Source organism: Taudactylus pleione, unplaced genomic scaffold (genome assembly GCF_031769625.1).
Source record: "Taudactylus pleione unplaced genomic scaffold, aTauple2 ptg000538l, whole genome shotgun sequence".
Taxonomy (NCBI): domain Eukaryota; kingdom Metazoa; phylum Chordata; class Amphibia; order Anura; family Myobatrachidae; genus Taudactylus; species Taudactylus pleione.
This window is the reverse complement of record NW_028284940.1, coordinates 625,594-769,772: the sequence shown is the minus strand read 5'-3', so window position 1 is coordinate 769,772 and position 144,179 is coordinate 625,594. Positions and strand designations below refer to the sequence as shown.

The 144,179-nt window shown below is 45.1% G+C and overlaps 2 protein-coding genes across 2 annotated transcripts; both read left to right on the top strand.

The window, feature by feature from the left end:
* The first annotated feature begins 10,614 nt into the window (after positions 1–10,614).
* DYNLL2 (dynein light chain LC8-type 2) lies at positions 10,615–14,308 on the top strand. Its single transcript, XM_088451150.1, has 3 exons — positions 10,615–10,729; positions 13,231–13,369; positions 13,906–14,308. The coding sequence occupies exons 2-3, from the start codon at positions 13,238–13,240 to the stop codon at positions 14,041–14,043; spliced, it is 270 nt and encodes an 89-aa protein (XP_088307276.1). The 5' UTR covers positions 10,615–10,729; positions 13,231–13,237; the 3' UTR covers positions 14,044–14,308.
* Positions 14,309–31,568: 17,260 nt separating this feature from the next.
* Positions 31,569–131,266, top strand: HEATR6 (HEAT repeat containing 6). Its single transcript, XM_088451149.1, has 20 exons — positions 31,569–31,918; positions 37,744–37,851; positions 43,160–43,300; positions 44,023–44,138; positions 60,274–60,388; positions 63,260–63,361; positions 69,519–69,656; positions 78,983–79,266; positions 86,513–86,690; positions 86,841–87,047; positions 99,410–99,509; positions 102,346–102,707; positions 103,367–103,489; positions 105,262–105,348; positions 107,340–107,474; positions 111,431–111,553; positions 120,840–120,964; positions 121,049–121,145; positions 121,393–121,597; positions 127,814–131,266. Exons 1-20 carry the CDS (start codon positions 31,664–31,666, stop codon positions 128,347–128,349), a joined length of 3,537 nt encoding a protein of 1,178 aa, XP_088307275.1. The 5' UTR covers positions 31,569–31,663; the 3' UTR covers positions 128,350–131,266.
* Positions 131,267–144,179: the final 12,913 nt, after the last annotated feature.

Genomic DNA, 144,179 nt, shown 5'->3' with positions numbered 1-144,179 from the left:
TTCATTTCTCTTTGGCTGAGAGCCGATAGGCACCCAACTGCATAGGCTCTCCAGGATCCGGCTGAGTTACCCAAACTGGAGACCGAGGAGCAGGTGTAGGAAACTCCTTCTCCTTTCTACGTTCTCGGTTGTGGCGGTTAATACGAATGACTAGATGCATAAAGTCATCCAATGTCTCCGGAACGTTATGCTGGACAAGGATATCTTTAATCTGGTCTGAGAGACCAAGGCGGAATTGACTTCGTAGCGCAGGGTCATTCCAACCGGAGTCATTCATCCACTTACGAAACTCTGTGCAATAATCCTCTGCAGCTCTTTGATTTTGTGACAGGGACCGGAGTTTCAACTCCGCTAAAGCCGCCTTGTCTGGGTCATCATAGAGGAGGCCTAGAGCAGCAAAGAAAGCATCCACCGTCTGCAGAGCACTAAGAGAAGGAGGCAGACCAAAGGCCCAGGTCTGAGGGTCACCTTGGAGCAAGGAAATAATAATTCCGACCTGTTGAGTCTCTGATCCAGAAGAAGTGGACCGAAGCCTGAAGTATAGTTTGCAGCTTTCTCGGAAGTTAAGAAAGTCCTTACAGTTGCCCGAAAAATGATCCGGCAGATTGAGTTTAGGTTCGAGAGGCCGAGCTGAGGCAAAAACAGAAACTGAGGGGGGGAGCTGCCCGTGTCTCTTCTACCTGGAGAGAAAGTTCCTGGACCTTTTGTGTTAGGCCCTGTATTTGGGCAGCCAGAATTTGAGCTAGGTTCTGACCTGGCTCCATGATCACAATCCGAGGCTCTACGTTTTAGGTCTGGTCATTTTAAAACACAGGATCCCATTTTTTTTTTTTCCCCCTGGAAACATGTCATCTTTACCCTTGCACAGAATATCCACTTCAAAATGAGCCTTACACTGGGATTTTCACACCTATACAATAGGAATGGCTTCTAACACCTTTCCACAAGCCTGCTTTGCCCTGGAATAATTTGTGTGACTCTAAATCATTAACTGAAAAGACAAGATAGTTTATTTAGGTACTCCTTATTCAAAATATACCTTTTGTACACGAGAAAAGCAACTGGACATAGCAATAGCCAAATAAAATTAGACTGTTCATGAATTCCATTATAACTTCTGGTTCACTCACAGAGTTGAGAAAACAGAAAAAAAAAACTGCTTGATCTTCTCTCATCATCAATTGCAATTCATGCTCTCTCATCCATGACCTAATGTATTTTTACACCTCCAGCTTTATGTTTTCACTCCGCCCACCACGAGCAGCAGTTCCCATTGATCCAGCACAGGCTTCCATTCTTAAATCCCTTGGCATTTTCAAAAAAACTCAACAGGGCAGTCGTGGGAAGCGAGGATGAAAATCTCCTATCCGCTGTAACCACCTAAGTTCCTTGCCTTCAGGTTCACCAGTTTCATATAGGAGGCAATAAGAAGTGGTACCTATCAAACCGCCCTGTGCTTGGAAGAATAGATTATTAAACTCTCGCTCTGTGACTGACATCCCCAGGGCCCCTACACTCAATATAAAGAAAACTACAGGCCCTCTGGTATGCCCAATCAGATCTGTCCTTTGTAATGCCAGATCTATAAGAAACAAGACTGCTACAATTGCTGACTTTACTGAATCTGAAGATCTTGCCTGTATTACAGAGACTTGGCTAGATGAAAATGCAGCACCTATCTTGGAAGATGCAGTCCCAACAAATTATTCAGTCATTCACAACCCAAGACTTAAACGCAGGGGAGGGGGAGTGGCCATCTGCTTTAAAAAAGCACGTAAACTTAGGGTCCACCCAATGGAAATTACTCACTCATTTGAGTGCATTGCTGCTCAGAGTTGTACAGAATTAGGATTCAGAGTACTTCTCATTTACCGCCCACCTGGCGATGGAAAGATATTTCTCCAAGAATTTGCAGATATTGTTGCTGGACTAGTTCTGGAGCATCAAAGATGGCTGATCCTTGGGTATTTCAATGCATGGGTTGATGATGAGCTCTCACACCTTGGCCAGGATCTCCTGTGCACAATGAATGCTCTGGGCCTCACACAAGTCATTCCTTCGGCTACTCATATAAGTGGTCACAATCTTGATCTTGTCTTCCAGATTGGATTAGATGTCTCTGACCTAAATATAAACCCAGTCACATGGTCAGACCACCACTCAATTCACTTCTCAGTCGCAACCCCTCAAAATAGAACTTTACCCATGGAGTTGACAAGGTATCGTTCAAGGAGGGGCATGACTCCCCAGGCTCTTGCAGCAAACTTGGATCTTTCTGCGGTAATGGGGGCCTGTGAAGATCCTAGTTCCCTTGTCCATTACTATAACAGGGATGTGACAGCTGCAATGGATATTATTTCCCCTGTGCATATACGACCCCTCATACCACACTGTAAAGCCCCTTGGTTTGACAATAGTGTTAGTAAACTCAAGAAAAGGGGCATAGACTTGAAAGACAATGGAGGAAGACGAACCTGGTAGAGGATATGTTAGCACTAATCAAACATATTAGAGAATATCAATCAACAATCACCCGTAAGAAAACAGAGTTTCTTTCAAATAAGATCAAGGCAGCAAACAATAGGCCAGCTCAGCTTTTCCGTACAGTGGAGATGCTTTGCAAACCAGCATGCCTGCAGCATGATGAATCCTTCTCCCAGTCAAGATGCAATGAGTTTGCAAAATTTTTTACAGATAAAGTATCCTCCATCCGGGCTGGAATCCCCACAGTGCCATCAAAGGAGTGCCAAACTACCAAACCTGCCAAGGTAAGCCACCTGTCTCCCTGGAACAGCTTTGACATAATGGATGTAAAAGACATTGCTAAAATTATCAGAATGTTGCGACCCACCACTTGTGATCTGGACCCTACCTCAACCAAGCTTCTCATAGGGTGTATAGACATTATTGGCCCTGTAATTGCAAAAATAGTTCAATGCTCTTTGCAAACAGCCATTTTTCTAGAACCACTAAAGGAAGCAATTGTTAGACCACTTCTTAAATTAATTTAGACCCCGACTGCATGACCAACTATAGACCAGTATCAAACCTTCAATCTTCTAGGAAAGGTCATTGAGAAAGTGGTGGCAATACAACTGGAAACCCACCTGTCTACCCATGATATTTATGATCCATTCCAGTCAGGATTCAGGAGAAGACATAGCACTGAAACAGCCCTGGTATGTGTGCTTAATAATCTTCTGATGGCAAGAGACAGAGGTGATTGTTCAATCTTAATCCTTCTGGATCTGTCAGCAGCATTTGATACAGTGGACCACAGGATTCTAATTGAGTGCCTGAAAAATTTCTGTGGACCTGATGGCACAGTCCTTAGCTGGTTCAAATCATTTCTCACTGGCAGGTCACAGAGGGTTTCTTCTGGAGTAAACTCTTCATCACCAATGCCACTTCCATGCGGTGTCCCACAGGGTTCTATACTATCTCCCATGATTTTTGCAGTATACATGCTACCATTGGGTGAAATAATCAGACGTCATGGCCTGGTATACCACTGCTATGCAGATGATACACAACTGTACATGTCCTTTGCTCCAGGTACAAAGGACCCAATAACAACCCTAAATGGCTGCCTAGCTGAGCTTCAGGATTGGATGAGTGCCAGTTGGCTGCGACTGAACCCTGAGAAAACAGAGGTCCTTATGAAAGGTCACAGGACAGGGCTACAGCATAGCCAACCAACAGGACTTATGCTTGGGGGTTCAGAATTACAAAACACTAAACATGTGCGGAATCTTGGTATTGTTCTGGATAGTGGCTTGACACTTAAACATCAGTTATCTGCCACAATCAAATCCTCATTCTTTCATCTGAGGAACATAGCCAGAATCAAGCACTTAATACTCTCAGAAGATCTGCCTAAAGTCATACATGCATTTATATCATCACGCCTAGAATACTGCAACGCCCTCTACCTCGGTCTCCCAGCAAAAGAATTTCACCGCTTGCAGATGGTACAAAATGCAGCTGCCAGGCTATTAACCACCCAGCCACGTTCCAGCCACATAACACCCATTCTCTACTCCCTTCACTGGCTGCCTGTCAGATGGCGAATTGTCTTCAAGATTGGCTTACTAACTTACAAAGCCCTACATGACAATGGCCCAGGGTACCTGAAGCAGCTTCTGATTCCTTACCGTCCCTCTCGATTACTGCGATCCGTTGACAAAGGACTATTAACAGTACCTAGACTATCACGGAATTCGTCTGGGGGTCGAGCTTTCAGTTTTGTGGCTCCAATCTTTTGGAACTCACTTCCCCGCACAGTTCGAGAGGCCTCCACTCTAGAATCGTTCAAAAATAGACTCAAGACTTACCTCTTCACCAAGCATTTCACTAATGTCCCTTGTTTAAGCTTATTTTGTATTTTGTACTGTAAAGCACTTTGAGTCCTATAGGAGAAAAGAGCTATATAAATAAAATTATTATTAATTATTATTATTATAATGTTATGATTCCTGGAGGGAATCAATGGTATTAATGTAGAGTCAACTGATGACAGCCTTGAGGGCTGGAATGTATTGTGCTAGTCGTCGCCAAGGGTTAAGAATTTGGTTGCAGCCGTTGGGATGTCCGAGCAACCTTGGGGGCTGATGGTGGCCTTTATGGTCGTGGCCAAGGGACTGATGGTGTGAAGCAGCCTTTGGGCTGTTGGAGCAGCCTTGGGGGCTGATTGTGGCCTTTATACTCGTGGCCAAGGGACTAATGGCATGAAGCAGCCTTTGGGCTGATGACACTCAAGTGAGGTATGCAGCAAGAATGTGGGGCTGCTACCAGTGTCGCTGAGATGACACTGGCGACGGTGTGCTTAACAGCGCACCTGGAACGCAGAGTTGCTACCACTGCCGCCGGGTTGACACTGGCGACAGTGTGCTAAGTTGCGCACCTGGAACGCAGAGCTGCTACCAGTGCCGCCGGGATGACACTGGCGACGGTGTGCGAGGTTGCACACCTGGAACGCAGAGTTGCTACCAGTGCCGCCGGGATGACACTGGTGACGGTGTGCTAAGTTGAGCACCTGGATTGCAGAGCTGCTACCAGTGCAGCCGGGATGACACTGGCGACGGTGTGCGAGGTTGCACACCTGGAACGCAGAGCTGCTACCAGTGCCGCCGGGATGACACTGGCGACGGTGTGCGAGGTTGCCATCTGGAACGCAGAGCTGCTACCAGTGCCGCCAGGATGGCACTGGCCACCAGATGGTGACAGACGCTTCTGGGATAGGAAGCGCTCCATGCTGCCCCGATGGTACAAGCAGCACATGTAGATGGGATGCAGGTGGAGCCGCCTAGTTGGAGTAAATGGCACACATGAAACACAGCTAGACTGACTCAGGAACTTGACTGACATGCAGGAGACAGGAACTGGAAGTACAAAAAAACTATCACCGGCATGGAGTGATGGACTGGCTGGAATTTAACAGGAACAAGGCCCAAACAGAGCAAGTCTCCCTTAATGATAGACCAATGTGCAGCTGTGCACAGACAGGAGAATTAATTAGCATGCACCTGACACTGCACACAGACAGGCAGTAATTATGCAGTGCTTTAGGCTGGAAGCTGCAGATCCTGACAGGAAGTATAGCCAGAAAAAGCATTGCCCCCCCCCATTAGGACAGTGGGCCCAATTCAGACCCGCTCGCTAGATGCGTACACTCGCTCCCAGCGTATGCAATTTGGCAAAGTGACGGCACAGCAGGCTATCATACGGAAAGGCATATGCATGCCCACTATGTCTTGGCATGTGATTGCTTTGTGTATGCCGAAACCCACCAGCCTGCGAGCACTTCAGTGTAAAATTCAACCATGTGATGTGTACTATGACGCTGCCTGTTAATTATGCATGCCCCTGAAACAGCTTTGAGACGCTCAGGCACCCCTGCATTTGCACCTCCACTCCTCCGTTTCGAGTGGCCTGCCCATTACCATCCACAAACATCTTGTCCTGTCGCTCATTCAGCTGGGCTGACTATGCTCAGTGAGCGTATGCTTCCCGATCGCTCGGACTAGTTCACGCACACGCATTGTGGTGCATGCGCACTATGCAAACCATTGGCAGCTACGAGCGAAAGCTTCATAATGAGCGAGTCTGAATTGAGCCCAGTGCACGCCAAAAAAAGTGTGGCATAATGTGAACTTGGGACACTGTGTGGTATAATGTAAACCTGGGTCATTGTGTGGCATTAAGTCAACTAGGGCCAGTGGCATCACTTACCTTTATTGCACCCGGTGTGGTGCTCAGTCATGGGGCATATTCTCACACGCCGGCAAAAGGGGGCATAGCTTCTCCTGTGAAGCCACGCCCACTAATGCGTCACACCCCCGTCCTCTGCAGTCATTGAGCAGGGGAGCGGCTAGGGGTTGCTGCGCTGCTCCACTGAGCAAGCCCGGCTCAGCGCAACTACAGCTGCTGGACAGTAAACAGCCTCTCCCCCTCCTCACGAGTGTGGCTGCTCGGTGACACATCCGAGGGGGTGACACCAAAATAGCAGAGCAGCTCTGCTATTTTGGTGTCACCCCCTCGGATGGTGTCACCCAGTGCGGCCCACACCCCCCGCACCCTCCTTATGACGCGAGTGACTAGGGCCTTTCGTAATGGTTTAAGATCAACTAGGGCACAACTATGGGGCATAGAATTAAATAGGGCACTACTATGGGGCATAACATTAACTAGGGCACCACTGTGGTTCATAAAATGAATAACTGCTGCAGAGAGAAGTATCTCTCTAAAAGCATTGAGGCCGTGCCCCTTCAAAATGTTGCTATGGGGCCCACAAAGTTATGGCTATGCCCCTGGGGAGATGCATCCAGTCTTGGAGAGAGATAAAGTAGAAAAGTTGCCCAAAGCAACTAATCAGCTTCTGTAATTTATCTAGCACAGTCTTTGAAATGAGGCCCTGATTCAGAGCCGGACGCTCTGACAGAGCGCTCGCTCTGAATCAGGGCCGGCCTTCTTGTTTTTTAGAGCGGCCTCCTGGCTGCTCGCATAGCTGTGGGTGACCACCCACAGCTATAGCAAGCAGCCAGGAAGATGGTCGCAATGGTCAAGACCATCGCGATCATCGGGCTTGTGACGAGACCTTTATGGTAGGGTCTCGTTGCCACAAGCCCCAGAGAGATTTCGGCTCTCACATGAGAACGCCTCCGTTTGGGCAGCCACTCCCCCGGCCCACCCACCAAAGGGGCCGTGCTTTCACTCAACATCAACAGCACGCCCCCTTTGGTACGAGACTCTGAGCAACGGTTTGCCCGTCGCTATCCGGGTCTCGCACATGCGCACGACGGAGCCAGCTCCGTCGTGCGCATGCACACTGGGCCACCATCGACCTGCTTGCAAGCGCATAGCGCTCGCGAGCGGGCTGAATCAGGCCCTGAGTTAGAAGCTGGTTGCTTTGGGCAACTGCTCTACTCTATCTCTCTCCAAGGCTTGATATATCTCCCCACTAGACTTGCATCTGACTCAGGGCCTGTATCACTATGGATCGCAATTCTGCTTATACGCACGCAATGCAGTTGCTAATATCAGAGGGTATATGCAAATGTTTGCATTCGCAATGTGATCACAGCCTAACATAAGGACGCCCACTTCCCCTTACTCACATCCATATACTTTATCAAAATAGCAAAACAATCAATAACATCAGACCCAGATGCACACTTGCACAAGCCCTGACCATACTCAGGAATTGCTAACAGCCATGCACGCTATGAAAGCTCAGACTGCATACGGTATCGCAGTGGATAATTTATGCACTCCCCTGCAACACTGTTGAAACGCACTAGCGCGCCTGCGTTCACCCGACCAGCCCCATCACCATCCACAAACGGCACTTCCTGTCAATCACTCTGCCATGGGTTTGTAAACACACTGCGATCTCATTCACGAATCGTAATCGTTCAATCGCTCATTAATCGTGCATAAATCGGGCAATCTAATGTCGAAAACGACCAGCGATGAGCGCTCCCGCTGGTCGTTTCCAACATCAATCATCGCTTGAACATGCCGGTCAATCTGCCGATAACGACAGATTGGCCATGTTCAGGGATGAGGGAAGGTGCCTGCACTGAATGACATATCGTTCATTGTGGGCACCTACAGATGAGCAGAACACACAGGTGGCGCTGCTAGATGTCAATAAAGAACATGTATAAACAATAAATAGATGAATTTATTTATAAGAAAATGAACAGAGTAAATATTCCCGAGAGTGTAATATATAACATGTGTTAAATAAAAAATATATATAAAAATATATTTATATACACACCAGATATAGAGGTAGCATAAATAAGGTATTGCACCAAACAAAATAATGAAAAAATATTTAGAAGTAAATGATAGTACTGTTAGTACTGTTGCAATCTCTGGAAAGAAATAAGTGTAGCCAAATAGTATCATCTGATGAACTGATACAAGTAGCAGCTTCTGAATAAGTGTCCAAATAATATCATCTGATACACCAATAGTTGCAGCTTACAAATAAGAGTCACTACTGAGTCTTTATAGACCGTGGATGCTCTAAAGGTGCCCATCGACTAGACGAATAAAATGAGCGATTGAACGATAACGATATCGTTTCATTGTTCGATAATCGTTCGAAAATTTGGTCTTTTGGACATCTATCATTGTGCAAACATGCTGGTCAACCTGACGATAACGTCAGGTTGAGCATGTTAGCAGATGATTGATGTTCCTACACTGAACGACTGCTCGTTCAGTGCAGGCTCATCACAGATTGACAAACGACTGCACGATTACAATGTCGTAATTGTGCAGTCATTTTCATGTCTGCTAGTGGATGGGCACCTTAAGTGTTCCTCATCAGCCTCTGAACACTGTATATCAATAGTTGAAATAAATTGTATGTAGAGCGTGGAGACTCTCAATAGCGTACTTGTCAGTCTCTACACGATGATAAATGTTCCAGGTAATAATTAGCTGTATGCTAGCATGGATATGTATAGTTACCGTCAGGGAACTTTGTGATGTAACTGGAGAGGACGGTGTCCTGCAGCCAGAGCCGTAACTAGACTTTTTGGTGCCCTGTGCCAGAAAGAGCATTGACTCCCCCCTCATTTTTCAAAGGGACATACGGCCTGATTCAGAGCCGCTCGTAAGCGGCCGCTCGTTCGCTATGAGCGATGTTCGCACATCTGCGCATGCGTATGGGTCATAATGCGCATGCGCCAACCAGTCAGTGCGGTCGGAATTCATGTGCTCGCAAAATAGCGAATGCCTGCTGATTTGAGTGACAGAATGAGGCATTTGTGGGTGGTAACAGGGGAAGGTGCTTGAAAACGGGGAGTGGTGATCCGAACGCAGGCGCGCCAAACGGTCAAAACGGGCGTTTTAAGGGTGTGCTAATTAACAAAGCAGTGTCATCGACCACGTCACTTGGTTGTCTTTTAGCTTGAACTGTTCGCATGATTGCGGTAGGAAAATCCTACCCCATCACTGCGAGCAAGTTCAGATGCCTTTCGATGTACTCGATTAATCAAATAAATAGCAGAGATGACGTAGGATGCGAGCGGCCAGGGGGCATCTTTACAAAATAGCGAGCGCATGTTTCGTTCGCTCGCTCAGACATAGAGGCGCCAACAGACCGCAAAGAGCGAGCGCTCAATTTAAATAGCCGGCCCCTTTTTCTGAACGAGCGAGCGCAAATAGCGTCCGGCTCTGAATCAGGCCCATAATGCACCCAAAAAGGGGAGTGGCCTCATGGGGAAGGGCCAGGGAAGAGATAGGGGAGGCCAGGAGATGCTGGGGATGAAATATGAGGAAGCTACAAGTGAGATTGATAATAAACAGAAATTTGACAGGCCCAAACAGCGCCCCCAGACCTGTGATGCCCTGTGCCATGGCACCGGCCGCACTACCCTAGTTACGTCCCTGCCTGCAGCGTATAGCTCACCGGGACCAATGATGCAGACGTCTTTCAACCCCGTCGGAGTTCCTGTGCGGCGTTAGCACCTCCAGGTGACTCTGTTATTGCTTGCTATACATGCTTGTTTAATACCACTAACCTAGCGCCAGGACTATACCTACAGGATGAGGAATGACTAAACTATTACGATGTCATAATCGTTCAGACGTTCCTCGGTCGGCAAGTGGATACGCGGCATTAGCACTTGCGTTCCGTAATGAAACAGGCCCTCAGACAGTTTTAATTATTTCAACTAGTTTAAAATGTTTCAGTGCAAACATCTATCCATGGAAATATATTTATGTTGTTAACCAAAAAATAATGTAACACACTAAGCACAAAATGCAATTTTATTTGGTGCATCATATTAGAAGCAAAAAAGAAATTCTTGTCACAAATGGATGCAATAAAAATAATGCGTCAGTAGCTATTGCAGACAAGACCCCATGTGCACAGGGCCTAGTGATCAGGTGAGAAAGTGATAGCTGGTGATTATACTGGTACTGGGGGGGGGATGTTGTATATCCCACTCGTTGTAAATCGGGAGTCGGAAGCTCTGCAATTCTCTCACAGCATTGTGGGATGAAATAAGATGTGAGCAGAGGAGAGCGAGGGGAAAGTGCCCGCAGAGCTGGGGGCGGCCTCCACCAATAGCGGGAGCGGTTGGCTGAGCTACTGCAGGGGGAGGCGCCGCTATTTCAGACGGGCAGAAGGAGTCAGAGGATAGCTACTGATCGGGTCTGGAGAGATAGAGCTTGCAGCAGAGTGGCCTGACTAACACTGTGACAGGTGAGTGAGCGCTCGGACTTAGCGTACCTATTATCACCCTGGTAACTGATACGCCGTGTGCGGGTATATGTAGAAAGCCCATGGTAAGGGCAGGGCGGTAACTTGCATGGCGTGGGTGGAGGTGGTGCTATACGCAGGGAGGTAGTGGGTGTTTTCTCCGTGGGATGCAGGTCCGAGCTGCTACATTGCAGTGATGATACTGCTGCTGGGGGGGTAGCATCAGGTGAAGTAAGGGCCACTTTGTCAGCTCAGCAGGTCCCAGTGACCGGTGACAGCGTCAGACGTGTTACACACCTGCATTGTCGTAGTGCCATGGTGACTGACCATTATAGATCGCAGCCTCAGCATTGCATGGCTAGTAGTCCTTGTGACTGGTGACTGCTGCTACAACTTCTGTGTCCTCTTACATAAGATAAAAAAAAACTATTAGTCCGCATTAATCACAGCCCTGTCATTAATAATATAACGAGTATGTGTGCTCTTGTAGGGATGAAATATCTTGCTGTGTGTGACAGTACCTTTTTGTGTTGTAATTTCTGTTGGCAGCTGGTCTGGAAAGATAACACTGATATATAATTTGTATATATTATAGTGCTCCTTGCATACATAACCTGTTGTATGTGTTAGGGAGGGTCCAATGTATATCCTATCAAATCCCTGTATCCTCTACATTTTAGAAGCAGAATATTTGATGCCACAATTGCTGAGGGAAACCTGTTCTGTCAATTATTTCACATCCATTCTCCTCTTATCCTTGTGAGATAGGACTTGTCTTAAAGGTCAATAAAGAGCTGCTGAGTATGGTGTTTCTGTCTGTCAGAGTGACTATTGTCACGGTTAGTTATCTAACCTCTGTAGTAATCACAGACCTTTAAATCCTACTGTGCATATGCCCTGGTCACCAAAGACAAGCTGGTAACGAAGAATTGCAGTCAAACTATATATTTTTTTTAAATGCATATATTTATATATTGTAATAGTTTATTGAAACACTACTCATTGATAATTTGTAAAACACTTTTGCAGTCTCTGTAAGCTTACAGGCTGAACATGCCAAGTGTTTATCTGACATAAGGCAACACTTTAATCCACTGCTTCTAAACCACAGGTTTTCTGAGCGCTGTGTAGCTCAGGGGTGTGCAGCTGGTGGAACTACATGTCCCAGCATGCACTGTCAGTTTTGCTGTTCGGGCATGCTGGAATGTATAGTGCCACAGGTTGCATACACCTGGTATAACAAAGTACTGTTGAAGCATTTTTAGCTTGAACCCTGATCTTGTGTATCTGACCTATTTATCTATTAGACTACGTATAGGGAACTAAAATGACATTTCTGTATGGTGGTTTAGTGCTGTTCTCAAAACTTCTCCACACCCACAATATGGTTTCCAGATAAATTTTCTTTAATGTCTCGAACAATAGATTTAACATTGCAGTTAAGGCCACTGTGTGAGAACAAATCTGTAATACTCCTAATGTAGTCTCTCATTAACCTGTTTGATAAATGAGTATATTAGGTTTTTTTTTTTTTAAGGATCATTACTCCCTAAGTGGAGTTCTCCAATTTAGAGCCTGGTCCAAAATATTGTGTAAATGGAGGTTCTTTGGTAAGTAATCCGGCAGGTCTCATGGCATACACTAGTGCTGTTCCGCTTGCTCAATCGTTGCTGCTAGAGAACATGTTTGTTTGGAAAGTCTGGGTCAGCAAGAGCATAAAGATGCAATGACTGGCACACTTACTCCTACTGACCCTGTTTTTTCCTTCAGGCAGCATGTAGCACACAGACATGTACAATGCATACAGGGACTGTCAGGATTGCATAAACTGCTAAAAATAAGGAACATTTTCAGCTTTGGCTCGAACGATCTGTGGTAATTTAGGGAGAGGTTAATCCTTAAACACTAGCAAATATGTTTCTCAAATATTTATTTGTGTGGGGGCTTGTACAGACTGGGAAAGGCATGCTGTGCTATTTAATTCATACAACAAGAAGAACCGAGTCCTACATCCAAAGTCCAGATCTGTATTTCAATTCCGTACCTATCTGATGATCTCATAATGACCTATATCACGGGTATTCAACAAGCAGCCCTCCAGCCGCTGTGGAACTACACATCCCAGCATGCCCTGCCGCAGTTTTGCTATTGGGGCATGCTAAAACTGACGGGACATGCTGGCATATGTAGTTCTACAGAAGCTGGAAGGCCACATGTTGAATACCCTTGACCTATATAAACTACTACTTTGCAGTCACCTAACACTATACATGTGCTAAACGCATGCTGAAGATTTTCTAACTACGTCTGAGCAAATTCGTGTATGGACTGCTCTGCTGGCTAGAATGAAAAAAGTAGTATTCCCTCTTGTAAGTAACTTTAGTTCAATTCTGAGCACGGACTACTTATTTTTGGGGTGACTAATAGTCAAACTGTTAAGCTCCTGTGGTCCTTCATATTTATATAATATTGGTTTGTGTAACCTGAAGTTTGTTCTGTTCCAGGTGCATCATGTCTGACAGAAAGGCTGTGATCAAGAATGCAGATATGTCCGAGGATATGCAGCAGGATGCTGTGGACTGTGCTACACAGGCTATGGAGAAATATAATATTGAGAAAGACATTGCAGCCTATATAAAGAAGGTACATTGCATGAGCATCTCTGTAGTTGTTGGTTAGATGTCTAAAGCTGCGTATACACTAGACTATATGCTCCATGAGCGATATAGTGCAGTGTTTCCCCTGCAGTTCCGGGCTCAATGTCGTTAACATTATTGGCACCCTCGCTCATCCCTGGCATACACAACCTGCATAACTATGTCATGTTGGCCTGCGTGTTCAGGTGATGAACGACCTCTTCAATGACCGCCAGGAGCGAGCATTGTTGGTCAATCCGTGTACACACTAGAAGATATTGGACGCGATTAACGATAGTCATCGTCCAACTTATCGTCTAGTGTGTACACCTCTTTACTCTTCCAATTATAGTAGAGCTCAGAGGATTCTAAAAATATTTACAAAAGAGCATCCCAAAACTGTTGGTGGTAATAGCTGGTATGCAGCTATTGGTCATCTCTGTACCCATGCTGAAGATTGTCATGGGATCAGGCAAATGATAAAAAGTAAACTTCCTCCATTATTAAAGTACAACATTAATTTTATATTTTTTTTTATTGCAGGAATTTGACAAGAAGTACAACCCAACTTGGCACTGCATTGTTGGCAGAAACTTTGGCAGCTATGTAACGCATGAGACAAAGCACTTCATCTACTTTTATTTGGGCCAGGTTGCAATTCTCCTCTTCAAGTCTGGCTAGAAACAAGGAATGAAAATCATGAACTGTAATGCACTGATGGCTGGAGCCAGGATCCCCTGTAACATGGCTGTGCAGCTGCATGGACTGTATACTATATTTAATGTGTATATGTTGCAGTAAAATGACTTTTGTTTAGTTGCCTGGAGAGAAGGTGGCTTTATTTTGTTTTTCCCCTTTTTTTGTTGTATTGCACTTGGGGAAACTGTAAATGCTTTTCAATGGCCTTTAAACGGGTAGAAAATAAACTATTCTACATGAAACACCATACCAGTGATGCATAGATTTTTCTTTTTTACTCTATGAAAAATAAAACCTAATTGCATTATGCTGGTATGATGTACATATATATGTATATATATATATTAAACATGCATGGATGGTATACATTGACTTTCAGCACAAAGGCTAAAATTCAGGTTTAAGTGTGCAACACTGCAAATTATAAGAGGGAGCGTTAAATTGTGAAGGTTGGGTATATTGAGGGTGTAATGTTTACAAGTCTGTATCAGTTTTGATAGTACATTTGTTTTTGCCTTCAAACAAATACACCTCCAAATAGAGTTGCCGATCAGAAAGTCTTTCTAATTGATGCATAGGCTCTTGAAATTAATTTATTTTGCTTATGGTATAATCAAAATCTTAACTCTTCTCGCTGAGTTACCATTAAATATTTGTTCTATTGCAGGCTCTAAAATCTCTTGCTCAAAGCCCTGCAATGTTTTGTAATCAATGTGAGCTGTCACTTCAGTGTAGGTGCATCTATCTCTACACAAACCAATGGTTATTGGTGTGTTTTCCAACCTCTTAGCTGCTCTGAAGACCAAGATCTTAATCTGAGAAAACCTTCCTCTAGCTTGTCAGGCATACTTGTTTCTATCCTAACAAGCATCTTAAAAGAAAACTACAAATTTCAAGAAAGGGGAGGGGGGGGTTATACATATAGCCTGCAGTGGTTGTACAGGACTGCACCTCCTAGTTAATTTTTATGTAGGTATTCTATACTATGAAATCGGTTTTTTTTCACCTATTATGCCTCACAAGGAGTATGTACAGAATGACAAATAGCTTACAAAGATAACCAAAACTGTGACCTATGCCTAATCGGCACATTTGCTCCAGAAAACCTGGGGAAAGAATTAGGGCTAACAAACTGATGCAGACTTGGCCCATTTTCAGCGTGGGGCATGGGGGTACAAGCAATCTACTTTTTAAACTTGCTTCAGAAGTGCAAGTTTGAGCTCGAAGTCTTATGGATGCTCAAGAAGGATTGACCATGGCAATTAGCTGATAAGTTGCTTGTGGTGAGTGAATGGTAAAGGCAGTGTTCAAAAGAATGCTGCTAATAGAATGTGTTTCATTTCCACAAGCAGTGTGTGTGCTTTTACTAGAAATAAAATGAAGTATGTTTTGATTGTGGGTAAGCTGGCTTTTAGGATGACATAGGTGGAGTCCTGAACTTGGAACAAGTATACATATTTTTGCAGCAGTGGTACTTGCAAAATGGCCACAATTTATGTGGTAAATGGTGAAGATATGACTAATTGCTATATATCATAAGGGGGAGATTCAATTAGTGGTGAGGACCGAATGTAGCATTGGTTATCCAGCAGGAAAACATTGCTAGGTTTTGTTTTGCTTGCACCCTATAGAGGCATGAGCAAGGTTCTCATCTATAGTAACCTCTCTCCTATACGTGTAGCTGCACTGCATGCACTTCATTGATTCTCCCCTCCCCAAGAGTTTATTTAATTTTGCCATAAAGGGGTGTGATTTCATGTGTCAATGCAGTCATTCTACACCTAGCAAGCAATTCAATTCTCCCACCTACCTCCATGTGCAACATATCTAGACTGCGAGTGCTAGTCATTTCTTTCCTCAATCATAGCTTAAACTCCATACTACATCAGGATTCTGGTTCTTTAACGGATCATGGTAAAATAGCTGCTAATTATGCCTTTTGGTAGTGTAATTATACATAAATATTGTGGTGACCAATGCTATTGGTGGAGGAGTAATGTGTGGTTCTGTTATGTCAGTGGGTATAGAGACTCTCCAACATCTGGAACAAAGCATATTTGTGGGGTGGGGAATAGTAACATATACTTTTATGACCATGCCCACAAACAATGATGAATCTGTTTATACATATTTGTGTGCAATTAACTGCCTAGAAGCAGTTTTTTATTTTGTGTATATCTAAAAACACTTTGAGCTACTGTATGCAAAGCTGTGGGAGTCCTTGCTGCTTTTTATGAACTGTAAGGTGCATGCTTCCGACTTTTTTCTTTCTGCTTCTTTGTTGCATTTTGTAACAAAACCACATTTAGTTCAACTTTGCTAAAGGCTTGAAATGTGCACCTTACATATTAATGGTACCTGCAGTGTATGTTAACTCACAGGATGTTTGTATACCGTATGTATTTTGTTTGCAAACTGTTCCCAGTCCTGATTTGATACAGTTGTACTTTACATCTTGAGAATAACTTGTATCTCACTGTAAAAAGTCTTTCACTGTTGTGTTTTTTTGTTTTTTTTCATTTCTTTTTTTTTTTTTTTTTCTTTTTTCTTTCTGTGAATAGGTTAAATAAAGTGTCCATTCTGAGCTAAAGCTCATGCTAAATGGTTTGATATTTCTTGTGTACTGTATTAGCTGTATTCTAATATTGTTCAGGTAGGAACATAGAACAATGAATGCATGTGGGCTGCAGTCCCCTTGTTCACTCTTGTGTCTACAGAACAGGGTAGTCTGCAGCAGAAGGGCTGCACTGTGCCGTTCCCTGGGTCTTGCTAGTACGTTCCATGCAAATTCTTTCATAAGGCTTTTGCCTATATTGCAGTCCTTGCACTAATTATACTGGACTTTCACAAGCCTCTAGCCCATAGATGTGGGTTTATTTTGTCAGTAAACCTATGTAGGATAACTTTTTTTTTTTTTTTTTCCCTCTCCTATCATGCATTTTAATATAAGTAAAGACACTGCTACAATTGCATAGCAATATGTGGTGAAATTCTAAAATGTAAATTCTGTATTTAAAATCCATTTAATTAAATTATAATCATACCAATAACCATAATAAAATGTATATACACTTGTTAACTTCTGTTGTATAATCTGTTGACAGAGCTGTTTCTCATTCCATCTAGTTTTCTCAATTGCGTCTTTTCATTTTAGCATTACTAGTGCTACACTAATTGGAAATGGTTATTACAGGTGGCTACAAAAAGTGTGTTTTGCAGGAAGTTTGAGAAGAAATGAGTGGAATCTGCATTCATTATAGTGGATGTGAAAGGCTGAAATGAAAAATTTTCCACAGTTCTAAAATGCTAGAATTTTGTGACCCGTGGTGACTATATACAACACCCTCTTTTTTTTTTTAATCATAAATGTGAACCCTAAATATAAACTAGTAAATCCAGAAGAACAAATTTCATAGCGTGTTCTGCTATTTTTATTCCATATGTTATAGGAAAAGTAATATAGCTCCTAATTGAAGCACAAAGAGAATCAAAGAGCGGGTTTGTTGGCATTTAGCAATATAAACTACAATGCCCAATCAGCCAGCTATGTGTGTTTTCTTTTTGGTGAAATTTACAGTACATTGTGTGGTGTGTGTGTGTGTGTGTGTATATGTATGTATATATATATATATATATATATATATATATATATATATAGTAATCCTTTCTATTTAACCTTTTATCTGTAGTTTTTATTTTAGTTTTTAGGGGTCAATCCTATTCAATGCGAAGGATGCGCCTTGAGGCCCATTACTAGCCCAAATTCACTTAATTTTGCTTTGAGCCCTATAGGGCTCGAGCACTGTTAAGCTTGACGGCAGCCCAGATTCACCTAACAAAAGTGTTGAAGTGTATAAAAGAGGCATTGAGAGCATCAAACCAAAAAACTTATGGAAACAATGTAATTGGATCTTTAGTGCATATAATAGAATGAGCCCACATGCAGTGGATGGTCAAAATGAAACAGTAGATATAAAAGGTATGAGGTACAAGTAGAAATCAACCTACCAGGTCAGTTATTCAATCTATACAGGCATAAGATTTCTTTAAAAAGATCTACAATGTCATCATTCATCAACACCATTCGAAAAAAAGTAATAACAAAATATTTTTCAGGTGACGCAAAATCTGCATTGCAATTATTTTTTTTAAAAAGTGTCATTTTATCACGTCATGAAGTCCCTTGTGGTAAGGTATAGTCAAATATACAAATATGTGGTAATTATTCAATAACAGTCATGAAATAATGAGCAATTGAGGAATATTCATACAGTCACACAGGAAACCATATAGAGAACAAATACATAATTAGAGGTTAATAGCGAGCATAGCAAATAGTGTATCTTCAGTGCTCATTAATACCCCTTTTACACCAGAGCAAAAACCTGGGTTTTTTGCTGGGTCTACCCTGGTTGCAGCTCAGTGTAAAAGGGTCCCTGAAAAATAACCCAGGTCAAGTGACCCAGCAATCCAACCCAGGTAGCTACCAGGGTCGGACCCAGGATGGACCCGGGTAATGGTGCAGTGTAAACGGTGCAACCAGGGTTATCTGACCTGGGTCATGTCTAAAATGAGCTGATTGGTGGTTGTGGAGCATTCACCTCCCACTTTTTATGACCTCACAGGTTTAGCAGGGCAGACCTGAGTTCAGTGTGAACAGGGCTGACCTGGGAGTAACCCAGATCGAAGGTGCAGTGTAAATGGGTTTGACCTGGGTCTGACCAGGGTTGGAACCATGTCCAAAAACCCAGGTCGGACCTGGGTTTTTGGTGGAAAAGAGGTATAAGTCTTTTTGGAGCTGTTTTACCCTTCAATACTTCATGACAACCATTACAATGGAATATACCAAATCAATATAATAGGCAGGGCTTCAAAAAAAAAACCTTAAGCCACATGAGTGGAGAACATGTCTCCCAAACTGAGAGTCAACAGAGGATAATATATCCAAATGATAATGACTAGAGACGGTATGGATACTGGGATGGGGGTTGCTGGGAGACCAATACGCCAGGCAGCTGTGGTACTGCCGGTTAGACGTGCAGCGTCCCAGCTGCTGGCCATCAATCTTAGTACCTGCACTTATTGGTGGAGGATCTTTTATTGGCTTCCAGTAACACTATTGGGAGGGGAGACCTTTTAGGTAAATTCCCCTCTCCCATTTGAACCCATACAGTGCTGAGGACGAGTTCTACCTGCACTGAAGGGGTAAATAATAAATCTCACAAATTCACTGAAACTTGATAGGGGAAGGAGGGACTAGGTGTTACAGAGGCAAGTTGTTACCGGCTCGTGCGACTGGGAACAAGTTTGAAAATGTTACCATCAGTGCTCAGCGAAACGACGAAAACGCCAACATGTTTATATAACAGATACCTAAACAAACTTGTTATTTTGTTCCAAAGTAATATTTTTCACCTAGATTTAAAGTCATATCTTGGCTGGACTATTAAAGGTAAGGGTTTTTCATTCATTTTGTTAGAATCTCAAACTATTAGTGTATTTATTATCATTGTTATAATTGTGAATTGGTTATCTGATGTCACTTGGAGCAAGTTATTACTTGTAACAACGTGCTCCACAGTTATTGGCGGATTTTCCTCTAGGCACGTGCCGCATTTGAACAGCGGGCCTTTTCTCTTTTTACCCGGTGAGGGAAAGTGACTTCCTTGTGATATGGGGGGCGGAGCTACACAGACAGAGCAGGGCTGCTATCGAAACCTGGCCAAGAGGTCTGGTGCAGTGGCAGCTCCAGAGGTGGGGCTGTCCAAAATTCAAATAGAGAAGCCACACCAACTGCTCTTCCAAACGCTGCCAAACATTGCCAGCTAGGACCCACTGGCAGTTTGTGTGGCTCCCCTATTTGAATCTTGGACTGCGCTGCTGAGCCGCCACTGGTCCAGTGTATTGCATGTAAAGGGTGGGATCATATTGCTTGCATAAGAGGTGATGCAGTAGCATTTACCGGCACTAATTGTGAATTAGAAATCGTCAGTGTAGACAATGAGTGATGGCTATCATTGTCATCAAACTCTATGCCAAATGTGATTTTGAGATAAACGTACAAAGTTTCTAATAAACACTTATTATATTAAAATTTGTATAGATTATCTGTAACAATTTGTCCCAACCCTGTAACAACTTACACCCCTCGGGGACAGGTTGTTACGATTATTTTGGTTCCGAAAAACATGTTTTCCATTGTTAATAATAATTATTGGATGCAACTTACACCCAATATAAACAGAAGAATACTGTTTTGTTGGTAAAGTTTTCTGCTTGGTTGTGATAAAAGATTTTTGAGATATTTGAATTTCTGTATTTTTGTAACAACTAGCCCCACCTTTCCCTATTTATACCAGAGGCCACAACTTCATATTGCAAAAGTTCCACTGATTCATCTCATTCACTCATTCTCTTCTACCACAACGCCCCAATGATATTTACTTTGCAAGATACAGTTGCAGGAAAAAGTATGTGAACCCTTTGGAATTACCAGGATTTCTGCCTAAATTGGTCATAAACTGATTTGATTTTCAACTAAGTCACTAATAACACACAATTACACAGTACTCTTTGATGTCTTTGTTGAATGCAATGTGTGAACATTCGCAGAAAAATGTATGCGAAACATTTTTGTAATAATTGGTTGACCTATCTTTAGCAGCAATAACCCCAGCCAAACATTTCCTGTAGCTGTGGAACAGACCTGCATTACGGCCATAAGGAATTTTGGACCAATCCTCTTTACAAAATTGTTTCAGTTCAGCAATATTCTTGGGATCTTATGAGAACCACATTCTACAGGTCATGTCACATTATCTATTTTTGATTGAGGTCAGGATTCTGACAGGGCCACTCCAGAGGGTGAATTTTCTTCTCTTGAAATCATTCAGTTGTTAATTTACTTGTCTGTTTTGGGTCATTGTCCTGTTGCTTCACAGAAATTCTATGGAGCTTCAATTGGCAGACAGCTAGTCTTATATTCTCCTGCAAAATGTCTTGATAAACTTTAAAATTAAAATTTCCATCAAGCGGTCCAAGCCCTGTGGCCAGGGACTTGCAGTCAGGGTAGGCAGAGCTTTCCCTGTCATACCCCTTAGATAGTTAACACTCACCAGCTTTGTGGAGCTCCCTGGTACTGCAGGGAGATGAGAGATGAGGCAGCCACAGCTCAGCCTCGCTTCTGTATAGTCAGACACTGCTTGCAGAGCTGGGGCCACACCATGGACAGTAAGCTGCACAGAAAGAGAGCTAATAGAAGCATGCCTCTGAGTATGGGGGCGTGCCTTGAGCACTGATGGACACCTTGGATGTGTAATGTGACCAGGAAGTGCACTGCATTGTTTAGAGATCAGAGCTCAGTCATAAGCAAGAGAAGACACAGTGAGGCAGGTAGGAGAAGCAATGGATGCTTAGTGTAGTGAGGGGAGAATTACAATGAGTAGGGGTGAGACAGGCTTCCAGCACTGACCCATCTCCATGTGTGCTCCCCAGCCATTGACGTCACCACACGTCATTGCCTGAGGCAACATAGTAGCCCCGACCATGATGCTTCCTCCACCATACTTTACAGTTGTGATGACCTATTAATGCTGGTGTGCTGTTATTTTTTCTCCACGCAAAGGGGCATATTTATATATTTGTTTGCTATGCCCCGAAAATACCCATTTTCAGGGAGTACCTACAAATAAAGTATTGAGAATCCTTGAGATGTATTTAGGGAGGACCGCAGCAGATACAGAAGACAATTGCTGCGGCTCTCCATTTTCAACCACAAAAATAACCTTTAGTACAGATTCTAAAATATAGAATTTAGTAGCTAATGCTAATGCTATCTTTATCCTATGTACTACTTTCCGCACAATTTACAGGAAGAGGTCTAATGACAGCGCATGCGCAGATAACCCCCGGAACCAGGAAGTAAAGTTATCACATTAGGGATGACTTTACTTTTACACATCAGTCCCTGTATGTGTTTAAAAAAAAATTCAGGCAATACATTTCTTATTGCTATGATAAGTGGCGATAAGAAATTATAATTATCGGGTCACTCTATACAGTGGCGTAAATTCATCCCAGAGGCCCGGAGGCAAGTTATAATTTGGTGCCCCCCGTCACAGCCGCTGACACTGTAATGTAGCAATTCTCATGCCAACAGACTATAGATAGACGAAGGCAGCAGCTGATGGACTGACACGGAGCTCTCCACTAGTGTATGGTGGCTTCTCAGGTGCCGGGAAGGGGTACCATGTATTTGGCGGCTGTGACGGTACACTCCGGGTACACAGTTACAGCCCTAAGTGGGGTGAATATGTTGTGGACAGTGGAGGAGGTGCCCCCTTCATAGCTGGAGCCCCGCGGCTGTCTCTCATAGTTCTGCCCCTGGGTCTATAACCCGATAGTTAATAATTATGCCCTATAATTGTGTGTGTTCCTTCCAAATAACTCAACTGTTGTTTCATCTGTCCTCAGGCCATTTTGCCAGTAACGCTGTGGAACATCCTCATGCTCTTTAGTGAATGTAATGGTGGGTACACCAAGGGCGATATTACTGAGCGACTGCACGATTACGACAGCGTAATCGTGCAATCGCTCAGTAATCGTGCACAAATCGTGCACTTTTATGTCGGAAACGACCAGCGATGCGCACTCCCGCTGGTCGTTTCCGACATTGTCCATCGCCTGAACATGCAGCACAATCTGATGATAATGACAGATTGGCATGTTCAGGAATGATGGACAGTGCCTGCACTGAACGACTGATCGTTCAGTGCAGACACTACAGGGGATCAGGAACGACGGTACGATTACGATGTCATAATCGTACTGTCTTTCCTGATCGCCTAGTGTGTACGCACCTTAAGACATGCAGGGCCTGATTTAGAGTTGCGTCCTTTGCCGCAGCCATGCTTTATGCTAATGCAGTGACCAATGAGCTTCTTACTGAGACGCCCACTGGCAGCAGTGCTAATGTCTTACAGGGGCAGAACTATGGGAGACAATGAAGGCACCGGGCACCAGCACTAAAGGGGCACCTCCTCCATCGCCCACAGTATATTCACCCCACTTAGAGCTGTAAATATGTACCCAGAGTGTATTGTCACAGCCACCCAATACATGGCACCCTTTCCCAGCACCTGAGAAGCTACCATAACCTTATACTAGTGGAGGTTCTGTGTCAGACCATCAGCTGCCGCTTCCATCTACAGTATCTATATAGCCTGTCCCTGCTCTTGGTGTAGCTGCTCCTCATCAGCTTCTTATGCGAGTGAGACACGTCCAGCGCTCCCCCTCAGCCACACTTTCCCGTCCCACTCCTTCCTAGCCTCAGACGCGTGCAGCAGTCCCGGTGCCCCCCCTCACCCACAACTCCCTGTCCCACTCCTCCTTGGTGGAATCTTTAGCCACAGACCTGTGCTGTGTGCCCGAGCATAAGCGTGGCTGCAGATCTTCCAGGAGCTGCACCAGTCTGAGCTGCGGGTAAGAGTCCATGGGAGGCGGGGGCCTGGGGCACCAGCTACTGAGTCTGGGGGCAGATCTTTAGTGGAGCAACTTTCTGGCATGTGAAGCAATTGGTAGTAGACTTGGCATTTTGTGATTTGTAGTCCCACCACAGTGGCAGCCTTACAGTATCTTAATTCAAACTCAGTCCTCAAAAACCCCACATCAGGTGGTTTTACCCTCCACCAGAGCAACTCAGCCTCATGCTAACTGCACTATACAGGTCACTATCTTATCTGTGACTAATGCATAGCTGTATATACTCCTAATTAACCCCAGGGCTGTAGCTGAGGTCAGTCTTCATATAAACATACATATACATTTCTCAGTGCAGTCCCCATCTTTATAATATACAATGTTGCCATGTTATCCCTTATCTTGTGTCTCTGGTATATGATGGGAGAGCTGTATACCTTTGCAAGGGGATACGTTCGGCATCCCGGCAGTTGTGATGCAGATGCTAGGGGGAGGGTTAGGCACTAAGTGGAGAGGGTTAGGTTTAGGGTGCGGGGAGGGGGAGGTTAGGTTCAGGCACTAGAGGGGGAGGTAAGGGTTAGGCACCAAAGAGGGAGGGTTAGGGTAGGGAGAGGCAGAGAGTTAGGGGGAGGGTTAGCATACCAAGCAACAAGTGTCGGGATGCTGGAGACAGAATTCTGAACACTGGGATCCCGACTGCCGACATCCCGTACCCAAACCCTTTGCATGTGTTCCAGGCACATTAACCGAAGGGGATCTATACACAACCTTAATGCAAACCCTTCACTTCTCCTTCAGCTCCACTGTGCAATGCATGAGTGGTCTGAGTGGAGAGTGCCAGGGATGGATGCTAGGGATCCCTCTAATGGTACTTTTTGCGATTTGTAGACCATAGGCGACAGCAGCTAATGCCACCTTGATATAGTATTAGCTACCGGGGCCAGTCTCCGGCATGCAGATACATTCAGGGGATTCTATAAATCTGCAGATATCTCCTGAAAAAGGGTATTTTTGGGGAAGATCTTGCAAATTTACTTTTTTAATAGGCTTACTAGAAACATAGTCACATATTCAGGGTACTGGGGCACCAAATGATAACTTGTCTCTGGGCGTCTGGGATGAACTTACGCCACTGATGTCTCAGTGTGTCTTTAGACGCACAATTGGTGCATCATTGGTCACAACATTGAAACGTCACTCTAGGATTATTCTGAACCTCTTTGAGCATTCTGCACTGTGCTCTTGTGGTCACCTTTGATGGACGGCTACTCCTAGTCATAGTGACAATAGTGCTGAATTTCTCCATTTATAGACAACTTGTCTTACTGTCTGACTGATGTACAGCAATACTTTTTTGACCCTTTCCAGTTTTTTGCAAGTCAACAATTCTTAATTTTAACTCACCTGAGATGTAATTTGTTTGAGGTGTTTGCATAACTTAACACTTGTAGTGTTTCAACCAGATGCATATATGTCTGAGAAATCCTTGTATTATTGCGGGATTACAGGGCAAGTGTAATTACAGTAAAGTGGCTGACTGCGAATGACACGGACAGGTGCTTTTTTCATTGCTTGGGATATACTATGCTTTTTGTGCATGTTTTAGCAAATATTTTTTCCCTTCATGAGATGGAGGGGTATATTTACTAAGCGTCGGTTTGGGTTCTTTGGCGGTTTTCCATCAGCTTTGCAATCCGCTGATTTATTATAGCCCAAACCAACAGGAAACCACTGAAAAACACATCAGAATACAATAGAACATCAGCTATACATCAACAATTTTAACAATACAAGTATAGAAACCTCATATTTACTAATCATCGACTGAAGTGGTTGTGACAGGTGAAATAGCTTCAAAGTATGTTGTTTGAGCTTTCTGGTCAGAAGGAGAGGAATAATTATACACTTATAATGAAGGCAAGTATTATATATTTAAAAAAGTCAGAAACTGTTACATTGATAATTATTTTATAAGGTAAATACTATTTTATTAATATGTTAGTGGCAACATTTTGTTTCTTTTTATTAATAGAGCAATATTATTTCTTAATTACATTAAAGGGGCAATATTAAGTAATAATTAATTGGTGTTAAAAATATATTTTAATAATGGGGGAAGCATTCATTATTTTAATGCTTTGGCCGGGGTGATCCCATCAAGTGTGTCCCCTGAATGTGGCATTACCCCCCTGCTAGTTGAGTGGTGCTGGTTCTTAAAATACGAGGGACCATACGCAATTTTTTCCCCATTTTCTAGGACCGGGGCCCCATGTAATTTTTATTTTAACTAATTAATGCCTGTTTTACACTCAGAAGCACACACACTGCCTCATAGGGGTCTATTTTTAATTTCTATTTCGTCCCATTGTGTTAGCAGATACGATTTTTAGAATGTAAGCTCTCATGAGCAGGGCCCTCGTCCCTCACGTGCTTCTCCTATCCCTACTTATAGTATCATTTACTCCTAACTTCCCTATTGGCACCCAGCATTTGGTTGCTGAGGCCATGCTGCTTGTGCTATGCAGCTAAGCTATGTGTATAAACCATGTCCTTGTCCTGCATTGTTTTGTATTACTATTAACTCTTTTCTTGTGTGCTCATCTATGTACTGTGTAAAGCGCTGCGGAACCTTTTGTAGCGCCATATAAATAAAGGATAATAATAATAATTAATAATAATAGTAATAATAATAAATGCCCGTGTTGTATTCCTATCTATGGAAAGTACTTGTGAGTTTGGCCGATGGTATATTTACTTCAATTTTTGTTTTCACTCATGTTTTTCAGAAGATTTGTGTTTTAGTAAATTTGCCCTTTAGTGTCTAAAGAAAATATAGTTTGAGTTTTTTGTAATCCTCTTATCACTATGGTGCTCAATCACACTGTAGAGCAAACAATAATCCACTGTGCAATAGCAATATGTGCAACATAATCCAAGATGACTTCACCAACCCACCATAAAGTAATCTAAAAAAAAGGGTACATTAATTCCAGCGCATCTTTATAGAGATAAAACACATTAACCAAAATACAAGGTCCACAATAAAAAAATAGTGTTGGATGCCTTCCTATAAAAGAGGAGGTAGATGGAAGAAGTAGAGGTAGAACGTCAGAGATGAACTGCATACCCTTTTTACTCAGATCTATTCACTTTGATTTATTGTTTGTATGCACATCAATAAAAGCATGAATTCCAGTCACAGGGCCTAATTCAGAGTTATACCCTAACCCGATGGTTTGCATACAGCTCTGATACAGGGGCGTTTCTAGAGAGGAGGGGGCCTGTGTGCAGTCTCTGACACGGGCCCCCTCCTCTCCACCTGGCGGCCGGCAGCGCACTGAGCTGTGCGCGGCCAGTGCCGGAGTTATAGACTGTGGGCCTGATTCAGAGCCGGACGCTATGACCAGAGCGCTCGCTCTGAATCAGGGCCCTCCTACCTAAAAATGGAGTGGCCTCCTGGCCGCTCGCATAGCAGTGGGTGACCACCCACAGCTTATGCGAGCGGCCAAAATGATGGTCGCGGCCAAAATGATGGTCGCAAGCCCAGGAGTGCTTTTGGCTCTATCAGAGCCAAAAGCACTCCCACTGACATCACTTGTGATGTCAGTGGGGCCGGCTCCAGACGGAAGGCGTTCCCATGGGAACGCCTCCGTCTGGGCTGCAACGCCCCCGGCACGCCCACCAAAGGGGGCGTGCTGTCAGTCACCATCGACAGCACACCATCGACAGTCACCATCGACAGCACGCCCCCTTTGGTGCGAGACCGATAGCGACAGCTTGGCTGTACCCAAATATATTTTAATGATGGGGGAAGCATTCATTATTTTAATGCTTTGGCCGGGGTGACCCCATTAAGTGTCCAATGAATGTGGCATTACCCCCCTGCTAGTTGAGTGGTGCTGGTTCTTAAAATACGAGGGACCATATGCAGCTATGCGAGCGGCCAGGAGGCCACTCCATTTTTAGGTAGGAGGGCCCTGATTCAGAGCGAGTGCTCTGGTCATAGCAGGGCCCTCCTACCTATGATAGGTGTAGTGCACATGCGGCGGCGCCACAGTGTGCATGGACTGGAATGTACCTGTGCCTCTGTTTGCAGTGTTTGGGAAGCGGCAGCCTGATTGACAGACTGCGGTCGTTTGGGGATGTGGAGGGTAACAGAATAGCAGATGGGACGATGTGATGAACAACCGACATTAACAACAGATACTATACGATACACTATAAGATATGTACAATATATCGTTCCAATCTGCATTGGAACGATATATCGTATAGTGTGTACCCAGCTTTAGGATTAGGCCCATAGGCTTCACCTCAGGAGGAAAATTCCACAGAGTATCAAAATATCCGCATAGCAGGACAAAAAGTGCTCCGTTCCTCATTATGCAGTATTATTTTTAAAGATTAATTTAACATGACACAGTAACCATAAAACTTTAAAATCCACCAAAAGCAGGAGTATTGTGCATCACCTCTAACTTGCAGATTTCTGTTGAAACGACCACAATTGAAACGGGATGTGGGAAAAGGACATTAGGAACGGGACCAGATGAGATAGGAGAAAAAAGGTGCCCACTAATTTAATGTTCAGTAGAAATAAAATATCCCATAAAAGTGCAAGCATACAAAATCTAAATCAAAATGTATCTTATCTGTAAAACTCCTCAGACTTCAGGAATAAAAAATCAACATTGCATAAAGGCCCCCATACATCTGCAATTGATTGCAGCAATCGTGCAATTTGCAATCGATTATGTATAAAAATCTTTCCCTTTTTCAATCGATTGAAGATTGCAGAATTGCCACAATCGATTGAAAAAGGGAAAGATTTTTATACACAATCGATTGCAAATTCCGTGATTGCTGCAATCAATTGCTGATGTATGGGGGCCTTTAGTTTGATAAAACATATTTAAAGTGACCTCCATGATACAAAGTACCTTCATACTGTGGGAGAGATTCAATTTGCTAATTACCTGTGCCGGCCAATTCAATTAGCAGGGTTTACCCCACGTGTTAAGACCCAGAGGTGAAGTTTTCCTGGCAAGTTTGGGAGCTGTGAGAAAAAGTCCGCAATAAAAGGCGCCCTGGCGGGTTTTAACATCCGGAAAACCCCATTGATTCCGCGTTTTACGTGGAATCAATAGGTTAGTGCACATTAACACATGGTTTACCGCAAGGGGAAAAGGCAGGTTTATTGTATAGCTCCGGGCGTGAAACCCAGAACTTTTCCCCATTTGAGTATACACTTAGATAACTCCACTTTAACACTGTCCAGATCAGAGAAGAGAACCAAACTTTATAAATAAACTGTAAGGATATAATAACAAGAAGAAGGTGGGAATTATGTGACTTGTACTTCATATCGCTTGTAAGAAGGAGATATGTCCAGAAGCCTGGCGCCGGCATCCCGAAGGTAAGTAGTGGAGTTAGGGAGAGGGTTAGGCAATGGGAGGAGGATTAGGGTTAGGCACTAAGGGGGGGGGGGATTAGGCACTAAGGGGTGTGGGGGGGTTAGGTTTAGGATGCGGGGAGCGACAGGTTAGGATTAGGCACTATGGGGGGAGGTTAGGTACAGGCACCGGGGAAGGAGGGTTAGGATAGGGAGAAGGATAAGATACCGACTGACAGGTGTCAGTATCCTAAACATGTCCGGATGCCAGCATCGGGATTTTGACTACTGGGATCCCGAGTGCCGGCATCCCCTAAGAAGATAGAAATTCAAATTTTCTTTCAAAGTTACTGGTTCTCAAATCTGGCAACCTGGAACCCTCATCAACAGGGGATATTTTCTAAAGTAGCACAGTTTAAATACTAATGCTCTCCTCTGAAGTAATTGACCAGACATGCATAGATTAGTTGTCTGGTGTTAGATGAAGTATTATCTCAAATCCGATTGTTTTTTTTTTGGGGGGGGGGTCCCTTGCTCGTACTACCACCAGATGTGACACGGTACCTTCCTATTTTCGTCAGATGAGATTTCTGGAGAGGAAAAAATTTACCAACTTTGCCCCTGATCTGTGGTGACACGGATGGCACTGAGCTGAAACTATGGATACCACATGCTGGATGGAGTGGAAGGTCATGACTGGCACTTTTGGCCTCAGACCACCATTTTCACTTAAAAGTGTTTGCAGACCAGGTGTAAAGCGTAACCTTATACAGGAGTACAAGGTCCACTTACGTCCATAAAATAAGGGGAAAAGAAGGCACAACACAGTCACAGAGCATCACTCACAGCGAATACTCTTGCCATTTTGACACAAAGTCTGCCATGAGGTATTCCCTGTACACATATGACAATGTCCGCACAACTTCGAAAAAGGAATGTCCCATCGTCGGGCACCCACTTTCATGCCGTTTGAACTCCAATGATTCACGTCGCCTTCCCATAAGCAGCCTAGCTGGGGTTTAAATTGACTCACGAGATGTCAAAGTATAACTGATGCAGGTCTGGGCATTTCCAAGATGTCACAGTACCATGACATGGAGTTGTCCCAGTCACAAATGACTCTGGGGACGGCACCTTTGCTGCCCCATGTTCCCTGCATCTGGTAGCAGGGTGCCTGGAACACTCCAGTAACACATGCTGCAACCAGTACAGCAGCCTGAAGCCGTACTTTCAAGAGCTGGGGGTCCCCATCTCCTTGATGCAACATTCTGATGTCATTATCTCAAGGGACGGGGCCGGCTCAGGGCGCCGTGCCGACCTGTTACGGTTGTGTACAGAACCCCTTCAGTAGATGTACCGGACATGACATAGAGTGAGGGCGGAATGCGGTTTCGTGCCCTGACAGCGCCATTATTTGTCTCAACTTTAGTATCTGGCTAACAAAAGTAGAAAATTTGTAGAAATTTGTCTGCTCGCCACAGGTTATTATCCCCACTATGGCCCGTATTCAATTTGAAGCGAAAAGCCGCTTTTGCGTGTTTTTGGCGAAAACTTTTCACCGATGATATCATTTTTGCCTGTTTTGATTTCACTCTGTATTCAATTTGGAAGACTTTCCGCCTTGGCGGAAAGTCAATGCAATGTAATAGGCGAAAAAGTTTCGCCTATGAATGGGAGGCGGAAAAAAGTGCAGAATTGGGGTTTTGGGGTGCAACGTTGCGGGAACCTTCGAGCAGCCTTCAAACAGTCCCCCAAAGGTAAACTGTGTCAAAACATTTTGAAAAAACACTTATGAACACCCCAAAAAATTACTTTGAATTTGAGGGCATAAAAAAAAATGTTGGGGGACAAAGTTAAAAGTAGCAAACGTGACTCTGGGGGGGGGGTCCCCAAGTATGCCCCAAGTATTTTTTTGATTGCAGGTGCTTGCGGAAGGTGGATTTTTCACGATTTTTTCAACTTAACTTTAGAAACTTTTAAATATGCTGGCACCCATTTTCAAGTACCCCAAATTTGCTGGAATAAAATACTCCTGAATACTATGCTGCATCACGTATAGAAAAACGCTATTTAACATCTATTGAGCCCATTTAAAAACACCAAATACCTACAGCAAGCCAAATCGGGGGTAACCATGCTAACCCCCGTGTCAGGGCATTTTTGGGGGGAGTCAGGCTGATTTCCCCAAATCTGACAGTTCTTTCCGCCTGTTCAAGTTTCGCCGGGTCTCGTTTTTCGCGTACTTCTTTATTGAATATGGGGTAAAGCGGGCACGGTCGCGATACTTTTCCGCCTACAAAAGACGCGATGTAGGCAAAAAAGTATTGCGGATCCGCTCTAATTGAATACGGCTCTAAATGTCCATTTGGAAAGTGACTGATGATGTCAGGGTACAACTACTAAAGGGGAGCTAGATCCCCTTCAATTTCTGTACCCTGACGTCATCAGCCAGTGTCCAACGTCATTCTCCACCATACAGGTGGGCATAGAGGGGGAATATATTCTTCTGGCGAGCGCGCAAGGGACAACTTTATTCTTTTGCTGGAAAGTGTGGGCAAAAACTTGCACTTCCGCCCTCACACACGTCACTTCCAGGTACAGCTTGAAGGGGAATTATACCTTTCGATGCACCCTGAATACGTAGAACGATGACGCAATGAACGTTGACCTCAACGAGCTCGGAAGTTACTGTCGGTTACCATAACAACGGGACGTGGTCAGAGTGAGAGGAATATGGCGTCTGAGGAAGGTGTTGGGGATTTGGGAGAAATGCCGCATGGCAGAAGGGTCCCGCCGGCCGCTGCTCCCCATGTATTACCGGACTCTTACAACCTGCCCGATCCTGTGCGGGACTTCCGCCGGCACCTGAGCAAGCTGCACAGTCTGCAGCCCTCCGACTCTGAGGCTTTCCGCACGGAGATCAACCTGCTGCTTGATCAGCTTATTTCCCAGGACTACGCGCAGGGATCCCCGGGGATCGGAGAGGAGGTGCGGGCCGCTCACACTGCGCTGTACAGTACTTGTACTGTATGCTTATTCTACCCGCCGGTGTACCAGTGCTGCCGCTCCTATGTTTAGTACAGTAGGCATGGTTTCTTGCTCATAATATCAATTAAAGTAATATTTTAAACAAACTTCTTATGATCAGGGTGTCAGGTATTGTTTAAAAGAGTGTCTAACCATAACAATTCATAGGGGCATATTTATTATTTGCGGTCTGTCCCCGGAAAAGAAAGCTACAGTTCCGCCACCTGAAGATGGGGTTAGATGCCAGGGCCAAGCATTCTGTAGCCTGGTAAATCTGGCAGCACAGCAGCCCCCACGGAAGATATTGGAAGTATCTGCTGCGGTCTTTCCTTGTTACATCTTGGAGATACTTAATATTTGCTGGTACCCGCCTGAAACGGGTGTTTTCGGAGGCAATATGCCGTTCAGGGGCGAGCTGGTACTAAATGCTCAGGATTCTTGGAGGGGCCCAGTGGGAGCCTGGATCTGACACCGCCGCCCACCCTCTTCTTAGCTGTGAGTAGCCCTGCGCATGCTGCAGTGGGACCAGGGAGACTGCTGCCGCTGAGCAGCAGCATTAGTCTCCTCTGCCTGTGGGGGGGGGGGGGGAGCGATCACACGCAACTAGACGTGGCTGCAACTAGGCCATGCCCTGATAGTAATGGAGCCTTGGCTGGCTCTCTACGACCTTGGTGCCGTTATGTGGTGTTTGAATACTGACAGCGGCACCGATCATTGTCCCCACATCTTGTGTTTTACCCTAGGGGTGCACGTAAAAAATGTATTATGTTGGGCTATTTTATATGCGGGTGATGTGCACACCTTAAGTTGGGTACACACTATGTGACAGCCCATGACCAATATATCGCTAAGTGCATTAGCTTATCTGTACAGCCGATATGTCTGTGAACTACGTCGTTCACAAACATATCGTGTCAGCTGTGCAAACCGCTGACCCACCCATATGCTGCAACAGGGACATGCCGACAATAAAGTCACTACCAGTTTCTGTGGCCAGGTATGTCGGGAGGCGAATTGGTAAGTGTGTATGCACATTAGTTTGTGCTGAACACTTACCAAATCGTTTGGACCATTCGGCCTGTCGGGCAGCTGGCCGATCTATTGTTCAGGTTTGTACCCAGCTTAATACCGCAATGTTACTTCGCATTTAATTTAATTGATCCCCAAATCTGCACTAAAATCCAAAAACCTGATAACTGAAATTATGATTAGTAAAATTAAAACAACTAGTTGTCTTCCTATCAAACATTTAGGGCTTCATTTAGCTTCAATACTAAATAATGACAGCATATTTTGTTTAGTATCACAGTGATGCTAACAAATATGCTGCCAGTATCTAACATTACTTACCTGTCCAGTGAGAGCCCATGGTGTTCACCTCCTCTGCTGTGATGCCGACAGCCTACCACTGCCAGTTGCATGGGAAAGTGTAATGTGTATGCGCAATGTCCATCAGCACATGCACATTGCACTAAAACCCAGCTGGGAGTCTGCAAAGCCTATAAGGCTTCACTGAAGTTGGAAAAGCTTTTGCTGGGTGCCCATTGCCATAAGCAGTACAGTAATAAACAGAAAGCTAAGCTTATCGCTGTTTGGTAAATATTGAACAGAGCTCATAACCTCTTTAGCAAGTGCTAAATTGGTTATGGCTTGTTTAAATAGAGCCATTAGGGGTTTATGTATGAAGCAGTGAAAAGCGTGGAGAAGTTGCCCATAGCAACCAATCAGCTTTGAAGTAGCATTTATCAAGTACAGTCTATAAAATAATAGGTAGGAGTTGATTGGTTGCTATGGGCAACTTCTCCACTGGTCCACTTCTCCACATTTTTTAACTACTTAGAGGGGTATTCAATATGAAATGTTAACTTCACTCTCGAAGTTAACGTTTCATGTCAGAGTTTTTACCTGCGTTAAAGTATCGGGCGCGCTCCCGCTTATACTCGTATTCAATATAAAATTAACGAAAACGGGAAACTCCGAAGTTGGATTTGCGTAAAGTTACGAATTTTTCCTTAAAAAAATTGTAGGACCCCCCCTAAAGCTGTAAAAACATGGGGGATCACTATGGGTACCCCCGTTTTAGCCTTTAATTGAAAGTCGGGGATTTAAATAGCCGCAGCAGGTGTTTTTTCCCCGACATTGAAGAAGTGATGCAGAAGAGCACTTAGGTTATTTTTTTCGTTTTTTTAAGTGGTCCCATCAAATTTGGGGTACATGAAAATGGGTACTAGTTTATATTTATGTCCCTAAAGTAAGTTTTTAAAAATTCTGCATTTGTGCACCTGCCGCTATAATTCTATTCTAGAAAACACCTGCCGCATACTTGCAGAATAGCCCTGAACCTATTTCCCTATTGTTAAACAACTTTTTCCCATTTTTTTTTTAACCCCAATTTTTAAATTCATTTTTTGGAGTGTCCCTATTTTTTTTTTTTTTTTGACACAGTTCATTTTTAAATGTCAGTCCCAGGGGTGCAGGCTATTTTTTTTTAAGCCTGCACCCCAAACCCCAATTCTGCACTTTTTTTTGACACCTATTCAATGGTGAAAAGTTATCCCCGTTTTTTATCAAAGACGCAGTGTTCCGCGGGTGGAGAAATGTGCGGTGACCCGGTCACCGCTGGAGAATAGACGGCGGGCGCATGTGCCCGGCATCTATTCTCCCTTTCTGCAGCGCTTGGGGGCTGCCCCCAAGTATGACGAAAAGGGGACGCGCCTTATGGGCACGCCCCCTTTTCATGCCAACGCACCCTTTTCGGGTTGCCCTCTCTAGCTCCGGCGCCCTGCCTGCCGCCGGAGCTAGAGTGAACACTATATCAGATGGACATCTTAAACACTAGGGGGTAAATGTAATAGGCTGCAGCTTTCAGAATCAGGGAGTCCTTATGCTTTCCCTTTCACATGCTAGAGATTAAGCTCTGTAGATACTTCATGTAAGGTTTTCTCTGCATTATTCCTCCTGTGTTACATGGTTTGGAGTGTTCCACATTCTCTTCTGCGTGTTAGTATATAGCTATTTGACATTATGAGCAGTGGTGCCCCCCTGACACAAACGTCATACAGGTGGTTGTAATGTAGTATTACAAGAAAAAATTTCCTTTCCTGAAAATCCTGAATTAAGTAATAAATAATGTTAAACAATGTTAATGTAACTTTCAATTTTCTATTTAAGCCTGCAGAACTACCTTTATATAAATGCAATTGGAAAATATAATGGATAGGCATAAAGGTATGCAGATGTTAAACATATTTTGATATCCATTGTTGGCATGAGGATATGGAAAAACTTCCCGAAGACCAAGTGTGTGAAACTGCGCTAGAGTAACTAGGATTTGCGGTTTTATTTTTCCTTTTCCTGAGACAATAGCCTGTATGAGATTAAAGGGGGCACATTCATCGGCAATCAGAAAAAAACATTCACAGTGGGTGTTTCAATTGTTTTGGGTGCCCAACGGAGCAAATCAATTGTTACTCCGTTGCAAATATGCTGCCAGTATCTAACATTACTTACCTGTCCAGTGAGAGCCCGTGGTGTTCACCTCCTCTGCTGTGATGCCGACAGCCTACCACTGCCAGTTGCATGAGAAAGTGTAATGTGTATGCGCAATGTCCATCAGCACATTGCACTTAAACCCAGCTGGGAGTCTGCAAAGCCTATAAGGCTTCGCTAAAGTTGGAAAAGCTTTTGCTGGGTGCCCATTGCCATAAGCAGTAGAGTAATAAACAGAAAGTTACAAGGCAAAGCCAGTTCGGCTTTGCCTTGTAAATGACGGCAACTTTAAAAAAACGATCAAGATCAGTCTGCATCCCGCACCTCCGGCAGACTCGATCTCTATTACATCCTGCCCCATTTGTCTGTTCTCCATCCTGTGATGTTACCATAGAAACTTGCACAAACTCAATTCTTCAAAGTATCATAACTTTATCAAAACAATCAATTTTCTGTTTGAAAATATAACATGACTAATAATATTAACATTACATTTCGTACATCAAAATCCATTCATTTGTAACTTCTAATCATGTTTTCCTTTTAATATCCTGTTACATAGCAACTAGGGCAGTGGTACCCAAACTGTGTGCCGTGGCACCCTAGGGTGCCTCCGGTTGGTGGTCCAGCACCAAAACAAATTTTTTTTAAAGTCAGTGTTATGTAAATATGTGGACAAACATAGACGCAAGCCTGTCCACCACCACATAACTGAACCTAAGGATGACATATAAGCACAATTTACTATACTTTACTTACTTTACTACATTTTTTTCAGAATATCTCAATAACAAACTTAAACTTGGGTGCCATGAAAATAATGCTGTTACTCTAGGGTGCCGTGATTCTAAAAAGTTTGGGAACTACTGAACTAGGGATTAGATAGCTCTAGATATATCCTATTTGTAGGTCATTACAGATACAGCTATGTCAAGAGGACAGGTCAATGGCCTCACATATTTTAGTGATACATATTACTGTGACATACTTTTTATAATCGCAGCATAGAGAAAAACTATCTAATTCCACTGTAAGTAGTCTATAGTGCAGATCACTGGATACATACACATAAAAAGAATTATTGGAATGGTGGTAGAAATATGAGATTTTCTATCACTAATTTTATGCAATGTGGATGTCAAGTACATTTGTATTTTGGAGTTGTATTTGTTAATTTACTCCCTTTCCTTGATACCTTTGCAACCATTACTAAACCTCGTCATTAACAGCTGTAGTAACGTTTCGTGCCATTTGGAGTAATTGAAAATGTTCAATCATATTTTAATGTACTCTGCGCAAGAAATTATATTGGTTGCTCTGAAAGGGGTCAATTCAATGAGCTGCATGCCGGCTTGCTCTGCAAGTAAGTGCGCGAATAGGTTTACGGAATCTCTGAGAGTGCCCAATAGGGCCGTGTATACAAATGCAATAATTCGGGACGTAATGATTTGCTGTTGCTGGCATTTCCATGGTGCTGCAATAGCACATTGCTGGGCTCGCGGCTAGTTGAGTTGACCCAAAAGTGTTTTTTTTCTGATTAGATCTTATGAAGTTAAATAATTTTGTATAAAATCAAGATAAAACTACATAGTCCATGTAGGGGGGTATCCAATTAGCTCCGAACATTGTTTGGGCGCTAATGGATCCCCCGGGACTATCCAATTAGCCACAAAGTCCGCCCGATACCGGCATTTATCTGGCTTTTTTTTCGGGACCTGATGTGTCCCGAAAAATATTCCAAAAGTGCTGTTTTTTCACCCCTGAAATAGTGAAAACACATAGGTCCGCAAGCTTATCGCGGATCCTATGTGTTTTCAGGAGAAATATGCTATTATTTTGGATGAAATAATAGGATAGGGCGAAATAAAAACATTGGCGATACAGATAGACCATACACCAAAATATGTGATATGTGTACATATTTTCTGTGTATGATATGGGATCACTGACTTATAGTGTATGCTGTTATACTTATAGGCACCTCTGTTCATTAACCATATTACATGTTTTCACTGTATGGCCACCTCGCGTACAGAATTGACTGGATTGGTAAAGCAAGAGAGTATATTGTATAGTATCTTTTATATGACTTGAGAATATTCTTGTAGAATAAGGTCTAGTGGGTTGCAGGGAGCAAGAAAGCAAAGGTATATTTATCAAATGTACATACAAATGCTTTCACCCACATCCTCAGGAGTTCACTGTTTGATTATTATTTTTCTTTACATATACTACAGTATAGGTCCTTAACTAATTTGTGTCTGTCACCCATTTTTCCTTTTTTATTTTAACCCCAGGAGGTTTGTGCCTTACTCGTTCAAGCTTGTCGCCTCGTTCAACTCAGCCAAGAACATCTTGTCAGTAAAGTTTGTCAACTTATACACTTTTTGCTGAACAGACTTCAGGTAGGAAACTGTATTTGTAACCAACATTAAAAAAACTAAAAATGAATAGTTAATTAAAAATCAGAAATAAATGTGCTTTATAAGCTGTATTATTTTATTTATTTGTCCCATGTTCTATTTATGACCGGTAAATTGCATGAAAAGTATACTGACACAGAAATCATTGATCACCACTCTGACATTGGTGCATTGAACACAATCAATGATGGAAAGGTTCAGTTGTCGCACATCTCTATTCCATAGTGCGCTTTGGTAAAGCTCTTGTGTTTATCCATGATGGCCTATGTCAAGTTCCATCTCTTCTCCATTTCCCTGCTAAACAGGTTTGCTGTACAGTTCATTTTACATTGAGATGCAGGAGTATATTTACTAAAATTTCTAAAAATGAAAAGTGTCGGTGTTGACCATAGCAACCAATCACTAGCTAGAGGCTTCTTATATCAATTAGTATTTAATAATCATACATATAAGCAACCTACTAGTTGTCTGACTCAAAGCTGATTATATTTATAGTTCTTACTATTTGTACTTGGTATCAGCATATTGGAAACGTTTTTTTTTTTTCTTGTTTCTTTTTGTATCTTTGGACTCCTGACACAAGTCTTTCTACTTGAAGCAGATAGTAAAGGCACAATAGTTGATTTAACTCTTGCAGTGCTGGAGCATAGTGCGGAGTGATTCACACAAACCTAATAGGTCACTGTCTCTCACAAGACCAGGATACACAATTCCTGAAATATCTGTGCTTCTGTGAACATTCCAAAGCTATCATTGACTTTAAACAGTATACATAATGGGACAATGGGAGACAAACAATGAATATAATAAGGCGATCAGACCCTAGACTAGTGATAGGACTCAGACGGCGCTTGGGTCACATGCAGCTCTCTGAGCCTTCACTTGCAGTCCCAATTCCTATCTTTATTTCAAATTTGTTTCTTCAAAGCTTGTATGTTATTTACAGAAAGGTGTCTTTCATTGGTTAAATGTATTGATGTAGTTTGTTATTGAGATTAAGAGTAATGTGTAACCCTTTTGACAGCTAGAGGGTTGCCCAATGCAGCCCGTGAGGTTTATCAGGTTTCCTAACACTGCCCTTGTCGGGCACACCTTCAAAATGAAAAGAACTTATCTGTTTTATTTTTCATTTTGTGTTTATTAGAGGTGTAATCAGAAATACCGTGACTCTTCGCAAAATATGGTTTTAATCCCATGTAATGTGAGGGCACTTACGTTAGTGCCATATATCACTAGATTCACTGTGCACCTCTATAATGTGCGAGGGAAATCTTTCATTGCGGGTGGACACGATGTGCCATTCTGGAATGGCACATCTCGTCAATGCCAATGACTCGAATTCCCCTGAAAACATTCTTTCATCTTCTGTATCTTTCAGCATAACTATGTATTAAGTCAGGGCTTGACAAATTTTTAATAAATCTAGGAGCCAGGATGAAAGTGTAGGAGCCAGACCACCGTCTCCCCCAAAAGAAGTACAGGAGTGAGGAGCACAGCTCTGTGTGTTATGTAACTGTTATACACACTATACTAGTCCACAAAATGGTCACAGTTGAATAGATACAGTAAAATGGAGGCCCCCTCACTTCGCTGCACAGCTCCCCTGCTCCAACCCCCACCCTGCAGTAATATCGGACCACATTTCACATAAAATAATGGTGCCAGAAAGTACAACAAAACCCCCCTCCTCTCGTGTTCACACCGCTATCTCTCTGAAGCCGCTCTGCAATCCCAGGCCACTCATAGACCCTATTATCGGAGAGCTTATGCAGCCTGGAGATAGGAGACAGTAGACAGCCGGGACGTACAGGAGTATCAGCATAGACTGGGACAGGCAGCAGGGATCAGAGCAGGCCAGGATGGAGAGGAGTCATCAGTGCAGGCCAGGATGGAGATGGACAGTAGCACAGCAGCCACCGCAGGCGATACTCAGCACATGCACTCCTGTGTGTGATATGAACACCGCAATACTATAGGCACGAATCTCCGCCAGATCTGATGAGGATCTGCTTCCTCCCTTACTGCAAAATCTAGTAGCCAGGCAGAAAAATCTGGTAGCCATGGTGACCTGGACCCCGGGATTTGTCGAGCCCTGTATTAAGTAACACTATTGCTGCTACCTCCATTTATATTTTGAGTGGTACAGTCTTGACAAACATTGCCTTAGAAGTAGACTTTGAAGTTGGGGAATTCCCAATTTCTTTTTCAGGGTCCATAGGAGGATCCACAGGGATACCATGGGGTGTGTGGTTGGAGTGATCAAGGCACCAAACAGTTGAGCTTTAGCTCCAAGATGCATCGGTCCTCCTCCACATATACCCCAGCCACAGGCTGACAACTTTTTCGTTTGGTGCTGGACAGGATCAGTCGCACCTTGGATAATGGCACTGCTTTAACAGTTCCAAGCTTTTAATTGTATGAGTTATTTTTACTACAGAGCAAGCAGCGCTTATGCTGCTGCTCCATCTACTTCCGCCGGCACCGCAACACTGGTAACTGGTCCATTGATTTCGGTGGGCGCTAGCGGGGCTTAGCTAGCCTCTCCACTGGGGACCCGGGACTGCAGTCGGGCTGCGGAAACACAGTTAAGGCGTCTTTGCAGTCCTTACCTCCAGCGGTGAAGACCTGCCGGAAGGTGCTGCAGTGGGACGACTGGTTCGTCCGCTCCCCCAATGGACCACCGGGGCAAGGTAGATCTGGCGCCAGGGACTGTGGCAGCAGCCATTTTTCACAAAGCCAGCGCACCCGGGGGTTAATGCAGCACAGGGGAGGTAGGCTCTCCCCCGGCACCCCCTCCCCAGCCCAGACGGCAATCCCTCACTAAGATTTCTTGCTTCTGAGCTGCTCCTCCTCCTAACCTCCCCCCTATATGAGATGCTCAGTAACCATTATTCAGTGCTCTGCTGAAGTTGCTGGTCTCAGGAGGTTTGGGTCGAATCTCCCTGTATGCTTCTTCCCAAGGGCCAGGTTATACAGCGCTCAAATCCTACCAACCTATTTGCTTGTGTAGTTGAACTAGAACCCATTGTAATTATATTTATATGCATTGTATGTGACTTGTGTTGCTCTACTGTGGTGTACACTTTAACTTTCTGACTGTCAGTTATTCCTATCACTGCTATTTCTCCTTCACCCTCAACTACCAGGTGTGCAGGGGTTCAATAGTACTTCACATTTACCTGTACTTGTGAAGACTGTCACATTGCATTGTTAGCTTTACACTTATTGTCCGCTATTTACTGCCTATGTCTTCTAGAGATCAGGATAAACAGGAGGCTGATGCCCCTGTGCTGGTTACATGCAAATTCTGTCTTGCGGGCTTGTCCTTTCAGGATTCCATACAGAATGGTTTGTGTATGAATTGTTATAAATTGCCTCACCAGTCCACGTTACCAGCCTCTGTCCAGGAGCCTCCTTGGGTGTCCTCCTTATCCCAGGTTATGACGCAGCTAGTGGATCTTTTATCTACTTCCATGCTGCCTCCCACCATGGGAATGGGTATGAAGCAGCCCGAAGGGAGAAGATCCAGATAGGGCAGGTAAGTACCCTATCCCTCTTCTCACCCCCCCCCCCCCCAGATCTAACCTTCCCTTAGTGGTGCCTGACCCTAACCTCCCCCGGGGATGCCTAACCCCTCATCACACTCACCCCCCCCCCCCCCCCCCCCTTGCGGCTAACGCTAAAGGCGCCCTGGACTTACCTTGTTCGGTATTTCAACGCCTATCTTTATTCTGACGTCAGTATTGGCGGCCACCGGTCTCTATTACAGCCTACTATGTTGGTACCCCCTATGCACCCCCAGGATGGATGTTTATGCCCACTCAGCTCAGAATATGGCTCAAACGTCTGCCCCCTCTCAGCAAAAGTTACAGGCGGACAGACCATTAGCCACCAAAGCACATAGGTGGACTGTATCATCTTCTCAGCCCACCCAGTTTTCGGATTCTGACTCCTCATCCGAAGAGGCAGATGACGCACAAGGTTCTCTCTCCGAGTCGCACTCTGGTGAGGAGCACCGTCAATCAACAGTGGATGTTCCTGCTTCAATCCTGAATATTGAGGATGATGAACCGGCCCCTAAACCTAAAACTCAGATGTTTAAACGTCAGAAGGTGGTTAAGATGGAATTCCTTCAATCAGAACAGCTCCCTGAGCTCATGGGAGAAGCTTAGGGTACTCTTAGCAAGCGGTTCCAGGTCCCAAGAAGACTAGCGTCTATTTACTCTCTCCCTACCAAGGAGTTTACTAAATGGGAAGTCCCTCCCACTGTGAATTCGCATGTGGTACGCTTAGTCAGAAACTCTACGCTGCCTTTACAGTCTACATCCTCCCTTAAAGAGGCCACGGATAGAAAGTTAGAAACTTGTCTCAAGTCAGTCTACTTGCTTTCTGGCGCTATTACTAGGCCAGCTATGGCTGTGGCCTGGGTGGCTAAGGCTATCGAAGGATGGGTAGGGGCACTGGAAGAGAGCCTGCCATCAAACGCTACCAGGGAACAACTGGTCTATATCTCCCATGTTCGGATTCGTCCTCTTATTTGGGAGAAGCTGCTTTGGATACTGGACTCCTGGAGAGAGGCTGTTTGGTGCAGAATTGGACAAGATTGTGGCTAATGTGGCAGTCTCAAAGTCTGCCTTTCTGCCATCAGCAACTGCCCTTAAGCCTAGGCTGTCCTCTTATCAGTCCTTTCGCCCCCAGGGTAAGGCAAAAGGACAGTCTTTTTCCAGGCAGTCTGGTTCGCTCAAGACCACCAAGCCGACAGTCAAGCAGACTTGGTCAGCCAGACATCCAGCTTCCAAGCCTGACGACAAACCTTCCACCTGATGAGGCGGGTCTCCTCCTGGGGGTTCCCAGGGTGGGAGGCAGATTTCTTCAATATGCCAACTTTTGGCATCAAACAACAAACAATTGTTTATTTATTTATTTTTTAAATACACTTTGTGAGGGTCGTTATGTGAAGACATCCCAGAAACCAATATAAAGACGTCGTGGACTCTTGCTTTTGAACACTTTGTTGAACATTGTCTGAATTGGTACATTTATCTGATGATTTACTGCATAGATCATCCCTGGGAAGAATTAGCTGCCACCTTTTAATAGGGAGTGTTCACCTTTATTATTATTATCACTTCACTTGTGTTTTATATTAATGTTTGTATGAGCCTTGTGCGCCACTTATATATATGATGTATCTGTGTGTGTATATATATATATATATATATATATATATCAGTGACTGTTTGCTGTTTGATCTTATAATGCCTTTGATGATTTTTGCCTTTGGTGACAGGTTATTGTTGATGAGAAGAATTTGGATTTTCTCCTTGGATTTTCTATTTCTGCCTTGAAACAATGTAGCTCCTGGGCCCATGTTGAAATTCTGCATGCAGTAGCAGCACTAGTTTACAGCAATGGGTCTCATTGCCAGAAGGTAACCAATTTGATGAATTCATATTGTTTATTATGATATTTTCCTCTGTCACTAATAACACCAATTTAAAAGGCAATATGTAATTTCTAAATGGTAAGTTGGTTAGTTTTTCTAGTATGTTTTTTGTAATGTCAAATTACACTCCTATGTCCTTAATCATTATTACCGCTCCTCCTAAGTCTGCACTTTCTGAGCTCTTCCATTGTGTCCACCAATATCTCCTATAGAGGGTTAGCATGTGAGGGTCCTTTCCCCTTTAGCTTCTTTACATACTTATGCTAACTGGTAACTGTATTTCTGTATCTATGAATTTAAATAAAAGAATAATACTGTTTTTCTGTTGATTCTTTGAATGTTACTCTTAGCAGAACATATTTGGAAGATATTGTTTGTATGTATGCAGTAACTCATAAGTGATGTGAATAAGTAAGCTAGTCCTTAGCTCTGTCACTCCTAACTTTAGTAGTTAGCAAATCAAATTTATCTCAGCCAGACAATAAATTGGTCACAATAGACACCGCACAACCCCTATATCTGGCTGTCCCAGACAGATCATGCACTGAGCAGCATATCCACATAAAATAAATTTGTGTTGTAGGATTTCCCTCATTTAAAAAGAAAAAAATTGGTCTGTTTTTCTGTAGAAAAAAATGTTTTAAGAAGCATAATGTTATCATTGTGTTCAGCTTTCGGTAAAACATTTTTTCTAATTCTACTATCAGTATCTTCCAGATTTGCTAGGTCCGACTGGGATCCTTGTACGGTTATGTGATCCCAGCAAGTCAGATTCTGAGATGTTGAGAGCTGCAGTTCACAGCATGGCCAATCTATGCCTTTGGTAAGCAATATTTCTTATATTTAATTTGTTTGTAATATCATCATCATCATCTTCATACATCAATGTATAATGTGTCCATGTTTTATAAATAAAAGATAAGAACATTGATTTGTTTCAAGAAGTGATTTTGTAAAGGTCAGTGTATTACTGTTACTGTGTCTGTAAATACTGTAGGTGTGCGGTACAGATGCCCTAATCTACACTAAGAGCCATCTCATGGGGTTCAGTAATTACTACAGTAGCATTTGCTGATGTGTTTGGGATTGTACAATAATAGGACGCTTATTATAACCTAAAACCCAGTTCAGCTTCTGTACATGGGGAACAAATTTCAAATTTACTTAGGTACACAAATAGTAATTAACGATATATTTATAGTCAATAAAGAGGTTTAAAATTATTCAAATAGTAATTAAGGATATATTTATAGTCAATAAAGAGGTTTAAAATTATTCAAAGAGTAATTAAGGATATGTTTATAGTCATTAAAGAGGTTTAAAATTATTCCTAAGTTAACAAAGTATTGGGTATAATAGAAATTATTTTATTTTACAGGTTGCTACCTTTCGGTATGTTTTTTCTGGGATGCAGTGAGGAAGCCGATGGTCGAAATGCCGACCGCTGGCTTCTCAACTGTGTAATCCCGAGAGGGGACTAATGATAGGTGTCGAAATCCCAACGCCTATTATTATCCCTACGCCGGGAACCGACGCCCGGCATACCGAACGATGGTAAGGCGGGCGCGGACAGCCGTGGGGGAGTAGGGTTAGCTTAGGTGCTCCCGGGGGGGACTTGGGGTTAGGCACCCCCTGGGAGGCTTAGGGCTAGGCTAGAGGAAGGGGGAGTTAGGGTTAGGCACCCTTGGGGGGAGGTTAGGGTAAGGCACCACCCTCCCGGGGATGGTTAGGTTTAGGCTGTGAAGAAGGGGGTTAGGTTTAGACACTTACAGGGGGGGTTAGGCACTCCTAAGGGGGAGGGTTAGGGGGGGTGAGGGTTAGTAATAGTGAAGAAACTTACCTGTCAGGATCTTCTGTTGCCAGTCTTCCAGCGTCTGGATTTGAACCGCCGGACATGCGTGTTTCATACCGATCCCATTTTCCTATGTCTTGATTTGTATTGAAATAGTTTTGTTTAATTGCTTTCTGGACAACATACCATAGTGGCCAGCAGTCCCTAATATCTAGGGACAGACCAGAGTTTTACAAGTCTGTCCCTTGAAATTACACTTATTTTTGGTTTTGACCAATTACACAATAACCTTCTCATTTTCTGCGTTCTTAGCGTCCCTTATTCTTTTGTGCTCAAAAGTAAATATGGAAGAGAAATAACTAAAACTTGTAAACTCATGTTCTCCGATTCAGTAAATATGTCGTGATTGGGTTTGTAGTATTCCAGTGGCACGCAGGATATTCTAAAAGTGATGTACTCAGCAGCAGTATCTCCATAGAAACTCATTTAAAATGTTTACAACTATAACATGCTATTGGAAATTCTTCAAACTCATGTGTCTAACTTAGCATATAAATATACTTCATACTGTGCATGCTGTAAATTGACTTTTAAATAGCTAGCCCATCTCTGGGTTGTTTCTTTGCTCTCAATATAACCTACTACTTTAACGGTTAAAAGTTTGCTTTCATTCATTAGAAACTCCTGCTTTTAAAAAATAATGGAATGTTCTATCATGGTTCTCAATAAAGTTTCTGGGTGTAAGTAATTCATTACCGGATATGTAAACTGTCCCCCATTTTTTTACAGCATTAAATTTGACATTCTAAATATAAGTTGTCTTTCCATTTTCGTTTGGGGAAAATGAAGCCAGCCACTTTAAGCATTATAAGATTCAATGTAAAAGAAAATGACCATCCAGGTTTGGTAGTGATACTGTGTTGTGAGTTTATACATGTCAACTTTTTAACATTCCTTAAGTTTCACATGCCTAAGGAGTAATCAGATCCGTAAGGGTACGGGGTATGGCAGTGTAAGGCTGGGCACACATTACAATGTCCGCCAATCGTGCAGGTGGTCGAGGCGTTTTCCCTTCACCCCGGACCATCACAGATTGCCGGTACATACTACATGATGTAATGAACTGCCACATACACGATATCATTTGATTGAGCGTGCAATACGGTCAATCAAACAATCTTGTATGTCATCCGGGGGAGCGCACAATTGAGGGTACACACTAGACGATGTAGACAATTTGTTGTTCCAATATGACAAATTGTCCTGATATTGTCCAAGTGTATGCACACCCTTACTTTAATCACTCTGAAATTGTTTTTTTTTTTTATTATTGTTTAATAAGGTTTAAAAAGATTTTTAATAATATTTAAATATTTTGTTTAAAAAAAATAAAATAAATAATAATAAAAGAAAATATATAAATATAAATAATAGGGTGTATTACAACCCTCCTATACCCCATGTCCATAGGCCTCCATTATAAAATATCTTTTCACCCCTTATAGTCAATAGACCCCCCAGAAGTCATAAATTCTAAAAAAAAATACCGTCCCCACACCCCATTAGTAGTAAAAAAAAATCCCTATTGTCTAAACCAACCCTCCCCCCTGTAAAAAGACCATTTTTCTTAGTGCCCCCCCCCCCCCCCACCCTGTGTCCAGTATGTTTTTTTTTTTTTTTTATCATTTACCCCCCTCCAGAATCATGTGTCTCTATTGCACCCCCAACCCCCACGGTTACCCCCAACCCCCATGGGCATACACACACCCTCCCCCATATGCAGAGTGCAGCGGAGCATGTGTCAGGGGGGACTGATCATCCGTGCTGAAGCTGATCTCTGCACTTAATCCTGCTGCTGGCTCCAGGCTGCACACGAGATCTCGCGATGCTTGCAAGATCACACGCATGCCAAGTGGAGCCAACCTGAAGGTGAGACACCGTGCATCAGCACTAGGCTTATTCTCTGTGTACTTAGGATCGCCGGAGGGAGGAGTTTTCGCTTCCCCACACCTGCAGATAAGATGTTCATACATCTAATCGGCAGTGTTTCCTGCTTCACCTCGGTACAGCTAAGTGTGCTACAATATATACATTTAATTCACTGACAGTTATATGAATCACAGATAGAATTAGAACCAACAAGGTATAATTTTAAATATAAAATAAACAAAGAACAAAAAAGTATATAAACTGAGATATGCAATAGGGATACTGTAAAAATAAATAAAACTAGATAATCTCCTCAATCAAGATAGAACTCCAAGACTATAATATGATCTAAAAGATAATAATCTGTACAATTTTTCTACTTCAGGGTCCATAGGGTATCCACAGGATACCTTGGGGTATAGGCGATGGCGGCAGACATCCAGGCACCAGAGAGTTAAATTCTCAGCCTCCCAGGATGCACTGGGGTCCCTCTCCTATACCCCGCCCCCGAGCCTCAGGCCACTCAGTTTTCGTTGGTGCCTGGCCGGACCAGTCGCACCGTACAGAGGGGGATCTTTTCAAGGCCCCTGAAGATTTCTTCACACCTGTGGCTGCACAACTAGAGTGCTCCAGCATAGGACAGTCAGTATTGACGTCCATGCTGTCACTCCTACACCCCGCCGGTACCAGAACGCCGGTACCGATCCGGGGATGCTGGTTGGTAGCTGGGGTCACAGCTAGCGGTGACCCTGGCTACCTGGACTGTGGCCGGATGCACGGGGGACAAGGTAAGCGGCGGGGTCCCCCGGTGGGCACCCGCCGGTAACACAGTCCTTTTTGGTCCCCAGGCAGGGGGCTCCCTGGGGACCGGCTGCGCGTGGGGCCAGGTACTGATCCTGCGCCTTCCACTAGACCACCAGGGACAGCGGACCGCAGCATGTGCGGTACAGCGCGGCGTCCCAGGGGTTAATAGCAGGCCAGGGGAGAACGCCTTCCCTGTCTCACAGCCGGCGTCTCCCCCGCTGCACAGTGCCTTTCCACAGCGGTCTGAGCGGGCTGTGTCAGCGTTCCTCCCCCGGGCCCGCCTCCTCTCTGCTCCTCGGTGGCCATTTTATCACTACATGTGCTGGGAATGACAAACTCTGCTGGAAGCTGTTACAGGTGCCATTGCGGTCCGGGTCCCCCGCATACCTCTCCTTCAATTAAGGTCAGTGTATGCAACACTGTTTCCTACCAGGCTCTGGTCTGTGTAGTTGATCGCAGTGCTTGTAATGCAGGATGTTATCTGTGCATTGTATGTGACTTAAATGCTAGCGCTGTTTGCCTGTACTTTCATTTCTGACTGTCAGCCTTTTTCCTATCCCTGTTCTTCTGCTACAGCCCTTGCGGTGCGGTGTTGCAGGGTGTTTATTACCTCACAGTAAACGTGGTTTTTCTGTGTGGGAGGTCACATACGCTCCGTTCACAATCCTCATGTCTGAAAGTGAACGAGGATATCCTCTTCCAGCTATAATGTACTGATATCATGTGCAGTTAGCGGAAGGATATGTAGACGCTGAGGGTTTATGGAGGGCATGTTGTATTATATATCACGCCCCATTTCTGTCACTGTGCCTGCACAAAAAGGGACCGCCCTCGGCTGGCTAAGATGCTTACAGCCCTTGTGGGCAACGCTCCCTGCGTTTCCCCATAGGGGTTATCGCAGTGAGTGGTGGTCTCATCACATGCAGGGGTCCCTGGGCAGTTGATGGTACCCCAGTGTATCATGTTTTTCGCCCCCCCAGGTCTCGCAGGAGCCTGTGTGGGTGAATTTATTGTCCAAATAGATAGGTATAGCACCTGATGGACGTTTTACAGGGGGAGTCACCATTCTCAGACGGGTAAGGACATGACGTCTGATGACGGTGACATTATTGACTTTTTCAGACACAAGCCCCTTAGTACAAAGGAGGCGTAGTCTGGGTCTAAAGTCTATATACCTGGCCTTATACGGGCAGTCCGTGCGGCTTTGGTTATTACATATCCCCCGTGGCTAAATCCAACTATGCCTTCTTAAAGGATAAGGGTGTTGCCACTGTAATTCCTCTATCTGGTCAGGTGGATCATTTAGAGGAGGCGTGGAAAATCTGGGTAAGCGGTTCCAGCCTCAAAAACGGTTGACCTTTTGTATACCCATTTGCGGATAATTATTTTTCCGAATGGGAGTTACCGTTACGGGTAGATTCTCATGTTACGCGCCTAGTGAGGAGTGTTACGTGGCCCATGCCCTCCAGGTCCTCCTTGAAGAAGGTTACACATTGCAAGGTGCAAATATATCTAAAATCCAATTATTCCCTTGCTGGAGGGGCTTCCAGGCTGGCTATGGCCGTGTGCTGGGGGGCCAGAGCCATGGAGCGCTGGGTAGGTAACTGGATCTCTGCACACTGACGCTCCAGCAGAGCAGGTGGATAGTGGCAAATTCTCAGAGACTTAGCCACGTTCATAATGAGACAGTCTTACATATAGCCTACTCCTTTCCAGAATCTCCTCGGCAGCAGTAGCGGCTCGGCAGCAGTAGCGGCTCGCCGCTCCCTTTGCTTGCGCTCTTGGAAAGCGGACGCAGATTCCATTTGGAATGCTTTGCCTTTTACAGGACGGGTCCTGTTTGGCCCTCATCTGGACACAATTGTGGCCCCGCAGGCAGCAGCTACGTCTGCCTGTCTGCCATCGGCTACAGTCCCATCGGGGTCTGGGGTTTTGTCTTTTCGGCCCTGTGAGGCCAGGGTAAGTCTAAAATATAGCTTTCCAAGACAGTCAGTAGCCAGGAAATCTGCTCAGCCATAAGAACAGGCTTGGATTACAAGACGTCCTACTCCCAAATTGGACTATAAGCCTTCAGCCTCATGGGACGGGCCTCCTCTCGGGGGACCCCAGAGTTGGAGGCCGGCTTCTCCAGTTCGACCAGTGCTGGTGTCTGACCTCCACGGACACTGGGGTAAGAGAAGTATTTTCTTGAATGTATGTCCTCTCCTCCCGGTAAAAGCCTCCCAGACGGTTTTTCATTACAGGTCTTCTGTCAATTCAAGACAAGGCCCTGTAATTTTTGAGGGTGTTACACTCTATGCTCCAGGCAGGAGTTATAGTACCTATTCCGTTGCCCCAAAGGGGAACGAGGTATTACTCCATCCTCTTTCTGGTACGGAAACCCAATGGGTCTTACCTGGACATCCCCAACCTGGAATCCTTCAACAAATTCTTAAGGGTTCCTTGGTTCAGGAGGGGGGACACTGCATTCCATCACTCAATGGAGACTGGGAATTTTGTGGTGTCGTTGGATATATTCAGGGTGACTACCTGAATGTCCCTATTTTCTTCGAACACCAGTGTTTTTCCTCAGGTTTGCAGTGGTCGATAAGCATTTCCAGTTTTACCAGGGTCATGGCAGTTATTGCAGATGCAGGGGGTCCGCTTGTTACCCAATCCGGACGACCTCCTGGTGTTACCAGAGTCTCCAGAGATACTTCAGTGCCATCTGCAACGGACAATATCTGTGTTGCTATGTTAGGGCTGACTGATACACTGGAAATGGTCCTCTCTGATTCTTCACAGAGGATGCTCCATATCCCAACATCTGAGGATCTTTGTGATTAAGGAAAAGATCTCTGCATTACAGGCAAAGGTATGCAGTTGCCTGCAGAGTCGCCGAGTGTCTATCACTCGGCAATGTGGTTCCTGGGTTCCAGGGTGTCGCTGTTCGACATGGTGGAGAGTACCCAGTGTCACTCTAGAAAAATTGATCCTCTCCGGATGGGATGGGTTGCCCCATAGGATAAAGTCAATAGTGCTTTCCCCGAAGGTTTGTCTTTCTCTGGCCTGGTGGCTGCGGAAAGCTTACCTAAACAAGGGGTACCCCCTTTGGGATTGCGCACTGGGTCCTTCTGACAACGGACGCCAGTATCCGTGGCTGGGAAGCAGTGACGGGTTCACACTTGTTCCAGGGCAGGTGGACACCAGTAGTTTTTGCGCTTCCCATAAACATCTGAGAACTCTGAGCAGTATTCACGGTTCTCCAGCATGCAGGACAGGTCCTCCACGGAAATACCGTGCAGGTACGGTCTGACAACGCCATCATGATGGCTTATGTAAACCACCTAGGTGGTTCCCGAAGTCGGGCGACACTAACAGTGGTGTCCCGAATTCTGGCTTGGGTGGAAGGCTATATCCCTGCCGTCATCGGCAGTGTTCATTCAGAAATCCTCAGATAGAAAGCAGGCTTTCCCAGCCGTCAGGACGTGCATTCAGGGAAATGTCCTCTTCATCAGGAGGTGTTCAATCTTCTGGTGAACAAGTGGAGCCTTTAGAGATGAGACTCTTATGGTAGACGTATGTTAGTCCAGTGGACCTTCTAAGTTGGGTACCTCGTCCCTCCGTTATCCCTTCTTCCAGTAATAGCAAGAAGGAGGCGCGCTCCTGCTGATAGCTCGTGCGTGGGCCAGACGGCACTATTACTCAGATCTTTGGAGTGTTTCAGTTAACACTCCGAAGCTGTTACCTCTACGACCAGACCTGTTGTCTCAGGATCCTGGCTGATACCCAGACCTGGGTTGTCTGTCCTTGCCGGTGTGGCGGTGGAGACTGCCCTCTTAAGGTCTAGGAGTTTTTCCAGCTCTATAGTTAACAGGGCCTATGTCCATGCTAAGAGCTCGGAAGATTTTATCTGCAAGAATTTACCATCAGGTATGGCATACTTTCTTTCAGTTGTGTCGCCCTACAGGCTCTGCTCCTCGGGTATTCCGGATATCCAGAGTGTTGGCTTTCCTACAGGTGGGCTTAGATAACGGTCTTCGCCTTGCTTACCTGACGGTGCAGGTTTCTGCCCTGTTGGTTTCATCGTAGGATTGCTACTCTGATGTCCCCACCTTTGTGCAGGGTATACATTATATTCAGCATCCCTTTGTTGCTCCTGTGGCTCCTTGGGATTTGGCTGTGGTCTTTATGGCTCTCTGAGGACCACCATTTGATCCACTGGGCTCAGTGGACTTCAAATGGCTTATGGCTAGGAATGTATTCCTTCTGGCCATTGATTTGGCCGGTAGGATCTCAGAATGGGGGGCTCTGTCATGTAGACCTCCCTCTTTCTTATCTTTCCTAGGAACAGGGCAGTGATTCGCACTTGCCCTGGTTTTGTACCTACGGTGGTGTCTAGTTTCCACATCAATGAGGAAATTATAGTACCTGCCTTTACTTCCCCAGTCTTTTCTGCTGGTGAGGCCTCTTTGGATGTGGTACGGGCTCTAAGAATTTAAGTTGACCGTACCAGTCCATTTAAGAAATCAGACTCTCGGTTTTGTCCTTTCTGGTTTCCATAAAATGGGTTGGCCTGCCACTGCGCTAGCTTTGGCAGGATGGATTCACAGGTCTTCCTGTTCCATCCTCTTTTAAAGCTCTTCCACTAGGTCTCTGGTTCCTTCGTGGGCAGCTCGACGTGGCGCTTCAGCGGTTCAGCGATGATTGGCAGCCACGTGGTCATCTGTCCATATTTTTGTAAGGTATTATGTTTTTGATACCTTCGCCTCTCAGGATGCTTCCTTCGGGTGGCGGATTCTCCTTACAGCACAGGAGCGTCCCCACCCTTAAAGGATACTGCTTTGGGACATCCCCAAGGTATCCTGTGGATACCCTATGGACCCTGAAATAGAAAATATGAGATATGGTAAGAACTTACCCTTGTTATCTCTATTTCTACGAAGTCCATAGGGTTCCACAGGACTCCCGCCCTGTCGCACCTGTACTGCAGATGGGCTTTGATCTGGTCACCGGTTTCTCCGTCTCCTTCTGGTGAGAATGTGATTCTTGTGTGTTCCAGACTTTCTTCTCTCTCTTTTTTGCTCCTGCTCCGGCCTATGGCTTGTTACGAAGCTGAGTGGCCTGAGGCTCGGGGGCGGGGTATAGGAGAGGGATCCCAGTGCATCCTGGGAGGCTGAGAATTTAACTCTGTGGTGCCTGGATGTCTGCCGCCATCGCCTATACCCCAAGGTATCCTGTGGAACCCTATGGACTTCGTAGAAATAGAGATAACAAAGGTAAGTTCTTACCATATCTCATATTTTTTCATCTTAAAATCCATTGAACGAACTAGGAATATTTGAGAATACAGGCATATAAAATGGGAACAATTAATAATTTATACCCCAAGTGCTGAATATTCATTATTTTCATGTAACAGATATCAATCACAACTTATGATAACATGAACAAATATATAAAATAAATGTACTATTTTGTAAAAATGTTAATCCAGGTACCCTGTTTTCAGTTTTAATTTTTAAATAAGGAGTATCTTAAGAAATTTGTAACCATAAATGTGGAGTAAAATCATCTAGTCACCCTGTAACAATTAAATCTCCCTATAATATATTAAACTGATACTTAATTACTACGGTAGGAGATAAAGATTATTGGTTAATAGAGAACCATTAGAAAATTATAAATCAGGTATGATTATCCTAATAAATAATGTAAGAATCCTATTCAATGAAGTTGTTGAATATCCACAAATTAATCATTCAAAAATAAATAAAAGTTGAGTCTCCCATATCCAAATATTCCGAAATACGGAATATTTTTAGCATGACTAAGGTAGTGAAACCTTTGCTTTTTGATCGTTCAATGTACACAAACTTTGTTAAAGGCACAAAATTATTAAAAATATGGTATAAAATTACCTTCAGGCTTTGTGTACAAGGTGTATAAGAAAAAGAAATGAATTAATGAATGTAAACAAACTTTGTTTGAGCCACAAAAATATTGAAAATATGATAGAAAATGACCTGCAGGCTGTGTGTATAAGCTGTATATAAAACATAAATGAATTCTGTGTGTATATTTGGGTCCTATTCCCAAGATATTTCATTATGGTATGCAATTATTCCAAAATACAGAATATTCCGTTATCCAAAATACCCCTCCCTGGTCCCAAGCATTTTGGATATGGGAGACTCAACCTGTAATTGTTATTTAACTTAAGAACCGTGCTCCTTGTTCAATATCTCCATACACCAGCGGTATCTATTGAATGGCTGTTAAAATAGCTGTACAAACTAACCCCTACCTAGCAAAGAGCAAAATACCAGCGGCGTCTATGTGAGATGCTGTCTGTGAATGGCCATGGAAATACAGTAGTTGTATAAGCTAACCGCTATCTAGCAAAAAACTGTATACCAGCGGCGTCTATCTAATGCACTGTTTGTGAAACCTGTAGTGCATATGGATAGCTGAATTATTATTTTACTGATTGTTATAGTCTGATTAATACTTGGAGCTTATAGTATATGTGCATCATAAAATACTGACTTCCAAATTATTACTTGTACTGACTGCTAGATTACAGTAAGCAGCAAAGGAAATATCCAGCTAACTATACACACCCTGACTATACGGCCATGCATGTTCTGACCGAAAAATGATCATGGTTAAAGAATAAAATATGAATACAGAACATGGACTACCGTAAGGGGAAATGAGATGGACAGATTGCTAATATAAGCATATAAATATAATGGTCACATTCATATAATAAACTATCACGTTTGTAGGTCTATGATACTGTAATTATGTACCGATGGTCAAACTATAATACACACTGATCACAATGCTGTAATTACTAGTCAGCAGACAAACCTAATTTACTAGCAGTTATAAATATTCTGACAGCATAATTATATATAAACAGAACGCTGCATGATGCCTGTATAAATACTAACTAGCTGGTAAATAAAATGTAAAAAGCAGCCATAAATATTCGGCAGCGCAACCATATATACTAAGATAGTTTAATCTAATATAAAGAGAGCGCTGCACAATATTAGTGTGAGAAGTGTGACAATATACTAGTAGCTCAGGGAGAGATCGTAGCTGCGTCAGGGAGTAAATAATCACTTGACTGAATATTTATAATCCGAACTATGGATATTACAAAGGAAGGTTAAGAGACTGACACACGATGCCTGACAGATCGGATACATAGTATCAAATAGAAAAAGCACACAGTGTCAGATAAAAGAGATATACAGTATAGTACCTATTTAGAACACTGAATACAGTGTATAAACATAATAAGGACAACAGTCTTTCTGAATGAAACATACAGATAGTGATGAGTGATCTAATGTAGAGCTCGTAGCAAGGATATATTGACAAGTAATTATACATAAGGAGCAATAACAGACTCCTTATCTACAAGGTGAAGGAAACTGAGAATATACCTCACATGATAACTATCTCTTATAGGAGTTAGAGAGAATCACAGGATACGTGAGGGTACCTCTTCCAAGAGGAAGATTTTAAACACCTTTTCTATCTTTCTACACTACTATTGATTTTAATATAAATACTTTGATGCTATATAACAATATATTTTAAAAGACTAAATATATTCTAATATTGTATGTTGACATGGGGTATGTGCACTGGAGATGATAACCCATTTCTCTTTCTTTCTATTGAGATCCCACGCATGCCAAGTGGAGCCGGTCTGGAGGTGAGACACAGCACATCAGCACTTGCTGATTCTCTGTGTACTCGGGCAGGGATCGCCGGAGGGAGGAGTTTTCACTTCCCCACTTCTGTAGATGAGATGTTCATACATCTCATCGGTAGTGCTTCCTGCTTCGCCTCAGTAAAGCAGGAAAGGTTTAGCGGCACGATCCATGCCGCTATAATACATTTACCCCACTGTCTCTCCAGAAGGAAAGGGGAATGTGTGAAGGCTACGGAACAGCATAGACCAGGGGAATTCAACTTGCAGCCCTCCAGCTGCTTTAAGCTACGCATTACAGCATGCCATGCCACAGTTTTGTTATTAGGACATGCCAAAGCTAGGGAAGCCATGCTGGGATGTGTAGTAAGTTAAATACCCCTGGTATAGACTAAGATGATGTGAGTTCATTTTGTAAGGAGGCAAAAAGTTCTTCATGCCACTGTATCAGAATCGCCCCAGATAAAGAAACAATTTTAACTAATTTAATGTATCTCCATAAGTCTCAGGGAAAAATCAAACATGCCCAAATATTATCAAACTTACTGGATGTATTTCTGAGTAACCCTTTGTCTAGTGGGGCAGTTGTTGATTACCAGTGCTTAGGAGTGAATGCTTTTGCTGTGTTGAGCATATGAGTACTGTACCAACATTTTTGTTTTTGTGATTGGAAATGGTTCTATTTTAGGTGAGTACTATTGAATTCCAGGATGCAGTACCAAAGCAATGTAATCAAAGGACTTCACACATGGACTGTGTTGTCCAGATTTGCTGTGTATCAGCAGCATCTTTTGTCCCTCTGTGGTTACATCCTCCCTATTTTGGGGCAGCTCTAAAATTGATAAATTGGAAAGTGATAAACTGCCAGCCACTCGCTCCTCAAGCAGTTAACGATGTGCACCCAGACGACCTGTTGTGCGACGGGGCCCTGCATCTGCAAGTGCATACACACTTGCCGATGTCGGGAGCCATTGTTGCATTCGTCTGCATGGCCCTCGCTAACAATGTCGCTGACGATGCGCGTGAGCGTGTGTCGTCAGCGGCATTGAGTGTACACACTTGACTATGTTGCCAACATGTCGTCCGATCTGGCCGGATCGGACGACATATCGTCTAGTGCAGTGGTCGCCAATCTTAATTGAGGTGTGAGCTACTTGAGAAAAATGGAACCTGCTGAAGAGCTACTAAAATTTGAAGAAAAAAAAATCTGGCTGATAACCGAACAATTGAATTGTCATTTAAGGAAAAAATATTTTTCATAGAAAACAACAATGCATTTAATTATTTCAGTGATATTGTTGTAATTTGTAAATAAAATGTAAGAACAGGCACATTTCACTGTTAATAACTGGCTCCTAGGAGGTACGTGCAGTAGAGCAAAAGATATAGGCAGGGCTGCTGTGTGATTTTCCGGCAGGGCTGCTCGGGATTCACTTGCTGTGCCGTGGCATAGACGCCGTGGGCGGAAACACGGGGAAGCACATCAGGTGATTGCTGTAGAGGCTATGGCAATCACCTGACGTGCTTCCCTGTGGCTCCACCCATGGCATCGATGCCATTGGGGAGCGTGCATCAGAGGTCACTTAATGGTTAACTCGGCAACCAGGAAGCAAGGCGAGCTACCAAAATTAAGGCCGTGAGCTGCCAGTAGCTCGTGCGCTACGAGTTGGAGACCACCGGTCTAGTGTGTACCAGTTATAATTGTCATGTTACAGGCTGTGTTGGTGGTTGGTCGTTTGTCACTCTCCAATTTATCACTTTCTAGAGCAGTGATTTTTCAACTCGAGGCTCACTACGCAAGATTTTAAAATTACCAAGGCACGCTATCCGGCGATACGGCGTATGCGACTTATGAAAAAACATACCCATTGGCCCCCACAAGAATGAAACCCACTACAGTGGCCTCCACAGAATAAACAAAAATCATCACATTGCTCCCCACAGAAAAAAAGAAACTATACCACCTTGGCTGACCCCCACAGAGAAATATCATGCACATTGATTAAAAAAAAAACACTTGTCCCTCACACTGCAGAGCTGACAGCAGCAGGCGGGCGTCCAGGCAGGCAGGTGGGCAGTAGAGAGAGGGCTGGCTGGCAGAGTGGGCGGCCAACACGACGTACGTGATCTGTGATGTCACGCCGCCCCAACCCAGAGGAGCTCAAAAGCAGACCGGGCTGCAGTACTGTATAATGTGCCCGGCAGTTCTGAACCCCGCGGCGGCACACTTCACAACCGCCTGCAGCACAGTGGTTGAAAACCGCTGTTCTAGAGCTTAATACATCTGCCCCTTTAAGTGAAATTCCACCAAGAATGAATCTTGGAATTACTTTCTTGGGCCTGACTGACTATCTCGAAGACCATTTTTTTTCTTCAAATATCATAAGCCAATATACAAGAATTACAGTTCTTTACCCTATTCTCTCTTTTATTCATAATGAGGTATCATCCTCTGGAAGGTGGTTATGAATTCTAGCACTGGTGCCTCTGCTGAGCATAAAGTTTCATGTATTGCTGACAGGGCACTCCCTCCTCCTGTTTTTCTAAATAAATACTAATCTAATTCTCATGTAGTCATACAGAAATTCTTCCTGCGTCCACTTGAGGTACTCCCAGTGGGAGGATTATCGTGGGTGATAAGGCAGTGTCTTTCTTTACCCAATCTTGCAACATTTCTGCTGCTTGTGCTAGAGGGAAATCAGCATTGCACAGAAGTGGTGTGAGAGAAGGACAGTTATAAGATACTTTGTTGCTTTTACCTATGTCAGTCCACATTTTAAGGCAGTGGTCCCAAACTTTTTCAGTTCCAGGCACCCTTAGGGTCTCCTTCATTTTTTCAAGGCGCCCCTAAGCCATTTTAATTACCTGTAGTACTGCCCTTTATGTAGTGCCCCCTGTAGTACTGTCCATTTTGCAGTGTCCCCTGCAGTAGTGCCCATTATGCAGTGTCCCATGTAGTAGTGCCCCTTATTCAATGCCCCCAGTAGTAGTGCCCCTTATTCAGTGCCCCCAGTAGTAGTGCCCCTTATTCAGTGCCCCCAGTAGTAGTGCCCTTTATGTAGTGCCCCTGTAGTAGTGCCCATTATGCAATGCCCCCAGTAGTAGTGCCCTTTATGTAGTGCCCCCTGTAGTAGTGCCCATTATGCAATTCCCCCTGTAGTAGTGCCCCTTATTTAATGCCCCCTGTAGTACTGCCCCTTATGTAAAGTCCCCTTGTAGTAGTGCCTCTTAGGCAGTGCCCCCACACCCCTGTGCAGAACTTACCTGACTGATGTTCACGCTGGGGACCGATCCTCCTGCTGTCACTCCCGCTGCACTGTCTGGATCAAGCTGGATCCAGAAGGTGTGCAGGATCCTTACAAGTTCCCAGTTATGCATTGCGCGGGGCCACGGGTGACATTGTGACATCACCCGTGCACTGCATCACTGGGAACGCTGAAGCGATCAGAGGCTTCTTTAGCCTCTGATAGCTTCAGAGGCCAGCGTCCAGTTTCTGTAGGAAAGTTGTGGTCCACTTGTAGGAAAGTTGACCGCGATCTACTGGCGGGAGCTCCGTGAGCTACCAGTAAATCGCGATCGACGTTTTGGCCAAGCCTGCATTAGATTAGAAAAAAAACTGACAGCAGCTTCCCTCTGGCCACGGCAGCCTGGTGACAGCGCAGGGGTGCCGCCGGTGCACAGTTTGGGAACCACTGCTTTAAGGGCTTGTTCAGTTGACTAATTTTATAGAAGCTCCTCAGACTGTGTTCCAAATGAAATACGTTGGGAACAGACCACACTGAAAATTGTGTGGTGGCAATAATCTAGATGCCTATTTTCAGAGTGGTTTGCTGTGTCCTGCTTTGTGTGCAACATGGCATGATCAGCTGCAAGTATTTTGATAAGCCCTAAGTGTCTCCAGCCGTATAAACCTTGGCTTATTGGGGTTTATGGCATGAGGTTTTAGATATTTGTTTATATTAAGCGGCTTCTATTCATATCACAAATCTGTCACTTCCCCTACCTAGTGCCTAAACCTAACCTTCCCCTCCCTGCACCCTAAACCTAACTTCCCTGCCCTAGTGCCTAAAACTAACCCTCCCCCTAGTGCCTAACCCTCCCCCTAATACCTAACCCCGCACCCTAACCCTCCCCCTTACGCCCGATACTTGCCTTCAGGATGCTGGCGATCGGGATTCTGGTGCCAAAATCCCAACACTGTCGGGATTTCGTTGCCGGGATTTCGCCAGTCGGCATACTGCACGGTGGGATGCTGACTACATCCCGTCGCCATGACCTCTCTTTCAGTCTGTATATTATGATTTGTTAGGATTTAGGGTAACCAGCCACCCTAAGGTTGATTACTCTCTGGCATTAGTAAAGCTCTGCATTCCACATGACATCACTTTCCACTTGCTGTATTAACCAGCGCTTGCACTTGTAGTGAAGGTGGGGGGGTCGCTCTTGGACACTCCATTAAGCCCAAAGAGTTCACTTGAAGTGAACGGAAGTAAATAGAACATTTTTCAAAAAATTACCTCACTACTCTGCAAACATTCCCAATCTTTAGCAGGTATGGGATCATTGGAACCATTGTGTTCCATACATACATGCTTTACTAGCATTAGGAAAAAGTGAAAGCAATGGATAAGGGAACTTAACTTGCTTAATGCTTTCTCAAGATGTCAATGTCTGAGACCAGAAATCTGTTTGTTCTAAGTCCTGGTTTTCTTTTCCATCCAGTGTGCCCGGAAAACCTTACTTGGATGAACCATACCGGGTGACCTGTTTTAAAATATTTCTTACAGTCCTTCAGGCACCAAGAATTAATACAACGGATGAAATAGCAATTTGCAATGTAAGTAAGAGAATGTATTTCTATTAGGAATATACACCAAAATGAAAATAACCTCTCCAAAAAAATAAATAAAAGGAAACCATACGGAGTGGAGCTTGGCTAGGCCTCCAAATCTTCCCTTACACTCGGTAAAGGTGCACATGGAGCACACCTAGCAGCATCAAGACAGTGATCCGAATGACCAGATCCTATTTTATTACATTTCAATATATCAACAGATGGGAAAAGTAAAATTAGCAAAATAACTTTTTTGTACCAATTTAATTTTCTTTTAAACATCTGAATTTTTTAAACATTTATCTGCCACCACCATGGGCTCTTCATTAGTGCCTTTCCCATGCTTAGGATGCCACCAATATACAGTCTGTGACCTTACCATAGACCTGGCCATAGCCAAAATTTCAGTGAGCCAGGGACACTCCTATCTTGTATGGATTATTTATTGGATATGTGTCCCTCTGTGACAGATAGGAATTGCTCTTTGAAAAAGATGATCTCAGTCTAGTAAGTGCCCCAGTGTCAAAGACTTCTTTACATGCTCTTTTATATACCCTGGATATCTGGTATCCAAACCTATAGTATTGCATGTTGAGTCATTATTTATACTTTTTAAAGTTGAAATTTGAAAATTAAAAACAGACACATGAAAACTTAGTTCACTTCGCTTAAAATTCAGTTTGGACGAGTAAAAAAAAAAAAAATAGTCTGAGAAAGTGACGTGCAAAATATGAGGATTACTGGTGTGTTAATTTGGCACTTATTCCTGGTATTAATGGGGCAAAATACACATTAAAGTAATTTCACATTAGCTGCTAGTTGATACAAACAATTATACGAGTCAGGAGCAGGGGGACACCTTCAGTGGAGCCCTTAATCAAATACAAGGGTGGTTCAATAAATAAGGTAACAAGACCTTTTCATTACGTAAGTGTATTCAACATGTACATATACGTATAATCAATAGTATGGCCTTGGTACAGATTATTTTTCCACATGGTCTCCGTACTTGTCTAAGATTTTATTCCAGTTGTACACCAAGGCATCTATCCTAGTTGAAATCAGTGTAAAGTGCCTGAAGCCCAGGACATAACGGCCTGCTTAACGTCACTGTTGGTTGCGAATCACCTCCCACCCAGGTGCTTCTTCAATATTCCAAAGAGAAGGAAATCACTTATTGCCAGGTCAGGGCGGTAGGGTAGTGTTCCAGTACCTCCCAATGGTAGTGCTGTAGCAACTCACGTGTGTGGCCTGGCATTATTGGGCAGCAATACAACCCCTGTTCACAGCAAGTTTTCAACTAATTGTCCTCCACGGGTTGGGTACGGGATGCCGGCTGTCAGAATCCCGACGCCAGCATCCCAAACTGGTTAGGATACTGACACCTGTTGGTAAGTATCCTAACCCTACCCCTAACCCTCCCTCCCCACAGCCTAACCCTAATCTCCCCCTAGTACCTAAGCCCACTACTTACCTTCAAGAAGCCAGCGCTAGGATTCTGACAGGTGTCAGATTCTGACGCTGGCATCCACCCTGTCGGTATTATAACTACATCCCGTCCTCCATAACTGGCTCAATGTGTCACAATAGCGGACTACATTCACAGTATCTCCCTTGTGGTCCCAAAACAGTCGCCATGACAGTCTTTGCTGATGGAGTTGTTCTGACTTTCTTTGAAGGTGGGAACGATGCGCGTTTCCATGTCATGGATGCTTGCTTCATCTCTGGTGTCACATGATACATCCACTTTACTTCGCCTGTAACAATACACTACAGGGACTGCACTCCCCCCACATGGTACTGCGTCAAGTGCACAAGAGACAAATCCCATTTGTGAGCTCCTGTGCGTTGCTTCAGTACCCAATGTGAACACTTTTCCCTGTACACCAGTTTCTCAATAACAATGTTGTACACAGTACCCACTGAGATACTCAGTTTGTCAGCAATATCATAAACTTGAATGGGTCTGTCCTCCCGAATCAGACCTTAAATGAGGCACATATCGTCATCTGTGGTGGATGTCCTTGGCTGGCCGGATCGCTGCTTATCTTAACTGTCTGTCCTGCCGTACACCAAATCCAAACTTGTTTCCATGACATGAAGTTGTCACTGTACACCTCCACAAGTTGGCGATGAATTTCAGCTACTGATGTGCCATTTAGACGCAGAATGGTAGTGGGGGAATCAGTGGACTACTTGCTCTGGCCTGGAGGGAAATTAGAATGAAATAGAGAACATTAGAAACGTGAGAGGTCTTGTTACCTGAATTATTGAACCACCCTCTTATATCTCTTACCCCTGTAAAGCAAATAGTGGTTCCAACTCCATTGCCTAACCTTTGAGGTGTCTCCTGCTGAATCTCTAATAGTATATTGCAAAACCATTCACTAGAACTCCCATGGAACTCAGCTGAAAGGCTATGAAGACTTCCCATTTCCAAGAGCTACTCTGAGCCAGTTCCTAATGGATATAAGTCTGGCAGTGTCTCAGTGATGTCACTAGTTCCAGGCCAATTGAGCTGCTACATACTTGCTTAGCCCGCAATATGGATGCCTTCATTGTGTGTATGTTACAGGTCTACTTAAAATTAAACTGAATGATCATATTTCATTGAACTTGTTACAGTGTTTTTTAACCTTCTTATGTGAGGATAATGGTTTGAGGACCTACTGCAACTCCTGAGTTCTTTTTGACAAGTTTTTGGAGCAATACAGTTGTCCAGTAGGCTCAAAATAGCTTTATAAAATGTGCATAGCTGAAGTCAGTAATTTTTCAATTAAGTAACAAACACTTTCAATTGTAAAATAAAAAAAATGTAGGTTAATGCTGGTTATAAGTTTTGTTATTTGAAGCCTGTGTTGGTCTCTTTTTCAGTTGCTGCAGAATGCTTTAAAAGGTATACAGTCTATTTTAAATGGTAGCAAAATGTCATTAGTGGAAACTGATCAACTTGGATCTCTGCTCGCTGTTCTCAAGGTAATGTTGTTGGTTGTTTTTTTTTATTTCTTTTTATTGGTTTTCAACACAAAGAAAACAGACCACAAGAAACAAATATGAAGTGTATATATAACAAGAATGAGGATATAGACATATCCATAAATAGTTCTTGCATAATACAGAAGAATAACTGTGATCACAGCCGAGAGAAACAAACCTTTACTCAACCAGAAAAAAGGCCTAATGTGCTGGTAACCAACTGTCAGGGCCGTAACTAGGGTAGTGCGACCAGTGCCATCGCACAGGGTACCGCAGGGCAGGGGGCACTGTTTGGGCCTGTCCATTTTCCTGTTTATTATCATTCTCACTTGCAGCTTCCTCTTTTATCCCCAGCATCTCCTGGCCTCACCTATCTCTTCCCTGGCCCTTCCCCATGAGGCATTGGCCCTTTTTCAGGTGTACTATCTTATGTCCCTATTTAAAAAATGAGGCGGGGGGGGGGCGCGCCAATGTTCTCTCTGGCACAAGGCACCAAAAAGTCTAGTTACGGTTCTGCCAACTGTAGATCTGTACTTAGGGCTGGATTCAATTAGGTTTGATTCTTATCGCGCAAGGAAACAGTAACATCGAGCGGCCATCTTGCCTTTGCAGCAGGTCTGACCTTCCACAGCCTTGGAGGCTCGCCAGACACGCAGAGCTGCGTAGAAGATCACATGGGCTAATTTATTCCTGCCAATGAAACTGCTTTCAAACGCGTTTTTCAGATCTGGTCATACAAGGAATGTGAGGCATGAAGGAGTCAGTCATGCTAAATAATCAGCAGGCAATTTACTAACAATGGGCTCAATTCAATTCAGTGTGATGCTGAATAGCCCCGGGAGGGAGCTCCGGGAGCTACTCAATCCACCGCGCTGTTTGGTCCGACAATTGTCAGTTAAGTCTGAGAATGTCGGTTCTCGCAACTTAACGTGTGTTTAGTCGCAAGAACCGGCATTCTCCGACTAAAGTGCCAGCTGTGCAGCTGTTAGCTCTGCGCTAAGCAGGAAAACAGCCGTGCGGCGGTGCGAGAAGAAATCCTTTTATAGGACCAAACAGTGCAATGAATTGAATAACTCTTGAGCGTATTACACCTTTCAGAACCAGCACAAGATAGAGCAAGATCAATCCTGGAGAAGGAACAGTGAGAGGAGGAAAAACAAGAGTATTGTCAGACGCTAGGATTCTCTAAGCTTCTAGGCATACACAAGATTCATCTCCCATAAAAAAGTGACAAAATTAGACATACCTGGAATAACACTGGCCCCACTCTCCAGCCACCTATTCAAACTATTCAAAATGTTACTAAAGTCCCCAAGGCAGAGCACAGGGACATCAGGAAAAATCACAACATTTCTTAGGCATGTCAATAAAAGGCATAGACCACTAAGAGAAGGACTGGGGAGGAGTTGACTGATGCAGAGATAATAACCTAGTGACCCAGTGGATCGGCCTTGGCTGTATGCACATATGTAAATATTTATGTATGATAGCAGAAACTCCCCTAGAATTATGATAATGGGAGTAATAAAACCACCCCACCCAAGGTATTTTCAAGGCCAATATCCGATTTCCCACAATGTCTGGCTCAAAGGACCAGAGATGCCTCAAGAGGAGTAATCTTCTTAAGACCTGTAACATTCCACAAAAGAACCTTCAGTCCATTAGGACACAATTAATCAATATACATGATAGATTATAGTAGAGAAGGCACAAAAAGGAAATATTGCTTGTGAGCACCCAGCGAGTCACAAAACCAAGATCCTTCAAATTGCACCGTAAACTCTCTTCCAGTGTACAAATTTGCTTCTTCATAGATGCAGAAATACCCTCCAACATGGATATTCAACTTCCATCCTCCTCCACTCTCTCACGCATCTTTTGTATATCTTGACGGATCAAGGATGCATCAGTTTGGAACTAGGCAATATTTGACCCTTTTCTCAGTCATAATGGCCTGTAATAAATGTTATAAAGTAATCTCCTACCTCCCAATCAACTCTAGAACTGCAGGTGGCGTCCCAGACTGCATAGGAAGAGATGTAACAGAGGAGCCTGAAGCAGAGCTTTGTGCGAGATTATTATTAGAATGGGCAGGGAGAATGGAGGGCTCCCAGCAGCAATAGGAGTGTCACAACTGAGAGGTGATGCAAACAGCTAGAAGGTAACAGGGGGATATATAGCAGGTAAAACTCCACAGAGGCACTGCAAGGTCAGACAGGAGGAAAGGCACTAGAACAGCTTGCCACAGTTTCAGCAAGGTTAGTCAGGCCAGAGTACTTTGAAATAACTGCAGTGAGGAGTTAAAATGGCTGCCACACATGTAATGAGAACGGCTGCAGCAAGTAGAGGCACTCTCAACGGGACACTATTCTAAGAGGGCTGCAAAGCCATCCATCACCAGATCCAGGGGCCGCAGCCCAGTGACTCTGACAAGCTCTTCCAGGAACACAGCGCCCCCTCAATTACCCACCACACACCTTCAGTTGACAGGGACACTTATTCAGCCCCCAGGACTGAGCAGACAGACAGATCCCGTTTGGCTCCACTGCAGCTTGTTAGTGTGGTCTGAAATTGACTACACACATAACCACTGATGGCTCAATGTGGCCTATCTTCTGTCTGCATTTCTGGCCATGGCCGATAATGATCCTCTCCTATTCATTATCAGATATTTATATATTTTCTACCAATTGCCTGATATTACAGCTTGAATGTGCACCTTTATAAGGGGCCCTTTATTTATTAACAATTGCAATCTTCGCGTCGGCATGTATCAAATAGCCCCCACATGGACAGGGGCTCTGTAAGGGGACACGTCCCTGCGAGGTGCTCCGAGTGAAGACCGTTGTAATACATAAGCTTAGTAGGAGAGGAATAGGATTCCTTTGTGGGGCTCTCTTTATAATATGATGAAAGTTTTTTTTGTTATTAAAACTTTCACTTTTAATAGTATATTAATAAAATATTATGTTGTTTTAACATTTCCCAGAATTAGCAATGGAATACTGGAAAGGTTATTAAAGTGCATAAGTAGGCTAATTTCTCAAAATTAGTTTAGAAAAAAAATGTGTATTTCTTTAACAAATTAGATTATATATAATAAGGTGAAAATATGTAAAATATTTACAGTACTATATTGTTTATAATGAATTCCTAGTACTTTATAGGTAATAGGCACATGATGGCAGTGCTTAAATGTAATCTACCGAAGATAAAACAGAGCAGAGAATTACTGTTTGTTGATGCACCCCAAAATATTGTGTACCCAACAGATAACTACCATTAGTTTCTTTAATGGGGCACAATCAGATAATGATCACATACAAAATTATAAAAGCAAACCTCTTTACAAATGTAGAGCTTAAAGCATGTACTATATGCTGGTTAGTGTACATCAGGTGTCATGTATCCAACACCTGTATGCAATTTGTCTCTAAAAGGGCGCAGTCCCAGTTAAATGTCCTAGATATAGCATCACTGTTATATATTTAAAAATATTTGACAGAATACACAAATAATGGCATAATGTATTCAGCAATTAAGTATAGGTAATGTTGGTACACTCTTAGGTAAATATTTCAGGTAAAATTAATTCCTCCTTATAAAGTGTTACCATATATAAACTATTGGTCTCCTAGTTGCCAAAATGTAACAGGTTAGTGTCAGCATTAAATATATCAAATAAATATAATGAATTTCTTTCAGTGCTCCTAAATGGTTAGAAATGTAAGGTGGGACATCCTATATGTAAAACAAAGTGAGACCAAATCTATATTCCCCTACAATTCTGTCTGTGTATCTACAGCGGATGAGAGAACACTGGGGTAACCAGGTGTGAGAAGAAAGGGAAGGGGTGCTTCTGCTGTCCTCACAGCTAGCATGGGAACCTGTTGTCAGAAGACATTGCAGGAAACTCCTAGCTGTGAGTGGTGATAAGGAGCTCTGGAGGAGAACTGTACCTGAGTGCAGAGAAATCTCTCATCCTGTGCCTGGAGGTTGAAGCCATTAGTGCTAGCGCCTTTCTTGAAAGATTGACATGCGTTCCTCCCTGGGCAAGGGAAGTGTCTTGATCACAATCGAAATCAGGCTGTTTTTGTGATCAAGCCCTCCCTGAGTGTCAATCTTCCCAGTTTTTAACTTTTGTAGCTGTGTGTGCTTGCTACAACTACAGATGTGTCCTCATACATGCTGCGTGACTTGCCTGGCGTGAGTGAGCCGTCGGGCCCCATGCAACCCTTCTAGTGTTGGGTGTCTTTCTTTGCAGAAAGTGCGTGTAAATCGCATTGCGATGCGACTAGGAAGCAAGAACAGACTGATTACTTTGATATGCAACACTTAAAACAGCATTCTCTTATGCGCAAAATACAAGAGCCACAGTTATCCTGACAGTATCCCTAATACTTAATATAGAACATAAATGAAACACAAAGGACACGCCCTCCTTATTGTAATACAGTAAAAAAGGTTGAAAGTCTTATTGATGAGAAAGTACCCCACAGGAGTATTATATCTCCTGAAGTTCCAGCGTCATAAACGTATAATCCAATAACGATGCAGCCTCCGTCACCCAAAATCTTTTTTAACCAGTGTGTACATGTGGGACCTCAAACAAAACAAAAATGTGCTTCTCATGGCATAAAATCATTTAATACCCATACACATTTAAATATAAAAGGGGGATACGTTCGGCATCAATCCTGGCGCCGACATCCCGACCGCTGTAATACCGAAGGCAAATAGTGGGGTTGGGGGGAGGGTTAGGTTTTAGGGGTTAGGCACTAGGGAAAGGCTAGGGTTAGTCACTAAAGGGGGAGTTTTAGGTTTAGTGTGTGGGGTTTAGGCACTGGGGGGTTACTGTCAGGCATCGGAGAGGAAGAGTTAGGGTAGGGAGAGGGTGAGTGTTGGTATTCTAATCCTGTCAGCATTCTGACCACCGGCATCCCGAGCAGCGGCATCCTGTACCCAACCCATAAAAGGACAATGGTGAGCCAATCTGCATACCAGAACAGAGTAATCAATAAGCGCATCACAAGTAAAAAGTATTCCAAGATGTTCTGCCCCTATATTTGAGTGCACCTAGTCTCTAAATAAAGCACGACGGAACTTGACCTGAAAAAGCTGCAGCCTTTGCATTGTAGCACTTCGTATACAAATTCAGAGGCTCAGTCACATATCAAATTAATTGGCACAGTCTGCTTTTGCATCCTAGTGGCATTGCAATGTAATTGAGACGCATTCTCTGCAAAAAAAAGCCGCTGGCCAGTTGCAGACTCTCTCGGGATCTGGTACGCCAAAAGGGGCTTTTTGCCACGACTAGAGCAAAGATGTGTAAGGACACATCTGTAACTGCAATTTCCAACCCTCCAACATGACCCCTTCCATCCGGTACACAATGCGCTGCTCCTGGAATTCCTTCTTACTTGATGATTGCATCCACCTGTGGTGAAACACCTTTCTCATCTATTAATGGAGCGTACACACGGTCAGATTTGTCAGACTTGTCAGATTTGTCAGATGAACGATTGAACGATTAAACGATCTGAACGATTTGAACGATTTGTCCAAAGTTTTGAACGATTTGAACGATTGAACGATTTTTGACTGCATTAAAATGAATGGAATCGTCCAAGTCTGACTGCAAACCCATCAGATGTCAGATATCGTTATCTGACAAACGGGAACGCGCATCGTTGATCGTCCATCGTTCAGGCATGTCAGATATGAACGATTTTCCTTCAGATATGAACGACTGAACGATTTTTAAATCGTTATCGTCCATATCTGAAGAAAAAATCTGATCGTGTGTATGCACCATAACTTGCTCAACACAGGTGGCTGCAATCATTAATTAGGTGGGAAGTCCAGGAGCAGAGCATTCTGTACCGGCTGGAAGGGGTCATGTTGGAGGGTAGGCAATTTATACAACATTAAAACATTAGCAGACGGCACTGCATTGTATTATTTTTAATAATGCTTTCTGAGGTAAAAATATTCTCTTGGTTGTTCATTTCTGTAAATAATGCTGTAAGTATGCTAAGTATTAAGCAATTTGATTTTGTAGTATACTGTGTTTCTTACCTCCACTTTGCCTCAGTAACTTATTAATAACTAAAGTATCAATCTGTTTATAGTAATTGTGAATATTATTGAATTCTAGAAATATATGTTTCATGGACTTCCGGGACTCAATATTGAAATGCCTTCAGTTCTGTATCCAGCTCCTCTACCTCAGTATGATGGAAGATCACTTACAAAACCAGAGCAAAGTGATGCAACCACCGTTCGACAAACTTGGGTAAATACCACTGTTTGGGGGAACCTTGTGTGACATAACACTAACTACAATACAGCTTTATACCGCAGGCTTTGTGAAATAGTAAATAAGATGTAAAAGGGGAACAGATGTTCGGTCTATTCCATAGAACTTCCAACTAAGATATATGTACCCTCTCTTTTTTCTCTCATTGCCTGCACTCTACAGAAGATTAAGAGCGAAGCAGTAGAGGTCACAGCGGAGCTTCTGTTTTGGCATCGCCATCTGTGGTTTGCAGTGGCTTAGTGCGATGCTTCTAGAAAAGTCTTGGATGCATACACACGGTCAGATATGTCAGATGAATGATTTGCAAACGATTGAACGATTTCTTACTGTATTAAAATGAATGGAAATCGTCCAAAACTGACTGCAAACACATCAGATATCGTTATCTGACAAACTGGAACGCTCATCGTTCATTGTTGCCCACATGTCAGATTTTTCTTTCAGATATGAACGATTGAACGATTTTTAAAATAGTTACGTTCTGATCTGAAGAAAAATCTGACCGTGTGTATGCACCATTACTCCTCTGTCAGATCTTCTGCATTAGAGACTGATTCTGCATCCCAATTCAAACACTGCCTTTGACTGTGTTAGAAATTGAACAGTCATTCATAGCCAAAACTCAAATGAGTCTATTACAATGTAATTGTGTCACTTCTTAAAGTTAGAAACTAAAATTCACCCTACTATTATTATTATTATTATTATTATTGGGATTTGGAAGACATTATTCTATTGTACAAACCTAAGCTGTTTGATCCTGATTATGCTACTGTTATGCAGATTGTCTATTTCCTGTAGGGCGAATTCGACAAGTTTCTTGCTCTAATTACCCTGATAGTTTCAGTGTCTGCATTAATTATTTTTCTGTACACTAGCTTGGCATCTGCTGAATATATTTATCACTGGGAGAGCTACATGTTTTATAGTGTAAATAGCAGAAGGATCTATGATTAGACACTAGATGCTTAATTTTATGTATGTTAACTAACATTTAGGCAATATTGGACCACTACCTTAGTTGTGCTCCCAAGAATAAAGTAACCAATACGTGGGTACAGAGGGCCTGATTCAGAGCCGGACGCTATTTGTGCTCGCTCGTTCAGAAAAAGGGGCCGGCTATTTAAATTGAGCGCTCGCTCTTTGCGGTCTGTTGACGCCTCTATGTCTGAGCGAGCGAACGAAACATGCGCTTGCTATTTTGTAAAGACGCCCCCTGGCCGCTCGCATCCTACGTCATCTCCGCTATTTATTAGATTAATCGAGTACATCGAAAGGCATCTGAACTGCTCGCAGTGCTTGCGGTAGGATTTTCCTACCGCAATCATGCGAACAGTTCAGGCTAAGAAACAACCAAGTGACGTGGTCGATGACGCTGCTTAGTTAATTATGCACACCCTTAAAACACCCGTTTTGACCGTTTGGCACGCCTGCGTTCGGATCTCCACTCCCCGTTTTCAAGCACCTTCCCCTGTTACCACCCACAAACGCCTCATCCTGTCACTCAAATTAGCAGGCACTCGCTATTTTGCGAGCACTCGATTTCCGACCGCAATGACTGGTTGGAGCATGCGCATTACGACCCATACGCATGCGCAGATGTGCGAACATCGCTCGGAGCGAACGAGCGGCCGCTTACGAGCGGCTCTGAATCAGGCCCAGAGTGCAAAGGGCAAAACTAGTTTTGGAGCACGCTTTAGTTTAGTACTGTATATATGTATATAGTAATAGACTGAAAATTAACGTAAGTTTTAATCTATATACCCAAAAAATCTCTCCCTCATTCAAATATGCACATGCTCACATTATTATTGCTCCACTACGAGAAGATCATAGTTTTTGTCTATACAGTGTTTATGCAATATACATGTTTATGCTGTGAAGATACAAGATCGTTATCATCTGCAACAACAAATTGTTGACGGTTGTGCTCATATTCAGCCAGACATGTTGGTCAAGGTTCATCAGGAATGGGAAAAGATAATAGCCTTAACACTGCAACATGGTGGACAGCACTACGAACATATCCTCTAAACTTTGTTAAATCCTCGAGAATGAATAAAGATATGTAAAAACGGTAAAAACGAAGAACACCATTGCTTTTCTTATGAAATTCTGCATCTGTTTGATGTCACATGACTACCTTACCAATTAAAAATGTTATAAAATCAAGATGGCTGATTTCAAGACATACCCAAAAAAGTTTTCCCACACTTCAATATCATGTGTAGACATTTAGATTTATATTTTCTTGCTCATTTCCTTTTTATAAGGGTGTTGCCACACTTATGAATCACCCTGTATAAATTGTTGCCAGAGACTAACATATTTTTACCATAAACAAACCTGTCTATCTTTAATATTACCTTATTCCAGATTACTTCCTAGTATCCTGCCATGTTGTAGTTCTACGCATAGTATTTGTTACCATACTTTTTTGTACTGCAGACTTTAAGCAAATGCTAATTTGCCTGGTCTAACCACAAGCCCATTGCTTCACAAATTCCTATTACAAAGTAGTCTTCCTGGCTGTTTTTTCTTTTTATTTCTGCTGGGCTTTTTTCCTTCAGTTAACCAATTTGGATGCATGATCTTTGTTTTATATAGACAATGTTTGATACCATAGTGTCATACGAATTTAGCTTTTCCACTCTGTTTGATAGTGGAAGGAGCAGGGTCCTCCAACAGCACAATCTTACATTCTAATGCTAATCTTGTCATATATAGCCCAGTCCAGACTAATATAATTGAGTGTTACTGTCTCCCATAAGAACAGCACTCTTATGTCCTGATATACTATGCACAGAATGTAACAGGTTTTGGTTGGGGTAAATTTTAGCTGTGATTTTGTTGTGCTTCTTAAAACTGTTTTTCTACATTAGGGTCCATAGGGTATCCACAGGATACCTTGGGGTATAGGCGATGGCGGCAGACATCCAGGCACCACAGAGTTAAAAACTTCTCCATCCTCCCAGGATGCACTGGGGTCCCTCTCTTATACCCCGCCCCCGAGCCTCAGGCACTCAGGTTTCGTCGGTGCCTGGCCGAAGTCGGATGCACCGTACAGAGTGGGGGTCTGCAGGCCCCTGAAGTTCTTCAATGCAGCTGTGGCTGCACATCTAACGAGCAGACAACATGGACAGTCTGTACTGACGTCCATGTCGTCGCTCCTACACCCCGCTGGTACCAGAACGCCGGTACTGATCCGGGGATGCTGGTGGGTGACTGGGGTCACAGCTAGCGGTGGCCCCGGTTGCCCGGACTGTGGCCGGATTTACGGGGGTTCAGGTAAGCGGCAAGGTCCCGCGGTGGGTCCCAGCCGAATAGCACAGTCCTTAGTCCCCAGGCAGGGGGCTCCCTGGGGACTGGCTGCAGTGTGGAACCAGGCTACTAATCCCTGCGCTTTCCGCTACCCCCTGGGACTGAGGACTGGACAGAAACAGTAAATGTCCAGCGTCCCAGGGGTTAAATGCATGCCAGGGGAGCGCGCTTTCCCTGCTAAGCAGCCTGCGCCTCCCCCGCTGCACACGGCCTCTCCAGAAGGTGGTTAGGCATCTGCATGCGCGCCGCCCCCGGACCAGCCCTCCCTCTGCTCCTCGGTGGCCATTTTAATACATGTGGCAAACACTGCTGGAAGCTGTTAACGCGGTCTGGGTCCCCCTGCATACCTCTCCTCCGGTGCAAGGTCAGTGTATGCAGCACTATTTCCTACCAGGCTGAGGTCTGGTTAGGTGATGAAGCCCAGAAACTGCAGGGTTTTCAAAATTCTGCATTGTATGTGACTTTGGGCTAGCCCTGCTGTCTGTTACTTTCACTTTCACATACTGTTAGCTATTTTCCCTATCCCTGTTTTTCTTCTCTGCTAACCAGCCCTTGCGGTGCGGTGTTGCAAGGGGGATTTATACCTCACTATACAACTTGTTGTGAAGTGCGGTGGTCACATACAGCTCTGGGTCACACACTCAGTATGTCTGACAGTGAGCATGATTTCCCCATTCCACCTCAGTGTACTGTATGCAAGGTACCATTGGCAGAGGGTGATGGTAACTCTGATGGATTATGTAAGGCGTGCCTGCGGTGGCACGGCCGATTCCTGTCACTATACCTGTGCAGGAGCTACCATGGGCTTGTTTTGCTGCGGCACTTACTATCTTAGTGGCCAGTTAATGACAACCCCTGCGTGTCCCCAGATGGGGGTCTCACAGCAGTCTATGGTGTCCTCCCCTATGCAGGGGTTTCCTAAACAGTTAATCGTACCTCAGAGTTTCCCGTTGTCGCCCCCTCAGGTCATCCATGAACCTGCGTGGGCTAATTCACTGTCTACCTCAGTACAACAGCTGTCAGAGGTGTTACAGGGCTAGTCGTCTGTGCGGGCGCAGAAGCGTCTGCTGCAACCTCATCAAGATCAGGATGCTGTGACGACAGATGATGGCTCATACGTGCGGTGCGCACGGCCTTGGTTATTGAGCATAGCGCTCCTCCTATAGCTAAATCAAAATATGCCTTTTTCAAGGATATTAAAAGTGATACTACAGTGTTTCCCCTATCTGATCAGCTAGTGGATCATTTAGAGGAGGCGTGGAAAACGCCGGGTAAGCGTTACCAGCCCCCTAGACGGTTTGCGGTGGCATACCCTTTTGCAGATAATTATTTAGCAAAATGTAATAACCCGCCACAAGTGGATTTACATGTCTAGTAAAGAGTGCTACATTGCCTATGCCCTCTATGTCCTCCTTAAAGGATCCAACGGATCGCAGGGTAGAAATATTCCCTTGCAGGAGGCGTGTCCAGGCCGGCTTTGGCCGTGTGCTGGGTGGCAAGAGCTATGGAGTACTGGGCTGATACCTTGGAGGCATCCCTGGACCCAGACTCGTCACCTGATCAGGTGGAGTTGGTGGGTAATTTAAGGGACTCAGCTGCCTACATTTATGAGGCAGCTTTAGATATGGGCCTCATGGCGTCCAAGATCTCCTCGGCAGCAGTGGCGGCTCGTCGTATCCTGTGGCTGCGTTCTTGGAAGGCGGATGCTGATTCCAAAAAGGGCCTATAGAACGCAGAACAGACCCAGGGTACAGTCCTTTCCTAGGAGGACTGCCGCCAAGAAACCTGCAAAGCCCAGGACGCAGGCCTGGAGTACCAGACGTCCCACTCCCAAGTCCGATGACAAACCTTCGGCCTGACGGGACGGGCCTCTCTTTGGGGGACCTCAAAGTGGGAGGCAGACTTCTGAAATTCGCCCAAAAAGCTGGTGTCTGACCACTTCAAACACATGGGTTGGAGAAGTGGTCTCTCAGGGGTACGCCCTCTCCTTCCGCAGGAGGCCTCCCCGCCGGTTTTTCACCACGGGCCTTCCGTCCAATCAGGACAAGGCCCAGGAACTCAAGAAGGTAATGCACTCGATGTTCCAGAATGGAGTTATAGTGCCAGTTCCTTTGTCTCAGAAGGGATTGAGGTATTACTCCAATCTTTTTCTGATGAAGAAACCCAGTGGGTCCTACCGGCCAATACTCAACCTCAAATCCCTCAACAAATTTCTGAGGGTTCCTCGGTTCATGATGGAGACCCTGCGTTCCATTATTTTAGCAGTGGAACCTGGGGATTTCATGGTGTCGCTGGATATTCAGGATGCTTACCTGCATTTCCCTATTGTCCCAGCACACCAGTGCTTCCTCAGATTTGCAGTGGTCAAGGACCACTTCCAGTTTCAGGCTCTGCCCTTCGGTTTGGCTACAGCACCTCGGGTGTTCATCAAAGTTATGGCCATTATGGCAGCTCCTGCGGTTGCAGCGAGTCCGCCTGTTACCTTATCTGGACGATCTCCTGTTACTGGCGGAGTCCTCAGAGAAACTTCAGCTCTATCTGCAACTAGCAGTCTCTGTATTGCAGTCTCGCGGCTGGCTGATAAATTGGAAGAAGTCCTCCCTGGTACCATCTCAGAGGATGCTCCATCTAGGAGCTCTGTTGGATTCCCAACATCAGAGGATCTTGGTGACGGGAGAAAAGATCTCTGCGTTACAGGCAAAGGTCCGTCTTTGCCTGCAGAGTCGCCGGCTGTCTATTCACTCAGCAATGAGGTTACTGGGACCCATGGTATCCATGTTCGACATGGTGGAGGTTGCCCAGTTTTACTCGAGACCTCTGCAGAAGCTGATCCTCTCCAGATGGAATGGGTCGCCCCAAAGGATAAAGACACAGACTATGGTGTTTTCCCCGGAGGTGCGATTATCTCTGGCCTGGTGGCTACAGACGGTTCACCTGAACAAGGGGCGCCCCTTTTGGATCGCAAACTGGGCCCTTCTGACGACGAATGCCAGTCTCCAGGGCTGGGGAGCGGTGATGGGTCCACACTTCTTTCAGGGAAGGTGGACATCGGTAGAAGCTGCTCTTCCAATAAAAATATTGGAACTGCGGGTAGTATTCAAGGCTCTCCAGCAAGCAAGACAGGTCTTGCAGGGAAAACCTTTGCAGGTACAGTCGGACAACGGCACCACGGTGGCATACATAAACCGCCAAGGAGGGACTCGCAGTCAGGCGGCTCTGACAGAGGTGTCCCGCATTCTAGTATGGGCGGAAAAGCATCTCACCGCAATATCAGCAGTGTTCATACCAGGAGTTCTCCACTGGGAAGCAGACTTTCTCAGCAGTCAAGACGTGCATCCAGGAGATTGGTCTCTTCACCAGGAAGTGTGTCAGCTACTGGTGAACAAGTGAGGCCTTCCAGAGATAGATCTCCATGGCCTCATGACACGACAACAAACTGCCAATGTTCGGGTCAAGAACAAGAGACGCAAAGGCTTGTCTAGTGGCTGCTCTGGTGGTCAAGTGGACCTTCCAGTATGCGTACCTCTTCCCTCCGTTCTCCCTTCTTCCTCGACTGATACGCAAATTCATGCAAGAAGGCGGCATGCTACTGCTGATTGATACAGCGTGGCCCAGGCGGCACTGGTACACGGATCTTCAGGGTCTCTCAGTGAACACTCCGCTGTTGTTGCCTCAACGTCAGGACCTGCTGTCTCAGGGTCCTTGCCTTCATCCGGACCTGAGTCGGCTGTCTTTGACGGCGGGGCTATTGAGACTGCCCTCTTGAGGTCCAGAAGTTCTCCAGCTCTGTGGTCAACACCATGCTGAGAGCTTGGAAGCCTTCATCTGCCAACATCTACCATAGAGTGTGGCGGGCTTTCTTCCAGTGGTGTCGCACTAGAGGTTATGCTCCTCAGGTGTTCAGATTGTCCAGGGTTCTGGCCTTCCTACAGGCGGGTTTAGACCAGAGTCTTCGCCTAGCTTCCCTGAAGGTACAGGTGTCTGCACTTTCAGTGTGGTTTCATCGTATGATTGTTATGCTTCCTGATGTCCTCACCTTAATGCAAGGGGTGCTTCTTATTCAGCCTCCCTTTGTTCCACCTGTGGCACCATGGGATCTGGCTGTGGTCTTGAAGACTCTTCAAGGACAGCCGTTTGAACCACTGGGCTCAGTGGATTTGAAATGGTTACCCATTCAGACTGTATTCCTTCTGCCTATTGCTTTGGCCAGAAGGGTTTCAGAATTGGGAGCTCTCTCATGCAGACCTCAATTTCTAATTTTTCATAGACACAGGGCTGTGCTGCGCACTCATCCTGGGTTTCTTCCAAAGGGGGTATCTAGTTTGCATATCAACGAGGAAATTATTGTACCATAGTTTACTTCACTGGACCTTTCGGTTGGTGAGGCCACCTTGGCTGTGGTGCGGGCTTTGAAAATCCATGTGGACCGCACTTCTGTCTATAGGAAGTCAGACTCTTTGTTTGTCCTTTTATGGCTTCCATAAAAGAGATTGGCCTGCCACTAAACAAACATTGGCAGGATGGATTCGACTGGCTATCTCTGAAGCTTTTGCTCAGGAGGGCCTTCCTGTTCCATCTTCTGTTAAGGTTCATTCCACTAGGTCTGTGGGTCCTTCGTGAGCATCTCGATGTGGCGCCTCAGCTGTTCAGCTTTGCAAGGCGGCCACGTGGTCATCTGTCCATACTTTCGTACGGTATTATGCTTTTGATACCTACGCCTCACAGGATGCTTCCTTCGGGCGACGGATTCTCCTCTCAGCACAGGAGCATCCCCACCCTTGAAGGATACTGCTTTGGGACATCCCCAAGGTATCCTGTGGATACCCTATGGACCCTGATGTAGAAAATATGAGATATGGTAAGAACTTACCTTTGTTATCTCTATTTCTACGAAGTCCATAGGGTTCCACAGGACTCCCGCCCTGTCGCACCTGTACTGCAGATGGGCTGTGGTTCTGGTCACCGGTTTTTCTGTCTCCCTCTGGTGAGAATGTGATTCTTGTGTGTTCCAGACTTTCTTCTCTCTCTCTTTATCCTCCTCCGGCCTATGGCTTGTGACGAAACTGAGTGCCTGAGGCTCGGGGGCGGGGTATAGGAGAGGGACCCCAGTGCATCCTGGGAGGATGGAGAAGTTTTTAACTCTGTGGTGCCTGGATGTCTGCCGCCATCACCTATACCCCAAGGTATCCTGTGGAACCCTATGGACTTCGTAGAAATAGAGATAACAAAGGTAAGTTCTTACCATATATCATATTATTTGAAACCACTCCTTTTGAAATCCCATGGCAAAATAGTTGAAAATTTTGCACTTTTTGCAAATCGAACTGTTTTACATTTCCAGCCTTATGTTTTGTTTATCTGATCATTATCTGGCATGTCTGTAAATGATGTCAGGGGGTCCGCTGAACGCAGGCATGCCAATGCGTTTGAATGCCGTTGCATGGGTGTGCATAAATGATCCACTGCGATGCCCTACGCAGCCTCAGGCCTGATAGCGTGCTTGGAAGTTTAGCAATTTCTGAGTAACTGCTTGTGCAAGTGTGCGTGAGGCTGTGATGGTACTCTAGTGCACCAATGATTTTGCAGTGTGTAAGGTAAAGTGGGCGTCCTTATGTAGTGCAGCGGCGGCATTGTGATCACAATGGATTAGCATACTATTGCAGTTGAACTGTGTGCGTAATCGATATTGCATTCACAGTTGCGTTCCTTGCAGAATCAGGTCCCATATTTGAAAATAAAAGTATATATTTCTTTACTACAGAGGTAATTACACCTGTGGTTGATGTTAAAAGCCAAGCACACATTATTTAACTGTACTATACTGTGATTTATGAGAGTTGCAGAAGGCATATTGCATTAATATATGAAACCAACGGTAAAACTTGCTATTCTGTCGGCTTTGGAAAGGAAAGCACTTTTCTTCCAGTCACTGTTAACATTGCTAATAATGGTATGCTTTGACATCTTTGTATTTCATACAGAATAAAAAGAAGAAATTCAGGGGTAAACAAAAGAGAGGCCAGCAGGAAGAAGAGAAGAAGGATGAAAAGGAGAGTGACTTGGCAGATGGACTGACACCTGCACTAGAAAAACTGAAGCTGGGTGCAGCAGATACCAACTACACTCCCTATTTAGGGCCACAAAAAGCAATAGGAAAAGCTATTGGGAAGGATCTAACAGCTTCACCTTCTGCAAGGTTCAAGAAACTGAACAGCAGTGACTCTGAGTATTCCGATGCAGAAGGCGGTTTGCAAAGTAAAATAAGGTCAGGAGTTTTTTTTGTGTTTTTTTATTTTTTTTTACTTAAACTTTCCATTGAGTGCCGCACCTCTGCATGTATACGAGTCGTTATGGGAGTGCTGGACTCCAATCCATCCATCCATCCATCCACCCACCCACCCATCCATCCATCTTTGTACTAATTAGATTACAGATTCAAGAATTTGTTCTCAGACACAAAATTACAGACAACTAATAAGTCCTTATTTCAGAAAAACTCCATTCATAGACCTGTAAATTAGATTTGTAAAACCCAATCAAAAAATCGATGCTCTGCTTCTCTTCACTGCATCTGACAGTGTAGTAAGTGTGCACAGTACACATATGGCGCTATTGTTTCTGTTCCTTCATCTTTACCATGTGTGTGCCAAGTTAATGATCAGAAATAATGTATATTAAATACCTATTAGAATGAAGATAATTTTCTTTGTACCTGCTTAAGGGCCCCATACATCTGCGACGGATTGCCGCGATCCGGCAACCCGGCATCGCAGAAATGCATCATGTTGGATTTCACCGATATGACAATCGCGATCAAAAAATGATCGTGATTGTCAAATCGGTGAACATCGGATCACTGAACATCGATGATCCACGGTCGGCAGTTCCGACCGGCGGATCGGCGTTTCCCATCTGATCGCAGGATCGTGACAATCGTCGCAGATGTATGGGTACCTTTTAGTTGTGCTATGAATAATAGCAGTGATGAGCGCATTATTCCTGCATGTGCAGGACTGAAGCCCAGAATATTTGAATAATCACTCTGCTCTAATGAATGGTGAGTGATTAGATTACTGTTTAGCAAAAATCAGAAACAATCCATTAGTGCTTCTAATCCTTTTTTTTGTTTGTATCTTTTAATTGTGAAACATTCTCTAATGTTATTGATCTCAATCTCAGAATAGCTTCAGCTCTGCTGAACATTGGAATATGGTGTGCTGATAACTATTTGACAGTGTTTCCCAAACTCATTCCTCAGGGAGCACTAATAGTGCATGCTTTCCATTTTTCCTAGCAGGTGCGCAGGTGTATTCATTAGTGGCTGACACATTTTAAAAGATCCACAGGTAGAGCTAATTATTTCCCTTGCGAGAAAGGCCTGGTGGGATCTTGCAATCGGGACATGTAGATATGAATCCTGTATGTCCAGTGAAACCATGAAGTATCCTGGCTCCATCACCAGCATAATTGACCGTAGAGTTTCCATACGGAATTTTGGCACCCTGACAAATCTGTTGAAAGATTTTAGATTCAGGATAGGTCAGTGCGACCAATTGGGCTTTAGAATCAAAAATAAATTTGAGTAATACCCCTTTCCCTGTTGTGTCACAGGAACAGGCACTATGACTCCTGAGTCCTGGAGGGCCCTAACAACCTCCTAGTAGGCCGAAACCCGGCCGGGTCTGCAGGAAGGTTTGTAGGAACAAACCTCTGAGGGGGATGCCTTAGGAATGTAATGGTATAACCCTGAGAGACCAGCTCTCGTACCCAGGCGTCCGTGGATATCTGCTGCCAGGCCTGGGAAAACTGTTGGCCTCCAACCCTGACATCCTTCAGGGGGAGGCCCGTCCCCTCAGACAGTAGGTTTACCGGCTGGCTTGGAAGCCGGCCGCTTGGTTGACCAAGATTTCTTGGGCTGCAGTTTTCTATGAGACTGACCCTGTCTGGCCGAGGACTGTTTCTTCGTCCTACTCTGTGGATGAAAGGACTGAGATGACGACTGCCTTCTAGAAGTAGACGTAGATGGCAATTCAGCAGACTTTGGTGTTGCCAACGAGTTCATTATATCATCTAATCCTGGTCCACACACAGTACCTTGCCTGTAAAAGGCAAAGACTCCAGAGTCTTTTTAGACCCAGGATCTGTCTTCCAGTTTTTTAGCCAAAGGGTTCTTCAGGCTGCCGCTGAGTTAGCCGAAACCCTAGAAGCCAAGATGCCTGCTTCCCCCAAATACATAGCTGCTTTCTGCATCTGGCCGAGAAGAGACCTGGTCCAATCCTCCATAGCCTTGGCCACCCAGGCTATAGCCGTAGCTGGTCTGTTAATGGCCCCTGAAAAATTGATTTCAAGTGATTATCAAACTTTCTATCCGTAACCTCTTTTAATGAGGATGCTGCAGGAATAGGCAACGTAGTTCTCCTGATTAACCTGGTCACATGAGCATCTACCGTTGGGGGAACCTCCCACTTACTACACGCCCCCTGGTGCAAATGGGTACCGAGAGGTTACATTACTAGTGGCATGAAAATGTTTACTAGGGGTACCCCATGCTTCAGACATGAGATTTGTCAACTGCCCTGACTGAGGGAAATAATCCTTCGCCACTGCTTGATGTCTAAAGATTACCTCCTTAGATGTCAGCACAACCTCCTCTTCCTCCATATTGAGGACAGATCTCACCGCTCTTACTAGAGAGGGGACATACACAAGGGATTGATTGTGTCTCTTCTTTTTTTGAGACTCATTGTCAGATGAGGAGGACGAGTCAGAGTCTTGAGGCAAGACATGACGAGAACCTCTTGTGCCCCTGCTTCTTTATTACCACTGGTCTGTCTACCTGCAAAGAGGCTGATGATGGTAATATACTCTGGCTAGAGTGAACAGCCGCATTAACCCAACAGGGATTCATGGGGGGCAAACACATGGGATGATGTACATGCTGTGAGTACTCCATAGCATGAGGCACTACAGCAGCTGGAGCCTGTACCTCCGTGGCTTTACCTATCAGATAGGACAAAACCTCAGGTGTGATCGCCATCTAGGATGACTCTGTTGCTGGTGCAGGTGTAAAAGAAATATTCGATAACTGTTTACAACAGTTATTACAGAACCCATTCAAGTTAACATCCTGGTCAGACATGCCTGCAGAACAGGACTTACAGGATATAAGCACTGGAGGGATCCCATCCTCACTTTTACCTTCAGACGTGTCAAAAAATATATGAATGGTATACAGTGTTAATGCAATGTGACTTATCAATGAAACACCCCACACACCTGCAGAGGGATGAGGAGAAACACAGTGATAGTTGCACCCGACAGTTTAGAAAACTTAGGCCCTCATTCAGAGCCGTACGCTCTGAGCAGAGCGCACGCTGTGAATGAGGGCCGTCCTCCATAACTATGGAGCGTCCTCCTGGACGCTCGTATAGCTGTGGGTCACCACCCACAGCCTATACGAGCGTGCAGTTTGATGGCCGCGATGGTCGTGACCATCGCGATCATCGAAACTGCGTACAAAAGCCTGTGGTTGAGTTTTTCAACCACAAGGCTCGGAGTGATTTTGGCTCTATCAGAGCCAAAATCACTCCCACTGACATCACTAGTGATGTCAGTGGGCCAGCTTCTGACGGGAGGCGTTCCCGTGGGAACGCCCCCGTCAGGGAGGCACGCCCACCAAAGGGAGCGTGCTGTCAGTCAACATCGACAGCACGTCCCCTTTGAAGAGACACTACGAGCGAAGGAAAATCCTTCGCTCGCCGCGTCTGGCGCATGCGCACGACGGAGCTCCCTCCGTCGTGCGCATGCTCAGTGCAGAACATCGACCCACTTGCGAGCGGACAGCCGCTCGCGAGTGGGTCTGAATCAGGCCCTTAGGCAGTGTACACACAGCAGCTAGCATACAGTCACACACAATGCATAAATATGCACAATTGCTACAGCAATATGGACTCTGGATCAACTGACCAGCCCTCTGAGGGGTGATGGTAGGATATAGAGTGCGCTGTATGCCAAACCCAAGGGAGAGGTATATAGGGAGACAGACCAAACCACTGAGACCAACCGTCAGCAGTGCATGTACAAACGCTAAACTGCGCACGTCTCATACACGAGGTGGTCAATTATGGCAAGCCAGACGTGGGAATCCGTAACCGGAAGTTCGCGTCTGGCGGGGACGATCGGCCAGGGGAGCTCCTTATCTCCCCTAGGCTGCGATTTTGATGGCCGGGTACGCTGAACTACAAGGTAGCAAGACGTTGACTAGTGTGCTCTAGTGCGTCTTACCACCCGTCCCCGGCAACAGACGATATGGCCCCGGCCGCCTTAGTGAGGACTCAGATGAGGTTTTCACTCGCAGCCGTCTCAACATCGGAGGCGTGGGATTGCTTTGCGCATGATTCCCCAAGAGGAATCCTTACCTGACATCTCCGTGACCCCACTGCAGTCCCGGACCTCAGCGTTAAGCCGCTAGCTAAGCCACTCTGAGGCCTGCTGATAACCTCAGGGCATATAGCGGTGCTGGTGTTCGGCGTTGGCGGAGGTAGACGGAGTCGCAGTACAGCGTCATTACCGGCAGCTGGTACCGCTAAACTCTAAAGTTTTGAAAACTAAGGTAAATCATAAACAAAAAAGCTTAGGACTGCTTAGGCAGTCCTGCTGCATAGCAGGTGCAACTGGCTTGCCGTGCACCAAACAATAAAACTGAATGCCTGTGGCTGGGGGCGGGGTATATAGGAAGGAGGACCAGTGCATGCTGGGTGCTCCAAAGCTTTGCTGTTCGGTACATTGGATGTGATCCAACTACATACCCCAAGGTAGATCATGTGGACCCTATGGAACCCGAAGAAGAAATAATTATAGTGTGTTTCTGTGTCCATGTCATAGGGAATAGAGGCCCTGATTCAGAGCCGGACGCTCTGACAGAGCGCTCGCACTGAATCATGGCCGTCCTTCTTCATTTTTAGAGCGGCCTCCTGGCTGCTCGTATAGCTGTGGGTGACCACCCACAGCTATAGCGAGCGGCCAGGAAGATGGTCGCGATGGTCAAGACCATCGCGACCATCGGGCTTGCGACGAGACCCTTGTGGTAGGGTCTCGTGTCCGCAAGCCCTGGAGTGCTTTCGGCTCTATCATAGCCGAGAGCACTTCCCACTGACATCACTTGTGATGTCAGTGGGGCCGGCCCCAGATGGTAGGCGTTCACATTGGAACGTCTCCGTCCAGGCAGCCACGCCACCGGCACACCCACCAAAGGGGGCATGCTGTCACTCACCATCGACAGCACGCTCCCTTTGTAGCGAGACCCGGAGTGACTACTTGCCCGTCGCTATCCGGGTCTCGCGCATGAGCACTGGGCACTGTCTTGCACATGCGCACTGGGCCAACATCGACCCGCTTGCGAGCGCTCAGCGCTCGCGAGCGGGTCTGAATTAGGCCCAGAGATTGTAATCCCCACTTGGGCAGGGACTGATGTGAATTATTCGTTAGATCTAAATAATGGTTTATATATAAATTCAGGTGATCCTAGTAAATTCCAGTTTAGGGGGAAAGTTGTTGCTCTCACATAGACTCATACATTCTCTTTTATTAGCCACACTGTTCTAAAACACACTCTACTACACCAAAAACACTGTTATAAATACACATTGCTACAAGACAAATATACATACATTGCACTAAAATGCACTGTACAAACTTTTTGTCTTTATGGAATACTACAACATAATCAATCATCTGCAGCTACACATTTACAAGTTATAGAACAGTGATTTAAAATTGTGATATATTTCCCACTAGCAGCTAATCAATTTCATAGCAGGAGATGAGAAGCTCCTAACTCAGATTAGTAGATGCTTCAGGACCCAAGATAGGAAGTGAGATAGCAAGTGTGGGATCAGATGTATACTAGGCTCTAACATTTAGGTCTCCACCAGAGAATAGGGTTTGTATTGGTTATTAGTCACCAGTGCATAGGGCCTAAATTATGAGGATCGCCAAAATAGGCTTTGCATTTACTAGGATCCTAAACTAAACAAAACCAAAAGGTGATTGCGCTTATTAAACCTTATAATGTCAGGAATTGACTCAAAACACCATAGGTATAATGAAAATATTTTATATAGTCTATTCCTGACATTATAAGGTTCGATAAGCGCAATCACCTTTTGGTTTTGTTTAGTGGCCTTTCGTAGATGGTTTTTAGTAAGTTTGCATAACTCACCTGGTGGCTGCTGCTATTAGTAATATATCTTTTTGCACATTTCTCGACTAGCGCCTAAATACAAGTTCTAAATATTCATTAGGATCCACCTAGTGGGGCTTACAATCTATATTCCTTATGACATGGACACAGATACACACTATGGTTAATTTTTTGGTGTAAGCCAGTTTACCAAACTTTTCTGGCTATCCAATTAGCCGCGATTACCCATTTTTCTCCGAAAGGTTTTCACCGGGTAAAACTTTTCTCCAAAAATGGTTATTGTGCTATCCAATTAGCCGCGGTTTTCACATACGTGAAAAGTGGTATAGGAATTATCGCAAATATCTTTTCACCACCTCTGAGCAGGTGATAAGTTGTACAAAACCCCTATTTTTTGTCTAAAAATTTCGGGACTTGGTGCAGAACCACTGGTACACCCTCCTTAATGATTAATTAGGTAAAAGTATTTTTGTATTGGTTTAATTTGGCCAATAATGCATGTCATTTTTTGGCTGAAAAATTAAAAAGTGTTGGAAAATGGAAGTAGTGGGACAGGATTATGGGAGGCTGTATGGGATGGAACAGGTGTTTTAAACACTACAGGTACAAGTGAAAGGTGTATTTTTTTTTATTTTTTTTTCAATTCCCTGAATGACACAAGGAAATACTTACACCCATTTATTTTGGCCAAAAAATATTGCTTTCTTTCCTTTTTTTTCAGTGTTAGAGAAAATGCACATACCAGCCTTTGGACACAATTTAATAACCCCAAACCCTTGGATTATGGCCACTAACACACTTCTATACTATTACCCTACCTTAGTTTACCTTATTTTGGGGTACAGGCTAATGTCCTCATTTTCATTTGTACTTATCGCCTGTTATCCATGCAAGAATTATTGTGCAAATTGGTTATCTCCGGTTTTGCAATAAGGATAGCACGATAAACGGGAGCGCACAAACATGCGTTAAGCGGCAAATTCGGGCAATAGAAGCGAAAAGTTTTCTTCGGAGAAAACCTTTCATTACTGCGTCAACTTGGATAAAGCCTTAACGAATGGCTTATTTATAAACTATAAACTATATATTGCAGAAAATATAACAAAGATCATTTAAAATATTTTCTGTATGCAATCAACACACTACAACAGTGTTCTAAAACAAAGACACCCATAATGCACTAATAAACTTACATAGTGCACTAAACCATAAAAACGTATAACTTATGGACACGCAAAGCTACATTAAACACATGAATGTGAATCACTATGCTCGTTTCACTTACCATACCTTTTATGTTTCATTTAAGGTTTTTCCAAGCCAAAGTTCGGCAAGGGGCCTTATGCTGCTTTCTGTCCGCGATAAAGTCAATTGAAAAGAAAGTTCTATATGGTTACTGGTCAGCCTTCATTTCAGATATGCCTGGAATAGGGAGTCCACAGTCTGTGTCTCTGATGACTGTAGTACTTAAGGACTATTCTCCAAAGGTATGAGTTGTCTTCAGGAATAGGAACTTGTATGTAAATAATAAACTAAAAGTATACAGGACTATTTTCATCATAACATTTAAACGCAATATCTCTCCTTATTTTTTAGCTGTTATCTGTGTAATCATACATTGTTGTTTTTTCTTTTAGACTCGTGCATGTGCACTACAAGTTTTGTCTGCCATATTGGATGGATCAAAACAATTTCTTTACGTTGCTGATGATGTGAGTGATCATAAAAGAGCCTTCACTCCCTTTTCTGTCACCCTTGCTTCAAGTATACGGGAGCTGCACAGATGTCTGCTGCTAGCAGTGGTTGCTGAGTCTTCAGCACAAACGCTAACACAAATAATTAAGGTATGTATATCTGAAAGCAGCACTCTGACACTGAGCGACAATTCATATGTGAAATTTATGTCAATTGAAAAGGACTTGAACTCCAGGGAAGTGAATATATACTAGACAGAGTATTATAGTCTACATCTGGGCAGGTGTGTAGATCAAACTCAATGGGTTGTCCATGCTACCTATTTTGACCTAAGCCTGTGTCACGGTACTGGGGGTTTGTTGATTCTGGTCTGGGTCCCCTGGGCTAGCTGTATGACCTGGAGTGTGGATGAAGCTTGGGTGGTTTAATAATGCTGTTCTTCATACAGCTATACTAGCAATAGAAGAATGATGCAGGAGAATGGTATTGAGAACAGATGCAGTCTAGCACAGAGGTTCCCATAGTCCGCCATTACAGTCCATGTTTTAGGGATATCCATGCTTGAGCACAGGTGACTTAATTAGTACCTCAATCCATTTGATTTAACCATCTGGACTCAAGCTTGGATAACCCTAAAACGTGGACTGTAATGGCGGACTTTGGGAACCTCTGGTCTAGCAGAATTACCTGCAGCAAAATATAAATTGTTCAAATGCAGACTGCAATAAGCCAGAACTGGTTCCCAGAAGAACAATTGAGGCAGGCTTTAAAGAAATATACAGTTGAGCAATGTTGGAGCAGGTTTTCTAGATATCAGTGGAGCAGAATCCTGTGAAGCAAAACTAGAGCAGGTTTTCTGGATAGCACTGGAGCAGAATGCTGTGAAGCAATACTGGAGCACCAAGGGATTCCGGAGGGAGGTATGATAGGAATTGGGAATCCGGAGACAGGAAAGCAACTGGACCTTGTATGAGACCAGAGATATACCGAATAACCCGATTTACTGAGGTGTAAATTTCATTGTTGGTACGCGAAGACGAAGATTACATGTGGACAGCCAGACAATGTTGTAGACTTAGCTCTTCGCTTGTTGTCTGCGTGGATTTTATATCATTGAGATGTTTTAATGAGAGGTTTTACCTGTTGCCAGTTCTTGGCAAGGTTTCGGAGAAAAGACTCAGAGGCTGGAAAAGAGGCTGAAAGCATGGGAATGAATAATGGTAATTGCAGATGTAGTCCCTATACTGCATGAAACAGATGTGCACAGAGCCCCGTGTTTTGGCAAAATCACCCTCAAGTGTTTTTGTTTTAGATCTGGATTTTAAAAAAAATTTGATTAAAAACAGCTAAAATCATATAACTTAGACCTGTTTGTGTTCCTATACTGTTAGCAACATCAATAATAATAATTTCCATTCAATTTTGACCACCTCACCGCTCACAATATTGTTTTCACCAATATTGGCCAAAGGTTGCTGTGAGCTGGCTGGCTACTAAGCGACAGAGCAGTGGTAGTACAAACACATGGCAGTTAAAAAGAATATAGCACATCTATGAAAAACAATTGTAAGTAAGTGCAGCTCACTTCTAGTTCACTTTTATCGAACATACACAAGAGCCTGTGTGCACTGGAATGCAGGTGATAGCTAGTGTCTGACAAATAAACATACAGAGTGACAAAGATGTCTGCAGTCTTTACACACTTACACCAGCCACTCCATCCTACCTACATCTCTTTCTATTGGTGACTAGTACAGTATTGCAGCAAGACCTACAGCCCACACCCTCATCATACACTCACCTGTGTGAAATGGCACCTGAAATCACGTTGGAGGGACTTGCATGCAATCCAAAACACACCATATCCGTTTTCGAGATCCAAGTTCCAAACTTGGTGAGAAGATCCGAGCCGGTACTCTGTTCTACTCGGAACCCCATAGTTTGGGTGTGTTCGGTTTTCAGTAAAACTGAACAGCTCATCTCTAGTATGAAATGGAGTGGATGCAGAGGACCCATGATAGTGGTTATTGTAGATAAATTCTGCCAATGGATGCAGGTCAGACCAATCATCCTGTGAAGATGATCTGTACAGACCAGAGGATAGTCTCCAGGTCTTGATTGACCCGCTCAGTCTGGCCATTTGATTTCTTTGCCATTGACCTACAATGCTTTACTCACATCCAGCCTTGACCTTTGACTTCATCATATCCTCCTCTCAAGTTGTCCTGTCTCTTGGCACCATGCCAACAAAAAAAAAAAAAAAATCGCTAAATTTGCAAACCCACCCCTCCCCGTTCCGGTTTCTCCAATCCAAGACTATCTTCTGAAGTGGAATGGTTTAAAGCCATATTAACTGTTTTGTTTTAATAGTTTTAAGGTGACTCTTCTTAACTTATGTATTGGTTAGTACCTTGGCTGTGTTTGTTCTGGATGACTGCCCAACCCCTTTTTGTTTTGGAGGGTAATGATTTAACTGCATGGTAACACTGTCCTCTTTGATAGTCCTGCTAGACTTCTTAGTTCGAAGTATAAAAGTTGAGGTGTGATCTGCGCTCCCTACATGTATACCATAGTGTTTGTGTTGAAAGAAACTCTCTGATTTCGGCAAATTAAATTTGTGACTCTTTTCAGTGTATCACATGTAGCTTGCAAAAAAGGGGGAGGGGTTTGCGGGTGCATAAAAAGAGGTTATGTATATCTAAAAATTTATTTGTTAGTAAAGAAATCAGTGATTGTAAAATTGTCTGGCAAAACAGGTCACATATGTCACAAGCAATTATTAAATTGCAAATAAAAGTTATTGCTAGATCAAAACATATATAAGGTAAGAAAAGTTATATTAAAACAATAGCTTATAAACGTATAAATAGAGTGCAGTATGTCCAAGCTAGCTTAATTAGCATATAGATAAGTCCAATTTTTAACTGAGTGTCTTTTTGTTTGAAAAATATGTTGAGTTACCGTTGTTTGTTCGATGAGGAGTTCCGGGAGTGTGGGTCTCTTGAAGCCCTGGTACATACGGCGCCGGCTTGGAGTGTAATAAGCCGGCGTCACGATCTCCTTCCCACATGCTGGCTGAGCTCCCGGCCAGAGGACAAAACCTTTCCGGGGAGGTTTGCAGGGGCTTGTTTTAACGCGTTTCGTTTGGCCAATCTGTCAGACTTCATCAGGGACGTGTGTTGAGCGAACGACGGTAGCTCAACATTTTTTTTCAAACATCGCAGGACCCCACAAGCGTACTTAGGAAACCCCCGGGAAACCTCAGAGAATAAGGAGGCCTCCAGAAGATGAGGTAAGGAGCAATAGACATTGATTATTGCCCCTTGCATATAGGGGATTAACAGTTTCTGTGCAACGGCAAAAGTGAGAGGAAAAAAAAGACATTCCGTTTAAAATTTGGACTTATGAAATCTGCTGTGTGTTATACTCCTTTCTTATTTCTGAATAACTGTCAGTTGTAGCTATCACTGCTCTTTCTCCTCATAAGCCCTCTGCTACAGGTGTGGGTTATATTTTATAAAAACTTTGCATAACACTAGTGATATTGTTATGTCCAAAGAAACTGAGATACAGGTGGCTGAAGCCCCTGTGCTGGTGTCATTCATGGCCTGCAAAGCGGGGTTATCCCCACAGGATTTCATACAAGATGGATTACATGGTCACTGTTTTAAAGAGTCACCACATCCGTCACACCTACCAGCTTCTGGGCAGGAACCCCCTTGGGCTTCCTTCTTCCAGATGATGGCGCAGGTAGCAGATCAGTTCGCGTCTCCTAGGCTGGCCCCGATGATGGGGTACCCTCAACAGCTGCAACCTACTATGTTTATGCCCCTTATGCATCCATCCTGGATGGACATGTATGCTCACTCAGCTCAGAGTATGGCTTCGTCATCAGCAGCTTTTCAGCAACCATTGCAAGCAGCTAGACCGGTACAGCCAAAAGCCAGAAGGTGGTCGGCTTCATCCTATCACTCTGTCTAGTACATTTTCTAAGTGTGGGGATATACAGGGCTTCTATCAGGAATCTCTGGAGAGGAGGACCATTTTCCAACAGCAGATGTCCCCTCCCTGATTAGGGTGGTCAAAGCTATGCTAAACATAGATAATGAGGAGCCAGTGCAAAGGAAGGCTCCAGTATTTAAATGCCAGAAAGTTGTGAGAGCTCAATTTCCCAATTCTCAGCACCTCTCAGAACTTATTGGGGAGGCATGGAGCTCTCCAGATAGAAGATTCCATATTACAATAAATGTTGTGGCCTTATACCCCTTTCCGTCAGATGAGTGCGCCAAATGGGAAGTTCCACCATCAGTAGACGCGCATGTGGCACATCTGGTCATGAGCACCACATTGCCCATACCATCTCTCAAATGTTCCACGGATAGTAGACTTGAAGCCTGTCTCAAGGCAGTTTTTTCACCAACAGGAGCTGTTACTCGCCCGACCATGGCTACGGCCTGGGTTTCCAAAGCCATTGAAGAATGGAAGGCGGCACTGGAAGAGACTCTTCCAGAAGCTTCCAGGGAAGAGCTGATAAATTCTCTCCTATGTTAAGGAGGCAGCGTATTATTTGGGAGAGCCAGCGTTGGATGCTGGTATATTATCCTCTAAAGCATCAGCTGTCTCAGTTGTGGCTCGCAGAGCCCTTTGGTTAAGGGACTTGAAAGCAGATGCAGGGTTCAAGAAAGCCCTGGAACCCCTTCCGTTTACGGGAGGCATTTTGTTTGGCACAGAACTGGACAAGATTGTTGCTACGGTGGCAGCCTTTAAAACGGCTGGTCTACCTTCGGCATCTACTTTCAGACCTAGGCAGTCGTCCTTTCGGCCGCAAGGAAAAGCAAAGGGTCAGTCTTCCTCTAGAACCAGTTCTCGCAGGAAACCGCAATCTAAGAAATCCTGGCCAAACAGACGTCCGGTATCCAGGTCCAAGGATAAACCTGCAGCCTGATGGAACTGGCCTCTCACTGGGGGATCCCAGGGTAGGAGGCTGACTACTTCAGTTTTCAGACACCTGGCATCTCAAAACAACAGATGCCTGGGTTCGGGAGGTGGTCTCCCAGGGGTACGCCCTTACTTTCTGGAGAAGTCCCCCGCAGAGGTTTTTTTTGCACAACTCCTGCAGCAGGGTTTGCGAAAGCCTTGGCCCTCCGGCAGGCTATTCACTCCCTGCTGGTATCAGGGTTAATAATCCGGGTTCCAGTGAATCACATAGGAAAGGGTTAATATCACTGTACAACAAATTAATACTTTTAATTTGTTTCCTTTCTAAAAGTAGTCATACATTACTAATTGAGGTCAAGAAAAACTAAAATGATTTCAGAATTTTTTTACTAGCTCTATTTTTGAGCTATACTACTTGCACTGTACTGTATGTACACTAGTAATATAGTCATAGTGAAAAGCTATTTTAAAATAATCTGATTTTTTCTTGATTGAATTAAAACAACTGTTATTTTCTATCATTCACAAATAAGAACACACAACAAAACAAACATACAGCATACGAAAGTACTATCTAATATAGTGGCCTATTCATGGTGGTGCTTTCTCTTTGCTTGTCGCTTGTACTCCTCTTCTGGGGCATCTCTTGTCACTGTCCAACAGTAGTGATTCACCTACCCTGATATCTTTGTTCCATTGCTGAAATGTCTTGGTGGAATCGCTCATTATGCTTATCACTCAGTGCACCACAGTTGTCTTGTGTGGGTAATCCCGTGAATCGCATATATTTGAATAGGGGAGGGGACAAATAACTGATTCATTTAATTGGGTCATTAGGCCCCGCCCCCTCTGCGCGGAACGCAGATTGCTGGTAAGATTCTCTCCATTCTGCCCACTTCACTAGGAATACCCATACATAGTCATAAATGGGCTCTATCTCAGAACTCAGAGCTAACTGAGAGTTTTAAATTTCATATTCATTATTTGCATGCTGAAATCAATTAGAAGTAACTATTTTCACATTGGAAACATTTTCATTGTTGTGCTGTGTATTCCAACCTATTTTTTATTCAAAAACCCAGTGGGTCTCGCTGGCCTATTCTGAACCTAAAGGGAAACTCTTTGGTCAATTGTGTTGGCAATGGAACCGGGGGATTTAATGGTGTCCTTGGATATTCAGGATGCATATCTACATATGCCAATTACACCGTCCCACCAATGGTTTCTGCAGTTCGCAGTGCTGCAGGAACATTTCCAATTTCAGGCGCTGTCTTTTGGTTTATCAACAGCCTCTCTGGTGTTCACCAAAATCATGGCGGTAATGACAGCCTGCCACAAGCGCCAGGGAATCAGGATACTGCCATACCTGGACGATCTCCTGTTATTGGCGTAATCTCCACAAGAGTTGCAGCATCATCTAAGACTGACGATTGCCTGTCTACACAGACACGGCTGGATCATACATTGGAAGAAGTCGTCGCTTCTTCCAGTAGGATTATCTGGCACAAAAGATATATCTGCCAGAAGACAAGATTGCAGACCTTCAGTTGTGGATACGCAGGTTTCTTCACAGCCGGTCAGTATCTGTTCATTCAGCAATGCAGGTTCTGGAATCCATGGTGTCTACCTTCAACATGGTGGAATAGACCCTGTTCCACACCAGACCTTTGCAGCGGTTAATCCTCTCGCACTGGAACGGTGAGTACTACTCAATAAAGTTACAGATGATCTGTCTCTTGCCAGAAGTGCGACTGTCCCTGTCATGGTGGTTACAGACATTCCGTCTCAACAAGGGTCACCCATTCTGGATTCCAGATTGGGTGCTCCTCACTACCCGATGCCAGCCTTCGCGGATGGGGCGCAGTGACAGGTAGACACACATTTCAGGGAAAATGGATGACCAAGGAAAGTCTCCTGTCCATAAATGTCCTGGAACTACATGCAGTATTCAGAGCGCTTGTTTAAGCACAGGAAGTACTAAAGGGCAGGCCTGTCCTTGTACAATCTGACAACGCCACCGCCGTAGCCTACCTCAACCATCAGGCTGCCATGGCGGAAGTTTCAAACACTCTGGTCTGGGCAGAATGTCATCTTCCAGCGATCTCGGCAGTGTTCATACCAGGAGTCCTCAATTGGGAAGCGGACTTCCTAAGTTGGCAGGATATCCACGCCGGAGAGTGGACTCTTCATCCACAGGTATTTTGGAGCCTAGTGGACAGATGGGGTCTTCCAGAAGTAGATCTCATGGCCTCAGGTCACAACCACAGGGTCCCCAGGTACTGGTCCAGAACAAGGGATCCTGCAGCCGAGTTTGTAGACACTCTGGCAGTGAAGTGGAACTTCAGACTGGAGTATATGTTTTCCCTTCCAAGGGTCATCAGGAAATTCAAGCAGGAAGGTGGCACAGTAATACTGATAGCCCCTACTTGGCCCAGACGCCATTGGTTCACCGACTTCCAGAGTGTCTCCATAGTTTCTCCGTGGCCTCTTCCACTAAGACCAGACCTGTTAATACAGGGTCCCAGCCTGTATCTGGACCTTCCTCGTCGGTCTTTGACGGTGTGGCTCTTGAGACTTCCGTCCTAAGAGCTAAAGAGTTTTCCACTTCTGTAATCCAGACGATGATTAGGGCACGGAAACTTTCCTCTGCCCGCATTTATTACATTTGTATTTTCAGTGGTGTGAACATAGAAAATATGAACCTCAAGTGTTTAGGGTCTCTCGAGTGTTTTCTTTTCTTCAGGCTGGATTAGATCGGGGTCTCCGTCTGGCCACCCTGAGTGTTCACGCATCTGCACTTTGTTTGGTTTCAGCGAAGGATTGCCCCATTGCTTGATGTTAGGACATTTTTCAGGGTGTTCTGAGGGTTCAGCCTCCCTTTGTCCCTCCGGTAAATCCCTGGGATTTGTTCTCAGGGCTCTACAGGCTCCCCCATTCGAACCCCTGAAATCAGTAGACCTTAAGTGGTTGACAGGAAAAACAGTGTTTCTTCTTACTATCGCCCCTGCCCGTAGGGTCTCTGATTTGGCGGCCCTTTCTTTTCGCTCTCCTTTTTTAGTGTTTCGTCAGGATAGACCTGTTCTTCGTACGAAGGCAGGTTACCTGCCTAAGGTTGTATCCCGTTTTCATGTGAATGAAGAAATTGTGGTTCCAGCTTTTCAGGCTTCTCAGAAGGTGAAGCGTCTCTGAATGTGGTGCACGTCCTACGTAATTACGTGGATCGCACCAACTCCATTAGAAAAACAGATTCTCTATCTTTGTTATATGGCTGTCATAAGTGAGGCTGGCCAGCTAACAATCAGACTCTGGCCAGATGGTTTCGTATGACAATTTCTCAAGCATACATACAGGCTGATCTCTCTGTTCCAAACACAGTGGCAGCACATTCTACCCGATCTGTGGGACTATCGTGGGCCTTTCGTCGTGGTGCCTCTGCTGAACAATTGTGCAAGGCAGCCACGTGGTCTTCCGTCCACACCTTTGTCCAATTTTATGCATTTGACACATTTGCCTCTCAGGATGCTTCCTTTGGGCGTCGGATTCTCCTTTCTACTGAGACACAGGAGTGTCCCCACCCTTAAAGGGAACTGCTTTGGGACATCTCCAAACTAATTTCTGTGGACCCTATGGACCCTGTAGAAGAAAATAAGTTATGGTATAACATACCTTTAACTTTTTCTTCGAGGTCCATAGGGTCCACACGACACCCACCCTAACACAACTGGTGTTATTGATACAATCTTATCTTTTGTATTTATGTGATTCCCTCTTCTTACTTAGAGTGGTTCTCGAGTACAAGGGTCCTATCTTCACTTCTTTTTCCTTCTCCTGCTTTGGGCTTGGTAACTAACATGCTTGTAGCCAAGGGCAGGGTATATATAGAGGAGGACCCAGTGCATCCTGGGAGCTGAGAGCTTGTTAACTGTTTAGTGCCTGGATCACTCCAACCACATACCCCAAGGTAATTTCTGTTGACCCTATGGAATTCGAAGAAAAAGATTTAACAAAGGTATGCTATACCATAACTCTTATTTTTTTGTTGTACTGAAACTTTGCTCTTTTCCAGATTTCACTGGTTTCACTCAAAGGGGTTAATTCAATCAGGTGCAATTTGCAAGATGCGAGGTGCTGTTTTCTCTGTGAATTCACATAGCTAAATTATTTTGTAATCCAATTAGGTGCGAGTTGGGAGGTGCGAGATGCTGTTTCCTCTGTGCATTCGCATAGCTAAATTTTTTGTAATCGAATTAGCAACTCGTACTGAACCAGTCAGAGTAAACTCACATTTTTCCACTCGCACCTCCCTGAGTGTGAGAGATGGAAGGCAAAATCTTTATTTTAAGGTTAAAAGGATGGGACACTGTGCTGTGAACCCCTTTGGCTCCCCTCCCCCTAATGACTAATTAAGCAATTGGAAGTTTCCAATTAGCTTAATTAGTCCAAGAATTACATAATTTTTTGTGATTAAAAAATGTTTTCAAATTACCCCCAAATCACCTTTTTCATTAGATTAGGCATCCAAAATTTAATTACAATATTTTTTTTATTGAAAAATAATTGTTTCTTATCATTTATTTTGAAATTTTTTTAAAGTGCCATCAAAGTACCCCAAAAACATCACCTTTTTTTTCTTACTTTTTTTTGCATTTTTCATTTAATTAGTTTGAGATCAAACGAAAAAAGTTTGCTTTTGTCATATTTTTTGCATTTATTTTTTTTAAAAAAGCACAAATCAGCCATTTGACACCATTTAAAAACCTTAAGTACTTTCCTAACAGCCTTCTATACAGTTCTGCTAATGAAATTATCACTTTTAGAGGGCCCAGGATGGTCTTCCCACTTTTTCCTGCACTTCTCTCACATCACATTTGGAAGTCAATTCGCAAACCCCCTCTTCGAGTACCACGAATAGGCATTTTTAATTGGGTTTGAGAATTCTTGGGTGCACGCATTTGTGCAAAGTCTGCGAGTTTCATGAAACAAACTCGCAATTCGCATCTAATTGGATTGACCCCTTAAATGCTGCATTCATTATTTTTATTTGCTGATGGTGATCTCCTTGTTTTACCAGTCTGGAGACTTTGTTTGAAGCCTAAAGGGGCCTATCCACTACGCGACATGAAAGTCTTAACGTCCAGCGTTCAGACCTTTAGGTTGCCGAGGTGCGGGCACTGAACATCATTCAGTGAAGGAACCTGACCTCCTATACATGAACATGCCGAACCTGATGAGTGTCGTCAGGTTGGCGGGCATGTTCAGTAGGCAGTCCGGGACAGCAAGGACCCAGCGTGCACGCGCATTGCTGGTCCTTGCCGGCTATCCATTACCCGACTTTGTGAACAATGCGACCAAAACCTCCTGGTTTTGGTCGGATTGTTCACAAAGTCTGTTAATGCATAGGCCCCTTTACACTTTGAGTTGGATCAATACACTAAAGCTTTCTTATAAACTTAATGCCACTAAATCTGAAGCCCTCATTATTAGTTTCACTGACTTTTAGCCATAGTAAATTGCAGAACAAATTAAAATTAATTTAGAAATGGGGCTCTATATCATAGCTTAGTATACAAACCCTTTTTTTATTGCAGATGTATGTTATGTTAATGTTTCCACTTATTACAATGTGCTAATCTAAAGAGGCTATGGATCCATTATGATGGTCATGATGATAGGTAAACGGATTGCATAAACTGAATCCTTATCAATACAAATTTTATTGGCGGAATTGCAATGATAGGGAATATCCTGTATATTATTTGGACCTTCCTTGGCAAACAATGAACTCTTTATCAAAGTCTCTCCATTGACAGAAATTGCACATGTTACCCTTCCCAGATTCCTAAACATGATATTTGTGTGTTGGGTTACATTTTTATTGCGACAAGTGCTGCAATTTTATTTCATTGATCATCCTTTTTTACATGATTATCCCACTATGTAAGTGTAACTTGCAGGGCTAACCGCTGTTCCTGCGAGTTACATCCATGGTATATTGGAGGAGTCTTTCACATTTGTGCAGAGTTAGGCTGTGGAAGAAGGATTATAAGATCCCTCACCTGTACTAGTGTACACTCTATCTCTGACGCCGGGCAGGGATTCATGCCTAGAGAGAGCGCCCTCGAAAAGCGGGCATGGCCATGAGGAAAATAGGGTGTCTTTGAGACACACCTCCTTTCCATCACTCTCTGGGGCATGCCGCACTTAGACATGCCGGGCTGCCCCCAAGCTCTCCCTTCTCTGTGAATAGATGCTGGGTACATGCGCCTGGCATCAATTCACTGGCAGTGACCGCTATTTGTCCCACCAGGGGGGAACTATGGCCCGTGGGCAGGGACAACACCCGGCAGGCTGTTTTAGCGGGTCGCCAGCAAAGGGGACAGGGCGCATTCTGCCCTTTTGAAATCGGGCAGGGTGTGGCACCCCGCTAATACAGCCTAGCAGGAGCGCTACTTTAAATATGCCGCCACAGGCATAAAGCAGTTTACTCCATCTGAGCTTGGCATAAACCAAAGCGACCAATCTAGTTTGGTACATAGAGGTCAGGCTGCAGTCCCCATTTACATTAATGTCGTCCTTGCTGAATGAGATCTAACATTTTTTGCAAGATCTCGCTCATGTGCATTAGGGTTGACTTGGGTGCGAAACGTGGCACAACAGAATGCGTTCCTGGACTTGCAATGATCGCCAGAGGGGGGAGTTTTCTCTCCTGTGCGCTGATGGACGAGATGTTTATACATCTCAGCGTTATTGCTTTCTACTTTGCCTCGATTAGATAAGTGCAGCCATAATACATCTCCCCCCAAGTTTGGGAAATTTATTGGGTTACACAGAATATCATGTCTACTTTTCACCAAGGCAATGTCTGCTCTGTAATATCATTTCTTTTCCATACAGGGGCGTATCTAATAATGGATGCAGGGTGGGACCCGCACCTCACACCCTGCACCCATATTATCTAAAACTTACCTGTCCGTGGTCCCGCGTCGGGTGTCAGCGCTGCACATAACACCTGAAAATGGCCGCTGCAGCCATTTTTTCAGCATTTTGCGCATGACTCTGCGGTGGCCGGCCGTGCCGGGGAGAGAGAGGAGGGGGCCCGGCATGGGGAATGAACACGGGCCCCCTCCTTTCTTAAGCGCCCCTGCTTCCATACCGCCTATTGTCATGCCCTCCCCCTTCATCTCCCTTGTGATTCTCTCTTCCCCTTTTGTTAAAACCATTTCCCCAATTGTTGTTGATGAAGAAAAAAAAAAAAGTATACGCTCAATAGGGGAAGAGTATTCTGTATATTCTTCCCAGATTATGGATTGCATTTCATTCTTAGGGGTAAATTTACTAAAGTAAGAGTTTTTAGCAGTGGAGATGTTGTCCATAGCAACCGATCAGATTCTACTTAACATTTAACTAGCACCTTCTAGAAGATAATAGCTAGAATCTGATTGGTTGCTATGGACAACATCTCCGCTTCTAAAAACTCTCACTTTAGTAAATTTACCCCTTACATTCCGAAAATACTATATTATGATTATTCAGATTGTCGCTTACAAATTTTATAATCTTTCTTGTATTATAGTGCCTTGCAAATTTGGTATCAAATGCACCTTATCATCGGTTGAAAGCAGGCCTACTTACTAGAGTTTGGAACCACATTAAACCTTATATTCGCAATAAAGGTATTACAGATTTTCATTTTGACAAATTTACGTTGTATTTTGTTTTCTTTTTTCGCCCTTGCTTTTTTTTTCTTCTTTTGCTCCTGAAGCTATTACTGGATGACAGGTACTTTATGGCTATGGTCCTGACCAGGCCATTATCTCAGTTTGCATTTCTTCCTCTATATGGCTTTCCTGCAGGGACTAATGCAAATGATTGAATAATATATTCTGCATTAGAGCTTTCATTTTAGGATGGTATGATAAAATCACATCCATTAATATTGTATTAAAATGATTAGTTACAGTACTTATTAAAGGGCTAGCTGCAAGTATTGCAGGGTGGATGCTATTATCCATAATAGAAATATGTAGCTATTAATAGGAGAAACTGTTGCCTAGGAGTATTTGATGCATAAGATGTGTGCACTGAGTGACCTAAAACATATATACTGCATGCACTTATAGTGAAATCAGTGGGCAGGTACCATTTGCAAGTTGGTCTTTTAAATACTGAAAGAAAACTTGTTAACATTTCTACAAGGGTTCCTGTTATATATTCTAATTGCTACTTTCACTATTGATGTAAAGCTTCCGATAACAGACAGTAGTAAGAGCAACAAGTATCTGTATGAAAAGTATAATAAACCAATGTAAATTATGATAAATCTTGTCCTTTTAATAATTCCTAGTGGTGTAATTGATGCAAATTGTTTACAAGCAATTATTCTACAAAATTCATTAATAACTAGATGTCATGTTTTGTGGATCTCTTTAATCATGCGCAGGTGAGGTAATCTATATTGCTGGGTAATATTGCAGTAATTATTCCACCTGCTTCCACACACAATAATCCACAAAACATGAATTTTGGGAAAAGTTGAGAGTTGAGAACCACGACTTTAGAGGTTTATACTGTAAAAGTGAATCATTTTGGCAATCTTGTTTAAAAATAGTGTGCAAAAGTACCTAGCACAGGGGTGGCCAACCCGTGTCTCCTTTGTTTCTAAAATGCGGCTACCCCCCCCCCCCCCCCCGGAACTGGAACCGCTGGTCTCTGAAGCGATCAGGGACTAAAGAAGCCTCTGATCGCTTCAGAGGCCAGCGTTCCCAGTAATGCTTTGCGCGGGTGACGTCACCCGCGATGTGAGGAGCCTGCCCTGTGCGCATGCTGGATCTAGTTAGATCCAGTCAGAGCGAGGCAGCGTCAGCGGGAATCAGAGCCAGCATGGTCAGGTAAGTACTGGCCTGGGGGCACAAATACAGGTCACTGCTTAAGGGGCACTACTTTAGAGGGCACAAATACAGGAGGCACAAATACAGGGGGCATTACTTTAGGTGGCACAAATACGGGGGGGCACTGTTTAAGGGGTACTACTTTAGGGGGCACTGCTTAAAGGGTACTACTTTAGGTGGCACAAATACAAGGGGCACTGCATAAAGTGCGCAAATATAGAGGGACCACTGCATAAGGGACGAAACTACAAGGGGTACTGCATAAGGGGCACAAATCCAGGGGGCACTGCATAAGGGCCACAACTACTGGGGGCAATGCTTAATGGGCACAACTTTAGGGGACATTACAGAAGGGGCACAACTACTGGAGGCATTGCTTAATGGGCACAACTACAGGAGGCATTGCAGAAGGAGCACAACTACTAAGGGCATTGCATAATGGGTACAACTACAGGAGGCATTGCATAAGGGCCACAGCTACTGGGGGCATTGCTTAATGGGCACAACTACAGGGGGGCACAGCATAATGGGCACTGGCTTTCTCAAAGTATTTTATGTGGTTCTGGATTTCAATTTGTATTTTATGTGGATGTGTATTTTAAATGTATTTTATGTAGATCTGGCTTGTTTCTGTGTATTTTATGTGAACGTGGCTATATCAATGTTTTCTATATATTGCTTTGGCTTTTTCTTTCATTTCAACAGTGAAAAAATCATATTGGGAAGATTATCTAAGTTGCGTATTTTCAATGTCTTGGGCTCGCCGCCAGCGTGATTAAAAACGGGGGTGTGACACAGGGTCATGCTCCTGCGAATGTCTTACCAAAGGCGTGCGCACACAAATGGGGCATTGCCTTGTGACAGCTAGGCCACGCCCCATTTTCAAGCGTGCGCATGTGATCGGCTCTTCAACTTGACCACAGATATTTTTTGGCTCTTTGCCTCTGACTACTTGGCCACCCTGACCTAGTAGTTGGCTAAAAACAGCTTGTGACTTTTTGTTAGGAGTAAGTGACATGGCTAAGGGTATTGATGAGCAGTGTTCAGGATGTTCTGGTTCCTTGTGCACGTCATAAATATTGATCTAACTGACAAAATAGGTGCCACTACTCTGCATGTGTGTTGTTATCGGCCCATATGTAATAGGTTGCAATTTGCTAGTCCCGGCATGATTTCTGCAAGATAGCCATCAGGTTTCAAATGGCAATTAGTTTAAAAGTAAAACCAGGTTGTTTTTGTTTTAAAACTAATTGCCATCTTAAATCTAGCAGCTATGTTGCTGAAGTAACACTGAAACCAGCAAATCGTTGCCTATTATATAGTATATGCACCATCATCTGTAAATAAAACAAATTAGAGAAGGACAAAAACTCCAAATCTCATGCAAATTACAAAATTTTAAACTACTCCAACTTTTATTAAACTATACCGTAATCATTTTTTTTACACAATGCAGGACAAAATATTTAAGTATGAAGACAGTTATTGTATGTTAATATTTACAGTATGAGCACATATTTGTTTTCTAAATAGTCTTTGTTAGAGCTAAACTTGCTCAAATACATATTTTTCTTGTTTGTCTCCTTTATAGTAATTATTGCCATTATATTTTCTTTTATAGATGTGAATGTACGTGTCTCAAGTCTTACATTATTGGGTGCTATCGTGTCTGCTCAGGTACCTTTACCTGAGGTGCAAACGCTTTTACGTCAACCACTTGTTTCACTGCTGCCTATTAGTGGGTCTGCCACCGTTACTCGGCTCAATGATCCAGATTGGTGGAGAAAAGAAACCTTTCTGGAACTGGAAGGCAGAAATGACCAATCACAGGCTGAGCAGTCACAGACAGAGTCCTGTTGGCTAATACGTTTGTGCATTTCTTTGGTAGTTAATCCAAGAGAAGACTCCTATTCTGATAGTGATGTTAGTTCTGCCGCTACTGCTCAGTATGAGCCCTCTCCCGTTCGGCTAGAAGCATTGCAGGTATGAATAATAAAGTTGTCTTTGCAAAATGTAATTCTCTACAAGCTTGTATCTACTGGTCGTCAGTGCTGACAGCCAGGAGAGGAGTATAATGTTGTCTGTGGCAGTGAGAACTTTGTGGCTAATTCACATTCTCTGTACTGGGCTTATTCTAAGTCGGACAGTGAGTTTTGCATACAGTGCATGCGCAGATGTGATTTGCTTTTTGTATGATCTTATTCTGAATCTAATGATGACTGTTGCAAGTGCACGACTTTCCGCTAGCAGACACATGAACTCCTGGATTAGCGCTATGGATTCTCGCATTTGTAAAAGGCTTCCATGCAGCTTAGAATCAGGCCCTATGTATGTAAATAGTGAACACATCTCTAGAATTGATAGAAGAAGCAGGAGGCACATTTAATATACATCTCACGTCTCTGCTGCTAAAACTGCGCAGAGCTCTCCTCTCTTATCTGACAGGACTGGTTACAGTAATGGTGGGGCTATGGGATATTGCTAACCAACTATGTACAAGGAGTCCCAGTGCCCCTAATGGCATAACACCTATTGCAGTGCTATGAAACGCTGAAAAGATTTGTGGGTGAGGTTTGCTTTCTCCTAAGAAATATTTAAAGGATGTGGCTTTTCTAATATACTTTGTATGACTCCCTATCTAGGTGTTGGCGCGCCTTGTAAAGGGATATTTCACCATGGCACAGAGTTATCTCATGGAGCTGGGCGAGGTGGCCTGCAAGTGTATGCAAGAGACTGATGCCTCAATTCAGCTGCACGGTGCAAAGGTAAAAGGAGTCTATAATCCATTTGGGGCGGTATCCAATTAGACGCAAAAACTTTGTGCACTGTTCGCCCGAATGTCACTTTTTGCGTCTTTCGCATCTGCCGTTATTCGCGCAAGCCTATTGTAAAAGATGTGATGCGGCATTCACCCCAAAAAATTATTTGGCGTTAGCGGCGAAAAGTACAGCTGAAATGGGGAATATTTGCCTGTACCCCCAAAAAAGGTCGGGGGCCATAATCGAAGGGTTTGGGGTTCTCAGATTGTGTCAAATGGCTGTTATATGCATTTTACTCTTATGGTGGACATAAACGGCACAATATACGTGCCGAACCGACAGATCGGCACAATATAGGTGTTATATCGTGCCGTGTATGGGCACGATATCGTACCTGATACCGTGCTGCCCACTCCAGCGGGATTGTATATCGCATCCCCAGATCTTCCCGCAGGTTCATCTGATTTGGGATGCGATGTACGATACCATTCAGATGGAGGAGGGGGGAGCATGGGCACCTTAAGAGTGAAAAAATATGAGAGAGCAATATTTTTTGGGAAAAATAAATACTGTAGTTAAATTGGGGGGTACATTAAAATGGGTGCAAGTATGTTTTTGTGTCGTAAAAGTTTGTATTTGAAAAATGTTAAATACACCTATTACTTGCACCTGCAATCCTAAAAACACCTGTCCCATCCATACAGCTGCCCAAAATTCCAATCCCTCTACTTTAAACCAATTTCTCAAAACTTTTTACTTTTTCACCTCAAAAAATGACATGTCATTATTGACTGAATTAAGCTAATTAAAATATTATTTTGCCTAATTAGTCATTAGGGGGGTGTCCAAAGGGTTCTGAACTAAGGGCCTGATTCAGAGCTGAACGCTCTGACCAGAGCGCTCGCTCTGAAACAGGGCCCTCCTACCTTTTTTTGGAGCGTCCTCATGGATGCTCGCATAGCCGTGGGTTACCACCCACAGCTATAGCGAGCGTCCATGATGATGGTCGCGATGGTCTTGACCATCGGGCTTGCGACGAAGACCCTGCGGTAGGGTCTCGCTGCCGCAAGCCCTGGAGTGATTTTGGCTCTATCAGAGCCAAAATCACTCCCACTGACATCACTAGTGATGTCAGTGGGGCTCTCTTCAGACGGTAGGCGTTCCCATGGGAACGCCTCCGTCTGGCAGGCACGCTCCCGGCACGCCCACCAAAGGGGGCGTGCTGTCAATCAACATCGACAGCACACCCCCTTTGGTGCGAGACCCGGAGCGATGGAGAGCCCGTCGCTCGCCGGGTCTCGCGCATTTGCACGACGGAGCTCCCTCCGGGGGAACATCGACCCGCTTGCGAGCGTACTGCCGCTCACGAGCGGGTCTGAATGACCACCTAAGTCCTGACATTTTTGGCCACAACTTTTCAACTGCTCTGGTGGTGAAATCTTTTTGCCGCTTTTGACCATTTGACCATGAAGAATTCATACTTGCAAAAAGGCGTGCCTAATAGGATATCGCGAAATGCATTTTTGCACAAATGTAAGCTTTTCACACAACCGTGGCTTATCGCAGCTAAGTGGATATGGCCCTTGGAGTGAATATAAACTTAAGATGCTTGTCTTCCTTTGCATAAACAAATGTAGAGTTAAAATTGATAATATTACATTTGATGATGGTCTTGGGCCTTTTTTTTCAACCTTAATAACTATAACAATATGTTTGAGTTTTGATAAATCTATTCATAAGGGTTATATATCATAACACTTCTGTTTCTCCAACTTAAGCTATTAGAAGAGTTGGGAACAGGCATAGTCCAACAGCAAAAACCTGAATCCTTGGTTCCAGCTGCTGAGAGAGTGACGGTCAGTCAGGTAAGTTCATCATCTGGACGTTGCTTTTCCAGCTTTAATAGATTTTGATATCACTGAAAAGCAATTACTTGGACTCCTTCCTTCTATACTAAATGTGGTGTATCTTTCTGCTCTAACTCTTAGCGCATATACACTACACGAGTAATGAACGAATGTACGATTACGACATCGTTCATTATACTGTGCAGTGCCCACACTGAACGATATGTCATTCAGTGCAGGTACCCTTCCTCATCCCCGAATATGCACAGCCTGACGATATCCACAGGTTGGACAGTATGTTCAGGCGATGACAGATGCCGACAACGACCAGCGGTAGCGCGCATCACTGGTCGTTGCCGGCATAGTCACTACACGATTATTGAACGATAACGATGTCTAAATCGTTCAATCGTCCATTTATATTGTGTAGTGGATATGCGCCTTTACAGTGCATGTAACACTAGATGGCTGACTTGTACTCTAGGTGGTTGTACAGGTCTCTCATACAGCTCTGTGACCTGTCCGTAGCAGATTAAAGAATATTCATATTAAAGCAAAAAAGTGTCTCTTTTATTTGTCTAAAATTACTAATCAATATTATATGAAATAATACACCCTTACTCAGAGTTAAATGAATTGTATTAAAGCCTAGGGCCCAGTGCTTTTATGATGGCAAGGAACTCCTCAATCATTTTAATTTTGACTTTCTACATACAAAATTGTCACATTTGTTTGTATATTATTTCACCATGGCAGGTAATTCCATTAATTCAAATATAGATTAGGAGACCATCAAAGTTTGTAAGTAACAGTCCATAGAGGTAAATGGACCAGCCCACATCTCTTCTAGTCACCATCAGAGTACACACTAGTCTGCTTTACTGACGGATCTCGCGATTTGCAATTGCTGTGCAGGAGGTGGATCCAGAGTCCTAAGCATTCTCAGCCGCATCTCCACTTGGGTGTAACTGGGTGGCAGTGAGGCATTCATACGTAGGATAAGTGTACCATGGGCATGTAGACAGAATTGCAGGCTACTCAGAGGTGAGCTTACACAGAGATCTGTGCTATTCCCGGGGAACCTTTTGCACACTATGTATGGGGTGGTGCAGTGCATGCTTTTAGTGATGACGGCCACTTTCACAAGGAGAAGGTTGGTGCGGCCTACTCTGATACAGAGATCTGTCCTATTCCCGGGGAACCTTTTGCACACTATGTATGGGGTGGTGCAGTGCATGCTTTTAGTGATGACGGCCACTTTCACAAGGAGAAGGTTGGTGCGGCCTACTCTGATACAGAGATCTGTCCTATTCCCGGGGAACCTTTTGCACACTATGTATGGGGTGGTGCAGTGCATGCTTTTAGTGATGACGGCTACTTTCACAAGGAGAAGGTTGGGCGGCCTACTCTGATACAGAGATCTGTCCTATTCCCGGGGAACCTTTTGCACACTATGTATGGGGTGGTGCAGTGCATGCTTTTAGTGATGACGGCTACTTTCACAAGGAGAAGGTTGGGCGGCCTACTCTGATACAGAGATCTGTCCTATTCCCGGGGAACCTTTTGCACACTATGTATGGGGTGGTGCAGTGCATGCTTTTAGTGATGACGGCCACTTTCACAAGGAGAAGGTTGGTGCGGCCTACTCTGATACAGAGATCTGTCCTATTCCCGGGGAACCTTTTGCACACTATGTATGGGGTGGTGCAGTGCATGCTTTTAGTGATGACGGCTACTTTCACAAGGAGAAGGTTGGTGCGGCCTACTCTGATACAGAGATCTGCATTTCTATTTTACACGCACCGTGGCTGCAGATGACTTTTGTGTGTGACTCTGAATCTGCCCCATAATGTGAAACTTGCCACTGTTATTTCTGAATAATGAACAGAAAAACCATGCACATTTTTACATTAATGACTGACTTTACATATGTAACGCATAATAAATATAGTTTTAAATGCATTTTAGTAACTAGAAAACAATTTAATATCGGTTTTCCTGTGATCTAGGCCACAGCATTTTGGAACATGATCCTGAGTGGTCCTTTGCCTGGAGCCCTGCAGAACGAGCAGCATCCTACTCTGCAGACAAGTGCTTGTGATGCTTTGTCATCTGTCTTGCCAGAAGCTTTCACTACATTACCGGTAAGCAGATATCCATTTCATATGCAAATATCATCTTCATTTGCCTTCCAAGATAGGACTAATATCTTAATGTTTGTAGTTCACAAAGAAACAAGTAACAATGAGCAGAGTTTTACTTGGTGTTTGGCAAGTAAGTGATCTGGATTACAGCCCACACAATTACATTGCTAATAACATGGTTACATTGCATGCTTAGCGTCTCAGTTCAGCACACCTCTTACACCACTTGCTGTTTTCTCCACGGGTTGGATTAATTGGCATTACATATAAACTTTTCTTGATATTGGCGATAAAAACAGATAAGGCATTTCTTCGCGCAAAATGGACAGGTCCAATAGAGAGGATTCTAGGGCATTCTTTACCAGCTACTGTTGGGCTCAGAGGAGTCAGATCTTTATTGATCCCATCCCTAGGAAGGATGCATTCTGTGAGTGCTTCTCATGAAGAGAGGGAGTTAGCAGACTAATCTGGTATTAAGGACTCCTTATTTGTTTATATGCGAAAACTTAAAGAAAGAAAATTGAGAGGCTGTGGGGGAGATTTAATAAAGTTGGAGAGAGAGAAAATTGTGAGAGGTAAAGCACCAATCAATTGGCTCCTAACTGTCATTTTTCAAACACAGCCTGTAACATGACAGTGAGGAGCTGATTGGTTGGTGCTTTATCTCTCACAATTTTATCTCTTTCCAACTTTATTAAATCTCCCTGTGCATCTTATTTTCTGCTGACCCCACAGTTATTAGAAGTTAAACTGCCTTTTTGCAGCTAATTATATGCCATACTGTAACATTGTTTTCTTGTATCAAAGCACTATAGTACCTTTTGTCAAGTAAGTAAAAAAAATTATGTTCTTAACTTCTTATACTATAAACAAATTAATTGGACTCCAGTTGATGAAGATTGCTAGGCCTAGTTAAGTGTTGAATGCTAGACTGCAAAGTGATTCATTGTTACAGTGAAAATTTATCACCATCCCACTTTCGGGATACCGGTGCCAGAATCCAGACAGCAGTCAGAATCTCGGCTCCAGAATCCCTACCGCCGGCATCCTGATGGTAAGTATTCGGGTTAGTCGCTGCTCTTCCACCAAACTTTTGGAGTTTCTCCCTTTACTGCAAACTACCCGCTGCCATCTCATTGCAAGCCGTCTTCTAATACTGCCAGACTTCTCCACATTGTTGGGTCATCACTGAGATAGAAGCTGGACATCTAATTGAGTGAGTACACGAGGTCACGGGATCCCCGCTAACATCCAACACTGCCGGCTATACAGACGGGATTCACTTGTCTTCTCACTGATATTCAGCAAACTCCGGCAGACACACTGAGTAGACAGAGACAGGCGCCGACCACGGAGTGGCTGTGCTCCGCTGCTCTACTGTCAGACACCTGCTGCCGGATTACTACGTTGAGCCGTCTGTGATACAGAGTCCTGATATATCCAGGGACCGTGCGGTTTCACATACAGGTACACTACCGGTTAAAGCTTAACCTAAGCCAACAGTGTTACACTTCATGTCCTGAAACGCCATACACAGGACCAGTAATTATCGCTCAGTGCAGGTGTACACCGGACTGTTTGATCAGTTCTTATCCTCCATATGGCTGGGATATGATATACTGTTCATGATCTTGCTATACCTCAGCCGGATTTACCATCGTGATGGGTTTAATATACCAATATTGACATTCAAATCTACAGGGAGAGCTGCCATTAAGCTACAGTTATCCGTATACACCTTTTAGGAATCAATAAAGATTCAACACACCATCGGACAGAGGGCCTGATTCAGACCCGCTCGCTAGCACTGAGCGCTCGCAAGCGGGTCGTTGTTGGGCCAGTGCGCATGGGCGGCTCCGTCGTGCACATGCGAGAGACCCGGATAGCGACGGGCAAACCATCGCTCCGGGTCTTGCACCAAAGGGGGCGTGCTGTCGATGGTGAGTGTTGGTGGGCGTCCCGGGGGTGTGCCTGCCCAGACGGAGGCATTCCCACGGGAACGCCTACCGTCTGGGGCCGGCCCCACTGACATCACTCAGTGGGAGTGCCTTCGGCTCTGATAGAGCCGAAAGCACTCCAGGGCTTGCGGCAACGAGACCCTACCACAAGGGTCTCGTCGCAAGCCCGATGGCCGCGATCGTCTTGACCATCACGACCATCTTCTTGGCCTCTCGCTATAGCTGTGGGACGGCCCTGATTCAGAGCGAGCGCTCTTTCAGAGCGTCTGACTCTGAATCTGGGCCAGAGTACCTATATGAGGTTTTTCTAGCATTACTGCTTGGAACTGTTTCTAATTTACAGACATATGTCTCAATGTGTATCTGATTGTGCATTCTAATTTTAATAAATGTGAATTTTATTATGTTTTTTCCTTATTAGATATGTCATGAGGCAATATTAGAGTCACATGTGATTATTAACTTCTACCTATATGTTTACATGTTCATGTCATATTTCCAACATCTTTTTAGACCTAAATAAATTGCTAACTGTTCTGGATAATCCATTTATGTGTTGTTGCCTATGTCCCAACTTAAATATTAGAGTGTAGTAATCTAATTTCTTGTTTCTGTTAGTGAGGTTGGCAATCACTTCTTTCTTTTACTGCTGCACTGATATTTGATTTTCTAGCTAAATTAGCGCTAGGTTTTTCTGTGGGTTAGTGGGAGGGTTAAGTTTAGGAACTAGGGAGGGTTAGGGTTCGGCTGGGGGGGAAGAGGGTTAGGGTTAAACTTCGGGAAGAGGCTTAGGGTTAGGCTGCGGGAAAGGTGGGTTAAGAGGAGGGTTAGGACACTTACCTACTTGAGTCGGGATTCTGACTTCGGGATGCTGCTGTTGGTATTCCTACTGCCGGCATCCTGACTAGTGGGATCCTGTATCCAACCCGTTTCTGTGTTGGCGTGCACATTTTGTTAATATTTTTGCTACCAAATATTAAAGTGTAGTGAGCGTGTGCGTTTGAGAGTAAACTTAGGTTCCCATTGCCCGGGAGAAGATACAGCTGGGCATGTCAGAGAGAGATTTTGGGGAGTGACTTTGCTAATCTGTAGCCTGGAGACAGGTGTGTGTAAGATTGTGTTCATTACTTGTGAAGCCCACGTCTGGCACATACAAGGGAGATGTGTCCCTAAGAATTGGTTCTAGGCAGTGATATAGTTTCATCCCTTAGCCAATGATATCGTGACATATTGGTGTTCGGCAGTGGTATATAAATAGAAAATAGAGATTTTGCTTTTGTGTAAAGGGTATACAATCGGGAAGCTGGCTGCCTTAATACCGACAGCTGGCTACCCGACTGTCATATCCCGGCGAGGGTGAAATGCCGGGCGTCTAGATGTAGACGCCTGACATTTTCCCGATGCCGGGAGACAGGCGCCCGGCATCCTGATCGAAGGGATGCTGGGCACCGCGAGCGGACAGCCGCGGGGGGGGAGGGTTAGGTTTAGGGCACCCGGGGGGGACTTAGGGTTAGGCACCCCCCCGGGAGGGTTAGGGTTAGGATAGGGGGAGGGAGGGTTAGGGTTAGGCACCCCCGGGGGGACTTAGGCTTAGGCACCTCCCCCCCCCCCCCCCCCCCCCCCCCGGGGACTTATATTTTAAAATAACAAAGCTATTTATGCCAACATGTAACTAGTATAAAGCCTTATCTGCCCACCGCCTTCCCTTTCTTCTTCATCTCCCCAAACAAGAATAACTCTGAAATGTTATTCCCAGTGAAACCAACCACCATAGAGACAAAATAGTTTTGTGATTAGCTGATAATATTAACAGCCATTCAAGAAAACTTAGGTAGAGGACAGAAGGGAAAATGTACCTTGGTAGGTTCCTTTAAAAAGACATTGCTGTTACATGAGCAGGGGTCGATGATGTAGGATTTTTTTTTGCAGATGTACACTTTATAGCATTTTGGCAGTGATATTTATTGTTTGTATTTCTTTCTTTATTTACAATTGCAGAATAACCGTCAGATACTTTGTATAACTTTATTGCTTGGTCTGAACCACAGTGAAAATCCGCTGGTTAAGGCTGCAGCTGCACGAGCACTTGGTGTATACATCCTGTTCCATTGCCTTCGACAGGTTGGTGATTCTCTATTCGTCATCTATAGAAGGATATGGCAGAATATATCTTCTGTCCTAAAGCAATTGTTACTGTAAAGTGCTTTGTGGTTTTGTGCTCTGTAGATTAGCACGACTCAAGTGATGTCTCATTAGTAGTGAAGACAAGACTTTGATACTATTACACAAAAATCAATGTTCATAAATAGTGGGATGTGGCAATTCAGTGACTACCAGTTCAGGTGCCACTCCACTGGGTTTTTCATTAAGGTATTGTAGAGTGTACTGCATGCGAGGACCTAGGACCCATTCTGCACATCGCAGTACTGGTTCTGAGTATTCATAGGCTTCTCACCATCGGGTTTGCGTAAATCTCTAAATGACTCCCCTAAGTACTTTGCTATTCTCTAGATACCTCCTAACTTTCCAACCCGCAGTCCAGAGGTGACGGGGACAGGAGAGTGGGGACAGGGACAGGACAGAGGTGACAGACACAACAGTGTGGTTATGGCAGTAAAGAGGTGACAGAGCAGGACAGGACAAAGGTGACAGGGCCAGGACAGAGGTGACAGGATCAGGACAATGCCAGGACAGACCAGAGAGGATAGGAGAGGGGTGACAGGGACTGGACAGTGAGGCACGACAGAGGTGACAGGTCCAGGACAGAGGTGACCGGAACAGATCAGAGGTGACAGGGCCAGGACAGGAGAGAGGGGTGACAGGGGCAGGAAAGAGGTGATAGAGCCCTGAATTCAGGACTATTGGAAGGAGGAAGTTGGCAGCAGAACTCGCTTATATATACTGTAGCTGATGCTGTAACCCGTCCCTCCAGCACGACTCACAACTTGTTCCTGATCAGGGTCTTGTTCTAGCTCAAATACATTAATAATAGAGTACTCTGTTATTATTGTTTTTTGTGTTTTTTTTGTGCAATCTGTTTTTCTACTTCAGGATCCATAGGGTATCCACAGGATACCTTGGGGTATAGGTGTGACGTCAGTCGCAGGGCACCAAAGAGTTAAGCTTTCAGCCTCCCAGGATGCACTAGGTCCCCCTCCTATACCCCGCCCCCGGGCCAAGGCACCCCAGTTTAGTTTGGTGCCCGGCCGGAGTCGGGTGCACCTGTTGGAGTGGGGGCTAGAAGAGCCCCTGAAGCTTTTTCTTCATGCAGCTGTGGCTGCACATCTGGATGAACAGCATGGACAGTCAGTCCTGACGTCCATGCTGTCTTCCCTACACCCCGCCGGTACCAGAACGCCGGTACTGATCCGGGGATGCTGGTGGGCGTCTGGGGTCACAGCTAGCGGTGACCCCAGATGCTCCGGACCATGGCCGGATTCAAGGGGGACAGAGGTAAGCAGCGGGGTCCCGCGGTGGGTCCCCGCTGATCACATGGTCCTAAGTCCCCAGGCAGGGGGCTCCCTGGGGACTGGCTGCAGCGTGGAGCCAGGCGACCAACCTGCGCTTCCACTACCCCCTGGGACAGCGGACCGCAGCAGAGCGGTAGCGCTGCGGCGTCCTAGGGGTTAAATGCATGCCAGGGGAGCGCGCCTTCCCTGTCTCACAGCCGGCGCCTCCCCCGCTGCACACAGCCCTCTCTGCACTGTGCTGACTGGTCCTGTGTCAGCGCTCCTCCCCCAGGCCAGCTTCTCTCTGCTCCTCGGCGGCCATCTTCTCTGCAACGCATGGTGAACGCTGCTGGAAGTCTGGAAGGAAGCATCGTGGTCTGGGTCCCCCCGCATACCTCTCCTCCGCTGTGGCTCAGGTCTGTGTATGCAGCGCTGTGTCCTACCAGGCCCTGTGTCTGTGTAGTTGAGTGATCAGCGCTGTTAGTGCAGGAATTGTTATTTCTCTGCATAGTATGTGACTGTGCTAGCGCTGCCTGTAACTTTTCTTCTCTAAACTGTCAGCTTTATTACTGTCCCTGTTCTTTCTGCTAAAGCCCTTGCGGTGCGGTGCTGCAGGGTGGTCTCTCGCCTATTTAATACTTAATTGGTGAGAGAGGTCACATACGTGGTGCCATCATGTCTGAAAGTGATTTTCCCCTCCGGCTACAGTGTACCACGTGCAAAGTACCGTTAGCGGAGGGGGAGGGTAGCGCGGAGGGCCTTTGCCGGCAGTGTTTGTCCATGGCGCGGCCTATTACGGTTACAGCACCGGTACAGGAGCCGCCCTGGGCTTGTTTCGCTCAGGCGTTAACAGCTTTAGTGGGCCAGTTAGCTCCGCAGCCCGCGTTTACTCCGATGGGTTTGTCCCAGCAGTCTGTGGTGTCGTCACCCATGCAGGGGTTCCCACGACAATTGGTGGTACCCCACAGTCTCCCTATTTCCCCGCTCCCGGGTTCTCAGGAGCCAGCGTGGGTTAACTCCCTGACGAGTTCTGTACAGCACTTGTCGGATGTGTTGCAAGGGGAGTCTGTGATGCGGCCTCATAAAAGGCCGGTGGCGTCTCTGTCCGCTCCTTATGAGGATGACGAAGGGACGTCTGATGATGGGGAGATTCTGGATCCTTACGATCAGGAACCTCTCCATACTAAGGACGCTGATGCTAAGTCCAAAGTATATATTCCTGGACTTATTCGGGCGGTCCGCACAGCCTTGGTGATTGAGGACGAAGTTCCCCCAGCGGCTAAATCTAAGTATGCCTTTTTCAAAGATGTGAAGGGCGATGCCACAGTCTTTCCTCTTTCGGGTCAGTTGGTGGACCATTTAGAGGAGGCGTGGAAACAACCTGGCAAAAGATACCAGCCGCAGAGACGCCTGGCGGTGGCTTATCCGTTCGCGGATAATTATTTTGCTAAGTGTGAATCCCCTCCACAGGTGGATTCCCACGTGACCCGTCTTGTCCGTAGTGCCACATTGCCGATGCCATCCATGTCCTCCCTTAAGGATGCTACGGACCGCAAGGTAGAAATCTGCCTGAAGTCCGCTTATTCCCTTGCAGGGGGGGCAGCACGGCCGGCTATGGCCATTTGCTGGGTTGCCAGAGCGATGGAGCGCTGGGCGGATTCATTAGAGGCTTCTTTTGAATCCGACTGTCCGGCCGAACAGGCGGAGTTGATTGGCAATCTCCGTGATTCGGCCACCTACATCAACGAGGCGGCTCTAGACATTAGTACTCTGGTGTCTAGAATTTCTTCAGCAGCGGTAGCTGCTCGTCGCACCTTGTGGCTGCGATCCTGGAAGGCGGACGCAGATCCAAGAAAGGTCTGGAAGCGTTGCCGTTTACCGGAGAAGTTCTCTTCGGTCCGGATCTGGATAAGATTGTGGCCATGCTGGCGGCAGCCAAATCTGCTTGTCTCCCGTCGGCCGCTGCTCCTTCTGGTTCTGGACCATCGTCCTTTCGGTCATCTAGGGCCCAGGGCAGGCCCAAACCACAGTCGTTTCCTCGACAGGCTGGCCCTAAGAAATCGGTCAAGCCCCGGAAACAGGCATGGAGTACCAGACGTCCGGCCCCCAAGCCAGATGACAAGCCTGCGGCCTGACGGTCTGGGTCTCCCCTTGGGGGATCCCAGGGTGGGAGGCCGCCTGCTGCAGTTCTCCCGGTGTTGGTCGTTCACTACGACAGACACTTGGGTTCTGGAGGTGGTCTCTCACGGGTACGCCCTCTCCTTCCGGCACAGACCCCCGGCTCGATTCTTCACCACGGGTCTACCATCAGACCGGAACAAGGCTACGGAGCTGCGGAAGGTATTGCACACTATGCTCCAGGCTGGAGTTATAGTGCCTGTTCCATTCTCCCAGAGGGGCCAGGGTTTCTATTCAAATCTATTTTTGGTACAGAAACCCAATGGGTCATATCGTCCGATTCTCAACCTCAAAGCTCTCAACAAGTCTTTGCGGGTCCCGAAGTTTCGGATGGAGACCCTACGGTCCATCATTCTGGCGCTGGAACCTGGGGACTACATGGTGTCATTGGACATACAGGACGCTATGGCGGTCATGGCGGCTTCTCTGCGGCTGCAAGGAGTCCGCATGTTGCCGTACTTGGACGACCTGTTATTGGTGGCAGGATCTCCAGAGCTCCTGTTACACCACTTGGACCTGACCATTGCACTGCTGCAACGGCACGGCTGGCTAATCAACTGGCAGAAGTCCACTCTAATCCCGTCTCGGAGGATTCTGCATCTTGGAGCCTTATTGGACTCGGGACAGCAAAGGATCTTCGTGACGGAGGACAAGATCTCTGCTTTACAGTCAAGGGTGCGCAGTTGTCTGCACAGCCGCCGGGTGTCCTTACACTCGGCGATGAGGTTACTGGGCTCCATGGTGTCGGTGTTCGACATGGTGGAATACGCCCAGTTTCGCTCCAGACCTCTGCAGCACCTGATCCTGTCCAAGTGGAACGGGCTGCCTCAGTCTCTGAAGTTCCAGACGATTGTGCTCACCCCGGAGGTTCGCCTGTCCCTTGCGTGGTGGTTAAAGACGACCCACCTCAACAAGGGACGTCCGTTCTGGGTTCCAAATTGGGTCCTGTTGACAACGGACGCCAGTCTTCGGGGCTGGGGAGCAGTTTCGGGTCCACACTTGTTCCAGGGCAGGTGGACGCCGACAGAAGCGGAGCTTCCAATAAATATCTTGGAACTCCGTGCGGTCTTCAATGCTCTCCTTGCGGCACAGCGGTTTCTCCAGGGTCACCCGGTGCAGGTCCAGTCGGACAATGCTACCACCGTGGCCTACATAAACAGGCAAGGAGGAACTCGCAGTCGGGCGGCTCTCGTAGAGGTCTCTCGGATCCTGGTTTGGGCGGAGCGCAATCTTCCGGCCATATCAGCGGTCTTCATCCCGGGAGTGCTAAATTGGGAGGCGGACTTTCTAAGTCGCCAGGACGTTCATCCAGGGGAATGGTCCCTGCACCCGGACGTTTTTCAACTACTGGTGGACAGGTGGGGTCTTCCAGAAATCGACCTCATGGCGTCCCGGCACAACAACAAGTTGCCGGTGTACGGGTCTCGCACAAGAGACGAAGGGGCGTCTCTGGTGGATGCTCTGTCCGTCCGGTGGACGTTCAGGTTCCCATACCTGTTCCCTCCGGTCTCCCTTCTTCCACGGGTAATCCGGAAATTCAAACAGGAAGGAGGGACGCTCCTGTTGATAGCTCCCGCGTGGCCCAGACGGCACTGGTTCTCAGACCTTCAGGGTCTGTCCGTGGACAGTCCTCTGCGGTTGCCGCTACGACCGGACCTTCTGTCTCAGGGTCCTTGTCTTCACCCGGACCTGACTCGGCTGTCTTTGGCGGCGTGGCTGTTGAGACGGCCATGCTGAGGTCCTGGGGGTTTTCCAGCTCTGTGGTGCGTACCATGTTACGAGCTCGGAAACCGTCTTCCGCGAGGATATACCATCGCGTGTGGCATACGTTCTTCCAGTGGTGTCGACCGAGAGGTTATGCACCGCGGGAGTTTCGTCTGTCTCGGATTCTCGCCTTCCTGCAAGCCGGACTAGATCATGGGCTTCGCCTTGCTTCTTTGAAGGTACAGGTTTCGGCCCTATCTGTCTGGTTTCACCGTAGGATTGCTACAATCCCGGATGTGCGCACCTTTATGCAAGGTGTTCTCCGTATTCAGCCGCCCTTTGTTCCACCTGTGGCGCCTTGGGATTTGGCTGTGGTCCTGAGGGCTCTCCAAGGACCGCCGTTTGAACCACTGGGCTCAGTGGATATTAAATGGCTAACAGCTAAGACTGTTTTCCTTCTGGCCGTTGCTTCAGCCAGACGTGTTTCTGAGTTAGGGGCTCTTTCTTGTAGACCCCCTTTCTTGGTTTTTCATGGGAACAGGGCAGTGCTCCGCACTCGGCCCGAGTTTCTTCCCAAAGTTGTTTCCCAGTTTCATGTTAACGAGGAAATAGTTGTTCCGGCCTTTAACTCACCGGGTCTTTCCGTGGGTGAGGCCTCTTTGGATGTTGTGCGGGCCTTAAGGACTTATGTTGACCGCACTTCTTTGTTTAGGAAGTCGGACGCTTTGTTGTCCTCTATGGCTTCTGTAAAAAGGGTTGGCCTGCTTCAAAGCAAACTTTGGCAGCCTGGATCCGTATGGCTATTTCTGAAGCTTATCTTCATGAAGGCCTACCGGTCCCTCCTTCTCTGAAGGCTCATTCCACTAGGTCTGTGGGTCATTCGTGGGCAGCTCGACGTGGTGCCTCGGCAGTTCAGATCTGCAAGGCTGCTACGTGGTCTTCTGTCCATACCTTCGTGAGGTATTACAGGTTTGACACCTTCGCCTCTCAGGATGCTTCCTTCGGGCGGCGGATTCTCCTTTCTGCACAGGAGCGTCCCCACCCTTAAAGGATACTGCTTTGGGACATCCCCAAGGTATCCTGTGGATACCCTATGGACCCTGAAGTAGAAAATATGAGATATGGTAAGAACTTACCCTTGTTATCTCTATTTCTACGAAGTCCATAGGGTTCCACAGGACTCCCGCCCTGTCGCACCTGTGCTGCAGATGGGCTTTGCTCTGGTCACCGGTTTTCCGTCTCCCTCTGGTGAGAATGTGATTCTTGTATGTGTCCAGATCTTTGTTCTCTCTCTTCCTTCTCCTCCTCCGGCCTATGGCTTGGTAACTAACTGAGGTGCCTTGGCCCGGGGGCGGGGTATAGGAGGGGGACCTAGTGCATCCTGGGAGGCTGAAAGCTTAACTCTTTGGTGCCCTGCGACTGACGTCACACCTATACCCCAAGGTATCCTGTGGAACCCTATGGACTTCGTAGAAATAGAGATAACAAGGGTAAGTTCTTACCATATCTCATATTTTATTAAAGGTTCCAAAAAGAAAACATACAGATATACAGAATCATGAAAAAACTAGTAAATCCATTTCAAAATGTATACAAATTGGAAACCAGTATGAACGTTATAGAAAAACACAATAACTACAGTCAGGTGCATAAATATTGGGACATTGACAGAATTTTCATATTTTGGCCTCTATTCACCACCACAATGGCTTTGAAATGAAACAAACAAGATGTTCTTTAACTGCAGACTTTCAGATTTAATTTGAGGGTAATTACATCCAAATCAGGTGAACGGTGTAGGAATTACAACGGTTTCTATATGTGCCTCCCACTTTTTAAGGGGCCAAAAGTAATGGGACAAACTAAACAATCCTAAATCTAACTTTCACTTTTTAATACTTTGTTTCAAATCCTTTGCAGACAATTACAGCCTGAAGTCTGGAACGCATAGACATCACCAGTCGCTGGGTTTCATCCCTGGTGATGCTCTGCCAGGCCTTCAGTTCCTGCTTGTTCTTGGGGCATTTTCCCTTCAGTTTTGTCTTCATCAAGTGAAATGCATGCTCAATCGGATTCAGGTCAGGGGATTGACTTGACAATTTTTAGCCTTAAAAAAACTCTTTGGTTGCTTTTGCAGTATGCTTCGGGTCATTGTCCATCTGCACTGTGAAGCGCCGTCCAATGAGTTCTGAATGATTTGACTGAATATGAGCATATAATATTGCCCGAAACACTTCAGAATTCATTCTGCTGTTTTTGTCAGCAGTCACATCATCAATAAATACAAGGGAACCAGTTCCATTGGCAGCCATACATGCCCATGCCATGACTCTACCACCACCATGCTTCACTGATGAGGTGGTATGTTTTGGATCATGAGCAGTTCCTTTCCTTCTCCATACTCTTCTCTTCCCATCACTCTGGTACAAGTTAATCTTTGTCTCATCTGTCCATAGGATGTTGTTCCAGAACTGTAATGGCTTTTTTAGCAAACTCTAATCTGGTCTTCCTGTTTTTGTGGCTCATCAATGGTTTACATCTTGTGGTGAACCCTCTATATTCACTCTTGTGAAGTATTCGCTTGATTGTTGACTTTGACACATATACACCTACCTCCTGGAGAGTGTTCTTGATTTGGCCAACTGTTGTGAAGGGGTTTTTCTTCACCAGGGAAATAATTCTTCTGTCATCCACCACAGTTGTTTTCCATGGTCTTCCGGCTCTTTTGGTGTTGCTGAGCTCTCTGGTGCGTACTTTCTTTTTAAGAATATTCCAAACAGTTGATTTGGCCACAGCTAATGTTTTTGCTCTCTCTCTGATGGGTTTGTTTTGATTTTTCAGCCTAATGATGGCTTGCTTCACTGATAGTGACAGCTCTTTGGATCTCATATTGAGAGTCGACAGCAACTGATTCCAAATGCAAATGTCACACCTAGAATCAACTCCAGACCTTTTACCTGCTTAATTGATAATGAAATAACGACGGAAAGCCCACACCTGTCCATGAAATAGCTTTTGAGTTGATAGCCCATTACTTTGGCCCCTTAAAAAGTGGGAGGCACATATAGAAACCGTTGTAATTCCTACACCGTTCACCTGATTTGGATGTAATTACCCTCAAATTAAATCTGAAAGTCTGCAGTTAAAGCACATCTTGTTTGTTTCATTTCAAAGCCATTGTGGTAGTGAATAGAGGCCAAAATATGAAAATTCTGTCAATGTCCCAATATTTATGAACCTGAATGTATATTGAATAACAAAAAGAATAAAGAATAGAGAAAGAAAAGTACAGAAGGAGTATCAGATGGGGGCGGATAGGGGAGGGTCATCTCTGTTATTATTGTTGTGATTCCTGCAAGCCAGCCAGCCTGGCTAGTGTGAGTCAGAGGGCGTGCTTTGAGCCTTTGAGAGTCCCCAGCGGGCGCGCACACACTTCTATGCCAGCCCAGAAGCAGCCTCACTTACCGTAATTGGCGTCTTTGTGGTGCTCCCCTCCAGGCCCATCTCAGAACCCTACCTGTTGGTACTTTCTATTGCTTCCCCTCCAGCAGTCTCTGCTTCTCAGCAGTGCGGTGCGCATGACGTCATGCGCATTGCGCCAAAATACAAAAATAACTTTATTGCAGTGGCTTATGGAGATTACAGACCGTGCTTCTTTGAACTGTATACGCTGCCTGAGCTCCGATCAAGGCAGCTGGCCCCACAACAGTGTGGAGCAGCGGCAAACCACAGGTGTCCGGCCCAGCGGGATCTCTCCCGAGTTCCAGGTGGCCCAATCCACCCCTGGTCCTACCACTTAGGAACTTTATCTACATTTTCTTCCACACAAATAAACACATTCGAGATCATTTTGACAGAAGTAATTTAATCTACCTGTATATTTTTGCCTCGAGAGGAAACTAGAGTATCTGTAGGAATCCCAAACAGACACAGGGAGAACAAGCAAACTACACATAGGGCCCTGGTTGGAATACAGGCTAAATCCATAGGCTAGGGAGCAGCTACATCTTGTAATTCTTTTATTATTTCTGTTTGTGTTTTAGTGAACTAACCTTGATGACTCTTGTCTGTTGTAGGATGTCATGTTTGTAGCAGATACAGCTAATGCAATTTTGATGACTCTTAATGACAAATCTCCAAATGTTCGGGCCAAGGCAGCCTGGTCTCTGGGTAATCTTACGGACACATTAATCGTTAATATGTAGGTACTCTTATACACCTTTATTAACAAAATAAAATACCACTAAAACATTCTGAGTTATTTTTTTACTGACTTTTCTTTCAGGGAATCTATGGGGAATAGTTTTCAGGAAGAATTTTCAGATCTGCTGCTCCTGAAAATGCTGAGGTCAGCAACTGAGGCTTCCAAAGACAAAGATAAGGTACATATATTAGATTTGAAATAATTGAAGAACAAGTTGTTTTTAATTTTTACACTTGAACCTGAACATTACTAAATGGTTTTATTTTCATTGTAGTAGATGATGAGGAAAGGGCTCTCCAATATACACTGTTTCTTTTTTTTTTTTTTATTAAGTAACATTTTTCAGCTATGCGTTTCATCTTCTTAACTTGTGTTTGACAACTTTTAAAGGCTCAAAAATAATTATACTTTTATTTTTATTTCAGGTGAAGTGCAATGCTGTTCGGGCTTTAGGAAACCTGCTCCACTTTCTGCAGCCGTACCACATTGTAAAACCCAGGTTCTGTGAAAGCATTGAGAGCTCAATTCAGGCCCTTATTGCTACTGTTCTCGGAGATGGCACCATGAAAGTCAAATGGAATGCATGCTATGCTTTAGGAAATGTGTTCAAAAACACCGCCCTTCCACTTGGTGAGCCACTGGAATTATATATGTAAATTTGCTGGTGTTATATGATCCATTCTAATATGTACACACAATATAAGTTGTTCTACACAGTAAATCACATTTCTTCTTCAGGGTCCATAGGCTCCACAGGGAGCCCTTGGGATGTAGGTGATAGATCTGGATCCCGGGCACCACGCAGTTAAAGCTTTTGGCTCCCATGATGCACTGGTACATCCTCCCTATACCCCGCCCCGAGCCAGAAGCACTTCAGTTTTAGTTGGTGCACGGCCGGAGTCGAGTCACTGTTAACGCAGGGGGGCTGCTTAGCCCCAAAGCTATTTTTATTTTATGATTTGATTTTTTTTCTTCTATCTTCAGAGCGTGCAGCAGCAGACTGTCCATAGGAGGTCTGCGCTGCGGCTCCATCACCCTGCCGGCTCCGCGACACCAGTACCGATCTGGGGATCTCGGCAGGACCCCGGGGTCTGTGCTAGCTGGGCCCCGTGGGATAATCCAGACTGCGGCCGGACACACAGGGACAGGTAAGGCGCGTATTGGCAGATCTACCTCGGGTGCCAGGGGACAGACCGGAGGTGCTGAGTGTGGACGCAGGCCTTCCATACCCTGCGCTCCACTATACCACCAGGGACATCGTTGGTGTGAGAACCAGCGTCCCAGGGATTAATCGTCAGCCAGGGAAGATGGCTTTCCAATTTTAGCAGCTCCTCCCCTCAGCTCCACTGCAGTTTGGCTTTGCTGAGCTGTTTCCTCCTGTGGTCACGCCCCCTCTGAGGTCTCCGGCGGCCATTTTAGTCGCAGAATTCTCAGGACAGCGCGTGGTCCAGTCACCCTGCATACATCTCCCTTCGGTTGGTGTATGCAGCACTATAGCTTTCCCAGACACTCTGGGCAGTTGATTGTAGTGCCACTTTGCAGTATACTTTCTGAATTGTATGTGACTTATGCTAGCGCTGCCTGTCTGTGTCTTTTTTTTCCTAACTGTCATCATATATCTATACCTCTAATTCTGCCCTTATACAGGTGTAGTTAAGGTGGTTTTTTTAACTCACATATATATATATATAACAGATAATATATGTGAGGTCTGACACATACTGTTGTGTACTGCACTGTGCCATACTTAGGCAGTGGGCTCCTGCAGCTTATCCAAGCATCAGTCAGGACCAGTGTTTTTCTCGGACTATTACCTTAACATACAGGTGTATTCAGGGGTTATCCTGTGCCTCATATTTATAGAACTAAGTATTTGTGAGGTTTTGTCATATATATTCGTTGCACTGTGCTATATTTGGGCTGTGTGCTCCTGCAGCCTACCCAGGGATAAGACAGGACCAGTATATTGCTTCCTACTAGTATCCTACATACACGGTGGTTGCATTATACCCAGTGCCATATTGTGTGATATTTACTCTGCAGCTATGTCTAGGAAAGGCAGGAGTATTAACAGGCATCTGCCCCCATACTGCTATCAGGCAAGTTATGGGCTGCAGGCTTAAGTGAGGAAGATTTCATAAGTGCTACATATAACCTGTGCTCAGGTACTGGCCATTATTGCAGACCGCCTAGCGGTTCCGGCTGTACTTTCCCCAATGGGGTTATCACAGAAGGATGTAATGCCCCCTTTGGGGTTGTCACGTCAAGTTCAGGCGATACAGGTACCTCCTGTACCCCCACCATGTGTAGACGTACTCTCTAACTCCGTACAGAGTCTGATGGCTACATCTAATGCCTTTCAAACCATGTTGCAAGGTGGGAAGCCTTTACCCAGTAAACCCTTTACACGTCCTGTGTTATCGTCACAGTCCACGCATAGTTGCTGATCTCTCTAACCCTGGCTCCTCTCCGGAGGATGATGAGAGTCGGTCATAAATTAATATTCCTGCCTTTGTGCGAGCTGTCAGATCCATCTTATTAATAGAAGATGACAAGCCAGCTCCTAAATCCAAGCACCCTCTGTTTAAACGACCGAAAGTAGCTTCAGCAGAATTCCCTCTATCGGATCAACTAGCTGAACACATGTCTGCAGCCTGGTAAGAGGTTTTGAACCACAAAAATGTCTGACCTCATATTACCTTTTTCCTGTGGCTCTGGGAAAATTGGGGAACACTCCCTGCGGTGGATTCCCATTTTCCACGTTCGATTACAAGCGCTACGTTACCTATTACTACAGTTACTTCCATGAAGGATCCTACGGTTAGGAAGGTGGAAGCTTGCCTGAAATCGAGGTACTCTCTTTCAAGGGCTGTTGCCCGTCCAACCAGGGCTATTTCATGGGCGGCTAACGCTATAGAAAGCTGTGCTGATGCCATTGAGGACTCTCTACCCTCAGAAGCTTCCAGGGATCAGATGTCTCTTGTTACTCACATTCGAGATGCAGCTTCCATTATTGGAGAAGCAACATTGGATGCCAGTCTCCTAACCTCCAGAGTTTCAGCTGCGACTGTATCTGCCCGCTGTACTCTGTGGCTGCGCTCATGGAAGGCAGATACGGATTCCAAGAAAGGCCTTGAAGCGTTACCCTATAATGGAGAAATCTTGTTTAGCCCTGACTTTGACAAGATTGTAACCACGTTGGCAGCGTCAAAAATGGCATTTCTGCCTTCAGCTACTTCCACTACAAGGCCTCAGACTACATCTTTTAAGTCCAGTCGGCCTCAACGCTGCCAAACCCAGAACCAAGCAGACCTGGAACACCAGACACCTTGATTCAAAACCCGAGGATAAACCCTCAGCCTGAACCACATGGGGGTTCCCAGAGTGGGGAGGCTTGGGTAAGAGAAGTGGCCTCTCATTTCTCAGACGGTCTCCCCACCAGTTTTTCTACACAGGTCAGACCCGAACAAGGCCTTCCAAATCCAGAAAGCTATACAGTCCTGGCGGCAAGCAGGGGTAATTATGCCAGTCCCACTATCTCAGCCAGAGACTGGTTATTATTGTACTCTCTTTCTGGCCCAGAAGCCGAATGGGTCTCATCGGTCTACCCTACGCTCCATCATCCTAGCTATGGAGCCTGGGGACTTTATGGTAACGCTAGATATTCAGGATGCGTACCAATGGCGTCCTCTCATCAGCGTTATATATCCGGTTTGCTGTACTACAGCAACACTTCCAATTTCAGGCTCTGCTGTCCACAGCTCCAAGGGTGTTTACCAAAATTATGGCTATCACGGCGGCCCACCTGCGTGGTCTGGGTATCCGACTGCTACCATATCTGTATGACCACCTGCTCTTAGCAGGTTCCCCAGAGGTGCTTTAAAGCCATCTTCAGCTAACCATTGCTTTCCTTCACAAGCACGGATGGTTAGTCAACTGGAAAATGTCCTCCCTGAATCCCTCAATGATTCATCTAGGAGCACTGCTGGATCCTCAGGATCAGAGAATCTTTCTGACATCAGGCAAGATCTCCACACTTCAACTACAAGTGCGCAGAAGTCTCCACAGTCACTGAGTGAGTGTCGATCCACTTGGTAATGCCGGTTCTGGGATCCATGGTGTCCACCTTCGACATGGTGGAATATGCTCGGTTCCATTCCAGGCCTTTGCAAAGGCTGGTCCTTACCAGGTGGAACGGGTTACCCCGTCGGATCGGAGCTCAGATGATGGGGCTCTCTCCGGAGGTGCGTCTGTCTTGGTGGGTACAGATATCTCATCTAACCAACGGTTGCCCCTTTTGGAACCTGGACTGGGTAATCCTAACAACGGGCACCAGTCTCCGGGGCTGGGACACAGTGACCAGTCCGCACTCCTTTCAGGGCTGTTGGACATCAGTCAAATCAACCCTGCCAAACAACATATTGGAACTTCGAGCTGTCTACAGGGCCCTCAAACTGGCCCAGCACATACTTCACGAAAAACCTGTCCAGGTTCAGTTCAACAATGCCACAACAGTGGCTTGCATCAATCATCAAGGAGACGATCGGCGTTGGGCAGCAATGACAGTCGTGTCACACATTCTGACATGGGCCGGGGATCGCCTCCCGGTCATTTCTGTAGTGTTCATTCCAGGAATTCTCAATTGGGAAGCAGACTTCCTCAGCCATTACGACGTGCATCCCGGGGAATGGTCTCTTCACCTAGAGGTGTTTTGACTCCTAGTGAGCAGATGGGGCCTCCCAGAGGGGGACCTCATGGCCTCCCGACACAATTACAAACTGCTAGTGTACAGGTCCAGAACAAGAGATGCTGAAGCAACCTTCATAGACACATTGTCAGTGAAGTGGACCTTTCAGTTGCGTACCTGTTCCCTTTGGTCTCCCTTTTTCCTCGAGTCCTGCGGAAGTTCAAACAAGATGGAGGTACTGTCCTGCTGGGGGCTCCAGCTTGGCCCAGCCATCACTGGTACTCAGATCTTCGGCGTTTGTCCATCGGAATTCCGTTCCTGCTTTCTCAACATCCGGACCTGTTGTCTCAGGGTCCTTGCCTTTACCCGGACCTGGGTCGTCTGTCTTGGATGGCGTGGCTCCTGAGACATCCCTCCTGAGGTCCAAAGGATTCTCTAGCTCTATAGTCAAAACTATGCTCAGAGCGCGTAAGCCAGCCACTGCTCGGATCTACCACAGAGTGTGGCGTACATATTTCCAATGGCGTCGTACCAGAACCTACGATCCTCAAGTGTTTAGGATTTCCAGAGTCCTGGCCTTCCTTCAAGCTGGATTGGACCTTGAACTTCGCCTTGCTTCACTGAAAGTGCATGTCTCTGCTCTATCCATTTGGTTCCAGCGTAGACTTGCTCCACTACCGGATGTCCACACCTTCCTCCAGGGTGTTCTCCGGATTCAACCTCCCTTTGTCCCTCCAGTGACTCCGTGGGATTTGTCAGTAGTTCTTCGTGCCCCCCCAGGGTCCTCCATTTGAACCCTTGGATTCTGTGGAACTCAAGTGGTTCACAGCGAAGACTTTCTTTTTCTTCTGGCTTTTGCATCTGCCAGGAGGGTGTCAGAATTGAGGGCGCTCTCCTGTCGTCCCCCCTTTCTGATATTTCACCAGGACAGGGCTGTGCTTCGCACTCGCCCTGAGTTTCTTCCTAAAGTGGTGTCTAATTTCCATATTAATCAGGAAATTATTGTACCGGCCTTTCAGTCAACAGATCTCTCGGCTGGTGAGGCCTTATTGGATGTGGTCCACGCTCCCAGGATTTATGTGGACCGTACCAGTTCCCTTCGGAAATCGGACTCCTTGTTTGTGCTGTATGGATTTCACAAGAAGGGATGGCCAGCCAATAAACAAACATTGGCCAGATGGCTTCGTATGACTATCTCAGAGGCTTACACACAGGCAGGCCTGCCTGTTCCGGCTTCTGTTACTGCTCATTCAACTCTGTCTGTGGGCCACTCGTGGGCGGCTCGCCGTGGCGCGTCGGCTGTTCCTCTTTGTAAGGCAGCCACGTGCTCTACCATTCAGACCTTGCAAAGGTTCTGTGCATTTGATATCTTTGCCTCTCAGGATGCTTCCTTTGGGCGCTGGATTCTCCTTTCAGCTCAGGAGCGTCCCCACCGTTAAAAGGACTGCTTTGGGACATCCCCAAGGTCTCCCTGTGGAGCCTATGGACCCTAAAGAAGAAAATGTGAGTTCTGGTAAGAACTTACCTTTGTTAACTCTTTCTTCGAAGTCCATAGGGTTCACAGGGCACCCGCCCTGACGCACCTGGCTTCATGCGGGCTATCTTACTGGTCACCGGTTTCCCGTATCCTCTGTGAGTGTGAGTATGAATCTTGTGTTCCAGTCTTCCTTCTTTCTCTTTCCTCCTCCGGTCTTTGGCTACTTACCAACTGAGGTGCCTCTGGCTCGGGAGCGGGGTATAGACAGGATGGACCAGTGAATCCTGGGAGCTAAAAGCTTTAACTGCGTGGTGCCCAGGATCCAGATCCATCACCTACACCCCAAGGTCTCCCTGTGGACCCTATGGCCTTCGAAGAAAGAGCGTTAACAAAGGTAAGTTCTTACCATAACTCTCATTTTATCTTTTAATTATACTGTCGAAATAAGTGGTTCAATTGATGCAATTTGTTTTGGTTACATTAAACATATCAAATGAATAAAAAAGTAGGGCAAACCACTTCTTGTGTTCTCATAAAACGCTGGCATATTTTAACTGGACAACTTTTTACTTGTTTCAGTAATTATACTGTAGAATGCAGACAATACCTACAATTTAGTGGTACCTATTAACTAGGTAGTCTCAGCTGATACTTTGAAAACTGAAAAATCTCTGTGTTCTAGGTAAAGCTGTATGGACAGCGGACGCTTATAATGCTCTCACCACTGTTGTGAAATCGTGTAAGAATTTTAAAGTCCGGATTAAATCGGCAATGGCTCTTTCCACGCCTTCAAGAAGAGAACAATATGGAACAATTGAACAATACTGCAATATCTGGAATTCTTTGGTTACAGCATTGCAAAAGAGTGAGGACACTGAAGATTTTCTGGAATTCAAATATTGTGCTAGCTTACGTGCACAAATCTGCCAAGCCTTAATACACATGCTGAGCATGGCAAGCCTAGGAGATCTGCCTTGTATTCGAAAGACCCTGCTGGAGACAGGAGACACAATCAGGAATTACATATTGCAGTATGTAGAGGGGGAAGTAGATAGGGATGAAATTAAAGGAGAACGTGAAGAGAGGGATGAAATGCTTCAGAGGGCAGTTGATCATGTTCGCAGTATGCAGGAAGCTCCAATAGGTACAAAAGTCATTGCTGAGGTGGCCTTCTTAGAAGACATTTTACTGAGTAGTGACAAAAAAATAAAAGCTTAGCGGGTCTCACACTATAGACTAAAATCACTTTAATGTACCTGACTGCCATTTTTGATGATGAAGTACAAATATAGGGGGGTGTGCTTGTATACAGCCAACATACCCTATAAATATACTTCTTTTTTTTAAATTCCGTAGTAATGTTTTTAAACGTCAGCATTACAGCCAAACGCTGCACTTTATAGGTAACGTTTCATATGTAAATTTCAGTTAGTTTGAACAACTTTATGAAGTTTACATATGGAATTTTGTTACAAAATAAGATTATCATAAAAATCATATCTGGTTACTGGAATTTTTAAGTGTAATTTAATATATTTTAGACTGGTCTTTCTCCTGAATATTTTGCATTTATTAAGCTCTTCTTGTCAGATATAGAATATAATTTTATTCAATAAATTGTGTGGATCATTTAATATCATTACTTGTTAATTTCGCTTTGTTTTTTGTACATATCCATGTTAATTTATAGTGGGTGTTCAACTTGAAACTTATAATAATAATAATTTTATTTATATAGCGCTTTTCTCCTAAAGGACTCAAAGTGCTTTACATTTGCCTTTACAGTACAAAATACAAAATAAGCTTAAACAAGGGACATTAGTGAAATGCTTTGTGAAGAGGTAAGTCTTGAGTCTATTTTTGAAGGATGCTAGAGTGGAGGCCTCTCGAACTATGTGGGGAAGTGAGTTCCATAAGGTTGGAGCCCTAAAACTGAAAGCTCGACCCCCAGACGAATTCCGGGAGATTCTAGGTACTGTTAATAGCCCTTCCTCAACGGAACGCAGTACTCGTGTGGGACGATACGGAATCGAAAGCTGCTGTAGGTACCTTGGGCCATGGTCATGTAGGGCTTTGTAAGTTAGTAATCCAATTTTTAAAACAATTCGCCATCTGACAGGGCAGCCAGTGAAGGGAGTAGAGAGTGGGTGTTATGTGGCTGGAACGGGGCTGGTTGGCTAATAGCCTGGCAGCTGTGTTTTGTACCATCTGCAAGCGGTGCAATTCTTTTGCTGGAAGTCCAAGGTAGAGGGTGTTGCAGTAGTCTAGGCGTGATGATATAAATGCATGTATGACTTTAGGCAGATCTTCTGAGGGAATTAAGTGCTTGATTCTGGCAATGTTCCTCAGATGAAAGAATGAGGATTTGATTGCGGCTGATACCTGATGTTTAAGTGTCAAGCCACTATCCAGAACAACACCAAGATTCTGCAGATGTTCAGTGTTTTGTAATTCTGATCCCCAAAGCGTAAGTCCTGTTGGTTGGCTATGCTGTAGCCCTGACTTATGACCTATCATAAGGACCTCTGTTTTATCAGGGTTCAGTCGCAGCCAACTGGCACTCATCTACTCCTGAAGCTCAGCTAGGCAGCCATTTAGGGTTGTTATGGGGTCCTTTGTACCTTCAGGAAAGGACAGGTACAGTTGTGTATCATCTGCATAGCAGTGGTACACCAGGCCATGACGTCTGATTATTTCACCCAATGGTAGCATGTATACTGCAAAATGCTTGGGAGATAGTATAGAACCCTGTGGGACACCGCATGGAAGTGGCACTGGTGATGAAGAGTTTACTCCAGAAGAAACTCTCTGTGACCTGCCGGTCAGAAATTATTTGAACCAGCTAAGAACTGTACCAACCAGTCCACAGAAATTTTTCAGGCACTCAATTAGAATCCCATGGTCCTCAGTATCAAATGCTGCTGAAAGATCCAAAAGGATTAAGATTGAACAATCACCTCTGTCTCTTGCCATTAGAAAATCATTAAGCACACATACCAGGGCTGTTTCAGTGCTACGTCTTCTCCTGAATCCTGACTGGAATGCATAAATATCATGGGTAGACAGGCGGGTTTCCAGTTGCATTGCCACTACTTTCTCAATGACCTTTCCTAGAAAAGGAAGGTTTGATACTGGTCTATAGTTGGTCATGCAGTCGGGGTCTAAATTAGGTTTTTTAAGAAGTGGTCTAACAATTCCTTCCTTTAGTGGATCTGAAAAAATGCCTGTTTGCAAAGAGCATTGAACTATTTTTGCAATTACCGGGCCAATCATTTCCATACACCCCAGTGATCACAGTGAGTGACAAAATTTGTGGGTCCCAGGGACCCACCACTTTAAAAAAAATGGGGTCCTACCTGACCATTTCTGGGTCCCATCATAATTTATGCTTTATAGCTCCCCACATCCCCCTAAAATGCCCATCTGATACCCCCAACAGCATCAGATATCCCCACAAGCCCCTTAAATGCATGTTTTAATTCCTCCACGATCTTTCAGGTAATATGACTTGTCTGTTCACAAAACCCTTAGTGAATAAGTAGGTTTACAATATCATCACTTTAAACTGGGACACTCATGGATTACACAGGTTCTGTGGCTCATTAAAACCAGGTGAAATCCAGGCATGAAGTCAGCCAGTCACAGAACCTTTGTAATTAATTCATGTGTCCCATTTTAAAGCGATAGTATGGTTAACCTATGAATAACGCTTTAGGTAATAGGCATATTTATCAAAGGATAAATGCCCAGTCTTTACACATTATGCCACACATTAATGCCCTTTACACATTATGCCACACAGCAATGCCCGGTCTTTACACCTTATGCCACACAGCAATGCCCAGCCTTTACACATTATGCCATGCAGTAATACCCCTTAGAAATTATGCCGCACATTAATGCCCTTTAGTCCCTTTATGCATTGCCCCCAGTAGTAGTCCCCCAATGCATTGCCCACAGTAGTAGTCCCCCCATGCAGTGCCCCCTGGAGTAGTCCCCCTATGCAGTGCCCCCTGGAGTAGTCCCCCTATGCAGTGCCCCCAGTAGTCCCCCTATGCAGTGCCCCCTGGAGTAGTCCTCCTATGCAGTGCCCCCAGGAGTCCCCCATATGCCTCTCAGACCCCCTATGTAGTGGAGGTAGCTCCCTCCCAAATAGGAGTGACCTGGGCATTAGGCCCAGGTCACTAAAGGGCAAATTGGTGGGTCAACTACTGGGGACCCACCTATTTGCCCTTTAGTGACCTGGGCCTAATGCCCAGGTCACACACCTATTTGGGAGGGGGAGCAGATACCTTAAATTGGGCCTAATGCCCCCTATGTAGCCCGGGCCTTGTGCCCGCCTATATACCCACAGGCCTATTGCCTGAATTTATGCCACGGGCCTAGTGCCCGACAATCCTGGTGGTCTAGGGAGGGGTAAATAACGGTGGCCCAAGGCCGTCTACCCGCACGGTGGAAGAGGCTGCGGGGGGGGGGGGAGCTTCGATAGCTCTTTACTTTCCATCCCCGCAGTCCTCTACGGTCCTCAGCTTCAGTGTTCTGCCGCTGGCTCGTCCTGGCCAGCGGCGCCGCCTCTCCCTTCATCGCGCCGCCTCTTCCTTCTTGATCACGCCGTCTTCTGGCCTCTTGCGCGGCCGCCGGAACTGTTGCCATGCCACTCTTCACTTGTCTTCGGGAGGTCTTCACTCCTCCCCTCCGCCGCCGGACTGAATGTTCCCGCTCAGCAGCGTCTATTCAAGACGCCGTGAGTGGGCAGGGCTATGATGCAGTGAGCCGCGATTGGCTCGCCGCGTCTGCCTCCTATTGGCTGCTGGACCGCGAGCCAAAAGCTCTGCGGCCAGTGCCAAATCACCGCCGCTACTTGGCTTCCGGGCAGCGAGCTCCGCTCAGCTCGCGCCCGGAGCCAAGCTTCTCCCGCCGACACTGGTGGAAGGGACCAGGCGGTCCCTTTACCAGGTACGCGCCGCGGTGGCTTACCCGGCGCTGGGAACAAACACTGTCCCAGCGCCGGGCACGGACGCTGTGCCGATGCTGGGATCAGACACTTGATCCCAGCACGGCTTTCCACAGCAGCATCCAATGAGAGTCTATCTGACTCTCATTGGCTGCTCTTAACAGACAGCGTTATGTCTGTCTCTGCAGGGGGACGCTCTGTGCTGCAGCCAGCTGTCAGGGATTGGCCACAGCACAGCGCATCCCCAGGGACTTTAAAAAAGTGAGTCCCCACTGCCAGATAGCGGGTAAAATATGCGCTACAGCGCGTATTTGCGAACACTGCACCCCAAGAGAAACTTAGTTGAGGCAGGGTCCAGATCAATGTTATTTTCTCCTTCATCCACTAGGAGGCACTGGAGCATAGGCAGTGGGGGTATAGACGGTGATAGAGTAGAGCCTGGCACTTTAATTTAGAAGTGTGACTACCTCCTCCCCCTCTTGCCCCATCAGCCCCAATTTTAGAAATGTGCCCGGGAGAGACCTTTGCTGTCTCCAGCCTTTTTCCTATATTTTTATATGTTTTTTTTAAACTACAAGCTTGAGGATAGGCAGACTGTTTACTGTGTCAATCTGCCTGCTACGTGGGAGCCGCCGGGAAGGGAGTCAACACAACTACTGAAGCCTGTGTCCGGCATCCCTGGAGGGGTGCTCTATTTTACAATGAGTCATCTGACTCAGCGGGGGCCCGCCACAGTTTACTGAGACTAGTGTCCGGGTCCCCCGCTAGCCCCCCTCCACCCAGCATCCCGTCCGCAGTAGTGGTAAGTATGACCATCAACCCTGACTAGCAGGGGTGGCGTGACAGCCGCGGTTGTCACACATGTAAGGAGCTGACGACTGCTCTCCATTCTCTATTTTATCACAAGAGGAGAGCCGCGTCCTACAGCTCCCAAGGGAGAAAGTATGTTCACGCACATAACCAGCGCGCTAATAGTTTATTGAAGAACAAACTGCTATAGCTTAGTAGCATTATTTAACAAGACTTAGGCAGGACAGCTTGCTTGCCCCATTAGAGCTGGCAGCTATTCACTGGCTGGAGGTGGAGCTGAGTGGTGGCACGGTTTCTCCCGCTACCCCGTTCAGTGTCTGGGCAGGGGTGGGGAGCGAGTCTTGCATGGTGGACCTCCCCATTGTGCCGGTTTCCATATATTTAGATCGCAAGCCACCATCTAATAATAACAAAATGTAGATATATTGTTAGTGTTATAATTTTATATAGTGTGCTCGCTTTGGCAGCACATATACTAAAATTGGAAGCTGGGTTCAAATAGTCCAAACATCTAAAAGGGCAGCGCAGATAGTGTAATGCACTGAGGTCGTGGGTTCAATGCCCTCTAAGGCACTGTGTAAAGTTTGTATATTCTCCTGTGCTTGTTTGGGTTTCCTCTCACACGCCAAAAGAATTCAACCTTATTCAAATGTATATATCTACATGTTATGTGGTATATATATATATTATATGTCTGTACATGTATAATAAGATATGTATAGGTATATGTGTCAATAAAAGCCTTTGACACTTATGAAATGCTTGTAATTTTACTTCAGTATACCATAGTAACATCTGACAAAAAGGTCTAAAAACACTGAAGCAGCAAACTTTGTGAAAACCAATACTTGTGTCATTATTAAAACTTTTGCCATGGCTGTACAGCTTAGACTGTTGTAATAGTGGGTTTTGCTGCCTCACAGCACTTAGGTTTTGGTTATTGCCTAGGTTAAGCCATGCTGCTATTGGGAGTTGGGCTCACTTGGGGTGGGGGTTTGGCTTTAAGCTAACTCCGCTTAGCTATGTCTGTTCCTAAGGAACAGATGGATATTCACCTACATATACACACCTTTAGTTGTCTAGTTTATAGATGTTTTGAATGTATGTAAGTTAAGGATGGCGTGTATTTGTGTCCCAGATTCCTGTAATATTTGTTTTAACCCCCAGGAAGAGTCTGTTTTACAAACTGATCTGAGTGTCTGCTTTTGGTAAAAGCCGGAGAATGGTTCCTTGGGGTGTGCATGTGAGAGAGAAGGGAGGGTTCCATCCACAGGGCCGTTTCAGGTGTTAGGCCTTTCAGCCTGTGAGCAGGCTAATTAGGGTTACACCTGGAAGTGGATCAATATAGCTGTGTAAGAGTTTTGATGCAGTGTCTCATACCTGGGAGAGCAGGCGCACAGGTTAGCTTGCTCTGAGACACTGTTTGCTACAATCCAGAAGGTACTGTGGACGTGAGCTTATTTAGTGTTCGATTAGTGTGGGAATTTACTGTCTTCCCAGTTGGGTTAGGATTTGTTTTATGTTTTGTTTATTTGATTATTGGTGTTGCACAATAAAAACTGGTGCCGACCAGTTTGCACGAAAACCCACGACTGGAGTGCTGTTTCCTGGCTGCTGTGTGTAAGGAGGTATCCATCTACCCCAGGAGAAGGGACCCTTACCCCGATCATATCACAATTGGCGGAGAATGCGGGCAAATGCACACTGGAAATTGCAGCAAGAGTAAAAGTTCTACATTTAAAATTTCCAGTGACAGACACCAATTTGTTGTGTTGGATAGCAACTCATGTTCTGTGAAATCCATGAAGGTGGCGTCGACAGATGCTTAGAGAAGCCAGGTTTTGCTACAAACCTACACCGAAAGACAACATGGAGGACATTGTTATGGCCTTGTTCCAAGCTAACAAAACTCAGCAGGAAACTAACAAAGCCTTGCAAGAAGCTACCAGAGCTCAGCAGGAAACTACCAGAGCTCAGCAGGAAACTACCAGAGCTCAGCAGGAAAATACCAGAGCTCAGCAGGAATCCACCAATGTGCAATTATTGGCCTTGGATACTGCTTAGAGGCAACAACAAGTCGCCATAGAGGAAACCCGCCAGGCCTTAAAAGACGTGGTACAACAGCTAGTAGTCCGGTCTGGAGGTGCTTCCACTGGACTTCCAAATAACATTCGATCCATACAGGCCAGTCACTTTCTGCAAAAGATGACCGAGAGTGATGATGTGGAAGCGTATCTTACGGCCTTTGAGAGAACTGCAGAAAGGGAGAGTTGGCCCAAGGAACAGTGGGCAAGTCTTGTGGCACCCTTCCTGTCTGGAGAACCACAAAAGGCCTACTATGATTTGTGCCTGGCTGATGCCAAGGACTATGCAAAGCTAAAACGGGAGAGCCTAACTCGCTTGGGAGTCACCTAATTTGTTCGGGCCCAACAGTCCACCGCTGGGAGTTCCAAATGGAAAAGCCTCCATGCTCACAGATACATGACCTCGTCCATCTAACCACAAAATGGCTACAGCCCGAGACGCTGACAGAACCACAGATCATGGAAAGAGTCATGATGGACCGGTATCTGCGATCGCTACCTGCATCTCTGTGCAAGTGGGTGAGCCATGCAGACACTAAGTCCGCAAACCAGTTAGCCGAAGTGGTGGAGAGGTATGAGGCGTCTGAGGAACTGTTAAGTGTGTCCCACCGGGCCCCGATTCTGCAACGGCGATCTTCTGTGACTACTGGTAAGACTGTTCCAGGGGAGAAGGGTGCTGGGCGGTGGAATGAACTTAAGACTGTGGGTTTGGAACCTAGGGATAGGCCAGCCAGGCCTGGAAGGTTCTTACCCCATAAGAGACTTGATAATAATATGATACAATGTTTTTGATGTAGTGAATAGGGCCTTATTGCTGCTAATTGTCCACTCACCTCTGAACCTAAGCAATGTGATACTGCTTATGTCCGTCGCAGAATGTCTTTCTTTGCACAGCCTGCCTGTACTGCTGACCGACAGGCTGAGACAGATAAGCAAATGTGTAAGGTTACTGTAGAAGGCAATCAAGTAGCGGCTCTGTTAGATTCTGGCAGCCTGGTTACACTTTTGAGAGCTGTTTCCTGGCTGCTGTGTGTGAGGCGTCCATCTACCCCAGGAGAGGGACCCCTACCCCGATCATATCACTATAACTATAAACTGTTACTTTATAACCTTTAGGTGAGGGTTAGTATTCTCTAGCCCTCATTAGGTGGGATCACTAATATTTAAGTTTCAGGGTCAGTCAGCTGGCCAAATGGTTATATCTTTCACCCAGCATAGGCTGAGACCTGGCTTTGTATCCCATTAGGATATATATATTATAAGGCACCCCCTATCATGATGTCTTTTTTTACATATTCCCGTACTCCTTAGTATTGACAGGTCGCATAGACTATAGTTACAGTCGCTACTTCTGCAAGCCCGGAGGGCACTCTACAGGAGGTTAGGCAGGGTCAGGCCTGGTTTGAATAATATTGTCAGGCATTATATACCAGCTAGGTGGGGTAGGTTCCTACTGTTCCCTTATAATGAGGAATTCTTTTGTAACCGTCATATCTACAGACCACATGTCACTGGTGGAGATCTAGGAGCAGTTTGTAGTATCTCTAGGTACAGAGTGTTAGTAATATCTTACGCTACGCTTCTGTGACTCTGTCTCTTTCAGCTTTTACGCACTTGAATAAGGAGGAGACCAAGTGGCTCATTGGGCTAGAGCACATGTTCTACAGATTCAGTTAGTGATGTTCACAAGTATACTACATGTTCGTATAACAATGCTTACGCTACGTTCTTGTGGATGAGAGACAACTTTAGGTGTATTGTAAAGATTGATCTCTTTACCTCTCATGGCACATAAATGGGTTATGTGCCATGGGTTTTATTGTGTATATGCATGTTATGTATATTATGTTTATATACATCCACAGGAAGGCACGCGCAAGATAGTCGGGTCTCCCTCTTGCCCCAATTCCTTATTTGAGTGTTCAAGTGGTTACACTGTTGTGATTCTGTGAGTCATAGGGTGCAGTCCATTTTCTAGGACTGTACATGTGTCCACTAACAATTCTGCTAGTTTCCTACACAGGGCGCAGACAGCTCCAGTCTGAAAGTCCAACGATGTGGAGCATTGGGTTTCAGACCACCCAAGAAACTTATTAATACCCTTCATGCCTGAGGGTGCCGGTAGCTGTGATGTTGATCAGGTTAGTTAAGTTCTACGAAGTGCCCAGGTGGATCCTGGGCACTCACAGGTAAGCGGCTTTGCCCCACAATGCTTAGGGGTTGCCCCGGATAACCTACACCTGACATAGCACCCTAGCTATTGTCCTTGTAGTCACCTGCCCCTATAGGTTACCCTTTTCGTCAGTGGCTCTACTCCTTTAGATGTTCCTGGTGTGTGGGTCCATGGTTCCGGCACAGCTGTTATTCTTCCATCCAGGAGAGATACAGTATGTTGTTGTGAAAGTTGTTGACAAAGGGCTTTGCTACCCAGGTTGGAGACGCTGGTACTAGTTCCAGTCTTAGATAGGATCTTACCTCTCCTTGTCTCGCTTTTCCTTCTAGGAGCGGTTCCTTCACTTTGAGGGACAGTCTATCTCTGTCAGGGATCTTTATATATTTCATCTTCTCTGCCAGGTTGAAGTGCAGAAATGGGAATTTTACTCCAACCTCTTCCTTGTTCAGAAGCCCAACGGCACCTATCCCCTGATCTTGAATCTACGGACCTTGAACACCAGACTGTGGGTGGACCGCATTGGATCACAGGTTTACAGTCGGCCAGGCACACTATCAGTTCCAATGGCCTTCGCAGTGGATGCCATGACCGTTCTTTGGCATATATTTTTCCTCCGATTCCCATGTTACCTCGGTACTCTGGCGGGTCAGGGAGCAACAGCTTGAGGTGATCCTCGTAGCTCCGAACTGGCCACGCAGGACATGGTTCGCAGCCATTCTCAAGCTGGCCGTAGGTCCCAGTTTGGCACCTTCCACAGCGACTAGATCTGCTCCTGCAGGGTCCATTTCGGGCACGAGGACCTTCCTTGATTGGCTTTAATGGCCTGGTTTTTGAGACAGAGCTCTTAAAGCTAAGGGGTTTTCCCCTTCTGTTGTCCGGACTATGTTGCAGGCTCAAAAACTGGTTTCGTCGTGCAACTATCACAGGGTCTGGAAGATTTACATCTTGTGGTGTGAACAGCGCAAATTTCACACATCCCGGTTACGCCTGCCGAGGCTGTTAGCTTTTCTTCAGGGAGGTCTGGAAGCCTGCTTGCGGCTTCGGTCATTGAAAGTACAGATTTCGGCTCTATCAATTTATTTTCAGTGGCATCTCGTCCTCCTGCCATAGGTTCGGACTTTTTTGCAGGGGGTGTTGCGGGTTCAACTTCCATTTCAACCGCATGTGGCTCCGTGGGATATGACCTTGGTCCTCTCTGCTCTTAAGCAGGCTCCCTTTGAGCCTTTGGATTCTGTGGACCTTAGAATTGTCACGTGGAAATTGGTTTTCCTTATGGCCATTGCCTCAGCTCGGTGGATCTTGGAGTTAGGAGCCTTGTCTTGCGGACCGCCGTTTCTCATATTCCATGATCGGGCAGTTCGCTGAACAGTTCCTTCATTCCAAGCCATTTGCTAGAGGCATACTGTTTGGCACAGAATTGGATAAGATTGTGGCTACTCTGGCAACTTCTAAAGCAGCCAGTCTGCCTTCGACGACTACCCCTAGGCAGTCGTTGTTTCGAGCCTTTCGCCCGCAAGGAAAAGGGAAAGGACAGTCTTCCTTTAGACAATCCAGTTATCGTAGGAGACCGCAAACTAAGAGATTTTGGGCAGACGTCCGGCTTCCAAGTCAGACGACAAACCCACGGCCTGATGGGGCAGGCCTCCTCCTGGGGAATCCCAGGGTGGGAGGCTGACTTCTTCAGTTTTCGGATACCGAGAAGTGGTCTCTCAAGGGTACACCCTGACTTTCTGGAAGGGTCCCCCGCAAAGGTTTTTTGTACAGCTCCTCATTTGGAGTCTACCAAGGCCTTAGCCCTTCAGCAGGCCATTCATTCCCTGCTGATTACTTGGGTGATAATCTCATTTCCGTTGGTTCAGAAAGAAAGGGTGGTTATTCCAATCTATTTTTGATCCAGAAGCCCAATGGGTCCCATCGGCCTATTCTGAATCTGAAAGGCCTCCATGTGGACGTTCTAATGCAGTTCCCCTAGGGTGGGGGATGCTTCAGAGCAAAAAGGGGAACTCGTCGCCCAAAGGAAGCATCCTGAGAGGCAAAAGTATCAAAGGCATAGAACCTGAGAAAAGTGTGCAGAAGACCACGTGACAGGCTTGCATAATTGTTCAGTAGAGGCACCACAACTGAATGCCCACGATGGCACTACAGACCGAGTAGAATGTTCTGTCACCGTGCTTGGGACAGGAAGATCAGCCTGTGTATACACCTGGGAGATAGTCATGCGTAGCCATCTCGCCAGAGTCTGTTTACTAGCTGGCCATCCTCATTTGTGAAAACGAGGGGAGCGAAGAGAGCGCTGCCAAATCTGCAAGCAGATGCGATGGCAAGAAGAAAAATTGTCTTTGCTGTCAACCACTTCAAATCTACAGAGTCTAGAGGTTCAAATCGAGGAGCTTGTAACCCCTTAAGCACCAAAGACAAATCCCACGGTGCTACCGGTGGAACAAAAGGAGGCTGAACCCGCAGTACTCCTTAGAAAAAAATCCTAACATCTGGTAATGAAGCAATCTTCTTCTGGAGCCAGACTGATAGTGGAGAAACCTGCACTCTTAAAGTAGCCAGGAGGAGACCAATGTCAAATCCTGCCTGCAGAGAAGCCAGAATCCTGGAAATTCTGAATACCTTAGGATCATATTCTTTATGGGAACACCATTGACCACAGGAATGTCAAACTCTCTAATAGATGCGGACAGATGCAGGCTTCCTTGCCCTAAGCATCGTCTGAATAACCGAACTGGAAAATCCCTTTGTTTTTAGGATGGAAGTTTCAAGAGCCACGCCATCAAAGCAAGACAGGGCAAGTCCGGATGTCGGCAGGGACCCTGCGTTAGCAGATCCTGCCACAGAGGAAGAGGATACGGACTGTGTACTGACAGATTCTGTATGTAGGTGAACCAATGACGTCTGAGCCAAGCAGGAGCCACCAGCGTTACTGTTCCATCTTCCTGCTTGAATTTCCTGAGAACTCTTGGAAGCAGGGAAATTAGAGGAGCAAGATATGCCAACCACCTTACTGCTAGTGCTGCTGCTGTTGGGTCTCTGGACCTGGACCCTTACCTGGGGACCTTGTGGTTGTGACGTGACGCCATGAGATCTATCTCTGGTAGACCCCATTTGTTTACCAAAAGCTGAAACATTCCCAGATGGAGAGACCACTCTCCGGCATTTATGTCCTGGCGACTTAGGAAGTCTGCTTCCCAATTGAGTATTCCCCGAATGAATATTGATGAGATGGCGGAAGATGACGTTCTGCCCAAATTGAGAACCTTTGTCACATCCTTCATGGCCGCATGACTTCTTGTGCCTCCTTGATGATTGAGGTAGGCAACTGTTGTCGCTTTGTCGGACTGGATCTGGACAGGCCTGTCCTGAAGCAGGTCCTGTGCCCTGACAAGTGCTTTGTATACTGCTGTCAGTTCCAGAATGTTTATTGGCAGATGCCTTTCTTGATCTGTCCATCGCCCCTGAAAGGTGTGATGACCTGTCACTGCCCCTCATCCGCAAAGACTGGCGTCCGTGGTGAGTAGCACCCAATTTGGAATCCAGAATGGGCGCCCTTTGTTTAGATGCTCCTTTTTTAGCCACCACAAGAGGAAGTGACGAACCTGTGAGTTGAGAAAAATCACCTGGAACCGTATTGAATGATGCTGTCCGTTCCACCTGGAGAGAATCAACCTTTGCAGAGGCCTGGAATGTTTGAGCATAGCCCACCATGTCGAAGGTCAATACCATTGATCCCAGCAACTGCATTGCTGACAGAATAGATACTCTTTGTCTGCGTATCAGGTTGTGTATCCGCATTGAAAATGACACAATCTTGTCCTCTAGCAGAATCACCCTTTGTGCCTGAGAATTTAGCACCGCTCCCAGATTAATCATCTACTGTGTTGGAGAAAGTGATGATTTCTTCCAATTGATGATCCAGCCGTGCCTTTGTAGGCAGACTATGGTCAGCTGAAGATGTTGTTGCAACACCCCCGGAGTCTGTGCCAATATCAGAATGTCATCCAGATATGGCAGTATCCTGACTCCTTGACGCAGGAGAGAGGCCGCCATGACCGCCATTAGTTTGGTAAATACCCGGGGAGCCGCAGAAGGCCAAAGGGTAGAGCCTGAAATTGGTAATGTTGCTGAAGGACAGCAAACCTTAAAAATTGCTGGTGGGATAGTATAATTGGAACATGCAGATATGCACCCTGAATATCCAGGAAAACCATGTAATCTCCCGACTCCATAGCCAAAATAATTGACCGGAGAGTTTCCATGCAGAATTTGGGAACATGGATAAAACAGTTGAGGGTTTTTAGATTCAATATAGGGCGATATGCCCCATTTGGTTTCTGGACCAGAAATAGATTTGAATAATAACCCCTTCCCTGTTGAGAAATAGGAACTGGAGTTATCACCCTTGCCTGCAGCAGGGAGTGAATTGCTTCCTGAAAAGTCATCCGATGGAGGCTTTGTGGCAAAAAACCTCTGGTGGGGGTGTCTCCTGAAAGTGAGGGCATACCCCTGTGAGACCAATTCTCATACCCAGGCATCTGTAGTTGTTTGATGCCAACAATCCGCAAACTGAAGAAGTTGGCCCCCCACCCTGGGATCCCCCAGAAGGATGTCCACTCCATCAGGCCCGAGGGCTTATTGTCTAGCCTAGAGGCTGAATGTCTTGTCTGGCCAGACCCATTAGTTTGTCGTTTCGACTTATGATAGAAGTCTGTCTTTTAATTTTCCACTGAGGACGAAAAGATTGAAAAGAGACGTGCTTAGTTCTACAATATGACGTAGATGGCAGACCTGCTGCCATTGAAGCTGCCAGAGTAGAGATTATGCTATCCAGCTCTTCTCCAAAGAGTACCTTTCTATGAAAAGGTAAGACCTCCAGCGCCCTTTTTGATACTGTATCAGCTTTCCAAGACCTTAACCACAGGGCTCTACATGCAACTATGGATGCTGCTGATGTAGTGTAGTAGTGCCCCCATATAATGCCCCTGTTGTAGTGCCACTTGTACAAAAAAAAACACCTTAATCCCCGCTCCTGCATCCGCCGCCGTCCTGTCCGCCCGGCTGCTCCTCGGAACTATGGGACAGACGCCATGACATCTCTCTCATAGTGTGCATGGAGAGAGGCGGAAGCTGGAGTTCAGAAGAGAACTCCAGCCTCCGGCTAACGCGGCGCTGCAGGGAAGGAGCCGGGTGCCCGCTGGTAATAACATCTCAGCGGGCGTCCGGCTTAGAGCCTCCCTGCGGCACAGCCAGGCATGCATATGGATCATTCTATATTATAGAATGATTCATATGCATGCCCGGCTGTCTGAAATTCCTGGGGGTAATGGATGGACAGCCGGGCATGCATATGAATCATTCTATAATATAGAATGATTCATATGCATGCCCGACTGTCCATCCATTACCCCCAGGAATTTCATTTTTACCCCTGTTCCCTGACCACTGCCTTAGAAGCTAAGATATCAGCATCCACTGCAGCTCCTCCCATATAGGAAGCTGGTTCCTGTATATGGGAGATATTCATCATCTGTTCTCTGGTAGCATTTGATAGGGAATTTTCCAATGCCCCAGTCCATTCTTCAGCTGCTTTAGCTACCCAGGCTCCAGCTATAGTCGGACGGGTAACTGCTCCAAATGATGAAAAAATTGCCTTAAGACAAGATTCAATATTTTTATCTGCGGAATCCTTCAGAAAAGAAACTGATGGAACAGGCAATGTAGCCTCTTTGATTAGGTGCATTACATGAGCATCCACCGCAGGAGGTATATCCCACTTAGCGCATGCTGAAGGTGGGAATGGGTACAATGATTTTATTTTCTAATCAAAATAAAATCGCTTATCAGGATTTCCCCATGCCTCCTCAATAAGTTCAGTGAGCTGTTCAGACTCGGGAAATACCATTTTGATCACCTTTCGGTGGTGATTAAACATTGGAGGCTTCTTACTATGAGCTGGTTCATCATCCTGAAGAATCCTGTGCATCATCAGACTCCTCTGATGATGTGTCTGAATCCATATGTTGAACAGACTGAGATAAAGACAACTGACGTTTAGGTACCGGTCTGTTATCAACATTCGCTGGCACCATACTATGATTAAAATGGCTATAAACATCCTTAAAAGAGGAGTGCCCATGAGGCGAAAACATATGTGGACACCCCATCCAAGAAGGCATCGTTGGAGTAGCCAAACGATCCACCACCTGTATCAACCTGGGACAAAGAAGCAACTCAAGATGCCTCTTGTCCAACAACAGGTAAACCGGACTGGTGAGGTGGCTTTTTAAAACAGACAGCACACAAACCCTTTATGTCCTGTGAGGACACATATGCCGCACATGATTTACATGAAACTAATACAGGTGGCTCTCCCTCCTGCTTCCCTTTATCTTTAGACATGTTTAAAGTACAGGCAACAATGGCAAAGTAATGTGACAGCCTTCACAAATTGGAAATTAATGTGAAGCACTCAGAAAGAAGTAAGTGTGTCCGTTATAATTGACAGAAATCATAGTCAGCAGCTAGCAAACAGTCACACACAATGCATATGTAATATAATTACAGTGGGCTCAAAATCAACCACAGCAACGCAAAGTAATAGTAGGATATAGAGCACTGTATACCTTAGCCAAGGGAGAGGTATACAGGGAGACTGACCCAGACCCTCTTGAGACCAACAGCAACCAGGTGCACTCCGTGGATCGTGAGTGTCTCATACACGTGAAGGGTAGGCGGAGCAACCGAGACGCGCAAAATCTGAAAAGACAAAAAAAATTGTTCAAATTGGTTCTTCTTTTGTTTTAACCAATTTGTCTGAACAACCATTTTTGGCTATTTTCCAGTGTTTGTGAGCAAATGGACATTTGTCATTTGCTCCCATACATTACCAGGTTTTCATTCCAACCAGCATACCTGGTTGGTTAATGCAGCATAGGGGAGGTGGGCGCTCCCCCGGCAGCTCCTCCCCCGACCTGATAGGGAACCAATTTGAACAATTTTTTTTGTCCTTTTTTCAGTGTTTAAA

What these genes read in the sequence shown, in the direction of transcription:
- HEATR6 (XM_088451149.1), top strand. Translation starts at nt 31,664, where the DNA reads ATGGCGTCTGAGGAAGGTGTTGGGGATTTGGGAGAAATGCCGCATGGC. An exon ending in GACACATTAATCGTTAATAT is followed by an intron (nt 120,965 to 121,048) that starts GTAGGTACTCTT and finishes CTTTTCTTTCAG; the next exon opens with GGAATCTATGGGGAATAGTT. An exon ending in CTTCCAAAGACAAAGATAAG is followed by an intron (nt 121,146 to 121,392) that starts GTACATATATTA and finishes TTTTTATTTCAG; the next exon opens with GTGAAGTGCAATGCTGTTCG.
- DYNLL2 (XM_088451150.1), top strand. Translation starts at nt 13,238, where the DNA reads ATGTCTGACAGAAAGGCTGTGATCAAGAATGCAGATATGTCCGAGGAT. An exon ending in TTGCAGCCTATATAAAGAAG is followed by an intron (nt 13,370 to 13,905) that starts GTACATTGCATG and finishes TTTTTATTGCAG; the next exon opens with GAATTTGACAAGAAGTACAA.